This window comes from Mustela erminea, chromosome 10 (genome assembly GCF_009829155.1).
Source record: "Mustela erminea isolate mMusErm1 chromosome 10, mMusErm1.Pri, whole genome shotgun sequence".
Classification (NCBI taxonomy): Eukaryota; Metazoa; Chordata; class Mammalia; order Carnivora; family Mustelidae; genus Mustela; species Mustela erminea.
Genome location: NC_045623.1, coordinates 109,270,384 through 109,386,435, shown reverse-complemented (window position 1 = coordinate 109,386,435; position 116,052 = coordinate 109,270,384). Strand labels below are relative to the sequence as shown.

Here is a 116,052-nt window from a genome sequence, read left to right as displayed (position 1 = left end):
GTAGGACAAAGCTACGGAGCAGCCTGGGAAGGGTCGCCTGCCCGCACAGCAACGGCCCCCCGCTCCGGGCCCAGCCACGCAGGCCCGGTGGCTCACTTGGGACCAAGAGGTCGTCACGGACGGCACCGAGCCGCCGCGGCCTGCAAATGTTCACGTGAAGTCGGCACTCTGCCACACATGAAACAATTCTCGGGGTTACTCAAATGCCACTGTGTTTGGACTTCATCCCGTGGCCAGGCCGGATGCTTGATGAAGGCCACTGGGCAGCCACGCAAAACAGACGGGTCCAGCCTGGCCAGTCACCAACGTCCCTCTCATTCTGGCTCACAGTCACCTTCACGACTCAACTACTCGGCTCCCGACGGGCCCCTCCTGTGCCTCAGTCGGCGGTCTCAGCCCCTGCAGCCTCCGGCACGGACACACACCGTGAAGCATGTCTCACGTTCCGGGCAAACCCCACAGACGGGGCACGTCAAAGTGCATTACGCTGAAAGACATTTAAAAAAACGGCATGAATAAAAAATTTTCACTCTCAGAGGCTGGAACACAGCAGCCTGAGCCGGTGTCACAGGGCACCGTCCGCGCGGCCCCCGCCCAGCACCCACCGCCCGGGCCCGCCCTTCTGCGCACATCTCTTCTGCTCCGCGGCCGCGGACCTTGGCCCGCCTCTGGCCGCATGACCCGCCGGGCACGCGACACACCCAAGCCCAGGGCTGTCACGGAAGCTTCTGCTCTCTCCACCGGGTCGGGACGGCTCCACAGGCCGGAGCGAAGCCTGGGGCTGATGGAGGCAGCCCCGCGGCCACTCCTGCACCGGCCTGGGCCGGGAGCTGCCCCCGAGGTCAGCCCTTCAGAACGGGGCAGAGGCCGAACTGCCGGTTCCAGGCACCGCGATGCGGCCGCGCCTGCTGGGCACAGCCGGTTTTCCGATTCCGCCCCTTCCCACCGAGGCTGCCGCAGCCGGAGCGCACGGAGCGCCCGGAGCGCACGGCCTCCCGCCGCGGGGCTCCATCTCACGCACTTGCCAGCGCTCCGCCCGGGAGGCCGGGGCCTCCCGCTCCCGCTGCTCCACGCCTGGGCCCGGAGAGAGGCCGGGCAGCGGGTCCGAGTCCAACTCGGGCCGGCCGGGTGCTGTCGGCAGGAACGCGGCCCGCCGCGGGGCGGCCGCAGGTCACCGGCAGGCGCGCCGAGTGGGCGGACACACGGGAGGAACCGGCCCGGGGCCCCCGCAGCCGCCCGGCTCTCGGCGCCTCACGCTCCCGCGGCCACTGCCCCGACAGCCACGACCCCAGCACCCTCGCTCCTGCCGGGGCTCACGAAACCGCCTGCGGGCCGTGCAGGGGAAGCGGCGGCGGGCTCGAGGGCAGCCACCCCGACCCCGACGCCCGGGGACATTTACACACCAAGACCCGCGCCGGCCAGTCCTGGGGGTGCCGCGAGCGCCACGAACAGGAGGCCTTTCCGCAGCGGCCCAGCCGCGGGGCCACCCACACCCCCAAGCTGGCCGGAGGAGCAGCCGGCCCGGAGCCCCGGGCGCCCCGCCGTAACCGACCTCCGTTCCGCGCACGGAGGCTCCCGGCCGGGGCCCCTCGAGCGGCAGACCGGGCGGGGACAAGCCTGGCGACGGCCCCGTGCCCTCCGCGCGGGCCGGCGCCGGCGGGGCGGACGCGCGGCCGAAGCCCCGGCTCGGGCCCGCGCCGCGCTCTCACCTCTCCCCGTCGCCGCGCGTGGGCCGCCGCCGCGCTCAGGCTCGCCGTGGTCGAGGCCGGAGCAGGGAAGGAAGAGCGTGGCCCGCGCCGGAGAGCCGCACCGCGCCGGGACGGAGGCCACCGAACCGCCGCAGCGCCGCCGCCGCCTCAGCCTGCAAGATGGCCGTTCGCGGGGCGGGGGAGGCTCCTCCCCGCTTCCGGTTCCGGTGCGCCGCGCTCTGGGGCGGCCGCTCTAGCCGGCCCGGCGGACGTCGCCTGCGTCTCGCCGCCACCTCCCGCCCCGCGCGGCCGGGAACGTCTGCGCGTGCGCACTGGCGAGCGGCCTCGTGGGGCGGAGCCCTCGGGCGGAGGGTGGGCGCGTGCGCACCGGCAGGCTGGGCCGCCCGGGGCGCAGGACGGGTTCGGACGCGCGGCCTCTCGGGTGGTCTGGTCAGGTGGTCGGGGCTCCGGGAAGCATCCTTCCGCCGTAATGCCGTCCGGCGGGCGGCCGCAGGGATCCTGCACCCCCTCACCCTGCACGGTGTCTTCCTCCCCGAGAAGCCCGGCCGACGGGGCCGCCCCAGAGCGGGGCGCGCCGTTCTGGGGAAGACAGACAAGCCCAGGCACAGGGTGACCCCCGAGGTGCCGGCGTGCCCTCCGCTTTGAGTTCACTCGGACCCCGACCCTCCCGTCGGCTCCCTTGCAAAGGACGGGGCCAGTCCGGCCTGGGGGGGCGCGGTCCTCGCGCCGTCGTGTAACAGGAGAGCGCCCCAGGCACTACTGTGCCGCGGCCCCATCAGTGACTGAACCCGCTCTGGCACCTGAGGGTCAGGTCCTGATTGGCCTTCCTTGCCCGGCCACCAGTGAGGCGCGGCGATGGGGAGCCCTGCGAGAACCTGTGTCAGGTGGGGTCTGCCGTGGGCAAGCCTGTCCAGCCCCTGCCCATGGCGAGAGCCGGCCTCATAAAAATAGTTCCACTGTTTCCCCAACTGAATTTTCCACCCAGCCCATGAATAGGGTCATTATGCAACAGTGGACACTGCACTGAGGCTTGCCTTCTGCTCCCACGGTCCCCTCCCTGGCCGGGGGGTGGGGGGGGGAGAAGCTGGCCACCCCGGCATGGGAGTACGCCTGAAACAGGCAGGTGGGGATACTGTTCCAAGGGCCACTGTCCGTGGAAAGGCCCCCGACTGCAGAGGCCTGCAGCTGGCCCTCTCCACCTCCTCAAGTCTGCCATGAGGGAAGTTCTGGGGGGACATGAGGATGACACACAGGAGGTAGGAAAGTTGGAGTCTGAACGCGGGGTGGGCGGGGGTGGCTGAGCAAACCAGCGGGAGCTGCCTCCGGCCCTCCCTAGAGAGAAAATCCAGGACAGGCCCAAGTGTGGGCCTCAGGAGTCCCCCCATAGGTTGTGTCAGGGGAAATGCTGCATATCAACTAGGAGGCAGGTGGTGGCCATCAGCCCGGACAGATCCGGAGAGGTCATTGCTGTGTTGGACTGTATGGCTCTGTGGGACATAGCTGGGGCTCCAGCCCTGCACTGTGCCCCTGACTGCCTCATGGCTTGGGCCACGAGTCAACACGGTAACTGATCCCACGCCCATGACAGTGGACACTGGGCACCAACAGGTCCAGCCGTGGCAACTGGCGGAGGACAGGCACCATGCTGACCCTCGAGTCTGGCCCACCCAGGAAATCTCCGGCAGGATCTGAGTAGCTGCGGCAGATCTGACCCCAGGCCTTGGGTGGAACCCGGAAGGAGTGCTTATGGTCCCTCCATCCATCTGCAGCCAGACAAGTCAACCCGTGGGAATCCGGCCTGCTTCTGCCTCCAACCATATCACCCGTCCCCGGCCTGCCTGCCTTCTGGGGAGGCTGGCGGCTTCCAGAGCTCAGCCTCCTGCTGCCACACTCAGCATGCTGACTTCACTCCTCTGCCTCCTCCAGGGTCCGCCATCCCCACAAGGGGCAGACCGGCTGTTTCTAGCACATGGGAAGTTATGTAAGGGAGGCCTCTCCGGGGCAGCTGGGGTTCGAGCGCAGGTGTGTCTGGCACACACCCACACACACCTGCAGAGCACAGGCTGTGACAGAGTGCGGTTGGGGCAGAGGCAGGTAGAGGCCCTCTCTTGCCTCAGTTTGTCTGTGTAAAATGGGGGTGCTGACTTATGTGGGAGCACCTTGTTGGGAAGACTCAGCTCGGAGCCCCTCAGCATCAGCCCCCACCCTCCCGATCACCAAGCACCCTGAGTCACAACTAAGGGAGAAGTTCCCGAAGACAGATGTGGCCAGCAGGTCCTGCCAAGACCTCACTCCGACCACATTTGCTGTCTTCCAGGTTCCCAAGGCCCAAGCTGCCCAGCCCTCTGGCCATAGAGCTGATGGCCCCAGCAGTTGAGACAGGCGTGGGCAGCTCGGCTGGCAGCAAATGACAACTGAGACCCTCTCAAACTCCAAAGTCACCCTTTTGGAGCACAAGGAGGAGCTAGCCCTTTCTGCCAGACTTCAGCCCCTGCCTCTTGTGCCAATGGCCCTGCTATAGGAAGAGGATGGCTGTGCTCACTCCTGAGCATCTTGGGTGGGGGTCCCATGGCTCTGTGTGGGAAGAGCTACCAGGAAACCACAAGGGTTAGAGTGAAGAAAACATCCCCTACCTGTGGGCTGCTACTCCCTCCCCAGGCCAGGGCTCAAGAGGGGGTCCCGAAGAGCCAGCCTGGAGGTGACCAGGCAGGAAGTGTTCACACACCGCGCCCCTTCCGGGGGAGACACCTGGCCAGACCCTGAGCATCCCCCCCTGCCCACCGCCTGGCTGGAGGCACCTCACGGAGCCCCTCTGGGATCCCTAGAGCCCCTGCTTAACCCTGTGGTCAGTGTTGGAAGGGGTGGGGAGGTTCCCCATTTGTACCAAGAAGGCCCCTCCCCCTCCCAGAAGCGGGTGGGCCAGTCCACAGACCCCCACCAACCCACATCCACCAGGAATCCACCACACTTGTAGAATCCATGGGCTCAGACTTCACCTCGGTCACACCAGAAGCCCCAGGACCATCTCTAAGCTGCCCCCGAGGGAGAGGGGTACCCGCAGGTGAGTAAGCTGAGCCTGGGGAGCCCCAGGAGACAGCAGGCGCTGACAGTCTCTGGGGCAGCCCCGGCCTGGGCTCCCTCAGCTCAGCCTCGGTGAAGCCTATCCCTCAAAGTCCCAGAGGGGGTGAGACTCAGTACGTGGGGGCCGGCTGTCCTACATTCCCTCTGGGGAGAGGGGTGGAGGACCTGGGGCCACCTGCCTGTCCCTTCTCTGAGGTGTCCTCACACCCTTCAGTACGGTTCTGGAGGGTGACCACATGGGCCTCCCCTGCGGCAGGAGCTGGGCTCACCCAGTCCTTCCCAGCCTGCACTCCTGCTCCTCCGGGGGCCGGGGAGGCCTGGGGAGGCAGGAGGGGAGAAGCACCAGGAGGGGAGGATACAGTCTCTCGGCCTGGCGAGACAGCCCGAGTGCTCTCTGCCCTCCCAGAGGTGGGCTCTGGGGTGACCTCCTCCCCCAACACTGGTCACCGATCCTTGCCCCGGGCGCCTTATGCGTGGGCCTGCCTCAAGCTGTTTCCCCAGGATGAGGGAAGGAGGGTTTGTGCCTTCTGCCTTGAGCCCCTCTGGTACAGGTCATCATCACAGGCTTGCCTCTGTCCCTGGCCAGGGCTCCCTCTCCCACAGGAAAGTAGGGGCTCCTGTTCCCTGTAAGATGCCCTTGGCTGGCTGAGACTCTGGCTAGACTTGAGCCCCCAAGACCGGGGTCTCCAGGACCCTCCTTCCTGGGAGCAATCTTCTTCAGCCTCCTGAGCCACAGGTCACTCCTGCTCTGATTACCCAGAGCCCCCAGGGCCCTCCTCTCTGCCTAGAGGCCTCCCCGAGGACAGTGTGCCCCCCATCCCCTCGGTAACATCACCTAGCCCACAAAGGAAAGCTGCTCTGTAGAAGAGGGCCTGGGACACCCCGGGCCTGTGCTGAGTCTGGAGAGCCTGATGGGGGCTTGGGGAGGGGGTATCCACACCAGTGGTGTTGGCTGGTCCCACCCGAGCCTTGAGCAGGAAGAGGAAACTAAGGCCCAGGTTGCACTTGAGGAAATGGGCTCCGAGAGGTTGATTAATCTGGGCACGTTCACATGGTAAGTGTCGGAGCCGTGACTCACCCCCGCACCCCGCTCTTCCCCAGGCAGGCGTGACGCCCTTCCCGCAGACGTCAGCAGGGGCCGTCTACCTCCTTGCAAAGCCTCACCCCTCCTCAGAGCCAAGGCCTCGCCAGCAGGGCCTATGGGAAGCGAGGCTCCCTCCTCATCCCAGTTCAGGCCCTCCGCACGGATCTGGGGTGGGGTGTCAGGGACCCAGAGCTTGCTCTGTGGGGGAGCAGGGGGCAGGCAGAAGGGCCTGAGACACACCCTCAAACCTGGGACCAGGCTGAGGGTCTGCTTATTGGGATGTGAGGTTTCTGGGTCATCCTGGGGACATGTTGGACCCCCCCCCCGGGGCCAGAGGTGGCGGGGCGCCCTGGGACTCGGGGGCACTGGGCACCCTGCCCTCAGCACAGCGTCCAGCCTTACCCGGTCACACTGAGGCCCAGGACTTCAACCCCCATGCCAGCGTGATCCGGCCCCTGAGTGTGCTGTGCGTTCTTAGCGTGTGGTGTGTGGTCTTAGTGTCTCTGCGGCCAAGACGTGTGGTGTGTCATCTTCGTGGGTGGTGTGTTGTCTTAGTGTGCGGTGTGGTCAGTGGTGGCCTTCGTGTCTGCTGGGCAGGGGAACCGTGTACCGCAGGGCACCAGGTGTCGCCTCCACACCCAGGGCCTGGGTTGTCCCACAGTTTGAGCCTGCCCCAGTGGCTGGGTGACCGACCCTAGACACCGGGGTTCTGGGAGCGCAGGTCCCTGCCTGGCGTCCCTTGGTCACAGACACCCGTGGTCGGTGCTAGCAACGTGAGCCGGGCAGGCAGTGGAGGGCAGGGATCCCTTGTTGGCCTGTCAGGAAACAGAGAAGGGAGGCGCGGCGGGTGTGTGGGGTGTGTTGGTTGCTGCCACCAGAAGAGCAGGTGTCTGACCCCTGAGAGATCTGAGCTTTGGGAGCTGGGGGAGGGGAGGGTCTGCTCCGCGAGAGGCAGGTGAGCCGTGCAAGGGGGTCTCAGCCAACACAGACCTCTCCTCTCCCTGTAGAAACCAGGAGCCCCTCATCCCCAGACCTCACATCCAAGGCTCTGTGCAAGAAAAGCTCACCCGGGGAAAGACCCCCATCCCTGTCCTCGTGGCTTCCCCTTCCGGGTCCGGAGTGGGTGTGTCTGGCCCTGGCAGATGGGCCCCTCCCAGCCTCATCCCACGCCTCGCCAGCCTGTTATAAAGAGGAGGCTGCCGGGCCAGTGTCGGGCCACATCCCACGCTGTCTTGTCACCTCCTAGAGCTGCCATCACCGGGGCCAACGCCACGGAGAATGGAGACACCTGCAGAAGGAGACTCTGGCTTCCAGGTACCAGCGGGGAAGCCCCCTGACGTGGGCTTCCTTTCCCATGGTGGGGGGGCGAGGAAGGAAGGTCATCCCTCGGGGTTTCTGGAACCTGAAGGGGAGGGGGCTGTGTCTCACATGTCACCCTGAGCACATGCAGGCACTGAGGGCAAGAGAAGAGGGTCATGCGGTCCCCACCAACCGAGGGCTTGGTACGTGTGGGCGGTGTATGTGTCTATGTACACACTTGTGCACATGTGTGTGTACAGGAGGCCAAGCACCCCTGCTGCTGCTGCATCAGACTTGGGGCACCTCCGATCCCTCAGTGCATCTGGGGCCATCCCAGGTGTCTGGATCCTGCCCCGTCTCAGGAAGCCCTGGAGGCTCTCAGGGGTCCTCGAGGTCCCCATCTCCAGGGTGTCCCCTCTTCCTCCCCTGCCAGCCCCCACCGAGCCAGGAGGGGGCTGCTTTGGGCTACACGTCTAGAGGAGGGTAAACATGGTTGCTGGAGTCAGAAAGAACTTTCTGGAGCCCCTTCTGCCTAACCTACAACACGCAGCTGAGGATCCTGGCCCACCCTGAAGACCCAGTGTGATCCTGGGGGACAAACATACATGGGCAGAGCTCTGTGCAACATGAGAGCCAGCGTGAGGACCCCATGTTGGCACCCACTCCTGGCCGGACGTGGGGGAGGCCCACAGACTTGAAGCGGGGAAGGAAGGCCACCCACCCTCCCCATGTGCCTGTGGCCCCACGCCGCCGGCTGGCCTGCTCCGACACGCAGTTTCCCAGAGCGCAGGGGAGCAACCTGCTCAGGCCCACCAGGCAGGGCACCTGCTGGCTGAGACGCAGCAGGGGCTTCCCCGCTCAACCCCCTGCCCAGGTGACTCAGGAGGGGGCCAGAGCTCAGGAGGCTCTGCCCTGGGTGCAGGGAGGCCTGGTGATTCAGACCAAGAGGCGGACGGTGTGGGAAGTCCCCCGGAGGCCTGCGCGGTGACTCCACAGGTTTTCGGGAAGAGTAGGCCTGGCCTCATCAGGGTCCCATGTCCCTGTGTGCTGGGGGTCTGGGGGTATCGAGGTCCTGGGTCTGTGGCCCTACTTCTCCAGGGCAGGGCCCTCAGGTCCCCACCACTGGCTAGCCCACTGGCCCCTGCCCACTCTTTCTGAAGCCCGCATTTCACAAATAGGATTTCCCTGGGCACAAACTCAGCAGATGCTCCCTCACTGGGGTCCAGAGCATTGAACGGTCCTCAGGCCCAACCTTTGGCCCAGACGTGGCCAGAGCAGCTCGGTTCCATCAGTCCCAATCAAGCATGGCCATGCTGGCCACTAAGAGTGGGTAGAGGCCACTGAAGCGCAGAGTCTTGTCTTTGTAGGGGCCCCAGACCTTCAACATTGGCTCAAGACCCAAGGACACAATACAGTCCCCACCCCAAGCAGGTCACCTGGCCTGCCCCTCTCTACAGGCCCCTGCCCCGTGTGAGTAGACAGTGACAGGGACCCCCCCACCAACCTCAGGACTGCATGCAAACAGGACCAGTGAGGGCTTGAACCCCATGTTCTCTGCTGTCCCTGTCCCCACCAGCAGACCCCACTATGGCTGCAAAAAGTCCTGCGAAGGCTGCCCGGTGCCCTGCCCCGAGGTGGGGGGCTGGGGTGGGGGGGCTGCAAGGCCAGTCCCAGGCCCCCTGATAGGGCCTCTTTGGAGCATCAGGGGGCTGGGTGGTGCCATTGGTGACCGAGGGACAGAGGTGGAAGTCCTACCAGCCCAAGGTGAGGAGGCCCAAGTTGGAGTTGCGCCGGGCAACAGATTGGGGCCACACTAAGGCCGCTTCTCGGACACAGGGAGGAGCCACGGCCTGCACAGCCACAGCCGGTGGTTCCCTGACAGTCCACGAGGACCAGCGGCCGCCGCCAGCCCTGCAGGAGGACAGGCAGAGGGAGGGGCTGGTGGAGCTGCACACCTCCTTCCGGGAGCTGCTCACCTTCTTCTGCACCAACGCCACCATCCACGGCGCCATCCGCCTGGTCTGCTCCAGCCAGAGCCGCGTCAGGACGGCCTCATGGGGGCTGCTGGTGGCAGGCGCACTGGGCGTGCTCTACTGGCAGTTCGGGCTCCTCTTTGCCGAATACTGGCGCTACCCGGTGGTTGCCACAGTGTCCGTGCACTCGGAGCCCAAGCTCTTCCCAGCCGTCACTCTGTGCGACATGAACCCGCACAGGTGAGGGGGGCCGACTCCCACCTCTGCGGCATCTCCCCGGCTGCGGTCACCGCGGAAGGCCAACCGGGTCACAAGGCCCAGGCCGCTGAGGACCCCACCTCGCGCCACCCTTGTGCCCAGTTGCTCAGTCAGGAACCCTGAGACCTCTGCTCCGGCCAGCAGCAGCGGGGGGTGGGGGGTGGGTGGCGGGCAGGGGGGCAGGGGGCGGGCCGTGTGTTCAGGGACAAAGAAGAGCCAGCTGGAGCTTGGAGTGATCAGAGCCACCAGACACCAGGGCCTGGGCAGTCCGGGAAGGGTGAGGGGAGGTGGGAGGGAGCGTTCCAGCAGGGCGGCCTGGAGCTGGGCTCAGGGGTGGGGAGCAGGGCGACATTTCCTGTGAGGAGGCAGAGGAGCAGGTAGGAGCTGGGGCCCAGCCAGGGGGCCGGTGGAGTCCACACGGGGTGGGGGTGCTTCTAGGGTATCCAGGCTGGTCTCTGGGATCAGCACCAAGGGGGCCGACCCTACTCTCCCCAGCAATACTTTGGGACTGACGTGGGGGCTCTGACTCACCTCGCACCCGCCCCACCACCCAGGCCGCGCTCAGCCCGCCACCACCTGCAGGTGCTCGATGAGTTTGCCCAGGAGAACATCCAGTCTCTCTACAAGTTCAACTTCAGCAAGAACAGGGACGTCCTCTCTGCAGCCGACCAGCTCCCACAGCCCGCCTTCTACCTGGACCGTGGGGTCCGCCTGCAAAGGTTGAGCCGACCCGGTGGCCAGCATAAAGTGGGTTTCAGACTGGTGAGTGTCCCTAGCCCTGCACGGTCCGGGCACACTGTCACTCTGCAGATCTCTGAGTGGGGGTAGGCAGCTGAGAGGGCCGTGCTGACCGGCCCCCCACGGCCCGCAGTGCAACAGCACAGGTGGGGACTGCTTGTGCCGTGCCTCCACGTCAGCTGTGACAGCTGCCCGTGAGTGGTACTGCTTCCATTATGTGAATGTCTTGGCCCTGATGCCCACCGCCCACGAGGACAGCCACCGCAGCGACAGAGGCCACTTTGTCCTCTCCTGCCAATTCGATGGCCAGGACTGCCAGGCCCGGTGAGTGGGGGGCGGGGCAGCTGACTGCAGGCACGGGCACCACCCCTGGGGTCCGGCTGGCGGCAAACAGCTGCCCACAGAGGTAGGACAGGCCGTAGTCCCTCGGGCTCCACGCAATGGGGTCCTGGGCCGAAGGGGTGTGCTGGTGTGAGTGTGGTTCCCGGTTCCAGGCACTTCCGGACGTTCCACCACCCCACGTACGGCAGCTGCTACACCTTCGACGGCGTCTCAGCTGCACAGCACCCGGGCGTCACCCGCGGTGAGTGCCAGCCCACAGCCCAGTGGGGCGGGCGACATCCAGGCCAGCCTGGCCTCACCCCCTTCCCCTCCCAGGGATCAGCCTGGTCCTCAGGGCTGAGCAGCGGCACCACCTGCCTCTGCTGTCCACGGAGGCCGGCGCTAGGGTCATGATTCATGGACATGACCACACGCCCTTCCTGGAGCACCAGGGCTTCAGCATCCGGCCAGGGACCGAAACCACCATCGGCATCCGAGAGGTGGGTGGGCTCCCGAGAGCCGGCGCAGAGGAGGGGCCCAACCCTCCCACTCCCCAGCCCTGGGGAATGAAGAGCAACCCCAGCCGCGCTGAAGCGTGCCCCCTACCCTAGGACGAGGTACGCCGGCTGGGGAACCCCTACAGCCACTGCAGCGAGCGCGCAGACGGTGTGGACGTGCCCCTGCTCTACAACGCCTCATACACCCTGCAGGCGAGTCTGGGGCCGCCGTGGCGGAACAGGAGCTTCTCAGGAGGGGCAGGGAGGCCGGGAGAGAAGGTGGTCAGGGGACGGAGACCTGGAGCCCGGGTTGGCCCTGGGAGAGGGAGGCCAGGGGAGGCTTAGGGGAAGGCCCAGGGGACGTAGAAGGCAGAGACGGGGCGCTGAGAGGCAGCAAGGGAGGCACCTGGGGAAGGGGTGGCCAAGGGGAGTGCGGGAGGGGCAGGGAGGGCGGGTGCCCTGCCCAGACGGAGGTGAAGCAGGCCCTTGGTGGTCCGGGGAGGGATGACCGCCTCCCGGACCTGCAGCTCACGTCCCCTGCTGTCCCCCCAGGCCTGCCTGGTGTCCTGCTTTCAGCAGCTGATGGTGGAAACCTGCTCCTGCGGCTACTTCTTCTACCCCCTGCCGTCGGGGGCCGAGTACTGCAGCTCCGCCAGGCACCCGGCCTGGGGTGAGAGTCCCCCACCCGGCCACTGGTGGGGAGGGCGGTCAGGCCTTGCCAACCTGCAAACCTCTCCACCACCCCCCGGTCGGTCCTAGCCGGTTCATCTGTGACACCCCCGCCCCCTGCACCGCCACAGGTCACTGCTTCTACCGGCTCTCCAGGGACCTGGGGACCCACCGGCTTCCCTGTAGCTCACGCTGCCCCAGGCCCTGCAGGTGGGTGGCTGGTGTGGGGGCTCGGGGTCAGAGGCTGCCACCACAGCACCCCAGCAGGAGTGTACCGGGGGGTCTGTCTCTCCAGGGAGTCTTCCTACAAGCTCTCCGCCGGGACCTCCAGGTGGCCCTCCTCCAAGTCAGCTGTGAGTGCCCTAAAGGGGTGGGTAAGGGATGGACAAGCCGGTGGGTCTCCCAGGTCCCAGAGGCCTCACCCTAGACCAGCCTGTGCCCCTGTGGTCCCCACTCTGAACACCTGCCCCACAGCGCCCTGAGGGCTGTGAGGAACAGTGGCCCCAGTGAGCCTTCTGTGCACAGGACTGGATCCTGGCGGCGCTGGGCAAGCACGGCCACAGGAGCCTGGGCCCGACCCCAGGCTTCAGGTGGGTGCACGCCCCCTCCAGAGGACACGGCCCAGCCCCTCCCTCTGCCAACCTTGTCCTCAGTACCCCTGCCATGCGGGCGCCCGGGCCCAGCCCCTCATGCCTCTGCCTTGCCGCAGGAGCAGCGTGGCCAAGGTGAACATCTTCTACCAGGAGCTCAACTACCGTAGGGTGGATGAGACACCAGTTTACTCGGTGAGCCAGCCAGGGACCCACGGCCTTGGAGGGGCTGGAGCAGTGGCGGGCCAGACCCCCCAGGGCCCAGCCGTGGGCACCTGCTCACCGCCCCCTGATGCCTGCAGGTGCCCCAGCTGCTGTCAGCCATGGGCAGCCTCTGGAGCCTGTGGTTCGGCTCCTCGGTCCTCTCTGTGCTGGAGCTGCTGGAGCTGCTGCTTGACGCCCTAGCTCTCGTGGTGCTTCGGGGCTGCCGCTGGCTCCACACAGCTCAGGGGTCCCAGCTGGCGGCAGCCACAGGGGCACCCCCCACGATCCCAGGAACCGAGCAGTTACCCACTGACCGCAGGAATATCAACCATCTGGGGGGCCCTGCTGGCCTCGTGCCCCGCAATCCTTCCAGGAGCTCTGGCCGGAGTCTTTGCTGAAGAGTTAGGCCACACAAGCGCCCCCTGCCCCACGCCCGAACCAGCAGGAGCTTATTCTGATCCTGAGGGATGTGGCTGCAGCAAGCTCTCCAGGCTGCCCACGGGGAACCAGACCTGCCCCCCAGAGCCACTGCCAGGCAGCCAAGCCAAACCCAGGGCCAGGGAAGCTGCACTGGGGGCTCCAGGCAGGCAGGCAGGAGGGTGCCCAGCCCACCGGGCACTCTCCTCAGCCGGCTACCTGCCCAGCAGCGGCCTCAGGGACGCCCAGGGCAGCGGGGAGGGGAGTGTCCCTACCTCTCTGGATTCCCATGTCTAGTTCGTGCACAGCTGGGAGTGTGGGTGCATGCAAGGGGGGAGGGGCCTCCACAGGGGAGTGTGCCCGTGTGGTTGGTGTCACGTGAATATATATGCATTTCTAAGCGTGTCAACACGTCTGTCTATGTCTGTGTGCGGCTATGCACAGGCATGGGGCAGGAGCCGTCCTCAGCTCGGGGCAGGTTGGGGAAGGGCTGCTTTGCAGTAAATTAGCGATTCCACCTGGCGGCTGCCTTGTGCTCTCCTTCCCAGCAACCCTGCCTGAGGGACCTGAAAGCCCCAGGCTGCTGCTCCACCTCTGGGAGACACAGACACACTGTGGGGGCTGGGGGAGAGGAGGACACGGTGCCCACGGCCAGCTTGTGGGGTCAGGGCTTGGCCGGGAGAGAGGACCAGCCCGGGACCACACTCCTTGGTTAGTGTCTCTTGCTGCTGCTCCCTCCAGGGGGCACAGTCCAGGCCAGAGAAAAGCAGGGCTGGGGGCTGGGGATGTAGGGAGTCAGTTTCCATCGAAGAAGCCCCAGGGCCGCCCGCAGGGCCCCCAGCAGGCGGGGCCTGGGTTCTGGCTTACCGCATCCTTTTGGGGCACTCAGGGCCACCCCTCAGGGGAGGCAAAGGGCCCAGAGACACCCCCTCCCCAGCTGAGAGAGTGGAGTAAGGCAGGTGAGCCAACGACAGCAGTTTATTATTAACTGTGATCTGGAGCAGGGGGCGGGTCCTGCCAGCCCGAGGCCCTGACGCGGGTCCTGGGGGGGAGGTGGGGGCAGAGCGCAAGCAGGGAGAAAGAAGGAAGCTAATTCTGCTCTTTAGGGGTCACAGCCAACAGGCAAGAGAGTTGGGGGGCTGGGTCAGCACCCACCTTGCCGCCCATGGAGCCTCCCTGGACAGCTTTTGCATAGTGACCAGACAACTGGCCTTGGCCAGACCAAGGCCGCAAGTTGGGGAGAGGCCCAGCCACAGCCCCAGGGCTCCAGGAAGGGGACTGCAGAATGAACAAGTTGGTGGGCCCTGGGGAGTGAGCTGAGAGACCCCTGGGGCTCCCCCAGGGCCCAGCTAGAGGGCTGAGGCCAGAGAGGGACAGGGCAGAGCGGCAGGAGCCTCCCCCTGCAGCCGGCAGGGCCAGGTGCAGGTCCAGGTGCGTCAAAGTCATCCTCAAGAGTCCACGGAGAAAAGACGCAAAACAAAGTGAGAAAGAGGTCGTTGTAGAAAACCCGCTCAGTCTGTGATAAAGAATGTCGGATGCGGGGGTGGAAAGTGCCAAAGTCCTTTATGCACCGGCTCGGGGCCAAGGGACAGGTCTCTGGCCACCCAGCACTGGGGCCTGCGTGGCCAGCCACATGGCCTTGGGACGCCTGCGTCCAGCCAGGGTTGAGGCCACAGGCCACAGCCCACCCCCCAGCACCCAAGAAGCCCAGCCTGGACGCCGGTCACTAAGTGAGGTACATGGGTTGATTCCCTGGATGGGCCGCCCCTTCAGCCCTCACAAGGCGCTGGTGGCCAGCCACCAGCCGTAGGGCCTAGCGGAGGGGCTCTGGGGGTGTAGGAGGGACCCAACTAGCAGGTCAGTGTTCTACGGCAGTAAAGGTGGGGGCACGAGGTGACACAGGCCCTGAAGGCAGAGAGGAACATGAAGTGACACAGGTCCTAGGATGGACGGAGGGGCACAAAGTGACACAGGCCCCCAGGGGGGAGGGGCATCTGAGGGGCAGAAGGTGACACCGGGCCTTCAGAGCAGTTTGTGACATGAGCAACCCAGGTGCCCGAGAAAGGGGTCACCTGAAGACACAGGGTCCCCAGGTGCGGTGATGGGCACCAAGTGACGCAGCACCTCCCAAGGGGAAACGTGGGCTTCTTAAGACTCAGTGTTGGGGTGTCTCCCAGCCCGAGGGGCTGGGACAGCTCCGAGGAGGGCAGAGCAGGCAGCCGGGCTCCAGGGCTGCCCAGGCACTGGGGCTCTCAGGAAATGATCCGGCGGCCACCACGGGCGGAGCGGGCGGCAGCGGGCGGTCCCGGGTCGGCCGCCCCGCCCTAGCTCTCCTCCAGGTGGAGGCTGATGAACTCCTGGATGCACCTGCGGTACTGGAGCTCCGTGGGGCTGCTCCCCGCCAGGGGGCCCGGCTGGCCCGGGGGCGCCTCGGCCTCTCGCATCTCCTCGGCCATGCGCGCCAGACGGAGCCTGGGGGAGGTGCCGGATGAGCCGCGCCCCCACCCCCCGCCCCGCCGGGTTCCCCCCCCCCCGCCCCGCCCGCCCCAGGCCCCGCCCGCGCTCACAGCGTGACGATGTCGGCGTTGGCCTCCTGGATGGCGATGCTCAGCGGGTCCTGCTGCTCGTGGTCCAAGGCATGCTGGTCAGCTCCCCGCTTCAAGAACAGGCAGACCTGACTGGAGGGGGGCGGGGACAAGTCGGGGCTGGCCGGGGGCAGGCCAAGGCGACGCCCTGGCCCGGCCCCCAAGGCGGGCAGGAGGGGCGACGGAGACTCACCCCGTGCGTCCCAGGAGTGTGGCGTGGTGCAGGGGCGCCCGGCCCCGGCTGTCTCTTTGGTTCACGTCTGCTCCGTTTTGCAGAAGGAATTCACAGACAATCAAGGAGCCCTGGGGACCCAGGACAGTTCAGACTCAGCTGGGAAATGGCCCTTTGCTGGCTTCCAGGAGGGTACCAGGGGTCCCCGTGTTGGCGCCATACGAAAGAGAGCTCTGAAGATGCCCCTGTGTCCCATGCAGCACCCCACCACCCCGACCCCCGCTCACCCCTAACACAGCCTGCACCAATGGCGTCTTGCCCTCGTCCTCCGCGTCGGCCCAGTTGACCTCTGCCCCGTGCGCCAGCGCCGTGGCCAGTGCGGGGAGGTCTCGAGTGCGCGCAGCACGGTGTGCCAGAAGCCCAGGGTGCAGCTCACGCACGTCTGCCAGGCCCCAGGCCTCAGCCTCTCCGTCCGCCTCACCGCTGGACTCCTCGGACTCTGCACCCTCTAAGGGGAGGGGTTAGGTCATGAGCTGCCCCATGACGGAGCCCGGAGCGGGGTTGTGGGAGGGCGGGGCCGGGCAGCGTCGGAGGCGGGGAGGTGTGCACCCACCCTCCTCCGTGACGCTGTCCACCACGGAGCCTGCGCCGAAAGCCAGCACGTCCGAGCTGCCATCAGAGCTGCCTCCTAGGCCACTGTCGCTGCTCAGACCTGCGGGGTCCAGGGACAGATGGGGGGGCCTTAGAGTCCCTGACTCCTCCCAGAGCCCTGTGGAAAGACTAGAGCTCCCATTCATCCTCCAGGGATGGCCCCAGGGATGCGATCAGCCCCCAGGAGCGGAGGGGAGCCCTGCCTAGGACACGGGTAGGGGGAGAAAACAGCTCCAAGGAGCCAGAGGAGCTCACAGCAGAGCACAGCCCCAGGCGAAGCCCTGCTGTGGGAGACCAGCCCCAGCAGGACTGAGGGGGTGAAACAACCCTGAGCCGTGGGGGCCTTCCACTGAGTCTGTGGCAAGTGCATGTGGCCAGCCCACGGAGCAGCTTCGAGGTCTTCACCGGGAGGCTCCGGGGACACCTCCGGCCCACCCCCTCCCCCACGACATCCAGTGAAATCTCTGATGGTTTCCCCAGGGCGGCCCCAGAAGCAGGAATGGTGAGGCATCGCCCTCTGCTGCCGGAGGCCATCCAGTCACGGCCCCAGCCCAGTCAGTTCTTGGCCTGGGTCCATGCCTTCTGCCCACATTGCCCAGAAAGGCTCTAGGGGTACCCTGGACCACTGGGTACCCATAAATCATTAGCAGGAACCCCTCAGTCGGGAGCTCTGCTTGTAGCATTTGGACCCCAGCTCCAAGAGGAGCTGGCAGAGATGCACAATTGTGTCCCACATTCGGTCTCCAACACAGCTGTCGGCTCCCAGCATACAGGCGCGCGTGCGCACGCACACACACACACATACACGTGCGCACGGGGCCCTCAGTGCACACGGACACATCCACCTGCATGTATGCCTGTATGCACATTCAGCCACAGACTCCCTTTACACCCACACGCACTCACATACATGCTCTCACTCCAGTGTGCAAACCACACACACAACTCGCACATACACTGTTGCAGATCACTGCCTCAACCTCCAGCTCTGGCTGAGTAACCCCAGACCCTCCAGATACTATCTCAGCCTTAGCCCTGCTTGACCCCCAAGTTCTCCCCAGCACCAAGCCAGTCCTTCCTGCAAGGGACACCTGTCCCCCACTCTCCAAGCGAGTGGCTGTGGCTGTCCACATTCACCCACCTTACGGGGAGCCATACCCGGTCCCTGCTCTGCTGCCCCGATGGAGCCAAGGGGATGGGGCCGCAGGGGCCAAGGGCCCTCACAGCACTTACTACGTGGACCGGCTGCAGCAGCCCCTGCATCAAAGTAGGAGAAGAGGGAGTCCAGCTCATCTGGGCAGAAGAGAGAATCCCGCCGAAACTTGCGCTCCACAGCACCTGAGGCAGGGAGATGGGTAAACTGAGGCACAAGGCAAAGTAGGGTGCCCAAGTCCTGCTGGGAGCCTCTGCCTCCCCCCTGCCCTACTCCACCTTGATTCTCCTGGGGCCTGAGGTTTGGCTGCTCTTGCCCGCACCGGAGCCTGCTTCCCAACCCTGCACAGCTGTGCGAGCTGAGGCTACAGCCTGCGGGTACCTGAGGACAGGGCAGCCACGGAGGGCAGGACAGGCTCCAGGCGGACCTTGCGGCGTGCAGCGGGGGCTCGGGGTGAGCTGTGGTGGCGGCGGCACTTCTGCACCCGCCAGGGCCGAGGCGCCTCCCGGGCCGGCGCTGAGGGCACCTTCCGCAGGAACTTCTTTTCTACGTACTTGTCCTTGATCCAGGCCTCCTTGTCCTGCCTGGGCCGGGGGGGGGCGCATGAGGCCGCACGCGTGCGCGGGGGCTCCCTCGGCCCCGTCTCCACGGCCCCCCCGCCTCACCTGGAGCTGCTGGCTGTGGGCTTCCTGCTGCCCGGCCCCTCGCACTGAGCCTCGTAGATCTGGTTCACGGTGCTGTTTCCAAGCTCACACATCAGCTAGAGGAGACGCGGTGCGCAGGCGTCAGCCCCGGCTCACAGGCCAGCCCCCGCCCCCCACCAGCTCGCAGACCGGGCTCTGGGAGCGTGGCAGCCTGGGTGGCCTCATACACACCTTCAGCAGCTCCGGCTCCCATGAGTCCAGAGTCAAGGACCGCACCTTGGAGCAGTGGACACCCAGGCTCCTGGACAGGGAGGAGGCAGGGGTGAGGCAGGGTGTAGCTCCACCCCACCTCCACCTGTGCCCCGCCCCCCAGCAGGCCCACCTGTGGATGCCTGAGCACTCGATGCAGAGCAGCACACCCAGGTTGATGCTGGCCCAGCGGGGGTCAGGCTGGCCGCAGTCCCCACACTGGCCATTGCCAGCGACGTTCTGCACGCGCTGCAGCAGGCTCTCCCCCTTGACGCCGCGCTCCCGAGAGTCCGTAGCGGAGTCGATGCTGCTCGTGGAGGGAGACGCCGTGCGGTCCAGCCTCTGGGGGTGCGTGAGGGGCCGCTCAGCCCTCAGAAGCTCCGGCCTCCCTCCCCAGCCCCAGCCAGAGGTGCCAGCTCAGGGGAGGACAGCGGAAGCCTCAGCCTATGTGCCGTGGGCGTGTGCACACCCACACTCCTGATGCTCACGCCGCCCATACCCGGAGCCCCACTCCTGTCCCACATGTGGGGGCCGGCTCCCTGCCGCACGCCCCCACGCTCACACACGGGGAGGGCGCTCAGGGGCCCCCACCTCACTGTAGCAGCTGTCGGGGCTCTCCCGGTAGGCAGATGCAATGCTGGCTTGCACAGCCCGGACCCAGGCCTGCCGCAGCTTCTCCGAGTCAGCCTGCAGCATGCAGCTCCTGGGGGCAGGGGACCGTCAGGCCCCGCGGGCACGGGCTCCATCCCCTTCCTGCCCCAGGGTGTACCTCCATCTCCTTACTTGGTGGGTGACACGACCTCAAAGCAGAACCGGCGCTCGATGTCCTCGCAAGGCTTCACGGAGCACAGACGCAGGTCATCCACCACCACGGTCAGCGCGTCCTGCGGGCAGCCGCACCATGGCCCTTGTGCCCTGCCCCCGCCGCGCACTTACCGCTTCACTCTACGGACACAGACTGAGACCCAAGCGGTCTCTGTGCCCTGACTGTTGAGGCGCTGTGTCCTCAGCCCACCCCAGCGTCCCAGCGGGGAGGGGCCGGCCGCCACTGACCCAGCCCCAGCAGCCCTGCAGCGCACCTTGACCTTCTTCTGGTAGACCAGCTGGCTGTTCTGGATGGAGAACCAGCGCCTGGGTGGGGGCATGGGCCAGGAGTGGGTCAGGCAGGGCCAGCCCCGAGTCTGCCCCGCAGACCCCCTGAGAGGGCCCCTCCCTCACCGGTTCCATGTCTTGAAGGCATTGCTCGCCCTCTTGAAGAGGTAGCCCTCCATCACCACACCACTGGGCGCATCCACATCAAACTCCACTTTGGGCTCATCATAGGAGAAGTCCTGGGGGCGGTCGGGGCCTCCGGTGAGTATCCACCCCTGCTTGGGAGGACACTGTCGCCTGGCCAGGCTCCCCTGAGCCAGCGCTGAGGTGAGGCGCTGCTGTCCACAGCCTCTTCCTGACCCCAGCAGAGACGGTTGCCCTGAAACCCCACGGGGGGGGGGGCAGACACCTCACCCTACAGCTGGGGGCCCCCAGAGCTCCATCCCCCACCCCCACCCCCAGCCCTGTAGGGACAGCAGCTCTGGGGCCAGGAAGGAAGCTGCCTGCCCCCACCCTTCGTCCTCCGTCCGGGCTGCCAGCTGGGCCTGTTCCAGCCGGCCCCACAGAGCCCCATTCACAGGGCGTGAGGAGACACTGAGTGTTGTCCTGTGTGTCCGGCGGTAGGAGAGGAGCCTCAGCCACCTGCTCCCCTGGCTGAACGGGGGCAGAAAGGGACAGCTGCTGCCCTTCCCGTCGCCCGAGGGGGATGCGGTCCGGCGCAGCCCAAGTCCTGCCCGTGCCAGCCACCGCGGACAGCGCAGAGCTCGCAGGTGCTGGGGACGCCGAGGCCGGGAGGTGTCCTTGGTGCTGAAGCTCCCAGGGGTGGGGGAGGGCAGAGGCCCGCCCTGCCCGGGCCTCCTCTTCCCTCACTCCCCACCCTGGGCAGGAGCCCACTCACCTGCAGCAGCGTCTGAGACGGCCGGGAGCAGGGGGGGTGCGAAGAGAGAGCGAGCAGGGGGGTGCAAAGAGAGAGAGAGCAGGGGGGGTGTGAAGAGGGAGAGAGCAGGGGGGGTGCGAAGAGAGAGCGAGCAGGGGGGTGCAAAGAGAGAGAGAGAGCCCGTGAGTGACTGCCCGCCTCCCACCCTGCCGCCAGGCTCCCAGGGATCTGGAAATAGCCACTCCCAACTGCAGCCCACTTCTACCCTGGGGCTGTCTGGGTAGGCGTCTGCAACTGAGGTCTCCAGGCCACTCCTAGTCTCCCTCTGTCCCCCAGGGCGGACCTCTAAGGGACTGTCCCAGGGCTGTCCCTTCTGCTAGGCTATGTTGAGGCTCCTAAGGATGGAGACCTCTCCCTCTGGGTGCACATTTCAAAGAGAAGCAGTGTCAGCCCCCACAGAGTGGGCGGCCTAGAGAGGGAATAAGGGGGTAGTGGTCCCTTGCCCCCCCCACCCCCCGCTCATGCAGGGTGGTCAGGGGCTGCAGGGCCTCACCCGCTGCTGGATGGCCGCGTGCTTCCGCTCCATGTCCCGCTTTTCCACGGCTGAGTCGATCACCAGCTGGTCTAGCTGTGGGGGAGGGGACCCAGGGAGCGGGGTGAGCACTCTGCCTCCAAGACCCCGGGGGCCCCACCACAGCCTGCAGGCTCACCTCGGCCGCCAGCTTCTTCATGTAGGGGTCCAGCTGGTGCAGCAGGCTATAGCCTTGCTGGAAGAAGCTGTACTGAGCGTGCATGAAGGACAGCATCTGGGGTGGGGGGCACGGGGGGGCAGCCCTCAGTAGCCACGACCAGAGGCCCGCCTGGTGTACTCGCATCCCATACACCTCACAGGCCTGTCCTTACGGCCAAGGCCCCCTTCTCCCCGCCCCCTCACCAATCACTTACAGAATCCAAGATTTCAAACTTCTTCTTGGCCTGGAGGACGTTGATCTGCAAGGGGACGGTGGACAGGTGAAGGGTGTCGGAGCTGACGTAGCTTGTGACCTGTTCCTTACCACGGTGTCCTCTCAGACTGTGTGTGGTCCCCTGAGACCTGCAGCTCATCTCCAGCTCCCCGCCCTTGGGCCAGCCTCACCCTTTCAAGGTCACAGCATCCTTCCCCTAGTTAGGACTTCAGTTCCTCCCATGCGCAAAGACAGAAGTTCTTACACCTGTTCCTAGGCTGCCCAAGCCCCGGTCAGCAAGATCTTCAAGGCCTCCGCCTACGCCTGTGGCCTGCACCCACCCCCACTGCTGTGCCTCTGCCTGGGCACCCCTCATGACCATGTTCCTTCCCAAGAGCTGGCATCTGAGGTTTTCTGGAGCCAGAGGGGCTGCTCTGAACGCCCGCTCTGTCTGCAGAAACACGGGAGGAGCTTCCCACCCACTCCAGGCCTCACTACTCCTTGCCCGGTGGCTGACCTGGAGCACGTAATCCAGGGCCAGGTGACGGAAGCACTTCCGGGTGAGGGTCAAGGCACCTGTGGCCTCCTCTACCTCATGGGGACGGTGCCGTGGGGCCTGGGCATTCCTCACAAGGGACAGTTCCATGTCCTCTCGAACTTTGTCAAACTGCTTCTTGGTCTCCTTGAACTTCCGCACGTCCCTGGGGAACAGCAGGTGTCAGGTCGGGGTCTTGGGAGGGGTGCGTGTTGTGTCTCCACCTTAATGAACTGCCCTCCCTTCCCTAGGGCTCTGTCCCAGCCGCCCCACCCCCAGCCCTGGCTCACCCCCTTTTCTTTTCCTCTCCCCCTCCCCCTCCTCTTCCCCCCTCCTCCCCCCTCCCCCTCCCCTTCCACCTCTTTCCCTTCCTCTTCCTCCCCCTCTTCCTGCCCCCCTACTTTTCTGCCTCCTCCATTGCCTGCTTCTCCCCCTTCCTTCCCCCCCCTCCCCCCAGTCCCCCCTCCCCGCTGCCCTTCCCCACCTCACTCCCAGGATCCATCGGTCTAGGGAGACCCCCTGCCCCACCCTGGACCTCGCACTCACACTCAGATTCAACTCAGCATCACTCAGGGTACCACAAACACCCCAACTGCACACACGCTCAGACGTCCACCCAGCCCCCACCCCTTCCACCGCCACCCTAATTCCGTCTCTAGCCCACCCCAACCCTCACCCTTTGCCCGAGGCCCCCCTGGCTACCCTGTGTGCTCCAGGCACTTTCCTTGCCCGCAGCCTGGTCCCACCTCCAAGCCTCTGTTCCTGCTAAGTCCTCCACCTAGAGTCTTGAGGCCCTGGGCCAAGGCCTCGCCTAGGCAGGCCCCAAGACCCCCCCAAATCAAGCATAGCTGTGTCTGCTTGCTACTCCATCACAGGCCTCACCACCAACCCCTCCCAGGGCCCGTAGAGGCCAGGCCTTCCTCGGGGGTCTGAGGGCCACTCACTCTTTGACAAAATTGTGGAGCTGCTGCCGCACAGACCTCTGGGCCTGGTCGAACAGGATCTGGGGGCCGAGGGAGGGAGGGAGGCAGTGTTAGGGTCTCCTCCTCCACAGCTCCAGGGGCCAAGCCCCTGTCCCTCCAAGTGAGGACGAGGGAAAGCCCCGCCCAGCCCTGCCTGGGCCCCAGCTGGTTGCCCCTATGGAGCCTCCCAGGGTCCAGGGGAGTGGGTGTAGCCCCAGGCCTGGGTTGGTGCCCAAAGGCCACAGCTGTGACCACCTGCCCATCTCCGCTACTGGCTCGCAGCCAGGCTAGAGATCAAAGCTCTCCCGGACGGGTCCCCCTCCCGCGGCACCACCCCATGCCGACTTAGACACGGCAAGCACACATAGGCCGCTGGGTGACACCCACCGCCCCCCGGTCTTGGAGGCCACCTCAAGCATAGCCAGGCCTACAGGAGAAAGGATCAGGTCAGAGCCCAGAGCTCTCAAGGGTCTTGACCTAGGGAACAGGGGAGGGTGATTTTCAGGAGCTGGAAGGCATCCCTAAGCACAGATTTGGCCCAGAATCAGATGCCCCCATCACGGGAGGAGGGCTGGGCCCTAACTAGGAACAGACAGACAGACAGACTGGGGAGAATGAGCTATCCTGAGCTGGTTTATTTCTAAACTTCCCCTGCGGGGGTGGGGCTCCTTGTTTAGTCTGGGGTTCTGGTTCCCAAGCCAGGGTCTGACCACCCACATGGGCCTCAGGCCCTACTCTGTGTGTCCCTGCTAGGGGCCCTGAGGGGCTCGAGGTCACCCAGCCCCAGCCTGGGTCACAGTGAGGTTGGCAGTCATTCAGGGGCCCTGGGGTCAGCCAGGGAGGCACTTCTACAGCCTGGCCAGAACAACTGAGGGGTCCTGGATGAGCCTCTGAGTATCCCCCACCCGAAGATCCCACTGGCCTCAGACCCGGGCTCTGTTGCTCCCTGCTCCCACCCCCAGAATCCAAGTACCTCCCCTTTGTCTGGCCCTAACCTGGGACACCGCAGAGCCCCTCAGGGACACCCCCCACCCCCGGAGACTGGAGGAACGGGAACACGGCTTCCCAGCAGTGGCCAGCTCAGCTCCCCGTGAGCCAGCAGAGAGTCGTTCCAGGCTGGGCGGGGCCTGCGCGGAGCGGGTGGGGGACTGCCTGTGTTGGAAGCCAGAGGGACCTGCCCTTGGCAGGCCCCCCCCACTGCGGCCAGGGCTTACCATGTGGTAGTTGACCATCTCCTGGAGGCTGTCTCCAAACCTCTGCAAGCATTCCTGGGGACGACGGGGGAGAGGAGACCCCAGCTCAGATGAGACAGCGGTGTTCCCAGGGGCGGCTGGCACCCTCCCCCCAGGTCTCGGAGCTACGCGCCCCCGTGGCCCAGTGCAAATGCCCAGGGCTCCCAGTCAAGCAGCTGCTAGCTTGTGCCCACCCATCCAGCAGCCAGAGCTCAGCTGCCCCCTCACCGAGATGACGGCGTCGCCCTGGCACTGCTGGGACAGGTCCCGAACGCCACTCAGGAAGAGCCTGTTGGTGGTGACGTAGGCCTTGCCGGCCTCGATCATGCCGCTGCACAGTTTGACCAGCTATGGGGGATGGAAGGGGCCACGTCCGCGCTGCCTCCAGGGGCAACCCTCACCTCCTCTAAGAAGCCAGGCCACGGAGGTGGGAACCGCCCAGGGGCGGCCAGAATTCTGCTCAGGGCCCGTCCGTGCCTGGGACACAGCTGTGCCTGAGGAGCCAGCCCTCTCTCTGACTCACTGTAGCTGGGAGCACAGTGAGGGGCTCCAGAGCAGAAGCCGGAGCAGGGGAACCCAGGGCGGGAGCTGGGGGCTGGCAGGGTCCGCCAGCAAAGGAGCTCAGGGATGCTGCCCCTCCTTTCTCCCTCTCCTCCCCCAAGCCCGTCCCTGGGGAGCACCCTCAGCACCCCTCGCCCCACAGATGGTGGGGGGGCACACCAAGGCCGACCCCCACTTCATGGGAGACTCACACAGGCAAGCAGCATGGGGACCCTGGGGCAGGTACGGTAGGCCGCAGTGGGAGAAACAGGGACAGCCCCAGGCCCTGTGCACCGCACACAGAGGGGGCACGCCGTGCGCACACACAAACACACACACACACTCTCGCACACACGTGTGTCTGTGCAGGGACGAGTCAGGGCCCGGCGCGGGGCGGAGAGGCACCCCGGGACCTTCACCTTGTCCAGTTTGCCCTCCATCTCCACCACGTCCGTCTCCACCTCGTCAATGGTGGCCCTGTAAGAGGAGCGAGGTGGCTGCAGGCCCGGCCGCCGGCGCAGGGGCCCAGGCTCGGGTCAGGCGGGGGTTCTGCGCCCTGTGCCCCTCGCCTCCTGGGGACAATGTGCGTGCGGTAGGAGGGGTCTGCTTAGCTTCCGGCTACCTGCTCCCGTCAGCCCGCCCGCTGTCCCGTGCTCCCCAGACATGGAGGAAACGGAAGCTGGGAAAGGCAGACGCGCCCCTGGGCAGAGGGTGAGGCTGGACCCAGGCCCAGCTGACTCCAAAGCCGTGCAGTGCCCGCCACCACCCCAGGCAGGAAGGGGCCTGGCCAGTTGTAATGTCCCCATCGGGGTCTGGCTGCTGTGGCCCCAGGGAGAAGTCAGACAAGCCCCCAGGGATACAGGGAGGGATGCCACTCGCTGGCTACTCTCCTAGCCTGGCCACTGCCTTTCTCCGAGGGCACCTCAGCCCCACCGTGGGCCCGCCAGGTGCCCTTGGGCACCCTGGGGCAGACCAGTCCCACAGCCCGTACGTAGCAGCCAGTGGCTCTCGCCAGTTCCAGCAGCAGCAGAACGGGTGTCCCCTGGCTCCTCCAACCTCAGAACACCAACCAGCACAGTCTGCCCAAAGGGAGCAGTGGGGCAAGCTTCAGGGGAGACCCCTCCCACCGCAGCAGCCTGACAATGGGGCTGCCGCAGGGAGGAAAGAGTTAACGAATGACATCACCAGAGAAGCCACAGACGGGGAGAATCCCCGGAAGGCGAGGCAGATGGATCAGGCACGTGACCCCCTCCCCTGTTCTGGGAACAGGAAATAGGGAAAGAGGGCCAGGATCCCAGCACCACCCACCCCACCGCCCCCCCAACCCGATCAGCTGGTGAACTGGGCCCATCTGGCCTCCTGGGAATGAAGGACAACAGGGCACGAGGGCCAGGGGTGACAGTGGGGGCCCAGGAGTGAGAGGCAGGCCTCCAGGGACAGGTCTTGGGTGGGGGCAGGGCAGAGGCAAGGCCATCCAGATACAGGGCCCTCACTGCCCCCGTGGCCCGCAGGGGGGCGCTGCGTTCCAGGGGTTCCCGGGCCTGGGAACCCAGTCAGGGTTCTGGTCAGGGACTGTCCCTCCCGGGAGGCGCACCGTTTTGCCGGCCCACAATTCGGAGCTGTTGGGAGGGAAGCAGGCGGCTCCAGCCAGGGACTGGACGTTCCCACCACTCGCCCCGACAGGACACAGGTTCGCTCCAGCAGGGCGAAGGGAACTCTGAGCTCCAGGGAAGGGACAGACCACCCCCCCAGGAGCAGACGCTGCAGGACCCCGGGCCACCCCAGCCCCCCGCCCAACCCAGCAGCTGCAGAGAGCTGCTGCACTCGGGCAAGGAGGGGGCCCCCCGACGAGGGTGGGGCCGCACCGGATGCTGATGAATGTGTTCACGGGGGCAAGGAGGGTATTCTGCAGAGAGCCAAGAACCCGCACCCCGTCGGGGGAGCCCCAGCCTCCAAGGATCCGAGGCCTCCTCTTCCGCCCTCCCTCCAGGATTTCTTCAGCAGCTTGGATGACAAGGAGGAGGGTGAGGCAGGCTTCCCCACCAAAGCCATGACTCAGCGCCTGAAGCCCCACCCAGGGGAGGGGGTGCCTCCCGGCCTGTCTGGAAGGGTCTGGACTCTCCCCCATGCACCCCAGGGCTGTGGGGCTCTCCCCAGGCCACAGGCATGCGGGCATGGTCCCTCTTCCCAGGGCTGGGGCCACCTGGCCCGACATCACTGAGCACAGCCTGCCCCCCAGCCCCACTGTGGCTCTCTCCAGGCCTGTCCCCAGGAAGTCCCAGGTTACCCTGCAGTGACAGGGTGAGGAGACAGTGGGACCCCAGGAGAACCTCAAACCCCCGTTGAATCTCAGCCCAACCCCGAAACCCACACAGTGAGGCTTCTGTGGCCCAAGAGTCATTCAGATGAATCTCCTCAGCCCCCATCCCGGGCCCAGATGGGCACTTTTCTGGGGTAGCCCCTCCCGTCGAGGGAGCAAGGCAAAACACAGGCAGGCACTGCGCCCCCATGGGCCACAGACAGACCAGGCTAGTATAGGAGAGAAGGCCTGGAGGTGAGTGGGGTGCCAATGTCCCAATCCGACCACTCAGGAAGAAGGACCACGGGGCATCTGAGCAACGGGTCAAGGTGAGACCAGGATGCGTCAGTCAGGACCAAGGCCACAGCTGAGGCCCCAGCTACACGTCCCCCCACCCCCCAGCCTGGATCCTGGAGGACAGTGGGCAGTGAGTGGTGCAAGCCCAGGATTGTGGATGCCGGAGTTGCTCACAACCCCGCCAACCAGTCAGCAACAGCAGATGGGACAATGCAGAGAATCGCCCCCAAACCCTCTGCGCTGGGGCCCCTCCCTGGGCCAACCTCTGGCCCCTCATCCCTAGCGTCCCCGAGCCTTTTCTCCCCTGTGTGATGGTTGTGCAAGGCAAGGGACACAGGGCTAAGGGCACCAATGCTGAGGCTCACCAGTGCACGCACACGCGGGTCTGCCGGCACACCCAAGACTCAGCAGGCACACACACGTATGAGCAAACACACATGTGCTCATGTGCAAGCAAAGGTACCTGGACGCAGTGACACAGGGTACACACAGACATGTGTGCCCACGGGCAAGACACACACAGGTGCAAGCACACGTAGGCCTAGTGCCGGGATACACGGGAACAGACTAACGTGTGCTGTGTGCCAAAGCTCATGTGTGCAGGGTAAACGCATAGCACCAGTAGGCACCCACGAGAGCGTTAGGGAGGGACAGGCACACATGCAGGCAGCAAGCGTATCAGCTGCTGGGGGGCAGCCCACCCACACACTCACGCCAGGGGTCTGCACCTCCAGGGCGGCCAGAGGAGCAGAGCTCCCACACATGCACCTGCCACACTGAAGGGGCTCCGGGTGCCCAGGAGTGAACATGCCTGCACTCCGGGGAAGGACCAAAGAGACCAACCCGGTCCTGGGCACAGGGCAGAACCCCTACCCAAAACGCCCACCCCTCCAGGCCCCTAGGTCACCCCTGCCAAGCAGCTGTCCCCAGGCTGAAAACGTGGCTCCACTTGCCTGACCCCCGTGCACAGACGCTCCTCGCACCCAGACAGACCCGGCCAGAGCAGGACTGCAGGGCCAGGGGGCTCTCAGCCCCGTGCAGGTGGCCGGCACGAAGGTGCAGACACAAAGCTGGGGCGGACACTCCCACGGAGACGTGTCTATGCCGGCGGACACCCCACCCCCACGCGAACAACCTCCGTGCTAGGTGACCAGCACAAGGGGCATCTTTTGTTCAAGGCCTTTGGGCCCCGGGCTGCGGGCTTTGTCCGAGGCGGGGTCCTCCTGCTCCCATCACCGGCTCCCGCGCCCGCCACAAAGGCCGCAACGACACCCCCCCTCTCTGCGCCCACCCACGGCGGCCCCGGGCGCCCCGAGGGGGTGGCGACCCCCGCCGACCACAAAGGGCCGCGCCGCCTCCGGGGGCGCACCTGAAGCGCGGCGAGTCCTTGATGCACTCCTCGAACTCCACCGTCATGGCTGCGGCGGCGCGCGGCGCTCACTGGCACGAGGACCGCGGCGCTCCGAGCAGCATCCCCGGCCGGCCCGCCTGTCCCGCAGCCGGCCCGCCCGCGCCGCGCTCGGCGCCCGCCCGCCCCGGATTGAGGCCGCCGCGCCGCCGCCCCGCCCCGCCTGTCACCGCCGGGGAATGTCGCCAAAGTCCGCCGCCCGCGCGCGCCGCCGGCTGTCACGGCCGGGGAGCGTCTCCAATGTTCACCGCCCGCGCGCGCCTCCCGCTGTCACGGCCGGGGAGCGTCGCCAAACGCCGCTGCCTGCGGCTCGGCCACGCCTGGCTCCGGCCGGGACGCCCCGTCGTCCCGCCCTTTAGTTCCCAGGCCACCGCGGGCGGGGAAGGAAGTCGGACGCAGCGACAGCCGGACTGTCCGAGGGGCGCGGGGAGGGCGGGACTGCTCGCGCCAGCGGTGCGGCCGTGGCGCAACTCGGGGCATTTGCAAAAAACCGCTTGCGCGGAACGTGGGGACGGACCCGCTCCGGGGCAGCAGGGCGGGGGTGAGCGGGCGAGAGGACGGACGGAGGCGTGCACGCCCACGGGAGCCCCTCCTGGGCGCCGCGGTCAGAATCCGGCCCACGCGCTCTTCCGCGACTCTGCACTTTGCACCCACTCCCTTAGTTCGGCCCCGCCCCCGCTCCCACCCCTAGAGGCCAGAGGGCGGCTGAGGGCCGGACCGCCGAGACGGACAAGCGCGAAGGCGCAGGCGCGGGCGCGGGCGTGGCCACACTGCTTGCCCGCGCGCGCACGCGTGAGCGCTGGGCGCACGTGCGACCCCGCGGAGCCTGGGCCTGCTGAGTCTGGCCGCGCTCCGCGGACTCCCGCCATGGGCGCTGCAGCAGGCTCGGGGACGGCGCGCTACCTCGTGTACTTCCAGTACTTGGGCACGGAATTTAAGTACGTCTTCCGGGCCTCCCTCCGTGCCCGCGGCCCCGACGTGGTGGTTGGCGCGGGGGGGGGGGCCCAATTTAGGACCCGCAGCTCCGGTCACCCGGCGGGACGCCCCGGGGAGGGAACAGACTTGGAGGGCCTCAGAGGGCGGGGCATGGCCCGAACTCCGGCCGCTGACCCGGGCCCGCCTCCGCCCGCAGCGGGGTCGCGGCCGTCAGGGGCTCCCAGCGCGCCGTCGGGGTCCAGAACTACCTGGAGGTGAGCTCTGCCGGCCGGCCGCCCGGAGTGGAAAGACGGGGACCTGAGGGAGAGGCAGATGGGAGCCCCCAGCGCTGCCCACCCCGCCCCAGGCTGCTCCGTCCCCGCAGGAGGCTGCAAAGCGGCTGAATTCGGTGGTGCCGGTCAAGTTCACTATCTCCAGCCGCACAGATGCCGGGGTCCACGCCCTGTGCAACGCGGCTCACCTGGACGTCCAGCGCCGCTCAGGCCAACCCCCCTTCTCCCCAGAGGTCCTGGCAGAGGCTCTCAACGCCCACCTGAGGCACCCGGCCATACGGTGAGCACCCATCTGCGGTCTCCAGACTGGTCCACGGTGGGTGGAGGCCTGAAGTCAGGAAGGACTCTCTGGGAGTGATAGAGATACCAAGGGGTCACTTGGGTGGGTGGCAGGATCCTCCTGGTGTATGTGATCTTGCTCCCACAGGGTACTGCAAGCTTTCCGAGTACCCGGGGACTTCCATGCCCGCCATGCGGCCACATCCCGGACCTACCTGTACCGTCTGGTCACTGGCTGCCACCGGCATGACCACCTGTCCGTGTTTGAGCGGAACCGGTGCTGGGCACTGCAGGCAGAGTGAGTGTGGATGGGAGGGGGTGGGAGGGGGCGTCAGACCCGCCTGCTGGCTACTGCCTCCCGACCAGTCCCCTGGCTCCCTGCAGCTGCTTGGATGTGGACGCCATGCAGGAGGCCGCCCAGCACCTCCTGGGGACGCATGACTTCAGTGCCTTCCAGTCAGCGGGCAGCCCCGCCACAAGCTCGGTGCGCACGCTGCGTCGGGCCTCCGTGGCCCCTGACCCAGGCAGCCCCTTCATCCTCCCCCAGGAGAACAGGTAAGGAAGGACACCCCGCACACTGGTCAGAGGCTGAGGGAGCTGGGTTGAGCACTTTCCCTGGCAAGGGCGGTAGAGAGGCAGGACACGGTGGGGGCTGGGGACCCCCTGCTAGTGTTCATGGAGGGATCCTAGTCCGCTGAGTGGCCCGGCCCCAGCCACCATGAATGAGCAGCTGTGCTCTCCCCGCAGGGTGGGTTCCTGCCATGTCGGGGCGGGGGGGGGGGGGGGCCGGGGTGCACGGGGGCAGAGAATAGAAAATGCTTTCTCCAAGGGCGCCCTGCCCTGCCCTGCCCAGCTCAGCGTTCATTGTCTAGTAGATGGATCTTGGCAGCTACTGAAAAGGCTTTGCTAAAGCAGCAGCACCAGGCCAGTGGTTCCAGCCCTACCTGGCAGGGGGTTGTTTCCACTGCCCCCAGCACTGTCCCTGGGGCTCTGTCCAGTTGTCAGCTATTGGCTTCCAGAACCTTCCCAGTGTGAGCCAAGACTGAAGAGAGGAGGAACTTGCGTATAGTCAGCTGAAGAGCACCTAGCCCGGGGCTTGGGTCTCTGCTAGATGAGCTGGCCGCGCTCATCTCCCTGCGATGCCCCAGCCTGCCCCAGGACCCCCGCGCCTCAGCCGCGCCTCCACCTGAGGGCCCTGTCCCCACTGCCAAGGCCCCCAGTGCTGCCCCTCCCACTCACACTGTCCCTCCCAACAGCTTCCCTTGAGGGTGCGGTGGTCAGTGGAAGCCCCTGGGGTAGAAGAGGGTGGGAGCCCATCTCCCCCGGATCCCTCCCCCGGCCACCTCCTTGTCTGGGGCCACAGTGTGGACTTGGGCTGCCTATATTTCTAGGTTGCAGTTCTGGAACCTGGAGTTTGAGGCCCAATCCTTCCTGTACAAGCAGGTGGGCTCTGTCCTGGGCCTCCTGGGGGCAGGGGTGGCCTGAGGGGCTGGGCGCCTGTGGCAGTCTTGGCTTTGGGTTGCAGGTTCGGAGAATGACAGCTGTGTTGGTGGCTGTGGGGCTGGGGACTTTGATGCCTGCTCAGGTGAAGGTGATCCTGGAAAGCCGGGACCCTCTGGGCAGGCACCAGGCACGTGTGGCCCCGGCCCATGGCTTATTCCTCAAGTCCGTGCTATACAGGAGCCTTGGTAAGGTGCCTGCATGCGTCCCTCTGACTGACCCCCTCCTGAGGCTGAAGGCTTGGTGGGGGCGGGGCTCTCGGTGACAGCACAGCTGCAGCCCTCATCCGTCCTGCTGGCAGGTGGGAATCCAGCCTCTGTTCAGCAGGAAAGTGAGGAAGCCCCAGGTTGGCCAAAGAATCCCCACCTGGAGACCGGAAGCCCAAAAGCAAGAGGCCTGGAGTAAGGTTCCTCCTTCCCCTGGAGCCCTGACCCGGGCCATAGGACCAAGTTTCCAGTAGAGGAAAAGCAAGTTTCCTCGGGGAGGAGGGAGGGGCTTGAAAGGCAGGAGCTCTGCAGCCCAGATGAAGCTGTGGACTTAAGGCCAGGCCCAGCCTCTGCAGAAAACCTCCTGTGCCCTGCAGGGCTTGCCGCAAGGAAGCCACAGATAACCCGCAGATTTCGCGGCTGAGGTCAGGACGGCCAGGACACACAGCCCTGCAGCCGGCCCTTGCCCCGCTCTGCATGCCACATGGGCCTCCGGCACCCCCACCTTCCTGGGCACCCCGGGCTGCTATGGGTGAACTGCAGGCAAAAGGTTTGCGCATCAAGAAGGGCACAGCCACGCAGCCACTGGTTCCGTTTTTACTGGAAATGAACACCTCAGGAGTGTCCCTCCACCCGCTGGGGGCTCAGGAATAGAAATAAAGAATAGAAATCAAGTCCCCAGGCCTGTTTTCTTTCCTCAGCCAAGTGTGGTCAGTTGGGCAGGCACAGGACACCGTGGTCTTGTCCTCACAGACAAAAGCCGCGAGCAGCCGGGGGCTCCGTGTCCAGGGACAGAGGGAAGAGCTGAGGCACAGACACAGCCCTAGAACGAAAGCCTAGGTCCCTTTGGTGACCCGCTGACCTCAGCTGGAGGCCTGGGGGAGGCCCTTCTTGAGCAGTGATGTGAGGTAACTGCCCAGCTCTTCATCCTAGAGCCAGATGCAAGAGGAGGCCGTCAGCACATCCTCCCTGAACACACCTGGGGCTGGAAGTGGGGCTCCCTGGGGCGCAGCCCTCACCTGGTAGGTCCAGGACACCAGCAGCACCTTGGTGCCTGGGTCCTCTGAGTGGGCAGCAGCCTGGATGAGGATGGACTCCACAGTCACGGACCCGTCGGGAAGGTGCTGCACGCAGTGGTCCTTGAGGACGCTGCCGGGAGGCACAGTGAGACCCCCAGCTGTGCCCTGCTTCTTCCCAACCCGAGCCACAAGGAGCGGGGTGCCTACCTCTTCAGGTGGCTGTAGACCCGCAGGGCTGTCTCCTGCTCCTTCCGAGGGTCGTGCAGGTGCACGCGGCAGGTGAAGCGCAGCTGGTGCTCAGCCAGGCCCAGCTCCTTGAGGGCCTGCTCCGAGGACACGAGCCGGAAGTTCTGCGGGGCAAGAGCAGGTCAGGGGGGACGGGGGCACCCATCAGCCCCTCCCCAGCACAGGCCACTCACGCTGTCCTTCATGATCAGGGTGCCATGCAGGAGCCGGGGCTTTTTGGCGTCAGGAAGCAGCCCTGTGGAGAAAGGGGCAGGGATAGGAGCCGGCCACCCGCCGTGCCTCGGCCCAGCCCCTACCCGGTGTGCCCTGCCTCGCATACCCTGCGCCATCTCCCGCTTCAGCAGCCCCAGCGAGACGCCCACGGGGATGCTGGGGCTTGTGGGCAGCGTCACCGTCTCACCGTTGGCCGGCATGTAGCAGCTGACCCCTGGGCAAGAGGGGGAGCAGCAGAGAGCCTCAGTCCAGGCCGTCCGGCCCTGCCTGTTCTGACCCTGGGGGTGGACCCTGCCCCCATCCCCCGTATCGGCCCAAGCCCCCCCTCCCCGCCCCGTGCCTGGGCTCAGGCTGCCTACGGAGTTCCTGCTCGATCTTCTGCTTCAGGAACTCCATCTTCTTGGCCTCCCCATGCACCAGCAGCACGCTCTCGGGCTCTGCCTGGCCCACCAGCTGCATGATGCCCTTGGCATCCGCGTGGGCGCTGAAGGACATGTACTCCACCTGCATCTTGACCTCCAGCTGTGGCGTCCGGACACACAGGCCATTAGCATAAGCAGTGAGCACCAGGGGCTCCCCGCCAACCCCGGAGGGGCCCGTGGAGCTGCCGGGGAAGCAGGGACTCACCACCTGCCGCCCCTCCATCTCCAGCTTGCGCTGCCCGCTGAGGATCTTATGGCCCACGGTGCCTTGCACGCAGTAGCCAGGCATGATGACCTGCAGGGAGGGCGGCCAAGTCCTGCCTCGGGCTTCCACCCTGCCCATCTGAACCTGTACCCTTAACGGCCCCTTTCCTTTGCCAGTAGCTCCCTATCCCAGACCCCACTGCACCCGGGGGTGCTCAGGGGTCTCAGCACAAGCCCACCCAGGCCTGAGCACCACATCAGCTCAGGACACATCACTGCCTGCTGCAACAGGCCGACCCAAAGCAAGAGTCTGAGCCGCCGCGTGAGACACCGGGCCCCCCAGGTTACTGAGCCCTGTCCTGACAACCAAGTGTCCCCAAGCCAAACACAGCCCCCGCTCCCGCACCGCTCCGCCCAACCTCACCGGCCGGCCCTCCTGGGAGGCCTCTCACCATGTTCTTCTCATTCCCTGCCCACTTCCGGAAGATCTGCAGCGACTGGCCGGCGTGCAGCATGCCTGGTGTGGCGAACACCACCTGGGGGGCGGGGGGACAAGCAGGGCAGGAGCCCGCCTGTCAAAGAACCAGCACCGGCCATGGGCCCAGCTCCTCTGCCCTGAGCCTTCTGGCCCTGCACCTGCCACAGGCCCTACCTTCTGACCCCCACCTCTTTCCCCCAGCACAGCGCACCCCACTTCCTGAGGGAGAGCTGCAGGCAAAGTCCCCTCACCTGTCCCAGACCCGGAGGAGGTGCCGTGTGTGGACAGTCAGCACACGCCCCAGCCCGGGGCAAACACGACTCAGCTACAACAGGCACCAGCTAGACATCCCCAGCCCCTCCTGGCCAGGGCCTCACCATCGGACCCGGGTTGTCAGCAAATGCTCGGTCGAAGGCTTTGATGTGCTTAAATTCAAACATGTTCCTCTGGACAAAGGTCTTCCGGATCTTCTGGTTGGTCCAGGTTATGAAGAGCTTGTAGTAGTGGTTGGCCTTCTCCGTCAGGCCCGTCGAGAAGTAAATGGGCGCCTTCAGGTTCATGCGCTCCCTGCGGACAGTGCGGGGGCCACATGGAGGACGCTGCCAGGTAAGGACCAGGCCACGTCACCCTTCACACCTGCAGCCTGGGGCGTGTCTGGCGAAGAACAAGTCCCTGATGCCCCCACCTCGGCCCACTTCCTTCTATAAAACGCTGGTTCTGATGGAGGGGACCCAGAGCACATGGTTCAGTGGGGGGGCCCGGTGTGGGAAAGCACAACACAGTCCTCCTGGTTTGGGCGGGCACCCCCACAGGTATCAGACACCCCGACCTGATAGCTGCCAGGGATACAGGCTGTGTTCTGCCTAGAGCCAGACTGAGGACCCTCCCAGGCTGGACACAGGCATCCCACGGATGCCCACTTAGGCCAGGGTTCCCAGAACCCAGTCTGGCCGCACCTACCAGAAGGTCTCCAGCAGGATGCAAAGCTCCTGAGCGCGGCCCAGGGCAAACACAGGGATCAGCACCTGCAGGGGGAGGGCGAGGCGGGCTCAGGCAGGAGTCCCTGGCAGCGCTGCCCACCCAAGTTAAGCCCACATCTGACCATAGTCGGCAGGCAGCCGTGCCCCATGGCTGCCTTCTCAGGGAGCAGCTGCTCTACAGACCGGCCCCGCTGGGAGCCCAGATGGTCAGAGGCTGCGTCCACTGAGAGCTCATAGCCAGGCACCCCTGAGAGCCAGAGGCCCTTTGTGAACTACAGGCAAGGCCCCCATACTTGCCAGAGAGTCCTGGCCAGTCCCGGTCTGGGATCTGAGGTGACAGGTGAATAAACACCCCACTAGTCTTCAGAGAAGTTTTTCTTCTTAATGCTGAGCAAGTCTCCCTCCCCGCACACCCAGAACGCACGGCACTCGTCTCCTGACAGGCCAGACGTGGCCTGAGGACTGTGCAGCACGGTCAGGGTGGGCACATGGCCCAGAGACCTGCCTGGCACCTGGCCTGCACCAGCTACCTTCCCGCCACGTTCCACGGCTTCGTGGACTTTCTTCAGAAAGTCTCGCTCCCGGCAGCGTTTGGAGTCCCGGATGGTCGTGGCGTAGGTCGATTCTGTGATGAGCAGGTTGGGACGGCACTTGTCAATCCAGGCAGCGCTGCAACAGAGGTGGACGTGGCCGGAGGTGGGCGTGGCCGGAGGTGGACAACCCAACGTGGCTAGGAGCGACACAGTGGACCCCAGCCACGGCTTCCCTGGACCCACGGGCAAGCAGCGCTCTGGGGGAGACAGGAGGAAGAGACTCTGCCGGGCACAGAGGACATGTGGCAGAAACCAACACACGGACTGCCCAAGCCCCCAGCACATCCACAAGCCTCACCGTACTCCTGAGGGTCCCCGCAGGATGGAACAAACACATCAGCTTACTCACCCCAAATGCCGGTCCGGGGTCATATTATAATCGCCCTGGCAAAGAATGTGGCAGTGAAACGGGTGCCCCTCTCCCCAGCCAAGCGGTAGCCCCTGTCCCCCACGGGCTTCCACTGACCGTGTAGACCACCGACTCTGAGCCCACTTTGATCTGGAACATGGCTGCCCCCAGCACGTGGCCTGCATAGTAGGCCTTGATTTCAAGCTCGCCATCCACCTACAGAGGAGAGGACTCGGTCAGGTCTTCAGGGTAGGCTGGGCAGGTGGTCAGCTGACGAGGGTGGCAGAGGGACCAAGGGGGCGGACACCGGGGACGGCGGAAGGGGAGAACACGGCTCCAAGCCTTCATCATGTCCCGCTCTCACCGGGTCCAGTTCTCAACCAACAGCAACAGGACACGAGGGAGGAGCTGATGCCACAGAAAACAAGAGAAACGACCGTCTAGAGAAGCAGACTCAGGACTCCCAGAGTTTTCAGACCCAGAGTTTAAGGGCTATGATTAACATATTCAGGAAAATGAAAGATAAAATTAAGAATGTTGACCAGAAAACTAGAAATTATTTTTAAAAGCAGAAATTCTAGGGGCACCTGGGTGGCTCAGTGGATTAAGCCTCTGCCTTCGGCTCAGGTCATGGTCTCAGGGTCCTGGGATCGAGTCCCGCATCGGGCTCTCTGCTCAGCAGGGAGCCTGCTTCCCTCTCTCTCTCTCTGCCTGCCTCTCTGCCTACTTGTGATCTCTGTCAGATAAATAAATAAAATCTTTAAAAACACACACACAGACCATGCAGTCAAGCTGAAAGTAAAACCACGGAAAAAGACACGCTGTGGCAGTAGTCAGACGGGGAAGGTGAGGATGGCAAGAACAGACTTGGAGGTGGAAAGTGCTATTAAAGATAAACACACGTCGTGCTGACACTAAGTCCAAGCAGAAATACCTGAAAATACACAGATACCTACGAACAAGCAAAACCTACTGACTCTAAGGAGAGAGAGACAAGCCCACGATCTCTGTGACACGCGTCACCCCATGGGACCGCATTTCCCTGCTGAAAACCTTCACTTCCTCGCTGACCCACACACAACAGTCACTGAGGCAAAACCCTAACCCACAGGCCAGTACCGGCTGCCCTTCAGGGCTTGTCCACTCAGTGTCCAGTCTCTGCCCGCCACCGCCCCAGCCAGTGCCCCCTCTCGGGCGCAGCCAGGCACAGAGCCGGGAGAGCAGCGGGGGTCCCACAAGCTGGATGGGCGCTTGGCACGCTGCCTTGTGTACCCGAATCTGGGCCGGGACCCACCGCATGCGCTTGCCCCCTGCTGCCTCCTGGTGGACAGCACCCGACCCAGGCTGAGACGGGGTCCGCGAGGACCCTGACCTGGACCGTCTGGTGGAGGTGCACAGCTACCACCTTCTTCATACAGTCTTTGATCATCTGCGACGTGAAGAAGTTGGCCTCGCCCTTCTTGTCCACGGCGATCTTGCGGTAGTCCTCCAGCAGGATGGGGCAGATGGCCTGGGTGGGGTGGGTCATGTAGATGGGCCCGTCATAGCCCACCATCTCGCTGAAGTAGGGGAGGGCCCCACAGTGGTCCAGGTGGAAATGGCTGCGGGGGCAACACAGGTCAGCCCAGGGCCACTGCTCCCCAACCAAGCCTGCCCCCTCCACAGGCCTCCACACCAGCAGAGCCTCGGGGTCATTCCACCCAGTCATTCACTTGTACACTGACTCCCTCGTGCGCATCAGATGCCCACCTCAGTACCCCAGAGTGACAAAAACTACTACCGTCCTGGAACTTGGAATCTAAATGTCCAATACATCAGTGGGCATTGACGAGATAATGCTCACGTCAGACAGACACATGTCCTATAGAGTAGTGACAAGAAGCTAAGAAGGGAACAGGGCATCGGACAGTCAGCATCTCTGGCGGATGGGCAGGAAGACCCCATGGCATGGGAACCACAGCAAGAAGGCACCGGGGCAGAGGGACGGGAGTGCTGCGTGTCCACGAATGGAGCAGTCCGGGGTGGGGATGGCCTCCCTGCCGTGAGCCGGTTGCCCAAGCACAGCCCCATTGTCCTGGGGCAGCTGGGGCTCAGGGCTCTCATCCGTGACACTCGGGGCAGAGCCAGTAGGCACACATGGCACATTGTGCCCCCTTGCTCCACCATGCAGACCAAAGCCCACCAAGGAGCAACCGAGGACACTTAGGTCTCAGGCAAACCATCCAGAGTCAGGGAAGGGCAGCTCCGGGGGCTTGCCACACAGACAACCTAGAGCAGAACCTGGGCCTGGGACACCCCACAGCCTGCAGCCTTCCCAGACCCTGAGTGGCTCTCCTGGGCTCCCAAGTCCTCAAGGTGGGGGCCGGATGCAAACCCACACAACACTAACAGCCGACTGGTGCCCACCTGATGATCACACAGTCCAGGAAGTCGGTCAGCCGGCCATTGCGGGTGATGTAGGAGAAGTCAGGGAAGCGCCTCTGGCAAGCCAAGAGAAAGGGTCAGAACACAGTTGCCCTGGGTCTGCCAGCACTCCGGAGAGTGGCTCCCAGGAGTGGGGAATGAGGGCAGAGGCTGAGTCTGGCCAGCCACAGCATGGCCACTGACTGCTCACAACCTCCAAGAACACACGGAGGGAACAAACTGCCAGAACCCATCACCCAGCCAGAAGGCCTGCCTGGGGACCACTGGGCTGCCCCATAACTCCACGGGAGCCCAAGAGACCCTGCTCTGGCACAAACCAAGCCTCCCACACGGGGTACTCCATCTGTCAAGTGATGGTGGGGAGCCTGCCAGGGAACGCAGTGACCCCAGGCCCACCTGCCTCCCGCCACTGCCCACTTTCCCAGAGCCCCTACTCCGAGGCTCTGAAGCCTGGGGCCCTGCTGAGAGCAGCACGGAGGAGCCGCTGAATGAGGTCCCTCCAGGCCGCCTCGCTCAGGACTCACGTCGTCACTGAAGCCCATGTGCATCCCGCAGTCCAGCATGACGTTCTTGCCCGCGATGGAGACCAGGATGCAGCTCCGGCCCACATCCTGGCCGGCCCCTGAAAAGCAGGAGGAGACAGGCTGCCACGCCACAGCCCTCTCCCCGCCGCTGCAAGCAACGGCCCCGCCCCAAGAACAAGGTCCAGCCACCTGCCTCACAAGCCCACTGGGAACTCTGGGTCCCTGACCCTGCAGAACCCTCGGTGGTCTAGGAAAGCCCCACGGCTGCTGTGCTGATGACGTGTGAGGCGAGCAGCAGCACCCCCGTCTCTACACTCAGGCCGGTGAAACGTGCAGGTCGGGGCCAAGTGCCAAGGCTGCCAAGGGAGCTCCACAGCACATGCCCTCCCCCACCACACCGCCAGCCTCAGGCCCTGCCACCACCACCCAGGTCAGATGGAACAAGACCCCCACTTCTTGAGGGGGCAGCCCACCTGCTGTGGCTGACAGGAACCTTCAAAGGCCAGGGCTGTGTAGCAGGTGCTGCTGGACTGTGGTCCTGGCACTTAACAGGGCCAAGCCGGCGCCCCACAGGGCATCACTCTCCCTCTTGGAAACTCCACTGGGGGCACACGTGGGCTATGGAGCCCTCTCCCCAGGACCTACTCCCAGAAGGCATCAAGCATCTCCAGGTGGTGCCCCTGCAGAGGGACGCCTGTGTGGCTTTAGCCTAGCCATGGGGAGACCTGGCCCGAGCTGTCCAGCAATGACCAGTTACAGTGGCCACAATGCAGATGGCTCACTACCACATCCCCGCAGGGCACCCAGAGCCCAGAACTTAACCTGCGTCCTACCCACGTTCCTGACTTCAAGCCCTACCCATCTGTTCCAGCCCCAGCAGGCCGCATTCCAGCCACCTCCAGCAGCCCGAGAAGAAAGGCACACAACCTTGCAGGGCCTGATGATAGCAAACGACCCGTTTTCCATCTTGATCCTACAATCTTCCGTCTGCCAGCCAGAGTCAGCGCCTTCTGTTAGCGCCATGCACATCAAGGTGGCCCAGAGCAGGACCCAGACTGGTCCTTGAGAAGCTTCAGTGACCCGTGAACAGTAGGTGACCCCAGCCAAGAGCTTCGTCTGCATGCCTCAGGCCACCCAGCCAAAGGCCTGGAGCTCTCTCATAAGCCTGCTCCTGCCCCAGCAGAACAACGTCAGGGTCTCAGCTGTCTGCTCCCTGCTGCACCTCTAGCCCTCGAGCTGCACCCAGCGCAGAGGCCCTCCAGACATTTGTGATGGGGTAAAGGGAGGACTGCCCCTCTTTACAGAGGATGTGAAGGCACAGAAGTCATGGGATCACCCCATGGACACATGGATCCTAAGCATGGAGCCAGGAATGGTTTTTCGGACTCCAGAGCTCGGTTCTTACGCACTGACCTCTACTCCCAAGGAGAATCACAACCACCCCAGGGAGCAAGGAAAGTGGCCCCTACAGGGCTGCAGATGTGGGGGAACAGAGTCTAGAGCACACACAAAGAGGCAGGACTCAGAAGAAAACAAAGATGACTTCATGTCTGCGAAGTTTGTGTTTCGAGGAAAGGAGACAATGACCATGTGGATAAGACACACACTGAGTCCATCAGGTAGAGTTTAGGCCCTGGAGAAGATTAAGGCAGGGGAGGGGACACAGAAACTCCCAGATCCACACCAGGGGGAAGTCCTCCTTAAAATGACTTCTGAGCAGGGTGGAGAGGGACAGCCAGGAGATGGGAGGGGCGGCCGTGCAAAGCCCGTGGGGCAGGAGTGACCCAGGCCTCTCTGCACCTGGCCCACATGACCAGCGAGCCAGGAGGCAGAAGCTGGCAGAGGAAGACAAAAGAGGAGTTCTGCTTTGACCGTGCTGTGGCCTTGGGAGCACACCCAGGTGCAGACTGGGGTAAGAGAAGCAGCAGAAAGACCTGCTGGAAGAGAGTGGGTGGTGAGAGGGCCAAATTGTGAAGGCGCAGGATCCGAGGAGGCCCCTGGAGGGGCGCCAAAGGCAGGGGCGAGTGGGGTCACAGCAGCCAGAGGGGCACCCGTGCCAGAAGCTATGAGAGGCTGTTGAGGGAGGGATCTGTCCGGCTCCGGACCCCTGGAGCCAGGATGTGCAACAGCTCAGTGTCCCCACGCGCGCCGGGGGTGCTGCATGATGGCGGACTCACAGCGCGAGGACGCAGGCAGAGCTGTGCGAGCATCTGCACAGGCACACGCTCCCCACGCACGGCCCAGTGTGGGAGGCAGGGTCCGGGGCGGCCCAGTGTGGGAGGCAGGGTCCGAGGCAGGGTCCGGGGCAGCCCAGAGCACAGCGCAGGAAGAGTGCCCAGAGAGCGCTCGAGGGCTGGCCTCCAGAACGCGACCTGATAACCCCCGTTGTTCCTGGGGCCCGGGCTCTCGGCGACCTTCCCCACTCGGTGCTCTGCACTCTTTGGGCTTTCATACCGTCTACAAAACGCAAACCTTCCTTAGAAGCAAAACAAAACCAAACCGCCGCAGAGCCCCGGTGAGCCAAGGCTGAACGGCGCGTGGACGGCTGGACTGGGCGAACGGGAAGCCGCAGGCACCGGGTGCGAGACCGATGCAGGAGGGCAGCGAGGGCCACGACAGGCACCAGGGCACGTGGACAGAGGCCGGCGCGGCGAGGACGCAGGCCGGGGCCCTCGGGGTCGGCGTCCGGAGGGCGGACCCACCCTCCTCTCACGGCGAGAAGAGCTGGGGACGCAGCGGCACAGCAGCGGCCGACCCTCGGGAGGCGGAGCCGGCCCGAGACCTCCGCGGACGGCAGCCGCGGGCCTGCGACCCCGGCCAGGCCTCGGAGCCCCCCCGGCTCGTCCCCGGACCACCGCCCCCCCGCGCCCGCGAGGCCGGCCGAGCGCGCCTCACTCACCCAGGGGAGTGACCCTGATCTCGGGCATGCTGCCGGGCGCGCTCCCACGCCCGCAGCCTCTGCCCGCACCGAGCCGGCAGAACCACCGCGGCCGCACGACACCCAGAACCGGGACTCCGGCGCGCCGTACCCCGAGCCGCGGCGACGTATCGCGCAGGCGCAGCCCCAACGGCGCCAGCTTCCGGTGCGCCCGCCGGAAACGCCTGCCCACGCGTCGAGCCTCCGGATTGGGCAGCCGGTAACCAATCCCGGGCGCCAGGGAGGCGGCCGGGGGCGGGGCAGCGGGTCCAGCGGCAGCCGCGGCGGGGGGCGGCGGCTGCGGCGGCGGCGCAGGTGAGCCGGAGGGCCGCAGGCTCGGGCCCCGGGCGGGGAGCAGAGCTCAACCGAACTGGGCAGGTGGGCCTGGGCGTCGCCAAGGGGCCAGGCGGGGGAGGGGGCGACCGAAGGCCTGGCTTCCGCGCCGCCCGGGTCCCGGGCCCCTGCTTAATCCCTGGGCCTCGGCTGGAGCGGGACCTGCCCAGGACTAGGCTCTACCCGAGCGCGGGGTCCGAGCCCGGCGCCACCCGGAGCTCCCTTCCCGAGCAGGACTTGCAGGGCTTCCCGGACAGGGCCTCAGTCCTACCCGCTGGGCCTGGGGGGTGTGGGGCTAGGGTGGGTGCCCTCTTCTCCCGAGGGCCTTCACCCTGCTGTCAGCCACAGAGGTGCGGCGCTCAGGCAGCCCTCCTGCCGAGACTTGACCTTGGGGTTGTGGGCTGACCCTGGGGGAGCCTTGGTGGTGCCCTGCATCACCTCCCCAGAGTTGGCAGGCTGCCTGGCCCGGGCTGCACAGCCCGTGTCCTTCCTGTTGTTAGCAAGTTCTGAAAAGCTCCCAGCAGCTCCTCTGCGCTGCTGGCTCAGGTTCTAGACAGGAAGGCCAGGCGCACAGGATGTCTGGTGTCCAGGAACGTAGCCCTGAAGGCCTCAGGGATGGAAGACAGGCCCTGAGAGAGGGGAGGGGCGTGCCGGAAGTCTCTGGAGCTCCCGGTCTTCCTGAGGCCAGGCACCACTGTCCCCCACACCTGAAGACAGGATGAGCTCACCTCTGGGGGCTCCGCCCAATGCCAGGAGCCTCCAGGGCCTCAGCAGCCACTAGGCCCCATCAGATGCCCCTGGCATCCTGGGTGGCGAGTTGCAGCTGAGTCCCCAGGGACTGTCAGAGCCCACCCCAGTGCCAGCCCTGGGTGCCCAGGACAGAGGCTGGGTTACCCAGTGGCACCCATTCAGTGTGTGGGCACTTGCGTGTTTATGGAGTGAGTGTATGAATGTGAGCAGAATCCAGGGTGGGACTCTGGCCTCAGGCACTTCCGGAAGGCTCCTTGGGGCTGAGGGAGGGCCTTGTGGCTGTCTTCAGACCTTTGGCCCAGCTGCCCTTCTGTGTGGCACCTGAACCGCTCCAGCAGGAGGGAAACGATCGGTGTCTGTCAGGCCATGCTGACCTTGGAGCCTCTGCTCTGGCCCAGGATGCAGCAGAAAAGCCAGGAAGCGCCCAGCCCACCTGGCCACCCTTCCCGGCCCTCCCCGCCTTCCATAGTACTTACTTTGTTTTTACCTACCGTGTTGGACTTTCCCGACTTTCTCCAAGAATATCGCCCTGACAGGCAGGGCTGGCTGTTTGTCTCATGGGCCACCCACCCTGGAAGGATGCTTGGCTCCGGGCAGAGACGTGGCTCTGGTGTTTGACTCTGGTGAGAGAAACAAACAATAAATGAGCCAAAAAACGTGAGTGAAGATGTTTGCCATTGATAAGATGTAGCAGAGTGGTTTGACAAGGCTGAGTGACAAGGAGGGGCCGTGCTAAGGTCTGTGGGCACGTGTTCCAGGCCCAGGGCAGCATTGGTCTTTGTGTCCGATCTTGTGGCCCAGGCAGAGGGAAGTAGGCTTCTGGGGAGAAGGGCACTGACGCAGGCACGGGGCCCAATGTGGGCTTTTAGTGGGGGGCAGCCGGATCCCAGCAGTTGTTTTCTGACTGCTCTCGCCTCCCCCCCCAAAACAGTGACCCAAGGAGTGAGCTGACTTGTAGGGAGACAACCCAGCAGCCTGACCTCCCACGTGTTCCGGCGCATAGTGAGAAATGGATGGCTTGGAGTCGGACTTCAACCTGAGGGTCGTCTTGGTCAGTTTCAAGCAGTGTCTCAACGAGAAGGAGGAGGTGCTGCTGGATCACTACCTTGCCGGATGGAGGGGTCTAGTCAGGTGCTTGGAGGGGCACCGCCTCGTGGCAACCCCCCCCCCCCATGTGTTGTGCTGGGCACAGCCGACTCCCGCCTGCCTGGGGCTGGTCAGCCGCTCTCCCTCGCCCCTTGGCAGGCAGCTCCTGCAGGGGCGCATGTGCTCCAGGAGGCGGGGTGGGGGGCGGTCTCCCCTGCACCTGGACTGAACTCCTGCTTCCCCTTGAGCAGGTTCCTGAACAGTCTGGGTGCCGTCTTCTCCTTCATCTCGAAGGATGTCACAGCGAAGCTGCAGGTCATGGAGCGTCTGCGCAGTGGCCCCCAGCGGGAGCACTACAGCAGCCTGCAGGCCATGGTGGCCTATGAGGTAGGCAACCAGCTGGTGGACCTGACGCGGCGCTCCCGCCACCCGGACTCGGGCTGCCGGACGGTGCTTCGGCTGCACCGTGCCCTGCGCTGGCTACAGCTCTTCCTGGGAGGCCTGCGCACCAGCCCCGAGGACGCCCGCACGGCTGTGCTCTGCACCGACTCCTACAACGCCTCGCTGGCGGCCTACCACCCCTGGATTATCCGCCGGGCTGTGTCTGTGGCCTTCTGTACGTTGCCCACACGCAAGGTCTTCCTGGAGGCCATGAACGTGGGGTCCCCACAGCAGGCTGTGGAGATGCTGGGCGAGGCCCTGCCCTTCATTGAGCGAGTCTACAGTGTCTCCCAGGAGCTTTATGCCAAGCATTCCCTGCTGGATCTGCCCTGAGGGCCAGCAGGCCGGGGCCGGGGTGGGGGAGGGGGCAGCCAGCACCCATCAGTCCCCCCACAGAGTTCTGTGGGTGCCCCAGGAATGGGAAGAACACTGTCCTCCGCTCGCTGAGCTTGATTGGAGCCCCGGGCCCAGCGTGGCCCACCCAGGCCCTGCTTCAAGCCTGCGGTGCACAGGCCACGGCAGAGGACGCGGGCCCCGCAGTCTACTCCTCCCCTGTCACCTCGCTCTGCCGGGAGCATCTCTGCTTTACTCTCAGCTGAGATATACATGTGTCCAGTCGGGCCTCACCCAGATGGCGAGGTGCAGAAGGCAGGGCAGGTAAGGGGCAGGATCAGCATTCATGGGAAACCCAGAGAAGCTGCCCCTGCCGCGAGCCGAGTCGGGAAATGGGGCAAAGTTCCAAGGCCCTGTGGCACAGAGACCTCATCCTGCTTGCCGGCAGACACATTCAGCAGGTGCCTGTCCATCCCTGGCCCACCTCAGTGTCCGCACCCAGGTACTGCTGGGCCCCTCCACGAGGGGCTGGCCGTCCCCAGGACAGGGCTAGAACCCCTGGGCAGCCGTTGGCAACGCAGGCTCTCTCCCCATCGCTCATCTCCTTATTAGCCAGGGACCCACATGTCCTTGGCAGCAAGAGCCAGGAGCTGAAGCCCTGAGTGGAGGCCTGCCCCGCCTCTCTGCACTCTCATCAGCGGCCACGCCGTCCGTCAGGTGCTCCCCAAGGTAGCTGCCTGTGAGTCTGCACAGCACAGCCCACAGCTCTGCTGGTCCAGGGCTAGCCTCTCCCTCCCCGTCAACCGGCAAGAGGCTATGTTCCCTCCTCCCTGCCCCACAGAGCTCAGGAGAGCCAGAAAGAGATGGCTCACGGAGGGAGCCTGGACTAGAAGCCCAGCCGACAGGCCAGCCGTCACCCAGCACTTGGGGGCCTGGCCTCTTCTACTGGCTCTTCACTGTGAGCTCAGGCCCTCGAAGCCGAGGGGACCATACCCACCACGCAGCAGACGTGCACACGTGTCAGCCGGCAGAGACCCTGGGAGAGTAATCAATCGGGTGATGGTTTTTCCAACTTCAATAAATGCCACTTACAGAGCAGGCAGTGTCCTCTAGGTGGAGGTAATCGTGCGGCGGCAGCTGCTTCCCGAAGGGAGGAGGGATGTGACCCCACGCTTCAGCCACGGGGACGTGAGGCCTATCCTGGCCACCATGGGGCAGGGGAATGCTACCTGTCTGTGCTTGTGTCCCCCGAGCCCCCACCAAGGTCCATGTCATTATCTACATTTTGGGATATGCCCACATTTGGACATTTTGGGGCTGGGTTGGAACGGCAGGTGTGAGGCCAGCTGGACAGGCTGTAGGGACAAGACAGACCTTCCCGGCCTGCGGCCTGTGCAGGGAGCTGTTCTGAGCCTCAGCAGTGGTTGGGACAGAAGGAGGATCCGTGTTGGGCAGCATGCTCTTGGACACCCCAGGGTCAGACCCAAACAGTGTCCAGTGCTGGGTCCCCTCCGCCACCTCCAGGCCTGCTGCTTGGGCCTGTCCCGCACGGACCACAGCACTGTGTGGTGCCCACAAAGGCAGGTGACCGTGAAGGCTGCTGTGTGCACCCGTGTGCATACGGGCATGTGGGAGCCACACACGGCAAGTGTGAACTGTGCGTCGAGTGTGTATTCTGCACACACACGTGCATGCCTGAGCACGCCGTGCAGCTTGGTCCCTCCCCACGGGCAGCAAAGATCAGATCCCAGACCATCTCCAGTAAACATTCGCCAGGGTTGAGACCACCCAGAGCTCCCACTCCACTGCAGGGGTGTCGGTAGCCTCCCTCGTTCCTCTGGGTGCCTCATGGGCACCCCCACACCTGAGCGTCGTGTCACATCCCTGGGGCACCCAGAGCCTAGGGAGGAACTGCAGCTGGCACGTCGGTTGGGCTCACCTGCACACACCTGGTGCTGACCCAGCTTCAGAGGCCCATTTGGTTACAGCCTTTCCTCCCTTGTTTGCATACACAGCCCTGCAATCCCCGCTGTGCCCTCTGTCCCCCGAGGGAGGCACCTGCTGTGTTTAAGAGCCCAGGCAGGGTATGGGCAGATCCAGGCTCAGGGTCCCTGAAGTTTCTGTCCTCAGACCCCGAGCAGAGCGACAGCCCAGACCTTCAAGTTGCACTGTCCTCCCACAGTCCCCATCCTGGGAACCACCCACCCACCCCCGCCCCAGCCCAGCCACAGGATGGAGAGCCGGCTGCTGCCCTGCTGGCTGGTCGCCCTGAGCCTGCAGGGGTAGTCATGCCCGCATCCCCCCCTCCCCCGCACCCGTCCCCCACTACCAACAGTCCTGCCCAGGGCTGGAAAATGTGTTTTTGTCCCTACTCCTAGGGACACCAGTACCACCTCCAGGCAGCTGGAGACCCCAGGACCCTCTAGCAGAGAAGTCCTGAGTGTCCTTTCTCTTTTCCAGGAAAGGGGAGGGTGCAGAGGAGCTTGGGCACAGCCAGCTAACAAGGTCATGGTCCGTGGTTGCTCAGAGCCTGCCTGCCCAGGTCACTGTCAGCCAGAGAGCCTGGTGGGTGGCATCAGGACCAAAGAGCGCGAGGAGCACAAACCCACCCACTGGGCCCAGGAAAGCAAGGGTGTCCCCGGGGCCCCTGGGCTTGGCAGGTGAGGACACGTGAGGATTTTGCTAAGCAAATCCTCTGCTCTCCCCTGCCCCAAGTCATTGTATCGGGGCCCCATTCTCTCATTCACCGGCCCCGCTGGAAGCTGGCACCTGCTATGCTAGGCTGGACTCTCCTGGGCCTCACGGCTCTCTTGGGCCTCGGGGCAGGCGCCCCACTGTGCTTATCCCAGCAGCTCAGGACGCAAGGGGACTACATGCTGGGCGGGCTCTTCCCCCTGGGCACAGCTGACGATGCGGGTCTGGGCGGCAGGATACAGCCCAACGCCACTGTGTGCACTAGGTAGGGAGGTGGTGGGGGAGAGGAGGGGAGGGCTCGGGTCTGGGGGGCTCCCAAGTGGGGACAGGGTGTTGGCCGCCCACAGCTCTGTGTGGCCCCAGGTTCTCGGCCCTCGGCCTGCTCTGGGCGCTGGCCGTGAAGATGGCCGTGGAGGAGATCAACAATGGGTCCGCCCTGCTGCCGGGGCTGCGTCTGGGCTGCGACCTCTTCGACACGTGTTCAGAGCCCGTGGTGGCCATGAAGCCCAGCCTCATGTTCATGGCCAAGGCGGGCAGCTGCGACATTGCCGCCTACTGCAATTACACGCAGTACCAGCCCCGCGTGCTGGCTGTCATTGGACCCCACTCGTCCGAGCTCGCCCTCGTCACCGGCAAGTTCTTCAGCTTCTTCCTCATGCCTCAGGTGTGCCCCCGACCCCCCGGGGCCCCCGGCCCCCGCCAGCCCCACCCGCAGGAGGCCCCACCTCAGGAGCTGCTCGCTGTCCCTGCAGATCAGCTACGGGGCCAGCACCGACCGGCTGAGCAACCGGGGGACCTTCCCGTCCTTCTTCCGCACGGTGCCCAGCGACCGCGCGCAGGCCGAGGCTATGGTGGAGCTGCTGCTGGAGCTCGGCTGGAGCTGGGTGGCTGCGGCGGGCAGTGACGACGAGTACGGCCGGCAGGGCCTGAGCCTCTTCTCCAGCTTGGCCAACGCCAGGGGCATCTGCATCGCGCACGAGGGCCTGGTGCCGCTGCCGCCCGCGGGCAGCCTGCGGCCGGGCTCCGTGCAGGACCTGCTGCGCCAGGTGAACCAGAGCCGCGCGCAGGTGCTGGTGCTCTTCTCCTCCGCCAGCGCGGCCCGCGCCCTCCTCGGCGACAGCATCCGCCGCAAGCTCTCACCCAAGGTGTGGGTGGCCAGCGAGGCCTGGCTGACCTCAGACCTGGTCATGACGCTGCCCGGCTTGGCCACGGTGGGCACCGTGCTTGGCTTCCTCCAGCAGGGCGCCCCCATGCCCGAGTTTCCGTCCTACGTGCGCAGCCGCCTGGCCCTGGCAGCCGACCCCGCCTTCTGTGCCTCGCTGGACGCTGAACAGCCAGGCCTAGAGGAGCACGTGGTGGGGCCGCGCTGCCCGCAGTGTGACCACATCACGCTGGAGGATGTATCTGCGGGGTTGCTGCACCACCAGACCTTCGCCGCCTACGCGGCCGTGTACGGCGTGGCCCAGGCCCTTCACAACACACTGCTCTGCACTGCCTCAGGCTGCCCCCCGCGGGAGCCTGTGCAGCCCTGGCAGGTAAGGGCAGGGAGCCCCCACCCCCACCGCCCGTGCCCTGGAGGAGGAGTTTCCGTGCGGAGTTAGGGCCGGAGGCAGCTGCTGGCCCAGCACTCCCCACCTGCTCCCACCCACCCCCCAGCTCCTCGAGAACATGTACAACATGACCTTCCACGCACGTGGCCTGGCACTGCAGTTCGATGCCAGCGGGAACGTGAACATGGATTATGACCTAAAACTGTGGGTGTGGCGGGACCCGACACCCGAGTTGCGCACTGTCGGAGTCTTTAACGGCCGCCTGAAGCTCTGGCACTCCCAGCTGTCCTGGCACACACCAGGGAACCAGGTGAGCCCCCCTCACCCAGGAACAAGCTCTAGCTCTGTCGGGGGGGATGGGTGGGGTCGGGAGGACGGGTTGGGGGGACCATCCCTAGTCTGGGGGCACGCCCAGCCAAGCACAACCTGAGCCCCAAGGCCCTGTGCCAGCTGCCTGTGTCGCAGTGCTCCCGGCAGTGCAGGGAGGGCCAGGTGCGCCGAGTGAAAGGCTTCCACTCCTGCTGTTACGACTGCATGGACTGCAAGGCCGGCAGCTACCAGCGCAGCCCAGGTGAGCAGCTCTCCCTGGCCTGCCTGAGCTGAGGTAGAGTGGGGACCAGGGACACGTGCGGTCTGCGTCCTGGCTCCACGGCCGACTCTGAGGCCAGAGCAAGTGGGTGGGAGTGAGGCCGAGGGGCCGGTGCCCCCCCCCAGTGCCCCTTCTTTCCTCCCACACCACAGATGACCTCCTCTGCACCCAGTGTGAGCAGGACCAGTGGTCCCCAGACCGGAGCACACGCTGCTTCCCCCGCAGGCCCACGTTCCTGGCATGGGGTGAGCCAGCCGTGCTGGTTTTGCTTATACTGCTGGGCCTGGCGCTGGGCCTGGTGCTGGCAGCCCTGGGGCTCTTCATCTGGCACTGGCACAGCCCACTGGTTCAGGCCTCAGGTGGGCCATGGGCCTGCTTTGGCCTGGCCTGCCTGGGCCTCGTCTGCCTCAGCGTCCTCCTGTTCCCTGGCCGGCCAGGCCCTGCCAGCTGCCTGGCCCAGCAGCCACTGCTCCACGTTGCACTTACTGGCTGCCTGAGCACACTTTTCTTGCAAGCGGCCCAGATATTTGTGCGCTCGGAGTTGCCACCCAGCTGGGCAGAGCAGCTGCATGGCCGCCTGCAGGGGCCCTGGGCCTGGCTGGTGGTGCTACTGGCTCTGCTGGCAGAAGCGGCACTGTGTGCCTGGTACCTGGTGGTTTTCCCGCCAGAGGTGGTGACGGACTGGTGGGTGCTGCCCACGGAGGCACTGGTGCACTGCCGTGTGCGCTCCTGGGTCAGCTTCGGCCTGGTGCACGCCACCAATGCTGTGCTGGCCTTCCTCTGCTTCCTGGGCACCTTCCTGGTGCAGAGCCAGCCGGGCCACTACAATGGCGCCCGTGGCCTCACTTTTGCCATGCTGACCTACTTCATCACCTGGATCTCCTTTGTGCCTCTCTTTGCTAATGTGCACGTGGCCTACCAGCCCACGGTGCAGATGGGTGCCATCCTCCTCTGTGCCCTGGGCATCCTGGCCACCTTCCACCTGCCCAAGTGCTACCTGCTGCTGTGGCGGCCGGAGCTCAACACCCCTGCATTCTTCCTGGGAGATGATGCCAGAGTACAGTGCAGCAGTGGTACTGGGGGGCAGGAGACTCGGGGCAAAAACAAGTGACCCCCGACCCAGGGACCTCACCCCAGTGAACCCAGACTTAGCTGCAATGTCCCAAACCAAGTTCCTATGAAGCAACCCCAGACTGTACCCCAGCTGCTGAGACCACCCCCAGCCCTCGATCCTGACTGCAGGCTGACTGCTGATCTTGACGCCACAGCGATCCTTGAACCTGAAGCACCCATTTGGGGCCCCAGAGCAGCTCTGCAGGTCTTAGACAAGCCCTGGCCAGGGCCTACCCATGTGACCCAGTCCCAGTGGTCCAAAAAAGAGGCCCATAGAAAGATTCCTCAGGGCTCCTGTAGCTCATGCCAAGAGCTCAGGAGAGCCCGCAACCAGATCACCTGAAGCTCACCAAGCTGGGCATTACTTGCCTGGCCAGGCCCAGCCTGGAGCCTCCAGTCAGCACCCCATCCAAGCATCACAGGAATGGGAGGTTAGTGGGTGGGCTGGAGCTGCTCTGACCCCTCTGCAGGGGCATTCAATTGACCGTGGGCCCCCAGAGTGGGACAGGAATGGTAAGTAGGGTGGGGATCCCACTTGGGGGAGGATGGGGAGCACACCCCACCTCCTCTTCTCTCCGTGGCCTGGCCTGAGCTGGTAAAATGGGGTCAGATGTCCAGCAGCACCGTGGACAGAGCCTGGGGTCAGCACCAAGGCCAGCACCCATAGCCAAGACCCCTGGAGCCAGGAGCTAGCACCACGGACAGAAGACCAGCCACTGGGACCCTGCCAGAAGCCAGGACCAGGGACAGAGCCCCGGTGCGGACCAGAGACCCAGAGGACAGCACCCGGCCAGTCCTCCGTCAGCTCTCAGCCAGGCCCTGGGGAGGCTGGACAAGCCTCCACACTCCAGCCTTCTAAGGTACCCCGGAGAAGAGAAGAGACACAGACCACACATCCGTCCCATAAAATTAAATGCTTTTTAGTCTTTAAAATAGCATTTACACAGAAGCAGCTCTATTAACTATCTGGACGGACACTCCGACTTGATACAGTATCTACAGCGCAGATGTGTGCAGGCCAGAAACGCCAGGAAGGAAGCGGCGTGAGAGGGTGGGCAGCCACCCGAGGGCAGCAAGGAGGAGCGGGCTGGCTACCCCCTCTTCCCCACACTCTGCCCCTGCAGCAGCTGTGTGCATCTGGGCCCCTTGCCCCTCAGGGTCACATCCCCACCACCACCAGCCAAAACACGTCCCCCTCCCATCTACCCCCTCGCCAACCCTCCCACTTTCAGATGGGACCTGTGTCCCTGCATTCAGTCTGAGACCCGGTGGGGGCGGGGTGCTGGCCACCACCTCCCCCAGAGCACACAGGCCAGGCAATAAATAAATAAATTAGATCCCTACCCTGGGCATCCACAGAGGAGCCTGGGGGCTCTGATTCCACCTTCAAGAAAGGCCAACCCAGCCCAGGCAAGAGTGGTGGGGCCTGTGATTTGAGCAAAGAGGGGGTGCAGGCCCACTAGCCACTCCTCAGCTTAGTCTGGGGCTCTGTGCACCGCTCTTTAGGCAAGTGGGGGGTCTCTGAGGCACACCCCAACGGCACAGGGTCTGTACGGACACAAGCTGCTCCAAATAGGAATGGACGGACTGCTGAACTCAGATCATGGTGGTCTGGGCTGCCGTCAGCCCCTCGCCCAGCCTGCTCCCACTCTGTCCAGGCCTGGGCCCCTGACATGGCCCCTTGCGTGCATGGAAGCACAGGCTGGCCTGACCCAGGACAGCCACCAATAAGGCAAGCTCACACGAGCCCCAGAGACAATGCCCTCCTGCAAGACCACCGGCTCCCCCACCTCGGGGCCGAGCTGAAGGCACTCTCTCAGTCACATGATGTCAACAAAAAATTCACAGGGGTTTCCCATGGCCTTCTGGAAGGACTGGCGGCTGCCTGTCAGCTCTGGGGGAACAGCAGCCAGCTCCCGGACAGGTGGCCCCCCTGGTGGCCCCCCCACCACTGAGTAAGCCTTTGTTAAGGGATACAGTGGGGGTAGCCCCGGGGCAGCAGCCGAGGCCTGGCTGTGTGGGCTGCTGCCCCGGCTGAGCTGGCTAGCCGGACGCTCCCGCCAGCTGCCACCACCGACCCCACTCGGCGCCGTGTGGTCCGACTCGCTGCCACTGCCCCCGGCTCCAGCCGCCCGGCGCTCCTTCTCACGGCCCAGTGCCCGCCGGCTGCTCCCGCCGGCGCTCCGGGTGGACCCGCTGCTTTTGCTTCCTGGAGTCAAGGACAGGGGACAGGAATGAGATGCTCAGTGTCATGCCACATCACTGCCAGGGTGACCGGCCATTGCCAGGGAGACCAGGGACAGAACCTGATGGTCTCAAGCAGGGTGGGTGTGGGAGGGGGCAGCCATGCAGACAGGAGAGCAGGGCTGGCCCCACTCAGAGAAGCAAGAGCAGCAGCAGCAGCAGGCCAGGGGGGGGGGGGGCAGGGCGAGCAGACGCAGGCAGGCAGGGACACTCTGGGGCCAGCTCAGTGCCCCCCATCTCACCCCAATGCCTGATCTTGCAGCTGAGAGCCTGAGGCCCAAGTGAGGCCCTGTGTGCCCGGTGCTCCCGTTGGCCATCCTGGGCCCCCCACCCCCAAGACCCACCTTCCGTCCAGCCCCAAGGCCCTGGCCAGTTGCTCAGCTCAGCCCCCGTCCTGGGCTCCCAGGAAGAGCGGGGACCCTGAGAAGGCCAACTGGCCGGGAACATGCCGAGAGGGACGCCGGGCGGGACCCTGGCTTACCGGCCCGGAGGGTCCACTCCGCTAGTCCTTCAGTCTAAGGCTTGCTCAGCACAAAGCAAGGGATAGCACGAGTTACACAGTGGGCCCAGCCCGGACACCCGTTCCCGCCTGCGGCGTGTGCCACCACCAGCTGGGCCTGTCCAGGATCTGCAGGCGCCCGGCACCGGCCTCCTCTGGGCCACCGCTGCCCTCTGACCTGCTCTCCTCTCCCCCTCCCTGTCTGCCTCTACCAGGCTGACTGCCTGACCTCTGTCCCCTGGCTCCAGTGACACCAACAGCCTCAGGCCACTCCTCTAACAAGCCCCCTCCTCAGGGACACCCCTGAGCTTCCTGCTCAGCTCTCCACACATCCTAGGGTGGGTCCCCAGTTGTCTGCGGGACTGTCCACCTCTGGCTCCAGGCCAGGTTGCAGGTGCTGGGGGCAGGTGTCTGTTCTCCATCACGTCCTGGGACCTCTCTGCCGTCCTTCCCCAGCCCATCTCCTGGCCTTTTGCTTCTGCTGCACCTGGAACATCAGCACCTCCACAACACACAGCCCCCAAGTCTGCAGAGTTCTCCCCATCCTGAACCACTCACCCCTTCCAGAAGTAGCTCACCCAGGGCCTCAGCACAGAGCAGGGAGGAGCGCACGGGGCAGGGGGGCGGGCACACACGGCAGAGCCAGGCGGCAGGGACAGTGGGGAGCTGGGCACCCAGCATGCTGGCTCTCACCTTCGCTCTGCTGACTTCCTGCGCTGCCGCTACCATAGCTGAAGCCAGGGTCCTGGTACGCAGGTGGGAAGCAGGGCGGGGGGCCCGGGTACTGGTAGGGGTAGCCCTGACCCAGGGGCCACGGGGCGGCCGAATGGGGCAGGGGGGCCAGCGTGTCCTGATCCGAGGCCCCGCTGGAGCCGCTGTTGAGGTTCAGGGCTGCGAGATCTGGCGGGAGGGGTGGGTGGGTGAGGGCAGTGTGGGTGGGCCCTCGCGGGACCCCCGGCCCGCAGCCCCCCACTCACTGCTGCACAAGTCCCCGAAGACGTAGTAGCACTGCTCCGAGAAGGTGATCTTGTTGACCGTGTGCCGCAGGAAGCCCCGCTTCAGCATGCTGCTGGCGTACTTGCGAGCCTCGCGCCGCTCCTTGAAGCCCTCCACGTGCGTGTACAGCCAGTCCACCACGTCCGCCCCTGACCCGGAGCGCACGTCAGGGCCCAGAGCCTGGGGCCCCGGCCCACCCGCCTGGAGCCAGCCCCGTGGCACCCCTCACCGATGACGGCGTTGGCGATGGTGATCTTGAGCCACATGCGGTCTCGGATCTCCAGGCCTGAGTCTGGCAGCTGCATGACGCGCACCACGGCGCCCATGTCACTCTTCACCGTCAGAGGCGTCTCCTCCAGTTCTGCAAGGCACAGCCCCTGCCTTCAGCCCTGAGCAGCCAATGGCAGGGAGGGCTGGGATGGGCCGTGGGGCCAGCTGTGGGGACCGCGCTCTGGGTCGGGTCTGTGGTCACAGAACCCGGGCCGTGAGGCTATCCAGCGACTGTGGGCTCCAATCCCACCACAGCACAGACCCTCACAGGGGCGGGGAGCAAGGGGGGTCAGGTCTTTGTCCCCTACCCCTGCAGATGCTTCGTCAGGATCTTGGGCCCAAACCCAGGTGAGGCCACGCCCCCACTCCACCCCTGCCCCCCCCTCCCCCCCGCAGACCAGAGCCCCACAGGGAGAGGCCTCCGCGCCCCCCACTCCGCGCTCGCAGGGCTGTTAGTCGTGTTAGCTGCAGGAAAGCCAGGTGGGGGCCAGGCGCAAGCCCTGCCTCTGCTCTCCGGGGGTGCCCAGGGCTGGCCTGACCCCTCCAGGCATCTTTCAACCCCACCACATGGCCACCCAGCTGGAAGGAGGGCATGCGTGAGGGCAAACAGACACGTGTCAGCCGCCACCGCCCACGCATAGGCCCTCCGCTGCAACAGTGCTGGGTGGGCGCCCTGGGGCCTCAGGTCCCTGCTCCCCTGAGCTGCCACTTACGTGGAGCGCCGGGCACAGAGCTGGTTAGTGAGGAGGAGCTGGTGCGTGTGACGGCACTGGAGCAGGGGCTCGTACCATAGCGTGGCAGGGCTCCGGTCAGCGCCGCCGTGTGGGACAGCCAGGCGGCGGGGTCGATGGGCCGTACCGGGTCAGCTGGGTGGCCGCCGTGTGGTAATGGACGGACGGACAGACAGACGGATGGATGGCAGCACACGATGGAGCACAGAGGCACAGAGGAGAGGACCTTCAGGCTGGGCAGGCGCCCTCACCCCCCCTCCCGTAGCAGCCCTGCTGGATCACTCACCCCTCGGGATGGTGAAGTAGCTCCGGGGGGTTGGGTCCCAGCACTTGGCCACCGTGAGGCTGATGGGCCTGTGGGGTGCAGCGGGTCACACAGGCGAAGCTGCAGGGGCCCCAGTCACGCCCCCGCCCAGCCCTCCACCTCACCCCGTCTGGGACACGACCTCCCGCAGCACCCCTCCACCTCACCCCGTCTGGGACACGACCTCCCGCCCACCGCTCCACCTCACCCCGTCTGGGACACGACCTCCCGCCCACCGCTCCACCTCACCCCGTCTGGGACACGACCTCCCGCAGCGCCCCTCCACCTCACCCCGTCTGGGACACGACCTCCCGCAGCACCCGCACGGCGTCGTCGTTGCTCATGTTCTCGAAGTTGATGTCGTTGACCTGGGGGGTGACGGGTTCAGCGCGGTGGCTCGGCGAGCTGGCCTCGCGGCACCCCCAGCTCCTCCCTGCCGCCCCATACCTGCAGCAGCATGTCCCCCGGCTCGATGCGCCCGTCGGCCGCCACGGCCCCGCCCTTCATGATGGAGCCGATGTAGATGCCGCCGTCGCCCCGCTCGTTGCTCTGGCCCACGATGCTGATACCCAGGAAGTGGTGCCTCTCTGCAGGGGCGAGGGGTGAGCAGGCGCCCCCTGAGGGGGGCAGCCCCGCCAGGGGACCCAGCACCCTGCGGGGGACCCCAAGAAGGCCTCACCCATGTTGAGAGTGACGGTGATGATGTTCAGGGACATGGTGGAGTCTGTGATGCTGCTGAAGGAAGAAGCCTGCAGGGCGACCCAAGTGAGGGCCGGGGGGCAGAGGCTTCATGGGGTGCCCCCCGCCCCACCCCGGCCCGGCCACCACCTACCCGGTCCGCCTGCCGCAGGCGCTGCTTCCGCCGCCTCCGCTTGTGCTTCCGGATGAGCCGCGAGGACGTGCTCTGCTCCGTGGAGCTGCTCAGGCTGGGGCAGGGGAGGGGCGGGGAGGTTAGGGGCCTGGCCCAGGACTGCAAGGCAGGGGCGGGGTGGGAGACAGGACGCCCCCAGCCGGGTCTGCCTAGGACGAGCTGGGGTAGAGTCTGCCCAGGATTAGGCTCCGCTCCGGTGTGGACACGGCCCCACCCACGTGACCCGTCCGGGCTCCGCACCTCCGTGCGGCACCACCCAGGCAAGACGAACACACAAACGCTGGGGAAGCCAGTGCACGCGAGCACCCACACGTCCGTGTATAGATACACGCCTGGAATCGCACACCCCCCACGCATGTGCACACATGCTGTTACACATCTGCACACCCACATGCGACAGGACTGTGCACGTGCCTGCTCACACACCCATGCAGGCACACGCATTACACACACACAGGCATGCTTGTGCACACCTGGGATATGCTTGCACACACATCCGGATGCACCCACCCACGCACACCTGTAACACCCGTGCACACATCTGCATGCACACACACCCACATGCACACACCCACCTGTAACGCCCGTGCACGCAGACCCACGCACACCTGTAACACCCGCACACACACATCCATGTGCACACACACCTGTAACACCCACACACGTATATCTGCGTGCACACACACCCACACACACCTACAGCACCTGCACACACACCCGCATGCACACACCCACGGACACCTGTAACACCCGCACATGTACATCCATGTGCACACACACCTGTAACACCCACACACGTATATCTGCGTGCACACACACCCACGCGCACCTACAGCACCTACACACACCCGCATGCACACACCCACGCACCGGCTTGTGTTGTCATCCTCATCAGAGTCGATGAAGCTGCTGGACTCGAGTTCGCTGCTCAGCACCGCAGAGGCACTGTCGGGGGGCAGCCCCAGGTCTCGCCGCCGGTCCCCCCTTGGGTGCCCATTGGTCCGGGCAACTGTGGGGACAGCAAGTAGGGGAGCTGGCCATGGAGTTCCCTATGTGGCCTTAAGCACCAACTGACCTGGGAGCCCGCCAGGTGACAGTGGGGCTGCTGGCGGGGGGAGTATCCCTGGGGTCCTGGGCAGACAGGCCTAGGACCTCCACTCTTGGACCCCCATTGGTTTGGGGGCACTACTGGGAGGAGGCAGGGTCGTAGGGTGCACCACGGGGTCCTGGTCATGTCTCGGGTGCGGCTTCGTTACCTTCCTCACGGTTCCGCCGTCGGGCTCGCTCCCGCCGGTGGCTGACCAGAGACTCCGTGCCGGTCTCATTGTCCATCCCGTCACGGCTGCTGGCTATGTTGGGGCTGTGCCCACCAGAGAGGGTGGGCTGGGGCAGTCGGCGCTGCGACACCCTCCCGGCTCCTTCCCTCCCACCCACCCACACACCTGCCCAGACTGGGCCTTCCTGCCCGCCCCTCCTCCACCGACCGCGGGTCCCTGCTTGGTCGCCTCTTCCCCTGACAGGCCTGGTAGGCAGCAGGCCCCTCAGGACCACCAGGCTCAGACCCCCCGCCCCGCCCCGTCCTTACTGGAAAGAGGGTGGCCGGGAGTCCCCGATGCCGCCCGTTCTCTCAAGAGGTGGGGGCCGGTCTGTGTGGCCATCCGTGCTCTGAGACCCGGCATCTGAGTGTGCGCCCTCGGCAAGGACCAGCTGCGGAGGACAGCCACGGCTCAGGGATACCCGCCAGCCTGCCCCCCACCCACATGGGTTCAGCCCAGCCCAGCCCCCTCCCTAGCCAACACCCTTCTGCCAACATCCCACGGACTCACCCAGGAGACCACTCGGCCGTTGAAGCAGGGCAGCTTGGCGTTATCATCAGAGATCTCCTCCTTCACGACCCTGTGGGCAGACAGTGCTGTGAGACCACGCGCGGGAGGGCTGGCTCCCACCAGCGGGCTCTGCAGGAAGACGCCCCCACACTCTCAGCCAGGGCGCGTGCCAGCCCAGGCTGTCCAGCCACATGCCCAGACGTCAGTCTGTGTGGATGCCCCTGCTGCAGCAATCTGATCTGGGGACCTGTGGACACCTCCCAGGGCCCAGGTCAGAAGGAGGTCCAAGCTCCCGACCCTCGAGGGGCAGAGGGTCACCTCGTCACCCCTATAATGCAAGCGTCTGCCCTGCTCTGTGTTTCTGTGCCCAGGGAATGTGGCTGCACGACAGCGGGGCTCTATCTGGCTTCTTCTGGCTTCTGGTCACCTCCTCACCCCCCCAGAGCCAGCCCCGCCCCAGAACAGGGCCTGATTCGCAACAGGCCTCAATACAGACATGAGGATAAGCAGACCCCACGAGCACAGGCAGGCCGCGAGAGGAGGGCACTCAGACCTGAACGTGCACATGGAGGGCAGGCCACCGCCCGCCCGGCCCGTCCCCCTGGCCGTGGAGACAGAAGCAGACCCCACTCTCTGCAACAGCCCAACTCAAGTCCTGCAAAGACAGCCAGGCACAGGCCGCTGGGCCCACTGAGAAGTCCCAGCCTCAGAGGCCCGCAACCAGCCCCTGGCCTGGTGGTGTGGGGGTGGGGACGGTACCCAGGCAGGACACAGAAAGCCAAAGCAATGCTAACGGGGTGGTAAGCCAGCGACACTGGGGTCAGCCACAGGTGGGGCATAGGGTCAGCTGTCAGATCCAAAGGGCTGAGGAAAGCAGCAGCCAGCATGCTTCCCAAGGGCCGTGCGGTGGGGCAGGCAAGGGTTATGGCCCAGATGCAGCCCACACTGTGGTCTCCTTGAGCCCCAGGGATCAGGGCAGGCAGGGCCAGGCCTGCAGCAGGAGGCACCCCAACGCCCTACCCTCCTCGAGCCCAGCCCTGCCCAACACAGTGGGATTTCCACATCGGGGACTCGGGCCCAGTAGAAAAACAGGAGCCAGGAGAACAGGCAGGAAGCAGCCTTGTGACCGGTTGAGCCTGGACACCGGGACTCTGCCAGTCCTGGGCAACAACAGGTGGCAGGAGGCCTCCACGGGGTGGGCACGCCACACTCCTCCAAGGGAGCGAGGCCCAGGTCCACCACCCACCATTCAGGCCCCAGGAGACAGGAGAGACAGGGCCAGCCAGGGCCGGAGGGGGCACCCTGCCAGTATCCCGCAGCAACCCTGACACACCCCTCTGCATGCCAGCCATGCAGGGAGCAGAGAGGCGGGCGGGAGGCAGGACGAGAAGACCCTGCATCTGCTGCTCCAACCAACGCAGGCATCACAGCTGAACAGAACAAGCCCCCCGGGGAGCCTGGGACCCAGCCCGGGACTCAGCTGAGGTCCCCCAAGAGGGGGCCACCAGAAGAAGACCTAAGGGGGCCTAGCTGGGGCTCTGCCAGCTGCAGCCAACAGACAGCCGTGCAGCCAGCCCTCCTGGGGCCCAGCAGGCTGAGAGCACGGGCTGAGAGTGAAAGCAGCAGCCGAGACTCGGGAAGGATGTGGCTCCTGTTCCACGGCCCAGGTGGCCCAACTTCCCCTGCCACTGCCAAGCCCCTGCCCTTTCTGATTCACCCCAGGGCCAGCAGATGAGCTGCCAGCCCTCACTGCACAGAGCCTGCCTGGCTCCCCCAGCGGCCGATGGCCCACCTGGCCAGGGCCTCCAGGTGACCAATCACCCAGGGCTGCCCGAGCCTCTGTGCCCCCCACCCCTGCATAAATGAGCCCCCAGAGCCCAGAGTCCCTGCTCCCCTGCCAGAGGAACCCAAGTCCCCCAGCCCAGCGCGACAGGACATCCCGCCTTCCACCTGGAGCAGCCGGGGTGGGGGGGCACCAAGGCCCCCACCCAGTTAGGCCAAAACAGCCAGCAGGTGGGGGTGGTGCCAGAGCCTCCAGGAGAAGGGCACAGGTGCCTTCCTCAGGATGCACGATGCTGCCCACCACTGCCCAGCATAATCTCTGGGAGCTCCAGGCAGAGCCAAGGGCAGGGGAGGCCTCAGTGGAGCCTAGGGGAAATGCCTCCCAACAGCTCTGGGGCTCCCTCCCTGGCCAGGCCTCACCAGGGGGAAAAGGAGACCTCGGAAACAGTCTCTGCTGACCCTCGGGGCGCCCGCCCAGGGGCACACACCCCCCCGCTGGCACCACACCCCCAACCTCAAAATTCCTGGCGAGATCCCAGTTAGCCTCAAACTTGTGGCTGTCCGGCCCCGCCCGCCACCCCCGCAGACTCGCCCTGGCAAGGAATCTGCCCAGAGCAGGGCCCTTAGAGCCAAGCACAGCCACAGGGGGACCCCCAGAGCTCCCAGAGGCCACAGCATGCCATAGGCCAACCCTTGCCTATCTTCAGAGGCACAAGGTGCCCCCACGAAACTCCTGCCACAGAGCAGGAAGATGGCAGAGCAAGCTCATACGCGACAGAGGAGATCTCAAAGAGAGCCCCCCCATGCCCCCACAAGTCAGGGATCCTCAGCTCCCACTGTGCCTCTGGCTGCCCCTTCCCCCCCAACCCCCCCGCCTCCTGACCCTAGAGCTCCCCCAGGCCGTGGCCCTGCAAGCTCCAGGACAAGGGGATCACGGTCCTCTATACCCTGCCATACGTGCCAAGGGTGCCTCTCTGGACCCTCCCAACACCACTGGGGGCGCTGAGCCCAGATGGACCGGCTGCAGAGGGCAGAGTGGGCCCTCGCCCAGGGAGGCTGGGTCAGGCCCAGTCCCCACCCGCTGCCCCGCCACCCACAGACAGAGGGCTTCAGAGACCAGAGCTCCTGGCCCAGAGATGGAAGTACCCGGGCGGCTGCCAGGCAGATAAGCTAGGTGCCAAGTCTATCCAGGCCTGGAATCAGCAAGGCAGCCCTGATAGCAAGGAACTCCAACCTCTGCCTCACATCAAAAAGCCCCAGACTCCTCCCTGTGCCACCGCCCGCCAGAGCCAAAGCTTGGCACCTCTGGGTCAGCCCACCATAGCCCCAGGGACCTTCCCCAGCTTTGCTGTGACCTGCATGGGAAAAATGGGAGGTAGGCACAGGACCCCCCACTCACTCAGCCAAAGATGGGAGTGGGACCCGGCGCAGAGCAGGTGGCCAGGGCCACACCTCAGACTCCCCTTTCCCTTACTAAGTGGCCAACCATGGCTGGGAATAGAGGCTCGGGGAACTCAAGGCCTGGCCTACAGTGGGATGGTAGGCTGGGGCAGGAGGCCCAGGCTCACCAGGGTGGTCCTCACAGCCCCTGATCTGAGACTACCCCTCTCATGGTGGGGCCACTGCCCAGCCCACCCAGGGTGGCCGAGAATGCACGCTCCCTCTCTGCCCCTCCCCAGTAGCAGTGGTTAGCAAGAAAGTCTAATTGTCCAAACTTCCCTCAGGCCTCCCAGAGAACTGCTGAATGGCCCCCGCTTGACCTGACCTGGGGCTGCCCACGGTCCATGCAAACCAGAGAATCCAGGAAATGGCCTCAATGTCAAAGTCCCGAGACACACTCACACACAAGGACACAGGCTGCCTGAGGGCGGCCAGGCACACCTGCTCAGCCCATGAGGCCTCTAAGTACCCCACCCTCCCCCAGCATTGCTGAGCTGGGGACTCAAGTTACCCACGGCTCTGCTGGGTCAGGCCTCAGACAGAGCTTCAAGCGTACAGCCGGCCTCCTGCTCACCATCCCAGAGGCCCTGCCTAGTGCAAGCGGGAAGTCCCCTCAGCCAAGACAGCCACCACTAGGGCTGGACATGGGGACATTGACCCAGAGGCTTCTGGTGTCAGCAGATGATCCAGGCTGCTCCCAGGAACCCAAGTACTGTGTGGCTCAACAAGCACAGAAGCCCAACAGAGAGCGCCCTTCAGGCGGGGGGGGGGGGGTGGGGGGGGGGTGGGGGGGGGGGGTGGGGGGGGGGGGGGGGGGTGGGGGGTGACAACCCTTATCCTCAACCTCTGCTTTACCCTCAGGACCCTGGAGGAGGGATCCAGGGGGAGGCTCTCTTGAGCCTCTGGAAACTTCCGCAGACTTCTACAGACAAATCTGTGCTCACTAGAGATCACCTCTCTTCCCGTGCTAATTACAGGGGACCCACTGGGCAGCTAGGACCCTGCCCTCATCCCTTCCTTCCCCTGCTGACATTCCTCTGACCCCAGGCCCCAGGAATCACAAGCCCTTCAGGTCAGCCCTATAAGCACCTGCCCTCCACAGAAGGGGGCAGGGGGACCCTGAGTCTGACAAGTGCCAAGCTCACCCTGGGGCACGGACCTTGACCACCGGCAAGTCAACACACTCAGCCACGCAGGCCCCGGCCCAGAGCGCGCGGAGAAAGGAGGACCCCCGTCTCCCCACCGCCCAGCGCTCCCAGGCTCCTGGGCAGGCAGCCAGGGCCCCAGGCGTCCCCAGCTCAGGGCACAGCCAGGCTGGACGCGCGGCACCCCCGGGGAGCGGAGGCACGGCGCCCGGTCACAGTCCCAAGACTCCCCGAGGCCCTGCCCCGGCGCGGACAGGTGCGGACACCCGTCCCCGCGCACAGGCCCCCACGGCCCACTGACCCGAAGTCCTGGTCCATGGACTTGAAGAAGAATTTGTAAGCGTGCACGGGCCGGTTGCTGAGCACGTTCTTGAAGTCGGCCAGCGTGACGCGCTCGGGCGCCACGGGCAGCTTGACCAGGTACGGCGTCTCCTCCTCGTCCATGTGATAGATGATCTTGGTCTCCGCCATGGCGCGGCGGCGGCGCGGGGCCCGCGCGGCGCTCCCGGCCCGGCCCGGGGCTCGGACGCCGGCGCCTCCCCGCTGCCGGCCTGCGCCCCGCCCGCCCGCCCGCCCGCCGCTCCCGGCCCGGCCGCTCCCAGGCCCCCGGCGCCCCGCCCGGCCGCCCCGGCCCCACCCGCCCCGCCGGCCCCGACTCCGCGCGCGCCCCGGCTGCTGCCCCGCGGCCCGCGGCCGCCCATCCGCCCCGGCCCGGGGACGCAGGCAGGGAGGGCGCGCGAGGCCCGGCCGCGTCCGCGCGCCCCGCCGCCGCCGCCGCCGCCGCCGCCGCCGCCCCCTCGGGCCGCGCAGTTAAAGGGACCGCCGGCCCCGGGCCTAAGCGCGCCCGCCGGGGGGCGCCCGAGAGCGGGCGGGGCCTGACGTCACCGGGCCGCTGGCGGCGCGGCGCGGGGCGGGGCTGCGCACGCGCGGAAGGGCCGGGGTGGGGGGGCGCGTAGGCAGCGGCGGCGGCAGCGGCGGCACCGGCGGCGGCGGCGGCACCGGCGCAGAGCTCCCGCCGCTCTCCCGTGCTCCGCCCCGCCCCCCTTCTCCCGCCCGGGGTCCCGGGTCCGGCACGCGGGACGCCCGCAGTGTGTTCGGGCCGTAACCCCTGCTCGGCCTGCGGAGTCGGCCCGTGGGCGGACAGGCGCGCGTCCCCCGGAGGGAGAGGGCTGGGGAGCCCCCCGGAAGCAGCGCTGCGGTCCGAGGGGAGACCCCGCCCCAGGCGACGCCAGGTCCCCCGCCGGGGCCCCCAGGGGTCGACCGCACCACCCAGGAGTAGGGTTCCGGTTCTCCACCCCCTTCGCGAGCGCTCCGGGGCCCGTGGGTGCTCAGAGTCGGGGGGCGTCCCGGTTACATCGGCGGGCAGCTGGGGGGCAGCACGGGAAGCTGAGGTCCCTGTGTGCCGGCGGGAGCCAGAGACAGCTCGGTCCCGCGCCCCGACGCCCGCTGCGTGCCCGCGCGTCCTCTGCCGGCGCCACAGAGGCTCCGCGGAACGCGCGCCGAGCGCATGCGGGTGCTCGCGCGGGTGCTCGCGCGGAGGCGGGAGTGCGTGTGCGGCTGAAGGCGGCGGCGGAGGTCGGCGCCGGCCAAGTGCGCACGCACGTGTGCCCAGAGTGCCCCGGGCCAGGCGCTTCTGGCTGCGGGCGAAGATTCCCCCCCATCACCGCCTCTGTCGATCCAACCAGGCTGGGGTCCTCTGGGGACCAAGGGAGACCCAGAGCAGCAGCCCTGAGGCTGTGGAGGCTCCAACCACACGCTGACCCCGCTGGAGGTAGAGGGTCTCCCCAACCCGCACGAGGAAGACTTGAGGCCTGTAGAGGGAGTCCCACATGGTGAGAGTGAAGGCCGTTAGGACCCGAGAGTGATCATGGCGGAGGATGCCTCTTGCAGCCTGTCCCCTCCCCTCCGACACTCCCCCTGAAGCTGGCTGGAGCCTGGAGCTGTCCCAGATGCCTAGTCATGACCGTCCCTGGGCAGTGGATCAGCACAGGAAAAAGCGCATCAGTCCACCACTGACTGCGGGAGCCAGACTTTGAAGGAGAGTCCCTGAGCTCGGGCTAGAGACAGCCCCCAGGTCAGCCTAGGCCAAGGGCACTGACCTCCATCCCCCTAGGCTCTGGTGGGGAGATAGGACAGGGCTCTGTGAGATGGACACTCAGTCAGCAAAGCATGCAGCGTCTCCCCTCGGGTCTTGGTTTCCACAGAGGTAATCTGAGGAAGCCAGGTAGCATGGCCTTGGAGGAAGGGTCTGCCGGGGCCTTCTGCTGGGGGTTTAGGGGAGGGAGACAGCGCCCACTCTGAGAGCTCCCAGGAGACCAGCATCCCCCAGGCCAGACACCAGTGACTGCTGGTCTCACAGATGCAGGTCTGATGCCCCCTCTGCGCTCTGCTGCCCGCCCCCCAAACCTCTCTCGCGTTGCTGCACAAGTCGTATGAGAGAGGCTGGTAGCCAGAGACTAGAGACCAGTACCAGCAGTCTCCGATGTGGTCAGGCTGGTCCAGTGCAAGGAGGAGTGAGTCTGGGGTGCCTGGGTGGCTCAGCTGGTTGAGGAGGAGTGAGTCTGCGGTCAGAGCAATGCAGTCACTATGAGGCCAGGGGTCACCAGGCTGGGAGGCAGGCAGGCAAGCAAGCCACAGCTCGCAGGACCAGCCTCCACCCCCACCCCTGCCGGCCTTTGCCACTGTGGGATCCTCGCAGGTGTGTGGTGAGAGGACAGCCACTCCAAGGTGCTGTCCGCGCATTGCACAGCTGACCACCCTGCTCACATCCAGAGTCTGCACACTCAGGCAAGAGCCTGAGCCTAGGGTGCGGGCTGCACACTCCTGCCTTGTGTCTCCCTCGGTACCTTTTTTTTTTTTAATTAATTAATTTATTTGACAGACAGAGATCACAAGCAGGCAGAGAGAGAGGAGGAAGAAGGCTCCCCACTGAGCAGAGAGCCCGATGCGGGGCTCGATCCCAGGACCCCGGGATCATGACCTGAGCCGAAGGCAGAGGCTCAACCCACTGAGCCACCCAGGTGCCCCTCCCTCGGTACCTTTTAAAAATGACCACTCAGAACTGAGCCTACAAAAAAAATCAGTGATCACCTTATAAGTAGTAGGTGTGTGCCGTCCTGCTGTCTCTCTCCTGATCTGGGATGCAGCTGCCCTTCTGAAGCCTTGCTCAGCACAGCCCCGTTCTGGGATCTGTGACTACTCTTTTTTTTTTTTTTTTTTTTTTTAAGATTTTATTTATTTATGTATTTGACATAGAGAAAGGTCACGAGTAGGCAGAGCGGCAGGCAGAGAGAGAGGCAGAGAGAGAGGTGGGAAGCAGGCTCCCTTTTGAGCAGAGAGCCTGATGCGGGGCTCGATCCCAGGACCCTGAGACCATGACCTGAGCTGAATGTAGAGGCTTTGACCCACTGAGCCACCCAGGCGCCCCTCTGTGACTAATCTTGTGACTTTCCTTCCTTCGTGTCCCGAAACTCTGCCTTCCTCACAGCGGCCCTGGGGTTTTCACTTCCCCAGAGTGGGAGCTTAGATGCCAGGTTACCTGCTGACCCTGTGTGGCTGGCTTGTGCCCCCTAATTCTGCCAGACAATTCAGCCACACATTACCTGCAGTCTCAACACACCACCTCCAGGTTCTAGCATGGGGTGACAGACATCCTTTCCCACTTCCTGCTGCCCTGGGAGAGTTTTGGGGGGTTGAGGTCAGGGCTGGGGAAACACGACTGGCTGCCTCCTCCCGCAGCCCCCTCCCGGCCCTCACCAGCGTCCTGCTTCCTTTTGTCCTTACATATCCAAGCCCATTCTGCTGCTCGGAGGGCTGTCCTCTGAGCATGTCCAGGCTCCCCTTCTCCTCGTCCAAATAAGCCCTCAGAAGAGAATCTGGAACTCCTTTACAACCCAACCAGGAACAGTGACAGGGGATCGGACCCAATGTCGCTCTTCCCAGGACACCTGGACTCACACCTCCCACTCAAAGAAATGGGTGGGGAACGAAAACATCTTGAGGTTCCCAAGGCCCGGACTCCGCCCCCCAGTTCATGAAGCGGGAGCCACAGAGGCATACCTGGGGCCAAGTCTAAAAATCACGTGGTCTTTATTGTGATGGTGGCCATTTCCCAGGAGGAGCAAATGTGGGGTTTGGGGTGTGGCAGCACAAACCGCTCTAGAACCGCCTTTACTCCTCCCCTGTCCTCAGCCAAAACAGAACCCAAATGAGGTCCCAGGCCCAGATGCCAGCCCAAGGAAGGGCTGCTGGGGGGGGGGGGGGGAGTCAGAGTCAAAAGTCACGTGGAGCCCAGTGACTGTCAAGGCACTTGCTGGAAACAAAGCTGGAATAGGGTGGGAGGCAGAGAAGCTCCAGGGCAGGCCCAGGTAGCCCAACACAGAGCAGAGGGGAATTAGCCTGGGGCCTGGAGTGTGCAATCCTCAGGTCCCAGCTGTAGGATCCCCCTAGAAAGGGGCCAGGGTGCTAGCCCTGAGGTTGACCTGAGCTCCAGCCCATAGCGGCAGGAGCCAGGAGAGCCTGAAGGATTGGTGAACATCAGTGGGGTCGGGGCTGTGCCTGGGGGGGGGGGGGGCGGGCAGGACCACCAGGGAGTGTGGGAGCCAGCAGGCACCTGCTGAGGGCTGGCGAAGAGGCCGCTGCAGCTCAGCAGAATCCCAGAGAGCCCGCTGCTGCCGGTGAGGATTAGGACGGCTCCCAGGAGAGGGGCTGGAGGCAGGCTTGCTCTGTACCAGTCCAGGCCAAGTTCCAGGACAGCGGGACCAGCCGCTGGAAGGGGGTCGGGTGAGCCGCATGAGGGTCAGGAGGTCATCCTCCAAGATGGACGGACAGGAGCTGGCGGGGCTGCTGGCCCAGCCAGGAGCCCAGGATCACCTTACTTGCAGTACTCCTTTCTGAAGTCTGGAAGCCAAGGGAACAGGCGGGTGTCTGCCCTCTGCCCCTCTGTCACGGGGTAAACACAAGGCAGACTTCTAGCAGGACTGCCCAGGGACTCCTCCTCCTGGAGCTAGTGAGTGCGGACCCGGTGAGGCGTGAGCCCAGCCCTCCTGGTCACTCACCTCTGTCCAAGTCAATGTTCTTTGTGGGAAGTGCGCTGCGGCCCAGCTCAGCCCTCTCCTTCAGGATGTTGTTTTTGTAATCTGGTGCAGGAAGAGGGCAGGGTGAGGCCCCCGGTCCCCAGAGATGTGCCTCCCCTACCTAGCTCAGGCCTGGGAGCTGCCGGCTACACCTGGGTTCTGGGGCCCTCTCTCACCTAGCTGGGTGTCCTCACTCCTGTAAAGAGCCTGGTCTCCGGCGGCCGCAGCCAACTCTGCCATGTTCACATCCTTCCTGGAGGCGGAGAGGGTGGTAGGCAGTTAGATCAGGGCGGGATGGGGGGGTCTGGTCCCCAGGAGAGCCTGGAGGGGACACTCACCCCTTTGACTTCCCGGATTTCTTGTCCGTGTATTCGTACCCTGGGGAGGAAGACTCATGTTGGGGGCAGTGTCACCCCCTCCCCAGCTCCCTCAGCCCGGAGGAACCCTCCCATCCCGGAGCACTCGCCCCAGGCCCCACCCCCAACTGCGGGGGGGCCCCCACCCTGCGGATCGGCGCCCCAGCTCACCTCCGCGGCGGCGCTGGCGGGCGGCCAGGACGACGGTGATAAGCAGCAGGATGAACAGAAGCAGGGTGGCCAGCACGTAGCCCAGCTGCTGGAAGAAGTGCGCCCGGCCCTCGGGGACTATGACGTTGATGACACTGCGGCCGCGCGCCAGGGTGGGATCTGCACGGGTCGTGCGGGGCGGTGTCAGGGAGTGCGCCGCAGACCCACCGAGCATGCACCCAGCCATCCCCCGCTGCTGCAGGGGACTCGGGAAGGGATGCAGGGCCGCGGCCCCAGGGGCCCTCCCCTCGGCCAACACCCAGGGCCCCGTGGGGGGGCGGGGGGGTGGGGTGGGCCGCGGCACCTGGGCCAGGGGCGCCGCTGTGGCTGGAGCCGTTGCCCGGCGAGTCCCGCGGGGGCGGCCCGGCGACGGGCTCGGTGACTCTCAGGTGGAAGGTGCGACGCTCGTGCAGGCCGCAGTAGTGATGGTGCAGGTGGCAGGAGTAAGTGCCCTCGTCGGCGGGCTCCAGCGGGTCGATGCGCAGCGAGAAGTCGCCGCGCGCGAAGGCGTCCGCCCCCACCGCCACGCGGTCGCGCAGGAAGGGCGGCCCGTAGGCTCGGCGCTCCCCGGACGCGTAGAGGTCCAGCAGGCGGTCGGCGCGGTCGTGCGGCACCCCGGGCGGCTGGCGGTCCCAGTGCACCACCTGCTGCGCCTCCTCCAGGTGCCGGTCGGTCCACACGTGCGCGCGGTTCACGCAGGTGAGCAGCGCGGGCGCGCCGCGCTCCACCACCAGCACCTCCTTCTCGCCGTCCCAGTGCGCGCCGGCCTCCCGGGCTGCGGGTGCGGGCGGGTCAGCGCGGGCGGGCGGGGAGGGAGCCCGCAGGGGCGCGTCCCGGGGCGGGGCGCAGTGGGGAGCACACTCACGGTTGTCCGTGACCTCGAGGCGGACGGCCAGGCTCTCGTACAGGTGACAGTAATGGTGGTGCAGGTTACAGGTGTACAACCCCGCGTCGGCCTCGTCCACCGCTGCGGGCCGGCAGAAAGCCCCGCGGTGAAGGGCGCGGCCGGCCCGCGCCCCCGCGGCCCCCGCGGGCCCCCGCCGCGGCGCCCAGGCCCCTTACCGCGGATGAGCAGAGAGAAGTTGCCGTCGTGAAAGGCGGAGAGCGGCAGCAGGAGGCGGCCGCGGTCGCGCGGCTCGTACACGCGCTGCTCTCCCGCCGAGTACATGTCCACGAGCCTGCGGGCCGGGCCGCCGTCCGGGCGGCCGCTGAGGTCCCAGTGGACCACGCGCTGGCGGTCGTGCAGCCGGTCCTGGGTCCACACCATTCTCGGGCTCTGGCAGCGCAGCACGGCCAGGGCGCCCGCTGCCCAGCTCACTGTGGACTCGGACACCACGGAGCTGGCGCCTGGCGCGGGCCCTGAGGACACTGGTGGGGAGGAGGGGTCACTGGGGGAGGTTAGGACCCGAGGGGAAGGGGTAGGATGGGTCTGGCAAGACAGGAGGGTTAGTTAGTGTTGTGGTTTCCAGGGGAGGGCAGTCACTAACCTGAGGACAGAAGGACAGCAGAGCCTGGAAAAAGCAGAGAATCGCACTGGGGAGGGGATGACCTAACCCTTTGCACCCAGGTCACCCACCCAGCCCCAGACCCCCCACTTGGCTGCCCAGGTTCAGCCTGGGCAGACCTTGCTGAGGTGGGTGTTAATGATACCCTCTTTTTTTTTTTTTTTTTTAAGTAGGTTTTATTTATTAGAGAGCATACAAGTGTGCGTGAGCACATAGGGGGAAGGGGGGAGGGAGAGGGAGAAGCAGGCTCCCCTTGAGCAGGGAGCCCAAGGCAGGGTTTGATCCCAGGACCCTGAGATCGGGACCTGAGCCAAACGCAGAGGCTTAACCAGCTGAGTCCCCCAGGATGACACCGTTTTTAACAGGTGGGGACAAAGTCAGAGAAGCCAGGCAGACAAGATGGGGGAGGGGGTTCCTTTAGCCTCCCATGGCGTGGGCACAGTCCCCACAGCCTCACCTAACCCTCACAGCCACCCGCCTAGACTGTGGGAAAGCTCTTGCCCTTTTGGGGGTGAGTGGTAGAGCCAGCTCTGGAGTGTGCCTGTCACCATCGCGGCAGCGAGGCCACCAGAGCACCAAAGCATGATGCTCAAGGCTGCTTCGGGGGCTTCTGCACATTCGTGTCCAACGAGGTACATGCACCTGCCAAGGACCCTGCCACCCCGCCCTCAAGACTCCTCAGACGGCTGGGCAGCCTGCCCCACATCCAGTTCTCAGGGCCGGAGCCCCCCAGCCGTCCTGAAGGACAGAGGTCTAAAGCAGGAGTGCTGGACTGTCCACACCCCACAGGCAAGTTCCTGCTCCAGAGATGGGCTGAGGGCCCAGGACCAGGAGGAATGTGCCGGGTCAGCAGGCCAGCCCAGGAGGCGGGCTCAGGAGGCCTGGGAGCCAAGGGGGTGACTAGAACAGACCCCGCGAGCCCCACCATTCCCAGGCCCCCTATATCCCCCAACCCACTCCTCTTCTGACCACAGGAACAAGTGCAGACCTGAGGGGTTTTCTGGAAGAGTGGGGTGGGGGAGGGACCCCAGTGAGAGGCACCTCCCTGCCCTTCTTGGCCCTCTGGCTCCCGAGTCCGTGGAAGTGGAATCCGTTTGAGAGGAAGTTCTGGTGGAGATTTCACATAAAACCTCGCCCCTCCTGGGTCCTGGGGGCCCCTTATCCTGGTGAGCTGCCAACCTGAGCACCCCCAACCCAGACCCAGCCCCTTCCCGGCAGTGGGAGCGCCCCACTCCTCCGCACTCAAGCTCAGACTGGCAGCTTTGCCCAGAACACAGACTCCCGAAGACTCCGGACCCCCGCCCATCCCGCACTCACTCTGCAGAAGCACAAGTTCCCAGATCATAACCTGAGGCCGCAGCTCCATGGCGCCCGCCTGGCCCGACTGCCTCGCTTTGTCTCACTTTTCTGTTCCAACTCTCCAGAAAAACAGCCCGGCCCCCTCCCCCTCCTTAGCCCCCACCATGACATCACGGAGCCCTGGGCGGGGTCAACAGTCTGCAGACCGCCCCCTCTGGCTCCTGCTGGTCCCTAGTCCTCCCCGAATCCCCGAACCTTTGGCTGGCCTCGTGAGGAGGGGTAGGAACACAGGGCCCTGCGTCCAACGAAGCGAGGGCAAATCAGAGTGGAGACCCTGTCCCTCCTCTGGCCCAGGTACCGGAGAAGGAGAAGGGGACAGTTGCCCAGCCTAGAAGGGGCAGGAGGGTTGAGCGCTTGGTCCCAGATGCTGCTGTGGGGGTGGCCAATTGGGGCTGCTGCAGGGCGGGGCTCTGGGGCGCACATCCTCTCCCGTGCACCTCTGTCAGGGGAACCGGCCCAGGGTGCTCCCCTGTGTGGACAGCATGGGCAGGTCCTCCCTTCTGTGCACGTTGTGGAGCCCGAGATGTCCCTCCTAGCAAAAAGGCATCTGGGGACTGGTACCCCCAAGGAGCCCATGGTGCCAGACCTACCCTCTTTCCCTCTTCCCCTCAGGCTCCTCCAGGGAAATGAAAAGTCACACCCACCCTGGGTGGGGGGCAGGCTGGAGGCTCCCCTAGGACAGGATGATGGGCTCTGCGGCCCAGCGGCACTTCTACCGCCCGGAGGGGCCTGCCAGGGCATGACGGTGGTGACGCTGAGCACGGAGGGGCAGCGTTGACCAGGCCCTGCCCCCGGCCTGGACCTCCATCTGCCCACCATTAAGGAGGGGGCTTGGGGTCCCTGAAACCAAACCCTGGCTAGGATGCTCCCAGTCCAGGGTGGAGTGGGAAAGGCGGGTATGGGAGCCTCCCCCACAGAAGGTACAAATTTGAGCTCTGGGAAAACTTACAGAGTCACATAAACAAATGCAAAATAGCAGATCACACACTGTTCCAAACCCACTCTTTCTAGTTAAGCAAACCTCAAAAAGAAAAAAAAGAAAAAGAAAAAAATCCAAACAACCACTAAAACCCACAGTGCATGTTTTAGACTATCCATTTGCACAGAATTATGGTCACAGGCCCCAGTCCCTGGTGGGCAGGGGTGTCACCCTGGAACCTTGTTCTGGTCCCCACTTCCTCAGACAAGCAGCGACTCCAGTTCAGCTGGACTGTCCAGCTTGACCAAGGTGGGGGGACTCAGTGCTACAGCAGAGGGAATGAAATTCTGAGGGTGTGAGGAGCCCCCCGACAATGGACCCATTTCCTCAGCAAGACTCAGGCCCTGGGGGTTGGAGCCCTTCAAACTGAAATCAGAGCTGGTCCTGGTCCCAGCGCCTCCCTGGGCCTTTCATTCTGGAAAAACAAGCCCCGCCTGGCCTTGAGGCCTGGCCTCTCCTCCTGTTTGTTTAACTGGTTTCTATTAGTCGGTGACCTCCCTTCTCTGCGCCCGCCCCTGTCTCTCCATCTCTGTCCTCTGTTCCCGCCTCTGTCTGCTGGGCAGTCGCTCCCCCATGGAGGGAGGCAGAAATGGCCCAGCGCGGGCCCCTCTGTCTGCAAGGGGCCCCCGGTCAGCTCCCAGCCCGGAGCCCGGCGCCTGTGGGGGTCCTCCCTCTCCCAGCAGGGTCCCTGGCCTCGAGCCCTGTGGGGCATTCCCAGCAGAAACTGAGCCCTCACCTGGGCCCCAATGTGTAAGTCTGAGGGGACCACCACTGTGGGGAAGCGGACCCCCAGGCACCTCTGGGAGAGAAAGGACAGAGGCAGTGGAGGGCTCCGACCCCCGCTTCCCTCGCCGGCTCTGCCCGAGGCCAGCAAAACCCCCACGCGCCACAGTTATTAGCCACGGGTGAGAGTGGCGTCCGGCGGGCCTCCTGCCCCTGTCCAGGTGCCCGTGGGTGGCTCATTTCCCCGTCTCGCCTGGCACCTCCCCTCCTCGAGAGGGGCACGCACCAGGACAAAGCTACTGACATCAACAGTTGCACCCGGAGCTCTAGCCAAGGCCCCTGCCAGACCAGAACCCTGTACCCACCTCCCCTCTTCTAGGGAGGTGTGACTGGCCGAGGCAGGGGTCAGCCAGCCCCACTGAGAATCAGGTACTGGCTCCCGCTGCCGGGGACTCGGACATTCCAGGCAGCCAGGCTCGCTGGGAGGAGAAACCACAGGCATTCCGAGCCGCCACGACACAGCCAGACGGAGACACGTGCTCACACCCACTGTCCTGTCACTCGGCAAATATGTGCTGAGCGCCTACTGTGTGCCAGGGAGCCAGCAGCTGTTGGAGGGAGGCAGACAGACGGCTAAGACGGTTTTCATGCGCGGGACAAGCGCCATCAGGAGACAAAAACAGGGCAGCTGACCCTGCACGGGACGGACTGGGACGGCGTCCCGGTGAATGTCCAGGCCGGTGCGGGGGGAGCTGTCTCCCGGGTCGGGGAGCAGAGCTGGGCGCTCGGGGAGCGCTGGGCGGCGGCCATCTGGCCCGTATGCTGAGTGAGCAAGTCAGGCTCAGAGGGTCTCAGCGAGGAGGATGTGGTCTGGGGATGTGGGGACGTGCGGTGGCTTAGTACGCCAAGGGTTTCGGCGAACAAACGGGAACACAGTCCTCCGGGCACACGGGGGACACACCCCGTGTCCTCCCCTTCAGTCCTCCCCTCAGGAGCCAAAACAATGCTGGAAGAGCCCTGGCGCTTAAAAAAAAACAAAACAAAAAAACAGGGCAGGGGCGCCTGGGTGGCTCAGTGGGTTAAGACGCTGCCTTCGGCTCGGGTCATGATCTCAGGGTCCTGGGATCGAGTCCCGCATCGGGCTCTCTGCTCAGCAGGGAGCCTGCTTCCTCCTCTCTCTCTGCCTGCCTCTCTGCCTGCTTGTGATCTCTCTGTCAAATAAATAAATAAATAAATCTTTAAAAAAAAAAAAAGAGAGAGAAGAATATGAAAATAATAGAGACATTGTATCATGAACCAGCCAATCTTTCCTTTTTTTAAAATTTTTTTTAATTTTTAGATTTTATTAATTTGACAGACAGAGATCACAAGTAGGCAGAGAGGCAGGCAGAGAGAGGAGGAAGCAGGTTCCCCGCTGAGCAGAGAGCCTGATGCGGGGCTCGATCCCAGGACCCTGAGGCCATGACCTGAACTGAAGGCGGAGGCTTTAACCCACTGAGCTGCCCAGGCACCCCCCAACTTTTAAAAGATTTTATTTATTTGTTTGACAGAGAGAGTGAGAGAGCATAAGCAGGGGGAGCAGCAGCGGGAGAGGGAGAAGCAGGCTCCCCGCTGAGCAGGGAGCCTGATGTGGGGCTTGATCCCAGGGCCCCAGGATCATGCCCTGAGACGAAGCCTGCGGCTTCTGCGCCTGACCCCCCAGGCGCCCTGTGCGTGTGATTCCTTCGAGCATCTCGGCTTTACAGTGGGCGCGGAGCTGAGCTCTCCCGGGAGGGAGGCTGCACGAGGACCGGGTGCTCCCGGGGGACGGGCTGGGCCAGCTGGGTCAGCGGTGCCACAACACACTGTCCCTCGCCCGCCTCAAAAGGTTGACCCGGCCACCGTAACCTTCCCCCAGGGCTCTCAACAGGGAAACCAGCACCCTGCCCCCCTGCAGTGAGCCCCGGCCCGTGCAGCCTGGAGCGTCCCCATCACCTCACGTGCCCAGCACTCCTACCGGGACCCTCACTCACTCTACCTCATCATGTGGATCTTGGGCTAAGCGGCATGCTCCCAGGCCGCCTGCTTGGAGATGGGTGGGGTCCGCCCGAGACCCACAGGGAGACCCCACGGAGGCTGAGCCTGGGTGAGGGAGAGGCTCTTCCTGACTCAAGCAGGAAGCAACTGGTCTCCCTCTATGATTGCCGACACTCCGGCTCAGTTTAACCGCAGCGTCCGCCTCTCCGCGAACCGGCGTCCTGGCTCCGGGAACTTTAGTTCATCTACATGCACAACATGCATGTCACCGTACCTTTACCCGCCAAACGAGACAGGATCTGAAAAAACCAACGTTTTTATATAGTGAGCACTAGCTCTGTCGTCGGTCTTTGGGAATTTCAGTATCTCTAAAAATTACCCAGTATTTCCTGTAGCCTTTGCTCCAGAACAAACCCCCTTGAAAGGAACTGGCTGTACAACGACCAGCTGGGGCGAGGCGGAGCACGGAAGCCATTCTGTACGGGATCGTCCTGGCGGGGGAGCGGCCCCGTGCGCTTACCAAGATTCAAGGAAGAGCACAGCTCGGCGTGAGCCTCAATGCGCAGAGTCGTAAAACAGCTAGTTTAGGAAGTTGGGAGAATCGGAGCGAATCAGAATTCGAAGAAATGACCTTGTGTAGAGGGTGGCGAAATGCTGACCCAGGTCGCTTCAGGGATGAGAACACTTTGCAAGGACCCGGAATTCCGCGCGGGCTGGCGGGCCACAGGCTCTGGTCTACCGACTCCGGCGCGCGCCGGCATCCACCAGCTCCGCAGGTGGGCGGCCGTGACAGGCCCGTGTCTCGCTACTCCGAGTGAAGCAAGGAGAGGCAGCTAGAATGACCTGTGTGGGCACGGGCGGCAGCTGGGGACACCAGCAGCAGCTTGTGTTCAGGGTGGTGCAGATGCCGGCGCACACCAGCGCGGGAGCGCGCGCACCAGCATCTTCTAGCTCTGTCGTCCGGGAAGCCACAGGCTCACCGGCACCCAGACCCTCGTTTCTGAGACCGGCGTCCGACAAAAGGAACCAGGGCGCCTTGGAGAAGCGGCTGGTCTTAGGACTGGCAGAACAGACCGGCACCACCGTCTGGAGAACCTGCGGTGCCGGGGGGGAGGCAGTGCTGGAAACTGACAGGACAGTGATGGGACGGGCCGAAGAGCGACGGGGCCAAGCAGCGGCCTCCAGGGACAGTCAGCACAGGTGCTGTGGATCGTGACCCAACAGAAAGTAAGCATCACGGTTCCATACCGATTAAATGAAGCAGGAGAGTCACCGATCATGGTCAGAGAGAGCAGAATCGCCGAGGGCAGCGCCCCAACACCCCCTGCAGGGCAGATCGCACCTGTGTCCGTGACCTTTCACCGCTCGGGACTCCGTGGGTCAGGAATTCTGCCAGGACAGCTCGTCTGTGTCCCACACGGCGGTGGTGGCGGCTAGGACGGCTCAGCGGGGGCTGGGATCCAGCCGGCTTCGCTTTGGCGCCTGGGCCTCGGTGGGTCCTGTCTCCCCGGGGCCCTCCCTCTCTGTCCGCTGCGCCCCCACCCACATGGCCCTTTTTCTCCCCACTGGCACCCTCTGTCCACGGGACCCACCCCCTCTCCGTCCACGGGCCTCTTCCCTCTGCACATCCTGCTGGTATTCAGGAGTCTAGCCCAAGCTCCCTTCCACTGGTGGAAGCTGCCAGGCCCCTCACACCGAGGCTTGGCAGCCTTCCACCACACTCAGTGGGTCAGAGCAGACCCAGCCTTCAAGCGGAGGGGAGGTCGACCCCAGCGTTCAACAGGAGCAGCAGCGAAGTCACACTGCCAAGCAGCATGTGCCCAGGGAAGGGGAGGTAATGACGGTGCCTTCAGAGGGAACATGCCACGGGAGCTGACAGGTAAGCGACATGATGAAATGCAAGTAACTCGGAGCACTGAGGTTTACAGGAAGAGAGAGCCGATACTTGACAGAGTTAAACATATGTGTGTGCATTTACACGACCTTAACTATTTTTTGGAAAAATAACTTGCCTGGGGCACCTGGGTGGTTCATTCAGTTAAGCCTCTGACTCTTGATTTCAGCTCCGGTCATGATCCCAGGATCGTGAGTTCAAGCCCCATGTCAGTCCCCATGCTGGATACACAGACTACTTTAAAAAAAAAAAAGAGGGGCGCCTGGGTGGCTCAGTGGGTTAAAGCCTCTGCCTTTGGCTCGGGTCTTGATCCCAGAGTCCTGGGATGGAGCCCCGCATCAGGCTCTCTGCTCAGCGGGGAACCTGCTTCCTCCTCTCTCTCTGTCTGCCTCTCTGCCTACCTGTGATCTCTGTCTGTCCAATAAATAAATAAAATCTTTAAAAATAAATAAATAAATAAATAAAAGAGAGCGAGAGAGCAAGAAACTTACCTGATCTGCAAAACCAGACCAGGAAATCTAGTAAAGTTTAAATGAACTTTGCATCATCAGTAAATAACTCAATTTTTCCAGAAGTTATAACTTCCTATTATCTTATACCCACATAATTTTTTTTAAGGATTTTATTTATTTATTGGACAGACAGAGATCACAAGCAGGCAGAGAGGCGGAAGCAGGCTCCCTGCTGAGCAGAGAGCCCGATGCGGGGCTCGATCCCAGGACCCTGGGACCATGACCTGAGCCGAAGGCAGAGGCTTCACCCACTGAGCCACCCAGGCACCCGTCCACATAGTTGTTTTAAATCAAAATTATAAAACCAGTCTAATTTGTCCAAGGGTTGACCTTGATTAAACAATGACCTGAGGGACACCTGCTCAGTGGGGGTCTGCTCCTCCTCCCCCTGCTGCTCCCCTGCTTACGCTCTCTGACAAAATCTTAAAAAAAAAAAAAAAGTATGATCTGAACTTTTTCCCAATAGAAATTGTTAAACCCACATTTTTCAGCCTAACATTAAAACAATGTTGAATTCATGTTCCCATGAAGTCAAGTCTTCTTGGTGTTCTTTGCTCCCCGTGTGAATTCACAGCTCTTTGCTTCTTATGCAACAATCAACCGTTAGCTCCCATTTTTTTGGTGAGGGGGATGCAGTTGTGTTCTTTGTTTTTATTTTTAAGCTGTGGATTCCACAAGAAAATGACCTTTCTTAAAGGGTGAACTTTCTTAAGGGATTAGAAACTCAATTTCTTTCCCCCCCCCCCCCACTTTGGAACTGTCATGTCCTCTATTTTAAATCTAGCAAGCATGTATTAGCCTACTTAAGCATCAAACTTCAGAGACTTTATAATCGTATACATTTTGGGTTCCCACTAAGATGGAAAATTATACTAGTATGCTCATAAAATGTTTCTGGTCATACAATCAAGAATCTAATCGGTGTTAGGAGTGCTAGGTGCCTTGACACCTCTCGATCCGCCGCGGAGAGTCTTTTCCGCGGGGCCCTGGCCCCCGGACCCATGCACAGCAGCCTCCCATGCCGTCTGGTGCAGAAGGATACACTGGCCCCTGGCGCCTCCTGCCACGGACCCGGCCTTGCGGCTCCAGATTAAATAGAGCACAGGACATACTTATAATGAAAATTACTTATTGCGTATCCGAAATTCCAGCTGAATGAGGGGGCCTGTATTTTTATTCCTGAAGCTGCTAGCTGTGCCTGGAACCAGCCATGTCTCTGAAGCGTCCTGGGTCCCACGAGAAGTGGAAAGGAGCTTCGAGACCCCTTCTGGGCCTCGGCCAGTCCTCGTAAGTAGACAACCACGTTCTATCATGGCAAAGCCAGTAACATGGAGACCAGAGACCAGAGTCAACAAGCAGAAAGAACCACCTCAGAAGCAGACACTAGACGGGGCCAAGGAGGCAGCGAGCCTGCGAGAGCATCATTAACATCCTCACAGTGGAGGGCACCAGTTGGGGACACAGGGCAAGTGCAGTTAAAAATACCCCACATACCCCCAAACAAAAAGTCTCTTAGGAATTAAAATCGGCAGAGCAGATTTTTTTTTTTACTTCATTAAATGGGGCGCCTGGGTGGCTCAGTGGGTTAAGCCTCTCCCATCGGCTCAGGTCGTGATCTCAGGGTCCCAGGATCAAGCCCCACATCGGGCTCTCTGCTCAGCGTGGAGCCTGCTTTCCCCTCCCTCTCTGCCTACTTGTGATCTCTGTCAAATAAATAAAGAAAATCTTAAAAATAAATAAATAAATAAATAAATAAATAAATACATACCAGAAAAATCGTCTAAGAGAGCTTAAACTGCCTCTGGGAAAAGTGGGGTGGTTCTCTTACCCAAGCACCACTGAACTACTGACCTAGTTAGGCACACACAGGCATAACTTCTATTAAAATAATTTTTTTAAATCAAGTTCTGAAGCCAGCCAGACTTGTAGCTGAATCATGAATGCCTCTTGGGCACGTGATGGCAGGCAAAGTCCCCTCTGCGGGCTGACCACAGACGGGCTGGGCAATGACGCCGCTCCTGCAGGAGCCCAGGACACCTTTCGTGCCTGGAATCCACTCCCTTGTGGCGGCCAGCCCTCGTGTGGCCCTCTCGACCCGGGGCATCCCTCCTCGGGAAAACGTATTCCCCGAGGGCCGCCGGATGGCTCAGTCAGTGGAGCATCTGACTCTCGGTTTCAGCTTAGGTCCTGACCTCCGGATTGTGGGATCGGGTCTCCTTGAGATGTTCTCCTTCTGCCCCTGGCTCAGCAATAAATAAATAAATATAGTTTATTTATAAATAAATAAATAAATAATAAATAAATGTAGCAATATTTATTGCAATAAAGCAATAAATAAATATAGCTTCTTTTTTTTTTTTTTCTAAAAAGAAACTATCCTCCATGGAAAGAAGGGAAAAGACTGCGCAAGAGCGGACCATGGCGACCCAGAAACCGGACCCAGTGGGTGCGGCCTGGGGCAGCCCAGATAGGGGCCACCGGGAGAATCATTTGAGAAATTGGACCAAACTGTGACTTTTTAAATTCTGTCAGCAAGTCTGGGGCTGGATTTTGATACATCAATAAACGAACATGCAGAAGAAAACAGGAAAACCAACAGTTGTCTGAGAAAGGACGGCCACGGGAGCCCCCCCGCGACAGACCCCGGACGCCCAAGCGGAAGCTTTTGTTTTATTACAAGCTTTGCAGAACTTCATGTGGAGCTACAATCTTACCTGGCTAGCACGTTAAAAAAAAAAAAAAAAAAAAATTAAAATAAATACAAAGTAATGAAACCAATAGTACCAAAATGAATGGGCTCCTCTTGGAGGCCAGGAGGAGCCCAGAGCACCCAGCACCACCACCCCCAACCGTCTGAGCCCAGAGGACCCTGCGCTTACCTGACCCACCTCCGGGAGAACAGGCGTGAGAGGGACAGGAAACCCCAGCTCTGCTCAGCAGGAGGACGTTGGGCAGGATCAGTCTCCTCCTGGACCAGATTGTCCACACCAGCGTGAGGCCAACTCAGGGCAGGCAATGTCGGGCACACAGGGCGCTCCTCCCGTGTGCCGTTGGAGCTGAACCCTGCGTTCCCGAATTGCCTGGGACAAGTGTGCTCCACAATTTTACACTCTACAAGATGCCATTAATGCCACCTGGTCACCCAGCTCAACCCTGGCGTCAGCCACGTTTTGGAGGTTCTCCAGGAGTTGGCCCAAGCTTGTGCCTGGCCTGAGGTCTCCCTGCACCTTGGCCTCAGGGAGTCCTGCCAGCCCTGCTGTTGCCCACCACGCCCCCCACTCCCCACGGGTCACCTGGGAATGTTCAGTGCTTCCTGCCCCCGTGCAACCAGGAGTGTTCGTCAGCACACGCAGACACACATAGGCCATCCCACATCCTACAGAGAATCCCCAGCCTTCAGACGCTGTTCAGATGGCCCCCCGACCCCCCTGAAAGCATCCAAGTCTGGGCCTGGATTCTAGTCCCTGCCTTAACTCAGCTATCGTGTGACCCAACATCCTGGATCGGTTTCCTCCACCAAATGGCCCTGTGAGGCTGAGGTCAGCAGGGGACAGCATTCGACAGGTACATGGGCTGGCCTCTAAGTGCCCAGCCAGGTGGCAGGGGTTGTCACCTGCCAGCTCCCACCGTGAGGCTAACTCCAGACCCAGCTCTGGACTCCTCAGCCCTATCCCAGAGGCCACAGCTCAAGAGCCCTTCAAGGGCTTTTCCCACAACTCAGCCCTAGACAGGATGGTTCCCTCCCGCCCCTGCCCACCCAGGTTCCAGCAACCTTTCTCTGTGAGCTCAGCTGGCCACGGCCAGGCCCGGCAAGCAGGCCTCCTTCTGCAGCCTCTGTCCCACTCTGAGGCTGTCACCCGCCCCAGCCTGCATACTGCTTGGACGGCAGGGAGCGCGCGGCCGTTCATGGCCCAGGGCCCCTGCAGGTGGTCCGCCTTAAGTAGGCCACAGTCAGCCCCTCTCAGGGCCCAGCACCCGGGCTCAGCACCCTCCCCTGCCTGGCCCCTTCCTGGCCCCACTGTGTAGTCAGGAACACCCGGAAGATACTGGCTGGCACAGAGCGGCAGAGGAACAGGCATGGGGGTTGAGTTCAGAGATGCCTCCACACCAGGCCCAGGAATCAAGGCCCTCAGCAAGTGCCCAAGAACACCCCCAATAGCTCTGGCCCCGGCTGGTGTCTCCTCTGGCCAGCACCCCAGCCCTACACAATGCCAGGAGGGGCCTCTGCCACACCTCTCCTGCCCCTGCCGTTTCCCCCGTGGCGGGTGTGGGGCCAGCAGGGAGAAGAGGCTGCACATCCCACAGGCTGCGGGGCAGGGCAGAGGCCTCATATGGAAGAGGGAAGTTTCTTATAGCCTGGGAGGAACTGCAGAGATAAAAATAAAGCACCAAAATTGCCTCCTGAAGTCGTGGTTGGGGCACGAATACACCCAAGCCACAGGCAGGCCAAGATCTGCACAAGGGCACCAGGCAGTGGCGGGGGCGGGGGCGTTGGGCAGGCTCAGGACCTGACCCCATGGGAGCAGTGGCGTCTGGAGCAGAGGTCTCAGCCGTGGCACCACTGATGTCTGAGAGACGTCAGACTTTCAGGGTCGGCTGCCCTGTGCATTACAGGGCATTTGCAGCCGTCCTGCCACACTCCTCCCGCTGCTGTCAGCAGGACCCCAACTGAGACAACCAGAAATCTCTCCAGACGTGGCCAGGTGCCGTACCTCAGGGGACCCCCCCACCAGGTGGCAGAAGTTGGAGCAAGGGCTGTGTGGTGCCCTGTGGGCAGACAACTCCAGGAGCGTGGCTCTGTGGCTTCCCGCACAAGCCGGCCGCTCTCACCTCCTGGAGTCCCCAGCCGGCCACGCTCAGCTCGGGGCAGAGCCTCGTCTCCAGATGGCGGAGCAACTTAGCATCCGGACGCTCCTCTCACCCACGGGGGGGGAAGGGCGGAGGGAGCCACAGGGCGGCCACTGCGACAGGGCTGGGAGCAGTCACGGGTACCCAGCAGCCGTGGGCACTGGCCAAGGGCGCCACCGGCAGACGGAGGCCCTGCTGAGAGGCCAGGCGGGGTGAGGCCATGCTTGGTCCTAACAGGTCACGGTCCTCTCCACCCCAAAAGGCTCCATCACTGGGCCCTGACACCTCTGCCCCCGCCCTGCAACCCCCAGATAGGGAAACCGAGACCCAGGAAGGGTGCCTGGGACCCTAGTGGGGCCTTCCTGTGTCTTCTCAGGTGCCTGGGGTGGCAGGATGCTGACCCCAGGGGCTGCTGGGAGCCCAACTGCTGACCCCTGGCAGCCGCATGAAGGAGGCGGCCTGCTCCCTCAATGGCGTCAGATCACATCACCCTCCTCCGCCACACCCAGCACGTGCACGAGCTGTGTCCCCTGACCGACAGGGACTCAGACCACCCAGCAGTTAGAAGCCTGGTAACCGGGGCATCTGGGTGGCTCAGAGGGTTAAGCCTCTCCCTTCGGCTCAGGTCATGATCTCAGAGTCCTGGAATCGAGCCCCGCCTTGGCTCTCTGCTCAGCGGGGAGCCTGCTTTCCTCTCTGTCTCTGCCAAATAAATAAATAAAATCTTAAAAAAAAAAAAAAAAAAAAAGAAGCCTGCTAACCTAAATGGCTGGCTGCCATGCACGGGGCAGGAGCCTGCCCAGCACCCTAAAAGAATGTGGGGTGAGCAGCACAACCAAGAAACTGCAGGGAAACCCCTGCTCCTCCCCACGATCTGCCTGATGTGCACAGAACCCAACCCCCACTCCCAGACACCTCTCTATGACGAGGGGAGACCGCCCACAGCCCCGTGAGAAGTGGCGCAGCCCTAAAGGGGTTGTAGGGGATCAAGCGAGAACAGCAGCGTCCGAAGAGCCTCTAGCGGCCGGCCCAGGAGAGACGCACCGCTTCTCCTGGCCTCTAAGTGCGCCCTCAGGGAGCCAGGCAGAGCCTGAGAAGAGCCTCATGCACGGCCTCTGGCCTAGCTCCCCTGCCGGCAGTCCGGCCCTCGCCCAGCCTGGATGCGGTGGTCCACGGGCTCACGCTAAGTCTCCGGCTCCACCAACAGCACCACTTTCTCAGCCGCCCCCAACCCCGCCAGAGCACACCCTCCCAGCCATCCCTTCCCGATCAGCCCCCCATTCAGGGTCTCATGAGGCAGCAGAGGCCAAGGGAGACCAGGGGTCCCCAGCCCCAGTGGAGCAGGACAGCTCGGAGAGCCACTGGAGGTCTGGGGGGACTGCAGGGTCCCATCCATCATCTCTGGGGGCAGAGCCTGCCCCCCAGTCTTCCCCATGAGGCCCTCCCTCTCCCCTCCCAACTTAACCACACTCCCAACTCCGTCTGGGCACCCCCTAACCCCCCAGCACTGGCCTTTGGTACTTCTGCCCCCAGCGTGTTAAGAGTCTGCCTCCCGCAGTAGAATACAAGTGCGTAGAGAGCAGGCCTGGGCCTTTGTCTGCAGCTAAATAGGGAGACTGTCACTCCTGCTCCTTGGCACCAGGACAAGAGCCCTCTTGGGGAAGGGACCCCAATCTGCACCCTGGGACTCTTGTGCCTCCGAGAAAACCAGGGGCTGGCACCAGCATCAATCCCAAGATCGCTCCCGCTACGCAGCAGAGGGACCAGGTCCCCCAGGGAACAGCTAAGTTCCTGAACATTTATTAGGGGGTCATCAGCAGCAACAGAGGTGGGACAGAGCAGCACCAGACTCATTTGCTCTTCAGGTAGATCTTGGGGGTCTGCCAGCCTGCAGGGGCCTCCTTCAGGCCTGCCTTCAGCCAGATGCGCCTCAGGTCTCTCTCGAACTTGATCTGCAAGGGAGGGACCACCGCTGGTTCTGAGGCAGGGCCAGGCGCGCTCCGCCGCCTCGCCCACCCTAGGCTGAGAGGCCCACACCCCACACTGACCTGCTTCCGTTTCAGGCGTCCTTCCCGCACCTTCCGCCGCAGGAACCGGGTCCTCTTGACCAGCTTGCGGTACTTGTGATGATTCATCTTCCGCCTGCGAATCTTCAGCACGTTCTTGCACTGCATCCCGGGGGCATCTGAGACCTCCTCCATCCCCTGCTCGGCCCCTTCCCCCACTGGGCTGGGTGGACACTCATAGAGCAGGGATGGAGCCACCGGCCCTGGGGCCCTGGCCGCTAGTGTGGGCAGGAGGTAGTGCGCGGTCAGCCAGCTCTCCAGAGGACTGACAGACATCTTCCTGGGGACCAGCATCTCCTCAAGCTCCAGCTGGAGCCCCTTGCCGGGGACGGAGGCAACTCCACTTGGCGCTGTGGGCTGGGTGCTGTAGCAAGGCCTGCAGGCGCGCCCGCCTGGCACCACCGACACAGGCCAGGGCCCACCGCAACCTGCAGGAAGCAAGACGGCACAGGCAGCAGCCACGCAAGGAGGCTCGAGCGCGGCCAATCCTGCCTCGGGGACTGGGCAGCAGAGCCGTGTCCCCGCCGGAATTCAGGCTGATGTTCTCAGGCCCGGACTTTCCCTTTGTGCTCCTTGGACGTTCGCGAGGAGTTTGCGCGGCCAGGCCGCTGCCTCCAGCCGGTGAGGCCCGGCCAGCAGCGGGCCGCTGGGACTCACCCCACAGTCTGCCCGGCCGCCTTGCCCCCACGGGGCCTCTTACCTGCCCGAGGAACAGCCCTCAGCAGCCGAGAAGTCAGGCGCACCAGGAGCATGGTCCGGGGGTGGTGGCGGCCCCGGTGGTCCGCGTGGCTGGAACACAGGCGCGCGGGGGTCACGCGGGAGTGGCCGGGGGGCGCGTGCAGCAGCCCCGGGAGCCCAGGACTCCGCAGCCCATCCCCCTCGTCCCCCTCGTCCCCGTCTCCCACCCCGGCAGGCCGCAGGGGCCGGTTCCCGTCGGGCCCCAGCCTCCCCCGGCCGCCGTGCCCCCGCAGCCGCGGCCCCGCCGACCCTCCCCAGACCTGAACCGGGGGCCTGAGACTGACCGCTCCGCCGCCCAGTGCAGGCACTTCCGGCCCGTCCCCAAACCGGCCCCCGGTCCCGCGTGCGGCCGCCCGGCGCGACCCACTCCCGGCGCCCCCTGGCGCCCTCCCGGTGTCCGACTGCGTGTCGGCGCTGGGGCCGCCCGCCCCGGAAAGCAGCCGTTTCCGGCCGGAGGGGCGGCCCGCCCCGCCCACAGCCCTAGGCTCGGCCTCTCCCTCGAGGCGGCCAGAGAACTACATTTCCCACAATCCTAAGGGGTCACCCCGTGCGCCTGCGCGGCCCGACCTCGCCGTGCGTCCCGAACGGCCAGTGGCCAGTCGCCCAGAGCGAGCGGAAGTGGCGTTGGCCCCGCGGCGGAAGTAGAGGGGCAACGAAGCGGCCGGGGCCGGCGTCGCACCGGGCCTGGGGAGGAGTCCCTCCGGAGGCGCCGGTGGTGCGCGGAGAGCGCGGGCCGTGCGGAGGCCGACGAGCCCCGTCCTGTGCCGTGCAGACCCGGAAACCGCAGGCAGTCCGCCCTCGGTCTGAGTTTGCGGGGACAGTGGACGCTTCCGCCCCGGGGCCTTTCGGGAGCTGCCGCCCTGGCTCCGAAGTAGAGGTCCGCTAAGGCGGCCAAGAGCCCCCTGGACGGCAGGTGCTGGGCCGCGCTGACCCGCCCCCACCCCCAGCCCCCACCCAGGGGCGCCCGCCGCCCAGGGCTGCTCGCCCCTGCCCCCCGGAGCCGCCCTGGCCTCTCCCAACCCTCCCTCCCTGCCCCCGAGGAAGCAGCCTGGGTCCCAGCTCAGGCTCAGAGCAAGCCTTCCTTCCACAAAGAGCAGCCGCACAGCTCGGTGCGGACCCCGACACGTTAATACGGGAGATCAGAGGCCGCGGTGCAGACTGGCCCCTACGACGGGGCTGCAGGCGGTGCACGGAACAAGCAGGCAGGACCACAAACCGCACTCTGGAACGTCCAAATGTCCTGAGTAGCGAGAACTGTTTATTTAACCACGTAAAATGCATATATAGGAAACTTCTCTATTTGGGAGCTGGTGGCCTGCACTCAGCATCGCACAGATAAAAATAGACGACTTTCAACACAGATCTAAATACCTTCACATTTTAAAAATCAGAATTCTCTACACAAGTTTTAAGCTAACAATTCAAGTTCTGAGTTCTCATGTATAGCTTTAACTTGTAGTAAACACATGTTTATTTACAGGGTGAATGGAGAATAAGGGGCGTTTAAGGCCATTTTCTCACTGTGAAACACTGCAAAATATGTACATAAGTACAACCTAATATAGGCAAAGGTTCTAAAAGTCATTTTCTTGGTTTAACGTAATTGAGTATTGGTATGGGAGTGAAGACACAGCCTGTCGTTAGCACCAAGCCACACCACCAGGATGTACACATCTGCTTCCACAGGGCTGCTGCTGAGGTGGGCCCTGTGCTGGCGCGACGAGGGCGCGCTGTGCCCAGGCGCGCTGTGCCCAGGCCGGCCTAAAGGGCACCTCGCCGGCCTCTTGATTCCATCTCCAAATTCAACACAAGGTCCAGAGCCAACATCCACTTCCAAAGAGCTGCACCACAGGGCCGGTCATGCCACAGTGCGCACACCAAGGGTCAAAGGGCAGCGCTCTGGGAGCCCATTGCCTCACCTCCGATGCCTGCTGTGCCCAGGGTGATCCCGCTCGTAGCGATGGCTCGTTCGCTCGTAAGACCGGGAACGCTCCCTGCGCTGATCTCTGTAGTAATGACTTTTCTTCTTATACTTCCCGGAATTATCTGCCCGCTCCCGGGAGCGGCTTCGAGAGCGAGAGGAGCTCCGACTCCGGGACTTGTGTGGCTTCTGGGTGGGGTACTTGCAGTCCTTAGACTTCCGGTAGCTCCTCACCTTGGAGCCTTTGTAGGGAGCGCCTCTGTGCGCCTGTCTTGGTGGGGAGTCACTTCTGCTCCGTGAACGGCTCTGCGACTTGGACCCGCCAGACGTGGAGCCACTGTCACTTTTTCTGTGAGGAAGGACAGCACCACCAAACAGGTGGCCACTCACTCCAACCACCCCGGAGTCAGGAGTGACTTTCCCGTGAGGGGCAGTCACCCTGGGGAAAACATCCCTTGTCAGGGGCAGGCGCCCCCACCCCCGCAACCCCTGAGTAGCACGTACCTCCTCTTAGGAGAAGCAGATCGTGATGGGGACCTTGAGTAGCTCTGCTCTCGACTCCCGCTCCGACTTCGGCTCCCTCGCCCCTTTGGCAAGCTACAAACAAATGATGGGAGCAGTTACAGGCTTCAAGTCTCTCCAGCCAACCCCAAAGGCCTACTGGGGTGCGTGGGTACTCACCCATTCACTGGGCTGTCAGCCTGGACTTTCTTCACACCCTCCATTTTCCTTCTGGCGTTCTTCACAGAGAGTGGGGAAGGCTTGTTTCCTTTACTTTCTTTGGGGGATTCTGCTAGAATCAAATACAAGTGAAAACCTAACCACCAAGAAAATGTTCTGATAGAAAACACATTAGCGGGGCACCTGGGTGGCTCAGTGGGTTAAAGCCTCTGCCTTCGGCTCAGGTCATGATCCCAGGGTCCTGGGATCGAGCCCCACATCGGGCTCTCTGCTCAGCGGGGAACCTGCTTCCTCCTCTCTCTCTCTGCCTGTCTCTCTGCCTACTTGTGATCTCTGTCTGTCAAATAAATAAATAAAATCTTTAAAAAAGAAAGAAAGAAAGCAAGCGCATTAGCAGAACGAGATAATACTAGGTCTATGGGACTTACGGAGACTCCCCGTTCCCAGCCTGGGACTCAGAAGCTAAATATGCCCCCAAAAGACACAGAAAAAGCCACCTGTCTCACTTTCCCTCAGGGACTGGAGATGTACATCATGCTTAACTCTAATATTACCCGAAGACACAATCTACCACCCCGGATTTATAAAATTTTCATCAGAAGACAAGTTCATCAGGTGGGCTGGGTTTAAAAAAAAAAAAAAAAGGCATTTTGGAAAGCCTGTCCACATCGCTTGTTCATGAAAATGTTAAAACAAGGGGAGCCTGGCTGGCTCACCTGGTGGAGCATGCAATTCTTGATTTCTCAGGGTTTTAAGTTTGAGCTCCACACTGGTTGTAGAGATTACTTAAAAATAAAATCTTGGGGTACCTGGGTAGCTCAGATGGTTAAGCGTCTACCTTCAGCTAGGGTCATGATCTCAGGGGTCCTGGTATCAAGCCCCACATTGGGCTCCCTGCTCAGTGCGTAGTCTGCCTCTCTCCCTCCCCCCTAACGCGTATACACACACTCATTCTCTCTTTCTCAAATGAATAAATAAAATCTTAAAGAAACCTTTAAAAAAAAAACAAAAAGAGAAAGACAATATAAAAACGATGCAAACTCCTTTAGGAGGACTCCTCTCACTTCAAAAATCAACTGATGTCTGCTGGGGACCCTGGTGTCTGCAGACTGCTCAGGCCAGCAGCAGACACGAGGCCCACACCCCGTCGCACTCACCCAGCTTGGGGGCAGGTGAGAACCCCGAAGTGCTGTCCAGAACCCGGGGGCCGGCAGGCAGCAGGCCCTTGGCTTGGGCCTTGGCCTCCTCCATGGCGCGTCTTCTCTTTTCAACCTCACTTTCCAGGTGTGTCAGATCCACCTACGGAGTCAAAATCCGAAACAATTCAGAGCCGGCTGCTTCTAACGAAATACAAATGGGTATGTTACACGCAAACAACACAGAACCTTTTTCCGAGTGTAAAGCTGCAGGATTTTCAGGCAGATCTCTTGAATTTCTTCTTCAGTTGCTCCAAACAGAAGGAACCAGTGGGGACGGTTGGGCAGGGGGATCTGTGAACACAAACACCTTGTGAGCACTGTCCTGCGCGGCTGACAAGACGGCAAGAAAAATACACCTGCAGGTCACCAAGAGAGAGGCTTTTCTTGGCATACGTGAGCATAATCTGAAAAACACTATGCAGAAGTTGTTTGGAGGCTGGAGAAAGCAGCAGACCAGGACCCCCTGCGGGAGCACAACACTGACCTCCAGCGTCCGGGCAGCAAGATAAATGCAGGCACAGGCGATGCTCTCGGGCTGGAACCTCACGAAGACATCTGTGCGGAGGCTGTCATTCATGTAGTTCCTGAAAACCAAATGCAGGAGGACTGCAACGGCCCGGGCACCCCCAGAATACCCGTGTGCGTCACCTAGATACAATCACTACTCTACGCGGTCTACTCCTAGGCTTAGAGCTACACAGTCCTGTGAGGCTCAGGATTCCTGGAGAGACATTCTAGCTGCTTTTTGTGACTATAGGACAGGAAAACAGGGAAATTACCGGGGGGAAAAAAAAAAAACCTAAAAAGCTGGCTGAATGTCAGACAACACATGTTGCTATGAAAGAGAACCGACTTTAACTTTACTTTTCCCTCAACTTCTGGCTGTTCTCGTGCAAAGCACAATGCCTCAGAGAGAAAATGTCTACTGTAGTGGCTGAAATGTACTTGATGAAAGAAATCTAAATGCTCAAAATCCATAGTGCAGAGAAACATGCAAACTCAAATGAATGAGCTGAGCAGGCAGCCTGCGAGGGCTCTTCTGTGACGAGCCGTCCTCTTGCATCCCTTTTCCTGGAAGAGGCGCTCGGGGCCTGGCCCTTCTTCCATGCGGGAGTCCACGTGGAAAGGGACACCACCCCTGGGCGCATGGGAACATCAGGCAGAGGAAGGCTCAATGCCCAAAGGGGAGTCCTCTTCTCAGGCTTATCAAAGAACCGTTTCCAAATTGTCCCATTTCAATAACGAGTCTTAAAATGAACATTCATAAAATCAGACAAAAGCAACAAAACACTAGAAGTTTCATCATAATCAATACATTTAAAAAACATTATGGTACTTTAGAAAATATAAAAATACAAAACATTTACATTTTTTAAATATAAGGGTTTTAAAATTGACTACATTGTCAACATTTTCCTTTAGATATTATTTGTCTAGGATTTAATAGCCCCAAATCAGGATCTCATATTAATTTCATCAATATTACAAAAACAACAATTAATTCCATGAGAAAACAGTCGAACAAATGATACATTTGCTGCTCCTAACATACCCCACTACTGCAACCATTAGCATCAGGCCACACCCACAGGGTAGCCAAGTCCCACTGTGTGATCTGACTGGATCCACCCCCACCCTCGCCCTGGTAACTCTGCCCTAAGCCCTGGAGAAGGTGACACCCAAACCCACTCAGACTTCTCAGTGATATATTCGACATATGCCAACTCGTGGCACCTGGCTCTGGAAGCTCTTGCTCCAGGCATCAAGAGATAATCAAGGAAAAGACCTACACAACGGCACGAAGGCCGTAGGTCTCAGATCACGGCAAAGTGAACAGTTGAAACACTTCATAAACAGAAGCATCAGTAACTTCTTTGGCTCTAATAAATTTTCAGTACTCAAGTACTGATAACATTAACTTTTAAATCCTAAAAACAAAACAAAGTCCTTGAAATGTGTATTTAAACTTACTGCTTATCTAAGTTACAATATGAAGTGTCCATGAAATAATTTAAAGATGCACACCTTTTACTAGAATGTGTCAACACGTAACTGTTGAGAAGAGCAACTTTAGGACTTCCAGGAATAATGACATGATCCCATACTGAAGATAAAACTTAGCCAGGACATGTCATTCAGTCTAAATTCCCATCAGCCAATTCTTGTAGCTTTCCATAGCATTTTTTTTTTTTTTTTTTAGAGAAAGGTACTGCATCTTTATTGCACAGGTACAGCAGTTTTAAAGGGACAAAATTCAAGTCAAGACAGTTAACTCTAATCAATACAATTACCAAAGCACGACAGAGGATTAACAAGAAGCACAACCGTCAGAGAACCACAGCAGCAGTCGGCCAGCACTATACTATCGTGCGCATACCACCATCTAGAGCCAGCCTTCGGTGGAGAGCCTGCACGGGATTGGCTGAGGACGGCCGCTGTCCCTGCACCAAAGCGCTTGGACAGTAGAGGAGAAGTCTTAGTCACTTACCCTCAGAGGCTACCCTTCGATTGAAAGAGTACAGAAAAGAAAAGTCAAAATGGGTTCTCTATTAGATATGGCATAGCACCAGACAATTCAGGCAGCAAAAATATGACCCTTACAGACTTAACTCCGTGGAAGAAAATTCACAAACACCCAGCACTATTACTTCAGGCTTCATTTCTAAAATATGCATTGTTAAAACCAGTCCCCAGATAAACGTCATCCTGACCCTTTCTCCCATGGGATCCTCTTTAAAAAGAGGCAGTTAGAAGCAACTTCCAAGGAGACACAAGACCACTACATGGACACTGGCACCTGCGGGAAAGATCCCAGTGTGCCAAGTCAACAGCCCTCAAAGGGAAGCCCAGTGAAAGCTCTCCTGGAAGGCTGGGGGGTGGGGGGCACCTTACCGTCAGACTAGTGCCTGATATTTTGGGAGGCTGGTTAGAATTTACACAGCAGGAACACTGGGCACTCAGACAACTCCAGCCCACAACCGAGTCATGGGACCGACTACCCACTGCCCAAGTGCCTCAAATCAACATATTCCTGCACTGCCCTTGCTGGTCTCATAAAACAAGGAAGGTCAACTCACCATGAGGTCTGGACCAGGTGCTGGTTACGCTCACACTCTAACACCTGAAGGTACATAACGATTATCTGGAAGATACAGGTCAGGCAGTTATTACCAAGAACCTTGAGAACCCAAAACCCAGATCTTGAGAGCGTCCATGCAGTAAATATGAGCCGCAGGCTAGATCCCCAGTGGGGGGGGGTGGCAGCTCCTGGTCATTCGCCCCGTGCACAGCTCAGCTGGATGGGAGATTTTGCTGACAGACCCTGCTACCTTCTTCCGAACCCAGGGCACCCACAGCAAAGGCGGCTGGACTTTTCATGGCCGTCCCAAGGCTGATTCTCACTCTCATCTTCAACATAGTCTCCACCACTGAGATCAGCTTGTCCTAATCATCTCTGTACCCTAGTCACCACCTTACACAAAACATGTTATGGAAGCACTTCCGGCAAATAAAAAAAAGCTCTAAGTCTACAGTAACTTATCAAGAACTTAAATTAATGCCAGAAAGTCAAACAAGCGAGAGACAAAAGTTAGGAATAAATCCAGCAATAAAAAGGGAATAAAAGCAAAAGTGCAAATTCCAATCCTTTTTTTTCCTCTTCTTTCTTTTTTTTTTAAAGAGGTTTACGGGGGTGCCTGGGTGGCTCAGTGGGTTAAAGCCTCTGCCTTCCGCTCAGGTCATGATCTCAGGGTCTTGGGATCGAGCCCCGCATCGGGCTCTCTGCTCCGCGGGGAATCTGCTTCCCCCTCCCCCTGCCTGTCTCTGTGTCTGTTTGTGATCTCCGTCTGTCAAATAAGTAAATAAAATCTTAAAGAAAAAAAAAAAAGAAAGATTTATGTGTCGCATAGGAGGGTCCCACGGCATGGACGGCAGCCATGCTCCTCAACTGTCACGTGCTGCAAAGCTGCTTCAGCGTATTTCCAAATAAAGGGTTCAGAAGCCTTCCCACTCCCCCAAAAAAGAAAATACAGCTACCACTAAAGCAACTTTAGAAACCGAAGTGCTGAGAAAGAAAAACGTAAATGGGCAGATTCCACTTTTACAAATTCACCACTATTTTTTCTGAAAGCGCAAACTTAAAAAACACCATTTCCGAACCCTGGAAAACACACAGTTCAAGTTAACAGGGCGCTCCAAGACCACTAACGACCACGAAGCCGGCTTCAGACTTTGGACACACAGCGGGAACCCACGCCAGGAGCACATTCACTGCTCTTCAGAGCTGTCAATCTGGGTGAGAGCCGGGCGGCCGGGGGCTCCGGGCGGCCGGGCACGTCCTCACCTTGTGAGGATGCTTCACGTGGACGCAGAAGCCCAGCTCTTTGAGAACTCGTCTCTCTGCCTTTATAATCTGATTCTTCAAGTTAACGTAATCTTGATCCAGCAGCAGAGGCACGGGTTTCCTACGCAGACAGAGCACACGGCCGTCAGTGCGGTCCGACAACGCCGGTCCAAGCCCAGCTCCCTCCTCGCGCTGAAACCCTCGGAGGCTGCGCCGGACAGATGCAGCTGTAACAAAACCGGACAAAGGCCCGCGCCGACGGCTTCTCCCTTCCCCGCCGCGGGTCGGGGCGCACCGGCACGGCGCCGGCTGGCCGCTCTCGGCTGAGCGCGTCTCCCCGCACGAGAACCGCGGGCACCGCCCCGGCTCACGACCCACGCGCACGCGCTCCGAGCGGAAGGTTCCAGCAGCCCGAGGCTCTCCTCCCCGAAGGCCGTCCACGCAGCGGCTGGGCACCAGGGGCAGCTGGGCCGGAGTCGCTGCCGGCTGCCGCTAGCGCCTGGTTTCCCGAAGCCGGGGCGCGGCTCCGCGTCCCTCCGCGCCCGCGACCGTCCTCGCGGCGAAGCACCGGCCGGCCGGCCCCAAACGGTGCGGAACTGCGAGCCCCGCCGCAGGTCGGCGGCAGGCCTGGGCGGGCGGGACCCGCCGCGACGACACCGCAGGCCCGGCCCGCCCTCTCCGCGGCGGCCCCCAGCCGGGCTCCGCTCCGCAGCGTCTGCCGGCGCAGCCGCCACGGCGGGGCCCGGACGCCGAGCGCGACGGACACTCACCTCTTCTCCCGCAGGTGCCGCAGGCGGTGGAACACGTTGATGACGTCCCGGATCCGCCGCGGGGCCTCCTCGATCTTGGAGGCCAGGTGCACGCACGCCATGGACACGTGCTGGAACGCAAGCACCGCGGCGCGCTGTGTCCTCGGCCGAGCGCGGCGGACGGCCCGAGCCAGGTGCGCGGCGCGGGGACCCCCCCCGCCGGGCCGTCGCTCCCGCGGGAGGCCGAGGAGGCCCTTACCTCCATGGAGTGCTTCACGAAGGACTTGGTGTAGAAAAACCGCTGGAACAGCACCTGCCCGGTGGCCATCGCCACCTGCACGAGAGCAGCGCCGCCGTCACTGCCCGGAGCGCGACCCAGGGCCTCGCGGGGAAGCCGCTCCTCCGGCGACGGACACAGAGCCGGACGCCAGGACGGGCGGCGGGCCCTCACGGGGTCTTCGCGCCCCGCCTCGCCCCCAGGGACAGCAGCGGCGAAGCCCGGGGCCGGGGGCGGCGCTGGCCCGGACCCCGCCGCCAACAAAGGGCCCGCTCGCCTCCCCCGGCGCCGGCGCCGGCGCGGCGGTTCCCTCGACCCGAGGCTCGCGGCCGCGCCCTCACCTGCGGCAGGCGGAGCAGGATGCCGGCCGCCTGGATGAGCTCGCAGCCCACCACGCGGAGGTCGGTCTCCGTGTCGGTGTCGAGGCCACTCGACATGGACGGCGTGAAGCGGAGCTTGTCGTCAGGCAGGAGGCAGTTCTCCAAGGTGATGAGCACCCCGGAGTACAGCCGGTCCCCGATCAGCATCCCCTGCGACCCGGGGGCTGCGCTCCCCGAGCCCGGAGTGCAGGCCGCTGCGGCGGGGACCGCCGGGCCCGGAGCCCCGGCAGCGATCGTCGCCGCCGCCGCCGCCGCCATTTTGTGCCGCCGACTCCCCTTCGGGCTCCTTCCCGGCAGGGCGGCTCCTCGCGACGCACTACGGCCGCGACCGCCCCGCCCCCCCGCGTGTCATTGGTTCGCTCTGCGGGCGGCCCGGCGCCGCCTTGCCGCGATTGGCTGGACGACCTACCCGTCAGCGTCGCGGCTGACGTCGACGCCGTAGCTCAGAGCGGGCGGGGGCGGGCTCGTTACCCAGAGGGCCCCGCGGCGCCCGGATGGTCCCGAGGGCCACAGCCCGACCCGGAAGCACTCCCGCGGGTGCCCGCCCCGGGCGCCCTAAGACTCTGGCCTCCCCGGTGCAGCCGTACTCTTAGCACGGAGACGCGGCCGCTCGCGGAGCTCCCGCCCCGCAGCCCCGGCCTGCCCTGAGGGGGCCCGCGCACGGTGGGCTCCGGCTCCGCGAGGGCGCGCGCGGGTGCTGGCGGAGGTCGCAGGCGTTCCCGGGGGTGGCTACGAGCGCCGGTGAGTCGTCGCCAGCCCGCGTCAACGACGTGCCGATCGCCTGCGTCCGCCCGCGGCTGCGGGCGTGGCCGCTCGTCTCCGGGCCTCACTGAGCCCGCGCTTCGGGCGGGTGCTCACGCGGGGCTCCTGAAGTTCTTGCCTTGAGAACCGAGTCCGCAGGGGAAGAGGAGGAGGAGCTGCATGTGGGGTTTCGGCAAAGCCTGGGGAAAGGCAGCGGTGGCTCCCGGGACGGAGGGGCGGGGCGGGGAGCCTTCGGAGGAAGCCCTCGCGATCCCTCAGCAGTTCACCAGGAAGGCTCGGGGGTTCCTCGCGGAACCCGCGGCAGTGCTGCCCTCGCATCCGTACCGGAGCCCGAGCCGCGGATTCGTCCGCTGCCGCCGTGCGCTGAGCCCCAGCTTTGACCAGGCCTAGCGCAGGAACCCGCGTGCGGGTCGGGGGAGAGCCCGGGCCAGGGGCGGCTGAGGGTGGGCTAGGCTGGAGAGGAGATTCCGGGTAGGAGCCTGGGCGGGGCAGGTCCGGACACTTGGAGAGGTTCCTGACGGCGCTCCGCTCCTATGACCGGTTTCACCCCCGGCGAAATCTGCCCGTAGTTCATAGAGGGCCAACCAAGACCCGACCTCGCTTCCTCCCCAGGGGCTACACAGTGTCCCATCTCCCTTCCCCAGGCTCTCCGATCCAGATGTCCCGCTCTGCGCGCTCTGCGCGTTGAACAGCACCCGGTTCAGGAAAGGAGGAACACTCGCTTGTCAGCCAGCAGCTTACTTCTCACTGGCCCCGCCTAGGTTGTTCTACCAACCCCTAAGCAGTGGCCAGAAAAGAGGGAAAAGGGGATGGCTGTGGCCTTTCGAGCCAGGCCATGCACCCAGGCTTACCTGAAGGAAAACCTGGCCCTGCTGCTGGAAGGGGAGTGGGTGCTGGGAGCAGCCCGTGGGGGTTTGTCACATGGCTGTGTTCCTTGAGGTGGACAAAGGAGAGGCACGGCAGCTCATTGTACAGAGCTCAGGCTCACGCACAAGGGAGTCTTGTGTCCTCCACGCTGGTGCGTGTGCAGAACCCACTCCCTGGTAAACAGGGTGCCCTGAGCACCTTGTATCCATAGCCAGGCACTAAACTAGGTATAGCCAGGGACAGTGAACAAGACCTCCAAATGGTCTGGTGCTCATCACTGCAGTGACAGGAGCCAGGAGGAGGGGACTGTAAGGGGGCCAGTACAGTAATTGGAGCCTGGAAAGATGTTGGCTTGCAGGAGGATGAAGAGAAGGGGACAGATTCAAGAGATCACCAAGTGGTAGGTGGTCAGCATTTCACTGGCTCTCCATGGGTCTGGTGGTGGGGTCTTGAGTCCACAACAGGAACCCAGAATGACTTCCAAGGGACTACTAGCAAAGGATGAGAGACCTGGCATAGGACTGTTGGGAGAGAGAGGGGGGAAGGTGGGCACTCATTTTGGGTAGCCAGGTGTGCACTGCCGGGTAAGTGGAGACACCAACCGCTACCATGGGCCTCGACCTGGGGCAGAGGGTATGTGTGGAAGCGCAGAGCAGAGGCATAGTGCAGTGAGAGGGAAGAGGGGAGGAAGTCCATGGTCTTTAGAGGTCAAGGGCTGACTGTATCTGTTGGATTTTGGTTCCAGATGGCTTTGGTGAGAGTACCCGGGCATGCTGGGACCGACTACAGACCCAGTGGTAGCAGGAAGCAAGAGACACAGCTGGCCAAGAGGGGAACAGAGCCAAGCTGGAGGGAGCTCAATGTACATGCGAGAGAAGCTGAGGGTAGAAAGCTCACCAGTGGAAGGGACGTGGACCTGAGCAGGGGACAGACACCCCAGCAAGGCAGTAGGCAGAGTTAGAGCTGCTGTGAAAGAGCATGTTGGGAAATCTGGGCTGGACTCTGTACTTAATGGAGTAGAGTATCTGCAGAAAGGACCCAAAACCCTTACATGCAGATCTCCCCCTGGGGGATGTGATGATCACCCAGCTTGTGAGCATAAAGGTGGGACTGGAACCACCACAGACACCCAGCCTGCTGCTCTTACTGGCCTCAGCAGTGAGGCAGAAGGCGGAGAAATTGAAACTGGGACTCAGAGTGGCCCGAGAGCTCAGCACCCAGGTCCCTGCTGTTGCTTGGAGAACCGGGGTAGAAGACTTAAGTCGGGCATAGGCAGGGCCAGTGTGGGGTTGGGAGGCTTGGGTTCTGGACAGGCTACCAGCACGGCCCTGAAGGGAGAGCCAAGGTCAAAGTTCGGCCATTTGGCTCCTGCTCTCCAGGCTGTAGATCATGCTCAGCGGACCCCTCACCCTGGCAGTTCCCCCCCACCCCCATAGGGCACCCAGGGCATGCCAGAGAAGACAATTCAGGGCTCTGAATACCACACGAACTTTATTTGTACAATTTGTACGATTTCTAGATCTGTCGCAGTGAGGGAAAAGAGGCCTCTTACCCCTGTTAAAATGTAAATGAGTAACTGGTGATAAAACACATTGGTGACAAATAATTCTTAGCCCCTACTTGAATTACTGTGATGGGGAAAGACGACTTCCTAAGACGCTCGCTGCAAAGGGCAGACAGTGCTGGAGTCCCCCTCAGTGATACTGCACCACTCTGGAAAATATGCCTTCCGGTTCTTTCCCATCCCCCAGGGCAGCAGCAAATCCTTCTTGTCGCCTTGTTTTGGCCAAAGCAGCCAAAGATTTAAAAGTCTTTGGTTCATAGATGGCTAGATCCGCAAGTACTTTCCTGTTGAGCTCCACCTGGCACTGGGAAGAAAATCAGAGCCTGTGTCAGCGTCAGAAATGTCTTTCAGTGAAAAGCGGCAAGACTGGGGTGTCTGGGTGGCTCAGTGGGTGAAGCCTCTGCCTTTGGCTCAGGTCATGATTTCAGGGTCCTGGGATCGAGTCCCGCATCGGGCTCTCTGCTCAGCGGGGAGCCTGCTTCCTCCTCTCTCTCTGCCTGCCTCTCTGCCTACTTGTGATCTCTGTCAAATAAATAAATAAATCTTAAAAAAGAAAAGAAAGAAAAGCAGCCAGACTGAATGCAGCCAAGAGTCCTATGGTTTGAGTCAGCCAGAAGCATCTCCTCTGCTGAGCACCCACTCCAGGGCAGTCTCTGCCCTCCTGGGACACATGGGCTCTCAGGGGAGGTGGAGAGCCTGTGGCAAACGTATCCAAGCAGGATGCTGAAGGTAAATGTGGACAAGGGGAAGGCATCCTGCAGGAGGTGATGTCCCATGAGCAAGGATGCCGGCATCTGGTCCTGATGGACCCTAAGAACCTTGGAAGGGTCAACGATCGATCTCATCAGTCACCCCAGCAGAACTAGGACTGCTGGCCTGGGGAAACCTTTAAGGCAGCTTCAAAGAGGAAATCACAATCCCCCTTGTAGAAACAACAAAATGAGACACAAAAGTAGGTGAGATGCCGGCAGAGAAGTGAAGAACAAAAGCGGGTATTCTCGATTCCCACAAGGGAGCGGCACCAGATCATCTATCAAGTAAAATATATGGGACTTCCCAAAACGGACAAATGTGAAAAGCAAAAGGTAGGATGATCCTGCGTGTGAACCGTAACTGTGCAGGGGGGTTCCTGCTCTACCACCTGGGGCAAGGTCCACTCCCTTGAGCCTCGAGCTCATCGGTACAATGACGAAGTCATGCATGAGGATACTTGCAAAGTGCCGAAGACAGGATGTGGCACAGGCCAGAAGCACAACACCCACTCCCCTTTTTAAGAAAAAATTTAAATGTCAGAGGGATTAGGGTAAACCCGATTCAACAACTGACCAAAATGTTGTGACACATGCTTCATCTCTCCTCTCCAAGACACTCCCCCTGCTGTCTGACTGAGTTTCAACTTCATATGCTACCTCCTCAGAAATCAAATTTCAGTGCAAAACTTTGAAATTACACTTTAAAGGTCCAGCCAAGTTTTCCGCCACTTTTCTCTTGATGGGGAAACACAAGGGCTCAAGTCCTGGTATCGCTGCCCTATTTCCAATTCTGCTACCAGTGAGGCAAAGGCAAAGCAATTCCAATGGGTCCCTGACCCTGCCACAGCTCCACCTTGAGAACGTGCCAAGGAGCCCACACTCCACAGCCTGTAGTACTGGACCTTGTCAGCTGGATCACTTTCAGTAGATTCCAACATCTCAACAGGACCACATCCTCAACCGTACCTTAATTAAATTGACAATGAATGCTGGGTACTTCAGACCATGTTCCTGGGAGGCAGCTGTAATTCGATTAATCCAGAGCTGAAATAAGAAAATATTGAGATGCTTAAGAACTAACTGTGCATTATGTCCGTGTCTCCCAGCAAAGGTTCTGAGTCATGTAAAAGTCAAACGCTTTTGGCAAAAGTAAATAAAACAGTCCGTGAATTCTCTTCCCGCACACCATCCTGCAGTACAGTTGGCAAAAGTTGATGCCCTTCATTCAAATGCCCGCTTCCTTCTAAATAAGTAGGAAAATCACATGCCCTAAAGCATTTCTTAGACCCTGAGAATACAAAAGTGGGCAAAAGACTCTGACAGTCAAGAGTTCAGTGCAGAAAGGATCCATGTGGATGAACTACAACAGCCACTGAGATCAGTGCAACCAGGTGAGCATGAAAACTGGAGGTGAAGCTTTGCAGAGATGGAGGTGAACACGGTCTGGAGGGAAGAGCAGGACTGGAGGAGAGGGCAGGGGAGGCATCATGAGAACCTTCCGAGCAAGGAGGAGGAGGGTACGTTCCAGGCACAGCAACAGGCCCGAAAACTGCACAGAAATCAAGAATAACCTGGGAGGGGAAGTCAGAGTGACACGGGGGCTTCTGGATAGATCTGGTCTGTTAAACAAGGGGGTGCATTATGGGACGCCTGACTGGCTCAGCGGCTAGAGCCTGCAACTCTGGAGGTTGTGCTTTCAAACCTCACGCTGTACAGATCACTTTAAAAAATAAAAATAAAGCGTTGGATTCTTGTCATTATTTTCTCAATGTCAAGACAGTACTCCAGTCCATTTTCTCCCTTCAGTGGTTCTAAACTTTGAACACGCGGGAGAATTAGGTAGAAGTTTGTTAAAACAGATTTCTAGCCGCACCCCCCGGAGTTTCTGACTCAGTAGTGGGCCTGAGAAATGGGCTCTCACATGAGGCCGCAGCTGTACCGGGACCCCAGCCCACCCTGAGGTCCTCTGCTCCCAACAGCAGCAGACGCATGTGTGCTGTTGGCCGCTGCCCACAGGTCGTCCCATGCACCCGTGCACTGACCGCTGACTCGTGGTCGACGCAGGAAGCCGCACCAGGCTAACATCCTGAGTGAAGAACAGAGCTGGGATGCGGAGGTCACCCTGCACACGAGGCCACGGTGCACAGGGATGGTTTCCCATGCTGTGACCCTGGCCGACAGGTACTGAGGCATTTCTGACTTTAAAGGGTCAAAACTACGCGCCTGGGCGGCTCAGCGGGTTAAGCATCTGCCTTCCACTCAGGTGGTGACCCCAGGGTCCTGGGATCGAGTCCCACAGCGGGCCCCCTGCTCAGCGGGGAGCCTGCTTCCCCCTCCCTCTCCCTGCTGCCCCCCCCCCGTACTCTCGTCAAATCAACAGATAAAATGTTTTAAAAAGGGGGGTCAGGATTCTGCCCTCTTCCTCACGGGTCCAGCCAGTATTTACGAAGCGCCACTGACGAAGGCCGGCGCTTACAGACGAGGTCTCGGCACCGAGTCCGGCTGGGGTCGCAGCCACCCCAGGGCCTCCCGCGGAGGGCAGGGCGGTGGAAGCAGGGGGCCGGCGAGGAGCTGCCACAGCGGCCCAGGAGAGAGCCCGGCTAGCCCCGACTCCGTCCGCGGAGCAGGCAGAGCTGGCGGCGGCTTCGGACGTGAAGCGAGAGGGGAGGACCCCGGGACCCGAGGGCGGTCGCAGACGCAGACGCCATCCCGAGATGGGGGCCGGAGCGGGGCGGGACCCGGGCGGGGGGCGGCCGTCCGCGCTTACCGTCCTCATGTTCCTCTTCTTCAGTCTCCGCGCTTTCGTGCATTTCACAAACGCTCTGGTCACCGCTCGCACCGCCAGGCGGTAGCACCGGTTCTTCCTTCCGCGGAAGTGCTGGGTCGAGAACGGGAAAGGAGGGTGGTCAGCGCGACCCGCGGGCTCCGCGCCCCGTCTGCGGGCTCCGGGCCGGGGGAAGACGCGGGGGCACGCGGGGCGTGCGCGGCCCACTCACCCGCGCATGCCGCAGCACCTCCTGTACCCGCCAGTAGCGGTCAGTGAGCCGGCTCCGCAGCCACAGCGGCGCGGTGAGGAACACCATGGCGCCCGCGGGCCGGCGGCTCTGCCCAGCCGCGCATGCGCCGCCCCGCCTCCAGCGGAAGCGGCGGCGACGCCCGAGTGCATCCGGGTCAGCGGCCCGGCGGGGACTTCCGGGGTGAAGGGCGTTCCGGGGCGGGGTTCCTTGCGCCGCTCGTCCGAGGTTTGGGGGCTCGCGGGCTGCGGCGGAGCGCCCTCCCCCCGCGCCGGCGGCCGGCTGCTCCTGCGGGGCCGGGCCTCGCAGTCTGGATGGAGTAGCCGGTCCGGAGCGGTGGGTACGGTGAGGAAGATGGGCGCTCACGGTCCCGCGCGTCCGGGACGCGCAGAGTGGGCGGGTCCGCCGACGGAAGCCGGCCGGAGGCGGGTCCGCTGGGCGGGGCGCGCGGGGTCGCGGGCGGGGCGCGCGGGGTCGCGGGCGGGGGGCGCGGGCGGGGAGCGGGGGGCGCGGGGTCCGCGGGCGGGGGGCGGGGGGCGCGGGCGGGGGGCGGGGCGCGCGGGGTCCGCGGGCGGGGGGCGGGGGGCGCGGGCGGGGAGCGGGGGGCGCGGGGTCCGCGGGCGGGGGGCGGGGGGGCGCGGGCGGGGGGGCGGGGCGCGCGGGGTCCGCGGGCGGGGGGCGCGGGGGGCGGGGAGCGGGGGGCGCGCGGGGTCCCGGCGGGCAGGAAGGCTCTGCGGCGGTGCCGAGGCTGCCTGAGCGCGCGAAGCCAAACACCCTGGAAATGGTCGGGACGCGAGCTCGCGCCCGCAGCACTTACCCTGAAGCGGAGTGCCTCGGACGGTCAGTTTTGCGTTTCACCACCTTACCGCTGTGTTACCGGTAAAATGAAAAATAACGAAGTCGGGGGCCGGATGGGAGGGGGCAACTTCTTTGTAACCTTTTAAATGACAGAGAAGTTGCAAGACTACTTCATGGAACTCCCCATGCGCTTTACCCAAAAGCACCAACGGTCTACATTTTTAAACATTGTTTTTTAAAGATTATATTTCTTTATTTGACAAGAAGGGCACAGGCTGGGGGAGCTGCAGGCAGAGGGAGAAGCAGGCTCTCCGCTGAGCAGAGAGTCCAATGCGGGTCTCGATGCGGGTCTCCATCCCAGGACCCTCAGGTCATGACCTGAGTCAAAGGCAGAGGCTTAACCCACTGAGCCACCCAGGCTCCCCCAATCCTCATTTTTTTTTTCTTGATCCCAGCATTCTTGAACAGTGCAGGTTAGTTATTTTGTAGGATGTCTGAATTTGAATCTGATGTTTCCTCATTAGAGTCTGGTCGGACGTTTTTGGCAGAATACTACGTAAATTATACTGTGTTTTTGTCTGTGCATAGTATCCAGCCGGATGGCAGCCTGTCCCAACTTGGCTGCTGTCAGCTTTGACCACTTGGCTCAAGGTTTTGTTTACCATGCTTCTCCACCTTTTTTATGCTTGTAAGTAGTAAGTATCTTGTAGAGAAATACTTTGTAACTCATTAAGGGTTTCTTGTAGGCAGACCCAGAAATGGAGATAGAAATGCAGAGGCGTTGTGTTGAGAGGGAGGAAGCAGGGGCACCAGGGTGGCTCAGTCTGCTGAGCATCTGCCTTCAGCTCAGGTGGTGATCTCTGGGTCCAGGGATGGAGCTCAGCAGGGAGATTGCTTCTCCCTCTTCCTCTGCCCCTCCCCCTGCTTGTGGTCTAGATGCTCTCAGTGTCAAGTAAATAAAATCTTTAAAAAAAAAGAGAGAGAGAGGAATCCGGATCAGACAGGGAGGGCCTCAGATAGGATGCAAGTCAGACAACATGTCAACTCACACAGTAGTTGTGAGCAAACATGGCTATTAGGGATGCCTTGTGTTGGGCGGAAATGGGAGACCCCAGTAACTTTGCATGCTCAGCCTGTGTCAGGGGCCACCAGGAGAAGTATACAGTCCACTGAGAGGTGCTGTGGTGGACGTGAACCCGAATGAGGAGCGCAGTCTGGAACGGGTGAGCAGTACCCCTCCAGGGCCACCACACTTTGAGACCACATACATACCCTATTTCTTGGCAAATCTGCCCTCATTCATTGGTCTTCTAACCTCATCATTCTTCCCATACTTCCTGGCATTCTACCTGCAGAAGAGCTTTCTCTTTTGGGGGGCACAATTTTAAATAGTGTTAGCATGTGCACTGAGGGTGGCGGTGCGAGCAGGAAGTGACCGAGGCACAGGTTGGTATCTGTGGGGGTAGAGCAGCAGGCAGAGGAGTCGGCCAGGGCAAAGGGCTAGAGGCAAGAGTACACCTGGTGTGGTCAGGATCAGGAAAACAGCCAGTGTGGTGGGAGTGGGGCAGGTGAGAGTCCCGTGGCCGCGGAGCCTCAGAGATGGTGGGTACATGCTGCTTTCAGGCTTCCTCGCTGCTTGGAGGCTTCAGGGCCGTCATTCCCGACACGGTGGCTGAAGGGCAAGGTGATAGGGTGCCTTATGCCTTCTTGGCTCACCCTGGAGAGCCACACAGCATCATTTCAGCAGCCCAAATAGTCACAAAAGTTCACTCAGTGTCGAGGGGCAGAGACACAGCCTCCAGTTCTAGGTTGGGAGTGTTAACATTACAAACAAAACTGCCACAGGCGCCCCCAGCAGCTCAGCAGTAAAGCATCTTCCTTCTGTTTGGGTCATGATCTCAGGGTTCAGGGTCCTGGGATCCCGGCCTCTCTGCTCAGTGGGGAGCTTGCTCCTCCCCACCTCTCTCTCTGCCTACTTGTGGTCTCTCTCTGTCAAATAAGTAAATAAAATCTTAAAAAAAATTTTTTTTTAAATAAGAGAATTGCAATCTAGGACAAGCCAGCTTCTCCAATACCAGGAGAACCACCAAGGGAGGAGGTTGGGAGGAGCTGTTGCAAACAAAAGTCCACTTGAGTACACTGAGAGTTTGAAATACAGTGGCTAAATCGTAGCTGTCTCTTTTATTAAAGATTTTTTATTTATTTGAGAGAGAGGTCACAGCGGGGGTGGGGGCGGTTAGGGGGACGAGTAGGCTTCCCACTGAGCAGGGACTCGGATGTGGAGCTCCATCCCAGGACCCTGGGATCATGACCTGAGCCCAAGGCAGAGGCTTCACCGACTGAACCACCCAGGTGTCCCTCTCTTTGGCTGGGCTGTGAAAGTCTCTGACTGGCTAAATTATGGCTGTCTCTCATGGTCTAGGTTGCGACAGTCCCCTCATTGGCTGGGCTGTTGCTGGGCAGACGAGGAAAGCCTCTCTTCCTCCTGCTGGGGGTAGTGGAAGTAACACCCACTTGCAGAGTCCCTCTTCTGGTTGGGTCAGCAGTCGGTGAGTGGTGGGGCCGGAGGGCGCCCTCTGCCCTGAGCCTCCCAGCTACATTATAGTGAGGCTTTCTGTTACTAAATTTCTTTCTTTTTTTTTTTTTTTAAGATTTTATTTATTTGACAGACCAATGACAAGCAGGCAGAGAGGCAGGCAGAGAGAGAGGAGGAAGCAGGCTCCCTGCCAGCAGAGAGCCTGATGCAGTGCTGGATCCCAGGACCCTGGGATCATGACCTGAGCTGAAGGCAGAGGCTTTAACCCACCCAGGCACCCCTCTGTTACTAATTTTCACAGGAGGCACATGGAGATCCCACGGTAGGAGGAGCATGTGAGCTGGGTGAGGTCACTAGGGCATCTGAGCAATACAATATCCCACATTTGGTTTTTGCTTTCATGAAAGGAGTCGGGGACATTTGGAGCGGGAGAGTAGCACCACCAACTTTTTAAATGAGCTGCTAGCTGCTGTTTAGGGAAGACTGTGGGGTGGCCAGGGCTCAGGCAGGGAGACCAGTTGGGGTGGGCGCTGGCTGGGCTATGGCAACATTGTGTCCCGCGTGAAGCCTATGGTGGTGTAGCCCATAGCGGACCCAGTGGAGGAGGTGAGAGGCACTTGGGTGCTGGGTGTGCCTTGAAGGTAGAGCCCATGGGCTGTGCTGCGAGCTCGGTGTAGGGCCGTCCCGCACCTCCGGAGACCATTCTCAGGGAGGATCCCAGAGATGTCATTCCAGCCCTCCCTTTTCCCTCATCTCCTGTGGGTCTGCTCTCCCCATGGAGTAAAAGGTCTATCGCCGACATCCCCAACTCGGGCCTGGGTCTCACCGGGAGTCTCTGCTGTCCCCTCATACCTCGCCTCCCACATCCAGCCCGTCACCAAGTCCAAGGGACTCTGCCTACAGAATCAGCCTGATTCTGCCTGCTTATCCCAACCCCTGCTGCTGAGGTGCCCCCATCTTCCTGGCTTCCCTGGACCTGCTTCCTCAGGAGCAGGCCGCTGTGTGTTTGGCCAGTTCCAAGCAGATCAGACCATGTCACATTCACAAACTCCTTCAAGGCTTCCTGTTACCCTGGGTGTAAATCCAAGCATTTCCGTGGCCTGTGGGCCAAGGTGCTAATTTGGCACAACTCGTTTGGCTCCCTGCTCAGTGGGGAGCCTGCTTCTCCCTCTGTCTCTCTCTCTCTCTGTCTCCCATGAATAAATAAATACAATCTTTTTAAAAATATTTGGCAGAACTCACACTTTTGAAAAATTAGATCCATTCCGTAAAGCTGTTCTCTCAGAAAAACTATAGTTTTAAATTGCATATGATGATGATTTTCTATGAGGATCCAGAGGTGGGTCATCAGAAACAACCGATCATCTGTTTCAGCTGTGCCACAGCCACAGGAGTTTTAACTTACAGAGATGGCTGAGTAATGACAGGGAGAGGCTGACATCATTGAGGAACATTCTTTACTACCTGCATTTCCCTTGAGGAGAGGCTGTGCCATGCAGAGAGGCACCAGTGTCCTCCGGAGCCAGAAGCAAGAAGGAGCAAAAAGCTTGGGCCAGAACCTCTGTTGGGGTCCTACAGGAAAGACAGGGCAAGGGAAACAGTTTGCCTTGGCTTGTCTGAGAATCCCAGTGGTCCTTGGTGCATAGTCCCTGTCCCTGTTGTCTGGTACCTGACCTTAGATAATTTAGGATGGAGGAGTATCACCTGGGTTTGTGAGAGGGAAGACAGCGGTTCTGAGAGCGGGCCCTGGATCACAGGGGTGATGTGAACAACTGTGCCCATTAGTTCAGCCCTGTGATAAAGAGATGCCAGCAGGGCACCTGGGAGGCTCAGTGGGTTGAGCAACTGCCTTGGGCAGTCCTGATCCTGGATGTCTAGAATGTCTAGAAGCCCGCATCGGGCTCCCAGCTTGGCAGGGGGTCTGCTTCTCCCTCTAACCCTTTCCCCTCTTATGCTCTCTTTCTCTCTCTCAAGTAAATAAAATCTTTTTTAAAATGGGTGCCAAGGGACGCCTGGGTGGCTCAGTTGGCTAAGCAGCTGCCTTCAGCTCAGGTCATGATCCCAGCGTCCTGGGATCGAGTCCCACATCGGGCTCCTTTCTCGGCAGGGAGTCTGCTTCTCCCTCTGCCTCTGCCTGCCGTTCTGTCTGCCTGTGCTCGCTCTCCCTCTCTCTGACAAACAAATAAAATCTTAAAAAAAAAAAAAAAAAAAAGATTCGCTCTTTAAAAAAAAAAAGGGTGCCAACAGGCAAATACCAGATATAATGAACGAAACACAGTAAGAACGTCCCCGTGTCACAGCAAGAGCAGCTGAGGGTGACAACCCCATGGTGGACACGGGAGACTGTCAGGTGTCAGTCAAATCTGTTGCCACGACTCGGTCTCTGCTAAAGCAGTGTGTGGAGGAGGCTGCAGCTGCAGGGGAGATGTGATCCCAGGGGGCTGCGGAGCAGTCCCAGGTCCATTAGTGGAGCTCAAGGCACTGCCCCCCTTCTCTCCTGGGAACCTCTCTGCTGTCCTCCCCTCAGGGAGGCAGGCAGCCTCGGTCCACAAGAGAGGAACTGGTGCACACTGAAGACCGTGGGAGCCAGAAGACTTCTGTCCAGCTCTGGGCCTCTGGGGCTCTGCGCCCCTCCCACTCCTCTCTGCATAGGGTGGGCAGTGCCTAGGGCAGGCCCCCTCAGACAGCAGGTCCTGGACCACTTCACCCCATCGTGTCCTCAGGGTGGGGCTAGCCCCTCGGCTCAGCAAAAGCTCTGCAGTGGGGCTGTGGCCATGCTCCATGGCCAGGTGAAGGGGGGTCTTGTGGAGCCATCCAGCAGCATTGACCTGCGCTCCCCTGTCTAGGAGGTGGCTGGCCACCTCTGCGTGGCCTCCCCGAGCAGCGTGGTGTAGAGGTGTGAGGCCCAGCGAGTCGCGAGCATCCACCTCTGCTCCCCAGACTGCTAGCAGCTGGACAGCGGGCAGGTGTCCCCCGGCAGCAGCCCTGTGGAGTGCAGAGCGACTGTGCCTGTCCTTGAGGCTGGGGTCTGCCCCGTGGTCCAGCAGCACCTCCATGTCCTAGAAGAGGAGGGGCGGAGAGGGCAGATGCGGGCCCTGACCCCCATCTCATCCGGCCTCCCCCACCAACGGCCGCTTTCTCAGGGCTGCTTCCCCGCTGGGTAGGACGGGGAAGAGATGGGCCAGCACCTCCGCAGTCCCGGAGGGCACCTCCTCCAGCCCCCTACAAAGTCCAAGACCAAGCAGCCCGCGGCCTCCCTGCCGGCTGCCTGGGGGCCTGCTGGACTCCAGGACAGCCCTGGTGCTCGCTCCGTGTTTGTTGCTGCCAGTCACCAGGAGGAAGTCCGCATGCCGGGCCAGGCATCCTCACCGGCCTCCCAAGAGAGGTTACAAAGGGCGAGGCCGCTCTCAGACCCCTGACAGCCGCCCTCCCGCCCCGCTCCGCCTGGCCGAGGAGCCCGCCCGCCCGCGCCCTCCCCGCAGCCAGGCCGAGCCGTACCTGCCTGCGGCCCAGGCTCGCCGCTACGCCGAGCGCCGCGGTCCCCACGCCGTCCCGGGCGTCCACCCGTGCCCCGCGCGCCAGGAGGAGGCGGAGCGCAGCCGTGCGCCCGGCCGCGGCCGCCACGGTCAGGGCCCCGTCCAGGCCCGCGCCCTCCGCCGCCAGCAGCTCCAGCACCGGCAGCCGGCCGCCCGCCGCCGCCCAGTGCGCCGCCGTCCAGCCGCGCGCGTCCGCCGCCGCGGGGCCCGGTCCCGACGCGTCCAGCAGGCGCCCCGCCAGCAGCGTGCGGCCCAGCGCCGCGGCCCAGTGCAGCGGCGTGAGGCCGGCCCCCGAGCGCGCCGCCGCGGGGGCCCCGCGCCGCAGAAGGAGCTCGGCCACCCGCGAGTGCCCGTGCCAGGCGGCCTCGTGGAGAGGTGTGCGCCCCGCTCGGTCGGCAGCTGCCACCGCCGCCCCGCGCCGCAGCAGGAGACGCACCAGGGGCACGTGGCCGCGCAGCACGGCCAGGTGGAGCGGGGTCCTGCCCGTGTGGTCCCTGTGGGCAGACAGGGGGGCACGCACGGGGGCAGAGGCGCAGGTGGAAGGGCCCTTGCCGCCCTGCCCAGAGAAGGGACCCCTGCCAACTCCGCCCCGGGGCTCACCTCTCCTCCACACTGGCCCCTTGACGCAGTAGCTTTGTTGCCAGGCCCAGATGACCCCACCACACGGCTTGCAGCAGGCGCCCCCCGGCTTGCGGGGCACTGGGACCTTCTGTCCCGGCTCCCAGGGCCTCCTCGGAGCCCAGCTCCACCCACCGAAGTTCCTGCGCAGCCCCTGCCTCTGTCACGTCTCGCTCCCCTGGCTGGGAGCTCCTGGAGTCCATCTGTGAAGAACAGGAATCCCTCATGGTTACTGGAGGCCACTGGCCATCCCCAGCCCAATATGAACCCCCCGCCCCCCATCGTCTCCCCAGGGGACCAGACTACCACTTAGCCTTCTGAAGGGTTTGACTCCCCATTTCCCCTAGAGGGGGTCCACCCTGGGCTCTGTCCCCCAGTTGGGGTCCTCTCCACGCGGTTCCCAGGCAAGCCACGGCACCGTAGCCCTCTCATGACACACCTGAAAGTGTGGAGGTGGACTGCCTGCTTCCAGAAGCTGGGAGGCTGGGGCTGCAGCTGTAGGTGGGGATACACTGTGGTCTCCTGGGCCCGGTTACTGGTCGCTTCTCTGCACTGTTTACCCAGCACCTTAAGGAGACACACCCTGGGGGCTGGCAGCAGCCCCTGCCCCAGCACCTTTCCTCCCCTGCCAACCGCCAGGGTTCTTGGTTGGGCCTCCCTCCTGGGAGACAAAGGCCAGGCAGGCCGAAACAGGCCCACAGCCTTTGCTGTGCCATGACTTGCCCCAGAGAGGCACCCACGTGCCTCCCTCGGGCCCTGCTCCTCCCCCCACTCCTGTCTCTGCGGGCTAAGACCACCTCTGCGGCTAGAGCTTGGCTTCTCTCCTGATTCCAGGCTGGGGAAAGGAACGGGGTAAGTGGGGCCCCTCCCCCCACACAGAGGCCACGCCAGGATAGAAGACTGACCAGGGACGCCAAGCAGCCGGGATGACACTGTGGGGAGTAGGAAGCCCCTTGAGGGCAGGTTGAGGCAACTCAGCAGAGGCTGTGAAAGGGGCAGAGCCCTGCCTGGACACTAGAAGGAGGGAGTCAGACAAAGGAGTTTTAGGAGAGTCAAGTCCAGAGGATGGGAAGTGGTGCTTCAGGAGAGGGCCTGTGTAAGGCCTCCAGGACTGGTCACCTCCATGTGGGGGCCCTGACTCGGAGAGTACCTTATCATCCCCAGTCCCCCGGGGAAGGCCACCTGTCCAGACCCCAGACAGGAGTGGGCGGTATAGCCCAGCTGCCTCTTATGACTGTCCACTGGGAGGCAACATGGCTTGGGGCAGGGGTCGTGTCTTTCCCCGCCCCGAGTCCCCAGCTGCTGCACACACTCCCAGGAATGAGGTGTCCTCAAGGCCCTGCCTTGCCACACCCCAGGCCCCAGCTCCTGCTCTAGAGCAGCAGCAGAACACTGACATTTCCCCAACCCCCCCCCCCCCCGCCAGAGCAGCCTCTCCAGGTACCAGATCCAAAGGGTAGATCTCTGCCAAGGGGCTGAGTGGCCCCCATCTACCCCCCCACCCCAAGCCGCATGGACTCTCTCCTGTGAGCCTCAGTCACTCTGTTCAAATGTCGCCTCCCCGGGGTGCCTGGGTGGCTAAGTCAGCTGGGCGCCCGCCTTTGGCTCAGGTCATAGTTTACCACCTAAGCAGCAAAACCAAGAGATCAAAGCTATCTGTTCCATGCTTCCCTTGGCAAATGGCGGGGGTGAGGGGGTGAGTGGGAGGGGTGGGGGGGACAGGGCGCTCTTGCCAAAAAGCTACGTCCATGTTTCGCTGACCCCTGGCAGGCCTGGTGGAAAAATCTCACACCCTGCTAAGAGCCAGGGAAGCTAGAACCTGCCCTTCCTGAAGGCGGACATCCGTGGGAGCCGGCTGCACGGCTGGTCCTCCCGCCGTCTGCCCCAGCCCAGAGCCCTGCCGTTCACTCCGGTATGGATTCACGCAGGCCTGCCGGGGCCCCCGCACAGAGCTGTTCCTTACGAAGCAGAGGCCCACGTTGGCCTCCTTTACCACTGGGTCCACAGAGCCTAGAGCAGTCATGGCACACTGAGGGAGTTCGGCGAGTGTTTGCTCCGTGAGTGAACGAATGCAAGAGGGGCGTGAGCAGAGGCGGGAGCTTATGAGAAGCCGACAGGTGGCCTCTCCGCCCGAACCCTGCGTCTGAACGTTATCACTTGCACCGTTTTCTACCCTAAATTATTTGTATCTGAATAAGCAAACAGCTAGTATAAGATGCGTGTGCACTTGGGAAAATAATTCAGTTGCGCGCGCGTGTGTGTTGGGCAACAGGGCTTGGCGTGGGCTGCAGGGAGCCTCCGCTCACCTCCTCACCGAGGCCTGCCTTAGGCTTGCACGCCTTCGCCCCGCCGTGCACGACCGCTGCATCCGCCATCCACATGTGTCTGCAGGGAATTCACGTGCTGGAAAGTGTCAGAGGAAAAGTTGGATAGCAATGGAGCCCACGGTGGGGAAGGCATGAGAGGGAGCCATTATCTGATGCCCTCCAGCTTGTGCATTCAGCTCGCACGCAGGCAAGCGGCTCCCAGTGTCAGCTAGTTAGGTAAGCGCTGTTTAAATTGGCCATGTTATGGGGCGCCTGGGTGGCTCAGTGGGTTAAAGCCTCTGCCTTCAGCTCAGGTCATGATCCCAGGGTCCTGAGATTGAGCCCCGCATCAGGGTCTCTGCTCAGCAGGGAGCCTGCTTCCTGCTCTCTCTCTGTCTGCCTCTCTGCCTACTTGTGATCTTTTTCTGTCAAATAGATAAATCTTTAAAAATAAATAAATAAATAAAATTCCACCTGCTACCTTGTCTGAGGAAAGCAGCTGCATTCTTGGGACTGACTGGGAAGCAAGGGCTTTTGGTGAATGCACTCGTGACATCCATGCTTTCTCCAGCCTCCTGCCTCTGGGTCCGGGGTCTGAGCTGCGGCCCACAGCCCACGTCCGTCTGTCCTGCCCACTTCTCCAGCTTCATGGGGCATTTTTGCAACTTAGGAGTTTTTTTCCGTAATCTGGTCCTTGCCAGCTTTTAGTAAAACCTAGGACCGACCTCTGACTTTGCCTCCATTTCAAAGATGTGCCTTTCCAGTTGGCTGAAATTTTTACAGACTTCTCAGTTAGTCCTATACTATATCTCTGATAAGATACAAAGCATGCTGCTTCACATGGTGTAAGGGCCTATGGGACACCTGCGTGGCTCAGTCCTCGGTGTCTGCTTCCACCTTCAGGTCATGATCCTGGGGCCTTGGTAAAGAGCTGGTTTTCCTGCCCAGCAGGCAAGCCTGTTTCTCCCCCCTACCAACTCTGCTTCTGTTGCCCTCTTGTCAAATAAAATCTTTTTTTTTTAATATTTTATTTATTTATTTGACAGGCAGATCACAAGTAGGCAGAGAGGCAGGCCTGGGGGGAGGGAGGAAGCAGGCTCCCCACTGAGCAGAGATCCCGATGTGGGGCTTGATCCCAGCATTCTGGGATCATAACCTGAGCCGAAGGCAGAGGCCTTAACCCACTGAGCCACCCAGGTGCCCCATCAAATAAAATCTTAAACAAAATAAAATAAAATAAAATAAAATGCTGCGTGCTATGTAAGAAAAACCTAATGTCTGTTGGGAGTTAAGAGCATTTCAGTGATACTTGGGGAAATAAGTTGGGGTTTACGGAAGGTCAGGGAAGGCTTTCTCACCTGTTGAAATAATGGAATGCACACTCTCTCTGTCTTCAGGACGGATGAGACTCCAACACAAAGGATGCTTGTATTTGTAGCCTCTGTTATTGAGCACCTACTGTATGCTGGGTCCTCCACTAAGCGGTTCACGTGCATTGCTCACGTGGCCTCTCAGCAGCCCCACAGTCTAGGCACCACCCAGTGTTGCCCCTGTTTTACTGAGGCTGAGGAAGGCCAGGCTTGGGATGAGAGCACCAGCAGGGGCGAAGGCTGGGAAGTGCAGTGTGTGGCCACCTCAATACAGCAGCCGCTGATGGGGCTGTTGTCAGAGTCACGACCTATGAAATGAAGTCGTTGTGTGGGGGAGCTGGAAGCAGGGAGAGGGCGGGCCCGGGAGGGAGGAGGGCCCCAGGGCCAGGACAGCTGTGCAATCTCTGACCAGAACACACAGGAGCTGGCTGGGGACACTAGCCAGGGCTGGAGCTGCAGTTGCCTGGCAGAGAGAGTCCCAGCCTGGCAGCAGGGGAAACTGAGGCAGTGGTGTGGCCCTGGATTCTGATGGTCAGAGCTGGGCCTACCTGGGCCAGGGCGCTGTCCTCCATCTGGGTCCACCATGGTTGCTGGGCTCTGGGTGGGAGTCTGACCTGGGGACCCAGGTCCTGCCGTCTGACTACTGCTGGGAACCCACCAGGCCTGCTGCCTGGGAAAGCATGAGTGAACAGGAGAAGGAGACGGAGGAAGATGAGGGAGGGGGCACTTCTGACACGGCACCCATGCTGCCAGGAAGACTTCCCGACTGCCAGGCCTCAGCCCTGATGTCCCCAGGATGGGTAGGCCTGGCTGTCCACGGCTTGGGGACCCTGTTGCTGCCTGGCCAGGCCCTGGCGGGGCTCCTGCTGCAGCTGCTGCTGCCTTCGACAGCGTTCCTGCTCGTGCTGCTGCCCTCGGCTGCCATCGTGTACCTGGGATTCCTGTGCCACTCGAGGGTGAGCTAGGCCCTCCATGGGCAGGGTGGGGGCTGGCTGGGGCCCTTGGGACTGGGGGTGGGGTTTGTCCTGCAGACCTGCAGGGCCCTGGGCTGTAGGTCAATCTCACCCTTTCAGCATGGCCCCCTTGTCCCAGAGACACATGTGCCCCTCCCTGGAAAGCCCCTTTTCTGCCAGGCACCCCCTCCCCACAGCCACAGAAAAAGGGCTTTTGTCTGTCACTGGAGTGGACAGCTCCCTCCCCTTGGGAGGCCCCTAGCCTTGTACCAAGGGCCACCAGGGCCTGGACAGCTGGGCATGGTGGGAAGAGGAGGGGGGTTCAAGAAACAGAAGATGAAGATATGGCCAAAGCTCTCCAGGGCATCGCCCCTACCCGTCCCCACAGCTACTAGGAGACCCTTCCTGCCCTGGGCTGGATTTCCCCGTGTGGAATGGGCTATGGCTCCGTCTAAGGAAGGGGCATGCATGTAGGTAGCCATGCCATGGGTCCTTCTTCTGTAGGCATGGCGGGGGGGGGGTGGCAGGGGGATGAAGACGGGGCCGCGGGAGAGACGGTGGCGCCTTCCGGGAAGAGACACGGGGAGGAGCTCGAGGTCCGATGCCCACGTGGGGGAGGGCCCCGGGAAAGCAGAGACGGGAGGAAAGCCGCTATGAGACAACCGGGGAACAAGTTTCTGAGCCTCCCCTCAAGGCACTCCTAATCGGGGCATTTGCCGCTTGGGCCCCGGATCTCCCGTTCATGATTCAGAAATGCCTGGCCCCAGGCGGCCCCAGCCACCCCCCTCCGCCAGGCCTCAGACCCGCGCCCAGGCCCCAGCCCTCGGGTCCGCACTGACCGCCCCCGCCGCCTGGTCCGCCTGCTCCCGCCCCCGGTCCCTCACCAGGCCCCGCCTCGGCCCCGCCCCCGGGCCGCAGCCCCGCCCCTTCCGTCCTCCGGGCCCCGCCCCGTCCATCCTCCGGGCCCCGCCCCCAGGCCTCTGCGGGGCCACGGGCTGCTCTGCCGCTCCCCGCCCCGCCCGACCGCTCGTCTCGCCCGCAGGTTCACCCGGCTCCCCGCCCCGCGTGCCGCGCCCTCCTCTCGGACAGGGGCTCCGCGGCGCTCATCGTCCTCGGCTTCCTCTCGCTGCCTCCGCTGCTCGTGCTTGCCTCGGCCGCCCGCGCCCGCCTGGCCCGGCGCCTCCGCGCGCTGCTGCCGCCCGCAGCCTGGAGCCCTGGAGCCCGCCGCCGCGCTGGGTGCCGCGACCGTGGGCGAGTGGGACGCCACCCCGACGGCGACGAGCCGCTCTGCGCCTGGGTGTGAGCCCCGGAGGCCTCTCCAGGGCCGAGACTCCCGAGTCCGGGAAGGGCTCCCCGGCCTCCGCCCCGCCCCGTGAGAGAGCCCGGGCCTGCGCGCTTGGGGCGTGCGTCCCGGTGCCCGCCTGGAGACCCGCGGGGCTCCGTGCGCAGCGCGTGGGGCGGCCGCGAGGTGGCGCCAGACACGCCGGAGCCGAGGCCGCGCTTCCGACGGCCGCCCCGCCCCGCCCCGCCCCGCCCCGCCCCGCCCCGCGCCGCCCCGCGCCGCCCCGCGCCGCCCCGCGCCGCCCCGCGCCGCCCCGCGCCGCCCCGCGCCCCGCCGCGCCTCCCCGCGCCGCCCCGGCGGCCGCTGCGCCGTGGAAACGCCCGCGGCCGTGTGTCCAGGCGGGCCTCCCGCTCGCTCGCTGTTTCCGACCCCCGGACTCTCCTGCGCTCTGGCCAGTTTCTTCGTCTCCTTCCGAGTTTCCCTAGTTGCTGGGTGAAGTCTAATCTGCCAATTAGCAGGGTCACTTAATTTCGTTCTTTGATGAGCGTATCTAGAGGTTAGACTTGTTTCTTGTTCAAATCTCGTCGTTTGTGACGGTCTCTTCACGCTCGTTCAACTTTTAGGTTCCAGTTTTGCTTCCAGATTCCATGTGGGAGCAGTTCCCACATGGTTACTTTGTAACACCTGACGGCCACGGTGTCTTCCTCTCTCGCGGCGGGGGGTCCGAATCCGTTACTTGTCGTTTCCGATGAGGCTCACTGATGGTGTATTGTTTCTTAGAGCGGTGGCTCCTTTCCCCTGTCCGCCGCACCCGTGAACATCCTG

The 116,052-nt window shown here is 62.7% G+C and overlaps 13 protein-coding genes across 31 annotated transcripts; 5 read left to right on the top strand and 8 right to left on the bottom strand.

Annotated features, from left to right (window-relative positions):
• The first annotated feature begins 2,060 nt into the window (after positions 1 to 2,060).
• Positions 2,061 to 13,361, top strand: SCNN1D (sodium channel epithelial 1 subunit delta). Its single transcript, XM_032361522.1, is given in 16 exon segments — positions 2,061 to 2,130; positions 4,027 to 4,770; positions 7,121 to 7,188; positions 9,010 to 9,386; positions 9,959 to 10,166; positions 10,276 to 10,466; positions 10,637 to 10,725; positions 10,800 to 10,963; positions 11,075 to 11,173; positions 11,513 to 11,630; positions 11,761 to 11,839; positions 11,925 to 11,982; positions 12,155 to 12,219; positions 12,339 to 12,414; positions 12,522 to 12,784; positions 12,786 to 13,361. Coding segments are annotated over 15 exon segments (2,289 nt in total). The 5' UTR covers positions 2,061 to 2,130; positions 4,027 to 4,688; the 3' UTR covers positions 13,138 to 13,361.
• Positions 13,362 to 13,800: 439 nt separating this feature from the next.
• Positions 13,801 to 28,624, bottom strand: ACAP3 (ArfGAP with coiled-coil, ankyrin repeat and PH domains 3). Of its 2 annotated transcripts, none has more exons than XM_032361520.1 (24): positions 28,442 to 28,624; positions 24,896 to 24,953; positions 24,165 to 24,284; positions 23,919 to 23,972; positions 22,687 to 22,745; positions 21,725 to 21,908; positions 21,209 to 21,253; positions 20,974 to 21,069; positions 20,817 to 20,891; positions 20,285 to 20,296; positions 19,513 to 19,625; positions 19,374 to 19,425; positions 19,078 to 19,178; positions 18,886 to 18,997; positions 18,428 to 18,636; positions 18,277 to 18,346; positions 18,067 to 18,161; positions 17,783 to 17,985; positions 17,482 to 17,586; positions 16,211 to 16,366; positions 15,885 to 16,105; positions 15,619 to 15,728; positions 15,408 to 15,518; positions 13,801 to 15,312 (listed from the first exon to the last, which is right to left on the bottom strand). In XM_032361520.1, exons 1-24 carry the CDS (start codon positions 28,486 to 28,488, stop codon positions 15,165 to 15,167), a joined length of 2,556 nt encoding a protein of 851 aa, XP_032217411.1. In that variant the 5' UTR covers positions 28,489 to 28,624; the 3' UTR covers positions 13,801 to 15,164. The 2 variants fall into 2 exon arrangements, with proteins under 2 accessions (XP_032217411.1, XP_032217412.1); XM_032361521.1 differs by having other exon boundaries at positions 16,211 to 16,309.
• Positions 28,625 to 28,709: 85 nt separating this feature from the next.
• PUSL1 (pseudouridine synthase like 1) lies at positions 28,710 to 32,347 on the top strand. Of its 2 annotated transcripts, none has more exons than XM_032361524.1 (9): positions 28,710 to 29,418; positions 29,613 to 29,670; positions 29,781 to 29,968; positions 30,116 to 30,265; positions 30,352 to 30,522; positions 31,359 to 31,410; positions 31,493 to 31,655; positions 31,769 to 31,868; positions 32,051 to 32,347. In XM_032361524.1, exons 1-9 carry the CDS (start codon positions 28,721 to 28,723, stop codon positions 32,325 to 32,327), a joined length of 1,857 nt encoding a protein of 618 aa, XP_032217415.1. In that variant the 5' UTR covers positions 28,710 to 28,720; the 3' UTR covers positions 32,328 to 32,347. The 2 variants fall into 2 exon arrangements, with proteins under 2 accessions (XP_032217415.1, XP_032217414.1); XM_032361523.1 differs by having other exon boundaries at positions 29,763 to 29,968.
• On the bottom strand, positions 32,259 to 42,209 carry INTS11 (integrator complex subunit 11). Of its 2 annotated transcripts, none has more exons than XM_032361525.1 (17): positions 42,025 to 42,209; positions 39,126 to 39,223; positions 38,584 to 38,657; positions 37,550 to 37,778; positions 36,295 to 36,393; positions 36,178 to 36,212; positions 35,766 to 35,904; positions 35,216 to 35,280; positions 34,633 to 34,822; positions 34,230 to 34,313; positions 33,779 to 33,868; positions 33,511 to 33,673; positions 33,258 to 33,365; positions 33,112 to 33,173; positions 32,900 to 33,042; positions 32,693 to 32,822; positions 32,259 to 32,602 (listed from the first exon to the last, which is right to left on the bottom strand). In XM_032361525.1, exons 1-17 carry the CDS (start codon positions 42,050 to 42,052, stop codon positions 32,537 to 32,539), a joined length of 1,803 nt encoding a protein of 600 aa, XP_032217416.1. In that variant the 5' UTR covers positions 42,053 to 42,209; the 3' UTR covers positions 32,259 to 32,536. The 2 variants fall into 2 exon arrangements, with proteins under 2 accessions (XP_032217416.1, XP_032217418.1); XM_032361527.1 differs by having other exon boundaries at positions 32,900 to 33,015.
• Positions 42,210 to 42,308: 99 nt separating this feature from the next.
• Positions 42,309 to 46,083, top strand: CPTP (ceramide-1-phosphate transfer protein). 3 transcript variants are annotated; one of them, XM_032361704.1, is made up of 3 exons: positions 42,309 to 42,420; positions 44,057 to 44,256; positions 44,463 to 46,083. In XM_032361704.1, the coding sequence occupies exons 2-3, from the start codon at positions 44,135 to 44,137 to the stop codon at positions 44,983 to 44,985; spliced, it is 645 nt and encodes a 214-aa protein (XP_032217595.1). In that variant the 5' UTR covers positions 42,309 to 42,420; positions 44,057 to 44,134; the 3' UTR covers positions 44,986 to 46,083. The 3 variants fall into 3 exon arrangements, with proteins under 3 accessions (XP_032217595.1, XP_032217594.1, XP_032217596.1); XM_032361703.1 differs by having other exon boundaries at positions 42,310 to 42,420; positions 44,053 to 44,256; XM_032361705.1 differs by having other exon boundaries at positions 42,313 to 42,357.
• Positions 46,084 to 47,490: 1,407 nt separating this feature from the next.
• TAS1R3 (taste 1 receptor member 3) lies at positions 47,491 to 51,737 on the top strand. The gene is made up of 6 exons (XM_032361699.1): positions 47,491 to 47,944; positions 48,043 to 48,343; positions 48,432 to 49,214; positions 49,336 to 49,539; positions 49,680 to 49,800; positions 49,971 to 51,737. Exons 1-6 carry the CDS (start codon positions 47,760 to 47,762, stop codon positions 50,927 to 50,929), a joined length of 2,553 nt encoding a protein of 850 aa, XP_032217590.1. The 5' UTR covers positions 47,491 to 47,759; the 3' UTR covers positions 50,930 to 51,737.
• A 93-nt stretch (positions 51,738 to 51,830) lies between these two features.
• DVL1 (dishevelled segment polarity protein 1) lies at positions 51,831 to 63,596 on the bottom strand. Of its 3 annotated transcripts, XM_032361702.1 has the most exons (16): positions 63,341 to 63,595; positions 58,673 to 58,742; positions 58,432 to 58,553; positions 58,103 to 58,206; positions 57,717 to 57,855; positions 56,808 to 56,901; positions 56,655 to 56,724; positions 56,423 to 56,562; positions 56,267 to 56,343; positions 55,958 to 56,025; positions 55,654 to 55,806; positions 54,900 to 55,031; positions 54,652 to 54,819; positions 54,368 to 54,574; positions 53,657 to 53,696; positions 53,028 to 53,140 (listed from the first exon to the last, which is right to left on the bottom strand). In XM_032361702.1, exons 1-15 carry the CDS (start codon positions 63,508 to 63,510, stop codon positions 53,686 to 53,688), a joined length of 1,725 nt encoding a protein of 574 aa, XP_032217593.1. In that variant the 5' UTR covers positions 63,511 to 63,595; the 3' UTR covers positions 53,028 to 53,140; positions 53,657 to 53,685. The 3 variants fall into 3 exon arrangements, with proteins under 3 accessions (XP_032217591.1, XP_032217592.1, XP_032217593.1); XM_032361700.1 differs by lacking the exon at positions 53,657 to 53,696 and having other exon boundaries at positions 51,831 to 53,140; positions 63,341 to 63,596; XM_032361701.1 differs by lacking the exon at positions 53,657 to 53,696 and having other exon boundaries at positions 51,831 to 53,140; positions 55,729 to 55,806.
• Positions 63,597 to 67,104: 3,508 nt separating this feature from the next.
• MXRA8 (matrix remodeling associated 8) lies at positions 67,105 to 71,639 on the bottom strand. Of its 2 annotated transcripts, XM_032302244.1 has the most exons (10): positions 71,503 to 71,637; positions 70,168 to 70,191; positions 69,743 to 70,048; positions 69,546 to 69,647; positions 68,985 to 69,455; positions 68,642 to 68,800; positions 68,453 to 68,492; positions 68,291 to 68,367; positions 68,097 to 68,177; positions 67,105 to 67,938 (listed from the first exon to the last, which is right to left on the bottom strand). In XM_032302244.1, the coding sequence occupies exons 1-10, from the start codon at positions 71,549 to 71,551 to the stop codon at positions 67,913 to 67,915; spliced, it is 1,335 nt and encodes a 444-aa protein (XP_032158135.1). In that variant the 5' UTR covers positions 71,552 to 71,637; the 3' UTR covers positions 67,105 to 67,912. The 2 variants fall into 2 exon arrangements, with proteins under 2 accessions (XP_032158135.1, XP_032158136.1); XM_032302245.1 differs by lacking the exon at positions 70,168 to 70,191 and having other exon boundaries at positions 71,503 to 71,639.
• Positions 71,640 to 84,300: 12,661 nt separating this feature from the next.
• On the bottom strand, positions 84,301 to 85,799 carry AURKAIP1 (aurora kinase A interacting protein 1). 2 transcript variants are annotated; one of them, XM_032303703.1, is made up of 4 exons: positions 85,581 to 85,799; positions 85,283 to 85,371; positions 84,565 to 85,010; positions 84,301 to 84,468 (listed from the first exon to the last, which is right to left on the bottom strand). In XM_032303703.1, the coding sequence occupies exons 2-4, from the start codon at positions 85,332 to 85,334 to the stop codon at positions 84,367 to 84,369; spliced, it is 600 nt and encodes a 199-aa protein (XP_032159594.1). In that variant the 5' UTR covers positions 85,335 to 85,371; positions 85,581 to 85,799; the 3' UTR covers positions 84,301 to 84,366. The 2 variants fall into 2 exon arrangements, with proteins under 2 accessions (XP_032159594.1, XP_032159593.1); XM_032303702.1 differs by having other exon boundaries at positions 85,605 to 85,798.
• Positions 85,800 to 86,556: 757 nt separating this feature from the next.
• CCNL2 (cyclin L2) lies at positions 86,557 to 95,185 on the bottom strand. Of its 6 annotated transcripts, none has more exons than XM_032303689.1 (11): positions 94,831 to 95,178; positions 94,472 to 94,546; positions 94,234 to 94,343; positions 93,464 to 93,584; positions 92,199 to 92,263; positions 89,606 to 89,705; positions 89,308 to 89,412; positions 89,080 to 89,221; positions 87,923 to 88,034; positions 87,746 to 87,838; positions 86,557 to 87,590 (listed from the first exon to the last, which is right to left on the bottom strand). In XM_032303689.1, exons 1-11 carry the CDS (start codon positions 95,125 to 95,127, stop codon positions 87,236 to 87,238), a joined length of 1,575 nt encoding a protein of 524 aa, XP_032159580.1. In that variant the 5' UTR covers positions 95,128 to 95,178; the 3' UTR covers positions 86,557 to 87,235. The 6 variants fall into 6 exon arrangements, with proteins under 6 accessions (XP_032159580.1, XP_032159582.1, XP_032159585.1 ...); XM_032303691.1 differs by having other exon boundaries at positions 87,923 to 88,031; positions 94,831 to 95,177; XM_032303694.1 differs by lacking the exons at positions 92,199 to 92,263; positions 93,464 to 93,584; positions 94,234 to 94,343; positions 94,472 to 94,546; positions 94,831 to 95,178 and adding an exon at positions 91,610 to 91,623.
• A 2,785-nt stretch (positions 95,186 to 97,970) lies between these two features.
• MRPL20 (mitochondrial ribosomal protein L20) lies at positions 97,971 to 101,956 on the bottom strand. The gene is made up of 4 exons (XM_032303688.1): positions 101,811 to 101,956; positions 101,582 to 101,692; positions 99,781 to 99,858; positions 97,971 to 98,366 (listed from the first exon to the last, which is right to left on the bottom strand). The coding sequence occupies exons 1-4, from the start codon at positions 101,895 to 101,897 to the stop codon at positions 98,193 to 98,195; spliced, it is 450 nt and encodes a 149-aa protein (XP_032159579.1). The 5' UTR covers positions 101,898 to 101,956; the 3' UTR covers positions 97,971 to 98,192.
• A 1,596-nt stretch (positions 101,957 to 103,552) lies between these two features.
• ANKRD65 (ankyrin repeat domain 65) lies at positions 103,553 to 109,842 on the bottom strand. 4 transcript variants are annotated; one of them, XM_032303699.1, is made up of 4 exons: positions 109,756 to 109,842; positions 109,299 to 109,519; positions 108,661 to 109,192; positions 103,553 to 103,589 (listed from the first exon to the last, which is right to left on the bottom strand). In XM_032303699.1, exons 2-4 carry the CDS (start codon positions 109,517 to 109,519, stop codon positions 103,575 to 103,577), a joined length of 768 nt encoding a protein of 255 aa, XP_032159590.1. In that variant the 5' UTR covers positions 109,756 to 109,842; the 3' UTR covers positions 103,553 to 103,574. The 4 variants fall into 4 exon arrangements, with proteins under 4 accessions (XP_032159590.1, XP_032159588.1, XP_032159589.1 ...); XM_032303697.1 differs by lacking the exon at positions 103,553 to 103,589 and adding an exon at positions 107,404 to 108,221; XM_032303698.1 differs by lacking the exons at positions 103,553 to 103,589; positions 109,756 to 109,842 and adding exons at positions 107,404 to 108,221; positions 109,623 to 109,748.
• Positions 109,843 to 113,306: 3,464 nt separating this feature from the next.
• Positions 113,307 to 115,493, top strand: TMEM88B (transmembrane protein 88B). Of its 2 annotated transcripts, XM_032303706.1 has the most exons (3): positions 113,679 to 113,792; positions 113,884 to 113,948; positions 114,988 to 115,493. In XM_032303706.1, exons 1-3 carry the CDS (start codon positions 113,789 to 113,791, stop codon positions 115,246 to 115,248), a joined length of 330 nt encoding a protein of 109 aa, XP_032159597.1. In that variant the 5' UTR covers positions 113,679 to 113,788; the 3' UTR covers positions 115,249 to 115,493. The 2 variants fall into 2 exon arrangements, with proteins under 2 accessions (XP_032159596.1, XP_032159597.1); XM_032303705.1 differs by having other exon boundaries at positions 113,307 to 113,948.
• Positions 115,494 to 116,052: the final 559 nt, after the last annotated feature.

Coding starts and splice junctions, on each gene's coding strand:
- CCNL2 (XM_032303689.1), bottom strand. CDS start 95,127: ATGGCGGCGGCGGCGGCGGCGACGATCGCTGCCGGGGCTCCGGGCCCG. Junction 93,585..94,233: donor CGGCACCTGCGGGAGAAGAG/GTGAGTGTCCGT, acceptor CTGTCTGCGTAG/GAAACCCGTGCCTCTGCTGC. Junction 89,222..89,307: donor AGCTTTACACTCGGAAAAAG/GTTCTGTGTTGT, acceptor TTGACTCCGTAG/GTGGATCTGACACACCTGGA.
- ANKRD65 (XM_032303696.1), bottom strand. CDS start 109,543: ATGAGGGATTCCTGTTCTTCACAGATGGACTCCAGGAGCTCCCAGCCA. Junction 109,193..109,298: donor GGGGCCAGTGTGGAGGAGAG/GTGAGCCCCGGG, acceptor GTCTGCCCACAG/GGACCACACGGGCAGGACCC. Junction 108,222..108,660: donor CGAGCCTGGGCCGCAGGCAG/GTACGGCTCGGC, acceptor CTCCTCTTCTAG/GACATGGAGGTGCTGCTGGA.
- AURKAIP1 (XM_032303703.1), bottom strand. CDS start 85,334: ATGCTCCTGGTGCGCCTGACTTCTCGGCTGCTGAGGGCTGTTCCTCGG. Junction 85,011..85,282: donor GAGGGCTGTTCCTCGGGCAG/GTAAGAGGCCCC, acceptor TGCTTCCTGCAG/GTTGCGGTGGGCCCTGGCCT. Junction 84,469..84,564: donor GACGCCTGAAACGGAAGCAG/GTCAGTGTGGGG, acceptor CCTCCCTTGCAG/ATCAAGTTCGAGAGAGACCT.
- ACAP3 (XM_032361520.1), bottom strand. CDS start 28,488: ATGACGGTGGAGTTCGAGGAGTGCATCAAGGACTCGCCGCGCTTCAG. Junction 19,179..19,373: donor TCTACCAGAAGAAGGTCAAG/GTGCGCTGCAGG, acceptor GGCTGCCCGCAG/GACGCGCTGACCGTGGTGGT. Junction 15,519..15,618: donor ACACTCCTGGGACGCACGGG/GTGAGTCTCCGT, acceptor GCCCCCCTCCAG/TCAGGTCTGCCTGTTCTTGA.
- PUSL1 (XM_032361523.1), top strand. CDS start 28,721: ATGTTCACCGCCCGCGCGCGCCTCCCGCTGTCACGGCCGGGGAGCGTC. Junction 30,523..31,358: donor ATCCTCCCCCAGGAGAACAG/GTAAGGAAGGAC, acceptor CTATATTTCTAG/GTTGCAGTTCTGGAACCTGG. Junction 31,869..32,050: donor CCAAAAGCAAGAGGCCTGGA/GTAAGGTTCCTC, acceptor TGTGCCCTGCAG/GGCTTGCCGCAAGGAAGCCA.
- TAS1R3 (XM_032361699.1), top strand. CDS start 47,760: ATGCTAGGCTGGACTCTCCTGGGCCTCACGGCTCTCTTGGGCCTCGGG. Junction 49,540..49,679: donor GGCACACACCAGGGAACCAG/GTGAGCCCCCCT, acceptor GCCCTGTGCCAG/CTGCCTGTGTCGCAGTGCTC. Junction 49,801..49,970: donor CAGCTACCAGCGCAGCCCAG/GTGAGCAGCTCT, acceptor CCCACACCACAG/ATGACCTCCTCTGCACCCAG.
- MXRA8 (XM_032302244.1), bottom strand. CDS start 71,551: ATGGAGCTGCGGCCTCAGGTTATGATCTGGGAACTTGTGCTTCTGCAG. Junction 70,192..71,502: donor GGAACTTGTGCTTCTGCAGA/GTGAGTGCGGGA, acceptor TGCTTTTTCCAG/GCTCTGCTGTCCTTCTGTCC. Junction 68,801..68,984: donor CAGCGGCGCCCCTGGCCCAG/GTGCCGCGGCCC, acceptor CGACCCGTGCAG/ATCCCACCCTGGCGCGCGGC.
- DVL1 (XM_032361700.1), bottom strand. CDS start 63,510: ATGGCGGAGACCAAGATCATCTATCACATGGACGAGGAGGAGACGCCG. Junction 58,743..63,340: donor TCCATGGACCAGGACTTCGG/GTCAGTGGGCCG, acceptor GTCTGCCCACAG/GGTCGTGAAGGAGGAGATCT. Junction 58,554..58,672: donor ACGGCCGAGTGGTCTCCTGG/GTGAGTCCGTGG, acceptor TGTCCTCCGCAG/CTGGTCCTTGCCGAGGGCGC.
- TMEM88B (XM_032303705.1), top strand. CDS start 113,673: ATGAGTGAACAGGAGAAGGAGACGGAGGAAGATGAGGGAGGGGGCACT. Junction 113,949..114,987: donor GATTCCTGTGCCACTCGAGG/GTGAGCTAGGCC, acceptor TCTCGCCCGCAG/GTTCACCCGGCTCCCCGCCC.
- INTS11 (XM_032361525.1), bottom strand. CDS start 42,052: ATGCCCGAGATCAGGGTCACTCCCCTGG. Junction 36,213..36,294: donor CAGAGTCGGTGGTCTACACG/GTCAGTGGAAGC, acceptor ATTCTTTGCCAG/GGCGATTATAATATGACCCC. Junction 32,823..32,899: donor GTCTACAGCCACCTGAAGAG/GTAGGCACCCCG, acceptor GCCTCCCGGCAG/CGTCCTCAAGGACCACTGCG.
- CPTP (XM_032361704.1), top strand. CDS start 44,135: ATGGATGGCTTGGAGTCGGACTTCAACCTGAGGGTCGTCTTGGTCAGT. Junction 44,257..44,462: donor GGATGGAGGGGTCTAGTCAG/GTGCTTGGAGGG, acceptor CCCCTTGAGCAG/GTTCCTGAACAGTCTGGGTG.
- MRPL20 (XM_032303688.1), bottom strand. CDS start 101,897: ATGGTGTTCCTCACCGCGCCGCTGTGGCTGCGGAGCCGGCTCACTGAC. Junction 99,859..101,581: donor AGAAGAGGAACATGAGGACG/GTAAGCGCGGAC, acceptor TTCTTATTTCAG/CTCTGGATTAATCGAATTAC. Junction 98,367..99,780: donor TCATTGTCAATTTAATTAAG/GTACGGTTGAGG, acceptor TTTTCTTCCCAG/TGCCAGGTGGAGCTCAACAG.